This window comes from Quercus suber, unplaced genomic scaffold (genome assembly GCF_002906115.3).
Source record: "Quercus suber isolate HL8 unplaced genomic scaffold, Cork oak 2.0 scaffold_1, whole genome shotgun sequence".
Classification (NCBI taxonomy): domain Eukaryota; kingdom Viridiplantae; phylum Streptophyta; class Magnoliopsida; order Fagales; family Fagaceae; genus Quercus; species Quercus suber.
The window spans coordinates 95030-218263 of record NW_027069468.1 but is presented as its reverse complement, the minus strand read 5'-3'; the positions used below and the strand labels follow the sequence as shown (position 1 = coordinate 218263).

The following is a 123234-nucleotide window of genomic DNA, read 5'->3' as shown; positions in this document are numbered from 1 at the left end:
ATTTTGAAGTTTTTCCATTTTAGTCCCTAAATTTTATTTTTTCCACATTTAGTCCCTAAAACCAATTTACGCTTTTTATTTTAGTCCTTCGAGCCCCATTCCGTCACCAATTAACGGGGGAACAGACGGGAGCTATAAAATATTATTATTTTTTAACCCTTGTGAATAAAATAAGGAGAAATCAGATTTAAGCTCACGTGATAAATCACGTGAAGCATTTTAATGCACTTACCACCTACCTTTGGCGCGCTGGTCTTCCCCAAATCAGACTGAAATCCCTAGCTCTCTTCCTCTGCCTCACAACCAACAGCCACCATCATCAACCTAAAGAAAATCCCACATCTCTCTCTAACCACCACCATCATCATCAACATCTCAAGATCCTCGCCTACCTCTGGCGCGCAGGTAGTGACCTTTCCCAAATCAGACTTAATCCCCAATGAAGCTCTCTGCCTCTACGAACAGCCATAAGAACACAACCTAAAGAAAAATCCCCACTTCGTCAATCTCTATCACTTGATACCCACACTATTCATGGAGTGGAGAAAATGAAAGCTGGGAGACTTCTATATTTGTGAAAGGGTCTTCTCTCTCTTCTCTCTGTCCTTATTTATAGCTTTACAAGAAGGTTGGTGACTTTTTCCTAGTAGGGCCACAATGTTTTGTATATTTTGGCTTTTTGACTGTTTGTTGGTCCTTGTCTGCATGTATTTGGTTGTGGTTTACATTGTGGTCCATGTGTTCCCCGTGTATGACAAAAGTACTTTCTCTGTTTCTTTTAGTATGACAAAACTATTGAAGTAAGTGTTGTATTCTTACTTAAATATTTGATTAAGTGCTGTGATTGTATGGTCTGCATGCAGAATAGAAAATTTTTTATTAGGTATGAGTGTTGTTTTGTTAAATATATATATATATTGTTTAAATAATATATATTTTGTCCTGTAGCTAGCATTGTGTGATTGGTTTTGGTGTTATGTTGCATGCAGAATGGATGGACTATTTAGTTTATTTGTGCATCATGGTGGCAATTTTACTGAAAATGGCCGAAAATATGTGGGAGGTGCAGTAGATATAGTTGATAATTGTGACCCTGACAGGTGGTCCAAGGTTGAGATAGAAAGTATATGTAAGGACTTTGGATACACATCTGTTAGCAGGCTGTGGTATAAAATGCCTGGAGTGGACCAAGAACGGGCAAACTTCCATTTGATTGTTGATGATAGTGATGCCATGTTTCTAACAGACTTAGTGAGGGTCATCAAGATATTCATGTGTATGTAGAGCACCCAATACATGAGCCTATATTAGTTGATGAAGGAGAGGTTGCTGGTGAGGGTGTGCAGCCATTAGCATTGGAGCAAGACTTTACAGGTTATTATGACAATGATGATGAGAGTGAACATGATGATGATGATGATGGATGAGTTTTATAGTTTTTATGAGAATGATGACAGAAAAATTTAAAGTATTGCAAGACGTTTGGAGGATCGTGACCTTAGCACCGATTTTACTTTGCCTTAATAATAAATTTCAATTATGTGTGAAAGAGAAAATAATGTTCATACAAAAAGGATACATGTATTTGATTCAGATGAAACGGCACCATTACAAATTAGCCTATTCATTTCTTTTCCAAAACTCACAAGATATTCCAACACCAATGTGTAAAAGGGAAAATGAAGAAAACAATAAGTAAAGGGAAAAGAAAAATACTCATATATATGCCTTGAGTCATCATTCTATAGTGTAGTACATGATATATCGATCCATATCATCTTCATGGTTGGTAAAATAATCCCCCATTTTAGGTTATTTTATCCGAACACAATATTCTACCTTTGTGTCAATGAATTTTAGTAATACAATATTTGCGGAAGTCATATTAGTTTACTCACTCTTGCAAGGAAAGGGCAACAGGGTTGTCTAAAGAGGAACATAAAGAGAAAATTTCTTCTAATGTTCCATTCATACAATCCCGGATCTTGTCATATGACATGTATTCGTCGATGATTTCAGGTTTCACAGGCTTCGTCTCTGTTAAATTTATCTGTGGAAAATCTTCAAGTTCTAAAGGTGGGTAAGGAAGTTGATAATCCAAACTTGTGTAACTTTGTATCTGCATATCCTGTATTAACAAATACATAGTATGAATAATAACCCACACAAATATACAAGTAAACATAAATACTATGAAGCAAGCAGCTGTGTATAAAAGTTTGCATATATGTGTGTATATGTGAGAGAGAGAGAGAGATAGAGAGAGAGAGTAAATACATACACTTTAGGTTCGTATATACATATAAGAACCTAAAGTATATGTATATATATACCAAACAAAGAGTAGTATTCATTTTATACAAGGTAATTATTCTTTCCAATATATTATCAGGTATCACATGATATTAGCGCACATCATGCCTTGACTCGTGTGTCTAATCAATATGCTAGTGACAACTAAGAAGTTTTTCCGGATAATTACAACCTACAAGGTCGTAGAGTCGGTAAGAGAACAGTTTCTCTTTTTGCTTTAGTTTTTTCCCAAAAACATAATCAAATAGGAAAATTGAAAAACTTGGAACTTCTTTTTGTTGGCTTATATGACTAAAATTTTAAATGATAAAAGTAAAAGACGAATGGAGCTTCTTTTCCAAAGCTTTTTTTAATGAATAGAATAGAAAAACTAAAATTTTGAGAATGGGAAATATGGCAATCATTACTGAGACCCGGGAAAAGAAAGTCAGGCGGAGACATAGGTTTTAGAAATGTTTTGGGGTCACCATGAGGAAAACGGGGAAGAAAGATGTTTGAACTTTGAACGAAGTTTGAGTCAGTCAAAAGAAGTTATGGAAGATGGTGAAGAAAGTCATTTAAGTCAGTCTTAAATGATTTTGGAAGGAAGCTAGCTTTAGAAAAAGACAGCGAGTTCATTGCTTCCAACTTTTGTTACTTTAAGATCGAAAGAGAAACTCAAAGGGCTTGTCTTGTGGGCCAGTTCCAACTTGTACCATCGTTGGTGCATGCATGGATATGCTGCCATATGATGATTTATGAAAGAATGTAAAACTGTTGTTAAAAATCAAAAAGTGGTGTGAACATGAAGCCCTAGTGACAAAGCAGGAATAAAGCAGAATTTCGCTGGAAATGTAGTCTTAGCAAAGTATATAATCATATCATGAACAAAGGAAGTGGGTAAAAGCAGATTATTCTTATTATATATAATTATCATTAATATAGTTCGAGAATTAGACAGGTCCTAAAAATTTTTTGACGGCAAGACTACCTAAAACTACCTCTTCCAAAGGCTTAAAGAAGTTGGAATTTTGTGTATTTGACTACAACCTTTTTATAATAATCATTTTGATGCACCACATATTAGAATTACCTCATACTAATTAACATCTCCTATGTATGTATATCTAATCTCATGCCATGTTAGAAACGAATTCTAAGACCTTTTGTCATTGTTTTACCTGAATTAGATTTGAGGGGTAGTCCACACCAAGAGAATACAAATTAGCAGCACTATTTGCTTCATCTGAAGCAAATGGAGCTTGTAAATCATCAGCTATGCCAGTTTCAGCAGGTGTGCCTTGAGTGAGATCTGAAGAGGAAGTGTCTGATGGAAACTTAGAGTAGTCTTGAATGAAATTCTCATCCTCAGCTTCTCTCCCTTGGAAAGTTTCAAGTCCACTTGTATCATCCCCCAATAATTGTTCATCCAAGGCAGAGACTGAATTACCATTCTCCAAATTCTCAGTCTGTTCTTTTTCTTTGGCTTTGGGAATCTGTATTGTTTTCTTGAAAATGCGACATAATGCATAAGAGTCCTGAAATGCAAAATTACCATACACTGCTTAACCTTCCATGATTAAATCATATACCTAAGTAAGAAAAGAGTATAATACAAAGATCTAGAAAAGTGAGTTTGGAAAGAGAAGGGGAAAAAAAAAAGAACTAGAAACAGATGGAAAGATAATAGTAAGTACAACTAAAGTCATATAACCAAAGACTCTTTCATCATGATGTTGATATAAGCTATAACTTTCAAAAGGAAAAGAAAATTTGACGAGGAAGAAAAAGAAGAACATATGAGATTTGCTTTATTTTATGTCTGATTGCATAAAGATATTCACATAACCAATGATAGCTCTTATTATAAACTTGACTAAATCTCACATGAAGAGTCCAATCTTAGGCTGTTCCTCATTGCACTCCAGCTACTGTAATAAAGAATTCGTTCACTGAACTCCATGCATCTACGATTTAACCTTTTTCTTTCTGGGGGCTGTAGATTTTAGGGTTTCTAGGGTTTTCTTCATTAACACTGTTTACTATCACCAAGGACTATCTACATCAATCAAAAAGCGTGCTAGTTTCTCCAACACAAAAGTGACCCCTTTATCATTTCCTAGAACATAAATCTCTCTAAACCCTAATGTTAATATATTTCGTTTATGTTTTCACTTTGAATAATGACTCATCTATATCACGGAATAGTTGAATTTCATCAAAAACTGCAGATCCAACTTTAGCACAGTGAATTTAGCAGCCCCCCGCCCCCCAACTTTTAGCACAGTTAACCAATAAAGGTCATATAATCAAATTGTTACATGTTGACATTGTTGAATTTATATCAATTGAACATTTTTTTTTTTTTGAAAATTCAATTCTATATTCTAAAATTATTCATTTACAATGCCTGAAAATATATAAAATTTGGTAAACTAAGATGCAAGCACTACATACCTTCAAATTTGATGATGCAGAACTGCTACACATGGAGTCGATAAGGCGGTACTCATGCATCACCCAGTTAGTTCTAATGCCATGGGGAGCTCTACCTCTATAATACACCAAAGTCTTCTTCATGCCAACTGGGTGCTTATGAGAGTGCACTGGCCTGTCTTTACCAGTAGCTTTCCAGTAACCGGCTCGTGTTGCTCGGTTGGTTCTTGATCCATTAGGGTACTTTCTATCCCTTGGACTATAAAAATACCACTCCATATCTTTGCTTGGTAAAAATGATTTCTCTGTTAATTAATACAACAACAAATGAGCCTCAGTCCCAGAATACTTGATACAGTAGACAAAGAGAAAAAATTTCATATAGAAAAGAATTATATATGTACCTGGTAAATCCCATGGTTCACATTTGTAGAGATCAACTTCTGGGATAATTTCAAGCTCAATCGTGCCGCCATTAATTTTTCGATGTAGATAGTAAGCAACAAGCTCCTCATCTGTTGGATGGAACCTAAAACCTGGAGGAAGACTCATGGGTGCCATTGCACACTGTTTGATTTTTGTGTGTGTGAGAGAGAGAGAGAGAGAGAGATCAAATTTGGAAAGAGAGAGCACAGAACATGAACTAAAATGGCTTGTACTATTGAACTATATAGGCCACAGTTAGGACCCAATCCATGAAATTAATTGCCTGATCTTTGCAATTTATTACACCACTGCCATTCACTGTTACTTTTCAGATTCTGAAACCAATCCTTGTCTTTTCTAACACTCTTTTGTCCTTAACAACTTTGCTTTAAGCGATCACACAGTATTAACAAGGTGCAGTAGATTCAGTAAATATTATGTAAATGAATTGTGAAGAAAAAAAAAGAGATCGATAGAGAATATCATATAAGATATAATAGTACTACTTTGGCTAGCTTTAGGTGAGATTCTATGTGTAAGGTATTGTATGAAACCTAGAGGGAGTATGAGAAGCTTCTGCTTTTGTCTGCTCATAAACTAACAAAAAAACACAAGCCCTCTCAAAAGGCTGTGTAGGACACTCAAACCTTCCATACCCTACAACACGCAATACTAGGCCCTCCTACTTATTTTAATCACTCTTTCAAAATAATAATGTAGTAGTATACCATATGATATTTATTATCATATTGTATGTATTACTATATAGTTAAATATAACATTATATATCATTCATGACGTCATGGTTTTTTTTTTGCTATTCCTTCCTTATATTCTTTGCAGAGGAACATGGTATAGAATCTTCTGTATTGGTATGTCATGTGCCATTGTGAACTGGTTTAACACAATAATATTATCTGCCTTATGCATGTTTAGAGAACACAAGAAAATTAAGTTAAAAGGAAACATAAAGTACAATAGAAAATGATAGACAAAACTTCCAGTTGGATCCAAATTTCTTGACAAGTTTGGACGTGTTGAAGCATGAAAATTAATGCACTTAAAAACTTGTTCATCTCATGTGTCCATTTTGTTGATAATGTTTTTGTGGCTAGCCTAGGGATTGCAGTTCAAATTTTCATTCTCCTAGTATCTTATGTTCCAAGTCCGAGCTCCAAAGATACTGTTTGGTAATATGGTAGGCCCTAATTATCATTAAGCATTTTTAAATTTGAACAAAGATATATAAATAGAGATTAGATAAAGTGGAAATGACTTTACCACAGAAAAAAAATATATATATATATATATATATATATTTTTAGTAATATGTATGATTAGGGCATTTATATAAGGTGATCACAGTCCAATTACAATACATCAACATAAACTATATTGGTTCTGAATTTTTTCCAATTCAGCTGAGTTGCTTGATTCATGTGTTAGAATAACAGTTATAAAATGATTAAATTTTATTACTCCCCTTAATTTAAATTTTTTGGGTGGATTATAGTAGTTAGCTTAATTGGTAAAGTTTTTTTGTTATTAAATAAAAGATTTGCCACTCTATAATAATTGATCTTTATCATTAGAGCAAGACATTATTTGGTTTTTTGTGTAAATAAAGTTCAATAAGTAGATACCATAGATTGGAATTCTATTGTATAAAAAAAAAATTGATACATACTACATCATTATGAAATATATATCAAATCAAGCAATTTTGAACATGAATCTGTCTTAGTAATTATCCTCTCATTTAAGTTAAAACACTATATATTAAGTCTACCTTACACTAATAGAATGTTGAGTCCACATTGTTGGTTACAATATTCAAAATTCATCCCACCACCATTGCAACAATTGGTGCAGTAGGGTCGTGACACTTGTAAAGTGATAGTGTTAATTTATAAAATGATCATTGTGAACCGTCACTTATGTAATAACCCTTAGTGGATAATATTGCTTCATCAACATTTCAGGGCAGTTATTAAATAAAGAGCCGTCTTTAGGATAACTATTATCTTTTAACATAGAGATGTGTCTCTTATCAAAGGATATTGAAGGAGTTTAAATGTTGGGATTCTCCATTCAATTTTTATGTTAGTGATTCCCACCTTAACAGGATTACCATTCATGCTATTGGGACCAACAAATAGACACGAGCCAAACGTGAAAATCGTAGAGAGCAATTTATTTGAATTTGGTATAACGCCTTAAACAAGGACAAGTGCCAACAAAGTAGTTATTAGTTTCAAGCAGTGCTTGGAAGAACGACAAGTGGTATCGAGGCATAAGGAGTACCATGCAAAAAGAGTAACCATTGATAACCGTCAAAAACCTCAAATATAAATAGGTGACTCAATTTCAGAAGAGCACAACTCTCCACTCACAAAGGACTTGTATTGAGAATTATCTCTTGTAATTTTATTTCCTTTTTAGTTGGTAGGATCTTTGTAAGGTGTTCATACAACTGATACAAGTACATTACTTCTAGTTTATTAGTTTCTTACTCTTTGATTACATTCTAGTTCCTTTGAATTTGCATTAACTTTTTACATCAACAAGTTCGTTTGAATTTCCTATTATATCTTTAGGTATCCATAACCGACCTTAGTTTATACATCAACAAGTTCACATCTCAAAAGGAGAAATGCTAGTCCTAGGTTGAAAGGTATTTTAGGTAATCGTTGTACAGATCAGAAGGAACAAGATAAATAAATGCAGGAAATTAAAATTATAAATAATTATGATATCTTAACAATCAAACAAAAATTAAAGGAAACATTCTACGTTTTTTTATTTCGAAAGAGGTTTATTATAATATTTTTGCGAAATAATATAAAAACGTGTTATACTTTTAGTAATATATACGATTACTCATAACTTGCTTTTTTCCATGACGGTTGGCATACGTATTGAAGACACATGCAGTAGAATGTTTCAAGTATGAATATTGGAATAATTCATTCTACGTTCACATGATTCGATTAGCTATAGGGGACCAATCATCATTTCCAAAAAGTGAATGGTTCTCTATGTTCCAAAATATATACATTTTCAATTAGATTGATCTTTGAATACTCAATCAAAATTGAGTATAAAATTTGGATTATTTTATCCAATACCGCGTTCAGCATAGGCAAGAAAAAGAGGGATAATAAAAAAAAAAAAAAATTTGCCTGTGACTACACCTGTCTTGTATAGAATAGACCAAAAAGAAAACAATCAAATCCAAATTAGTTTAAAAAATCAAATCCAAATTAAGCCTTTGTTTGCCACTACTATGCACAGGAGCACTGGTGTCTCTCACAAACTTCCAAACCATCATCTTTATTTGACCATTCAAAAGAAACCTCACAGTATATATAAATCTTTAACGAGGTGTTTGACATATCATAAAACTTGATCAGTAAAGAATAAAGTAATTAAGATAAAATGAACCTAGATGACTTTAGGCAAGCTCAATATAAAATTAAAAAAAAAAAATTCAATACAATTTAGAACTAATTTTTTACTTTTAGTTAAATTATCAATTTAGTTCTTTAATTATTGGACACAATTTTAATTCATTCCCTCAACTATTAATGGTATCAATTTAGGTTCTCAATTTTTAAAATCAAGTCAATATACTTGTAACTATCAAACTATATAAAAATAAATAAATAAAAAATCAATGTCATTATTATCGTTATCTTTAGGTATTCTCTCCATAATAAGCTTATAACATATGCTTTACTTCTCCATACTTAATATTAATTATGTTAAAATTCAAATGAAATTGAAATTGACTTGATTTTGAAAGTTAATGACCTAAATTAACATTATTTTTTTATATATATATTTAGATGATGAAATTCACTCAATTGATAGTTAAGGGACCACATTGAACTTTAGCCCAATGTTAGTGGACCAAGTTAATATTATAACCTTTATTTTAAACGCCCTTCGTAAGTTTTTCAACTAGACTAATCTTAACATTTATATAAGAAAGTAGATTAAGTGCCTTCAATTTTCATTTAGACAAATTTGACATAAACCTTTGCTTAAAAAAGAAAAGAAAAAAAGAAAAGATAGTTGTAGATTACATAATCATGCCTTTCTGATCGGATCGTGGGCATTCAATCAAAGACATAACGAATCAGAAAAATGAGTAAATGGGGCCAAGAATGATAGAATTCTATTCTGTTCTATATTTTCGTCCCCAAAGAAAAAAGCACACTTTATCATTCAACAGTTGATGGCTTGAAGATGGGCCCATCAATCTACTTGGCTCACTGTCACAGTCTCCTTTTTCTTTTTTCCTTGCCATGCCATCCAAATTCCCCAGTTACTTTTTCTTTACTGTTTCTTTTCTTTTTTTGTTTTGGTTGCTATTTAGTTTCCTTTGCCTTTTCTTAAAATATCATTTTTTGATTTGGGTAAAGACATACTAACCTTTAATGATTACTATACAAAATCTTTGACTGGTTCTCTCTCTCTCTCTCTCTCTCTCTCTCTCTCTCTCTCATGATATGTTATACTATGTAGTGTACAACATTTGCTACTGTTTTCTAGAACAACATTAATTGATGGAATGTATAATCATTGATTAGTCTTACATTAACAACTTTAGCAGCTGTTTGCTGATGAAACTATGACATGTGTTTAGAACTAGGGATTATATGGATTAGAATCTCTCTATAAATTAACAAAATAGTAGTATATAAAATTCATTGGGTAGCTGTACTTTCTGGTGCTAGGTGTTATGGAAGCCCCCATTTATCAAGAAGTGACCTTGCAATCCCTTTTTATAAATGATTTCCCTCTAATAGATTCATTAGATTGAGTGCTTTTTCTTTTTAAACTATTCCAGAATAATGTATGAAAATTTTAAATAATTAAAAGAGTTTATCCATTTTAATTTGTATACAGCTATCTTTAAAATTTTTAAATAAATTACTGTATCAACTTTATTACTTTGAACACAAAATAAAAATAATTATAAAAATTTATTTATTGTTGATAATGTGGTACCAATCACATTACTTATGTCAATTTGTAAACCTTTTTAATAAAATTGTTAGCATTTTTAACATTTTCTCAAATTTTTTCCCTCAAAATTTGAACTTCCCTTTTCACCCATTTAAGGATATCTTATAAGAAGATCGTTATGTATATTTTGTTCTTATCAAATGAGTCATTTACAAACTACCATTTCCATCTATATATTTAAGATAAAGGCAACAACATATTCAACTGTAGCTCAGCCATATTCTATGACCTTTACTGCGTGTCTTTGGCTAGCTTTATATTTTTTACACCTCAAACATGAGAGGAGTTAAGTTGTGCAAGACCAATTACATTTAGAGATGGAAAGAGAGTGATCATCAAAGAGTTTTGTTCGGAGGATCTTTTGCCGAAAGACTCTTTTATCCCTTTTTATCATGAATCTTTCCTAACCGTCCTGGACAATTTTCATTTCCTAAGAACACCATTCTCATCCTTATGAACCCTGAAGGGAAGAGCTTTTGATTTGCATAAAGAGATTCCAAACTCATCCATTTCGCCAATCAAATGACAAATCACATACATATTCTCCTAAAAAAAAAAGCAAACTTGATTCTAAGCTCTAATTAGTAGTACGTAGTACCTACATTATATGAAACTCATTAAGCTAGACTAACTTTTGTTTACCATTACAGCTCTATAACTCACATGGGGTTTATTCATTTTCAATTTTTGAGAGAGAGAGAGAGAGAGAGATGTGTGTGTGTTAAATGGGGTTCTAAAGCCATGCAACCTTTCACACGAACTTAGAGGATGGAAAATATAAAGCAAATAAAGTTCAAAAGAGCAAAGAGGGTTATAGTGGGAGGGGCTGATGGGGAAGACTGTAGAGTGGTAGTTGGCTATTGAGAGCATTAGATTCCCAAATGTCAGCTTTGTCTATTATTTTAGTTTGTGCACAAAAGACAAATGTTCAGATTCCTCTTTCATTCCAGGTTATGAGATGAGATGTAGCTTTCACGTGGGTTCTGTTCTGAGGTCACATCTGTCATTTGGCTTCAACAGTAGTGTTTTTGTTTTTGTTTTTTTATATTTAAATTCCTGATTTGCCCTTGATCTTGAGCTTTATTTTTTTTTTCCCCTATAGATTATATAGATGCTTTATCTCATGCTCCATTATTGGCACTTTGGCAAGTTGGACCAGCGCACAACTGAGTTTTGGAGGTCGGTCAAGGTCTGGTCTAGGCCTCCCTAACTTGACTGTATTTGAAAACAAGAAACTTAACCTAAATATGTGGGATGCAAATAACATAAAGGAAATAGTGCTAAAAAAAGTTCAACTCACATAGAAGTATGAGGGGGTGTTTAGTTTATATTATAATGATGTGATATTAAGATTTTTTATTTATTTTATTTTTTTAACATTACCATAATTTAAAATTACAAATTATATTACATTACTTTAATCTCATCATCTTTTTAAATAATGTAATGTTATATTTCTGTATTGAGATTATGTTAATGTAAGCTTACAATAATGTAATATTATTGTATAATGTAATATCACGACGAATCAAATGTACACCTAATTTACCATAGTTTCTCAAAATTAGAATTATGTTCATGGGGTTGTTGTAATTTTATTATGAAATCTACGACGTACAAGAATTATAAGAATCATCAATGTGTGTGTTTATAATCATATTTCTATGAATATTTCGGAAATTATAATAAAGGGTCTTAAGCATCTAAAGTGTATTGAAATATTGTAAATAACCCCAGTGATTGTACCGATACCATTTTTGTTTAATCCGGATTACAAAAAAAGAAGTAAAGACTCTATTCCCCTCAAAGGTATGTGGGCCTTCAAGCTCCCGACAAACAACATAATAAATCAAGTGTCAGTTACATCTTATCTAACTGCATAGATAAGAAGATTAATGCAGAAATGATTAAAGCTATGCTCTAGAGTATGGAGACAAATTTTTGTAGAGAGTTTTTCCAACTGCTATGATGAGTGTCACATAAAGAGAGAGAAATCCTATACAAAGATTTAACATTTTTCCCTAGAGCAAAACCTGCATAAAAGAATCCAAGATTTTTTTTTTTTTCCTAGGCTCAACCAATGTATATCATTATGCGAGGACTTTATTTACATATAAACATAGGTATGAAATATATGCATCAAAGGAACTTATTCATGAGTAGAAGGTGAGAAATGTATCAATTGATAATTTAAAATATACTCCCTCCATCTCATTTAGTTTGTTCTGTGTAGAAAATCCTATTTTTTAAGGGAACATCTTTTAATGCATTATCTTTTAGATTAAAATGTACAAGTTCTCAAAATTATTCTCCTTAACAAAAAACCTTTAGTAAAAGAAAGATATTGACTTTTTAAAATAAAGTGAAGGGTATGTTAGGAAATTTATTTATTTTGGTATGACATTTAAAATTGGAAATGGGATATTATTTTAGGACATTTCAAAATGGAATGGAGACTAAAAACAATTTGAGATGAAGGGATTAGTTGCAAGCAACTATGAAAACTTATAAAAGTATGACGAAGTACACGGCTCTAATGCCAAACAATATCAAATGTGAGATGAAGGGAAAATTGAACAATAAGAAAAATGATAAGCACTAGAAATTAGCACTTACGCGTTTTCTGAAATCAAAACCAAGCAAAGAAAACTTATACATGTAATATCACTCAGCACCAAAGTTGCTAGGATTCATCATCCAGCAAATTGAAAATTTTCCAATTTCAAATTTCATTTATTAAATCTCCTTTACATGTTTATTGGAGACTTTTTTTTTAATAGGCCTCCAGAGAGTGCAACAATAAAGTAATTCAAACATAAAACATAATCCCAACAAATCGTCAACAAAATTAAAGACCAAGCTTGCTCCGAAGTGAACTTCAACTTTGGCCAACATATTGCATGATATTGTTGACAAAAAAATCTTTATTATGGCAGTCATTTTGATCACCAGATTGAAAATAAAGCTTATCATGTGTATATTATTATTCTTTACAAGCTTCTAGCAACAGTCGAACATCTATAAAAAAATATATATATATTTAAAAAAAGAAAGTAAAATTAAGTTTAAGTAAAGCTTTTTATTGAAGGCCTCCTAAACCTAATTAAAAATTAGCCGAAACAATTTTGCTCCTAGAATCCATCATAAACCATTATTTCAACTGTTTGTCTCATCCATTTCCCTAGAGAGGAAGGGAATTACCTTTTTCTGTTGCACCTATGTGTAAGACTGTAAGACCATGTTAAAAAATCATTGTTAAAAGTTCTTTGGGCTCAACTTACTAGGCCGGGACCAAAGTTTTAGTGGGCTGCATCATGTTCTAGGCATAGGAGAAAATTAACCCGCAGTTTGGTGTATCCTTTCCCACATGATTGCATTAATCTTTCATAATTTAAACTGCCAATTACAAATTAATTTGATAATGAAGATGACTGATAAATAGATTTATTAAATTATTTTTTTGTGCTAAAGAGATATTTTAATAGATACAATAGGGTTGGGAATTTAACAGAACCCACATGTTTCCAAGTTGTTACATTAGTTTATAGTGTGTGTGTGTGTGTATATATATATTTTATAGTACTTTTTGTTTGAACTTGATGGGGTACAAGATGAATAGGTCACTTGGTGGTGATGGCGGCCAAAACAATTTATTGAATTATGGCTGAATGTTTATAAATTAAAATAATAAAAAAAAGTTATTCTCTCTCATGCAAAATTGTAGGTTTTTTTTTTTTAAGTGTTATTCTTTAGATTCTCTAATTACATTCAACCATGTAAATTTATTAAAAGTATAATTTTAAAATAAATTTGAATAAATCCATATTGACCCGATGTAAATTCTTATTGCTCTAACCAAAGAAATCCGCTTGTTATGATGCAGTGGAATAGAGCTACATATTTTGTGGCCCAAAACAAGGCCTATAGAGAACTTGTCAAACAAAGGCTCACAAAAAACCTAATACAAAATTAGAAACCATCCCATGCAGTGAGCCAGTGCTGGGGAAAGAGAGAGAGAGAGATCAATTGAGAAAATGTCTCTACTAGGGGAGAAGAGATGGATGTTGATGTTAACCGCCATGTCTGGAGTGATCGGATACGCCGCGATGAAGTTCATCAATAGCAACTACCTCCCTAAGCTTGAAGCTCGTCTTCGCCAGAATGCTAGCTATGATTCCCTCGTACGCGTTCTCTTCTCTTTGAAATCTTTCTATGCCCATCATTTCAATTTATCATTCTGCTTGTTGGGTTAATGGGCTTTTTATCATTTGATATGTATAAATTCTTATTTGAAGTTTTTGCTATGTGTTTGAAACTGAGAGGGATTGTGTGAATATCACATTTAAGTCGGATTATAATAAAAAAAAAAATGTCACATTTAAGTATAAACTTCAACTTTGGCCAACATATTGCATGATATATACTAAGTCACTTAACATGCAACAAATTTGTTCCCGTTAACTTAATTGATCAAGTTTTTTGATAAAAAACGCTTACAATGGAGCAAATACTATATTTTAAAATTCTATTCTCTCTAATTGAAAAGAAAAACGCTAAGATCTTTGTTTTTGTCTTTGTGTTTTTTTAAGCCCAATGGTCTTTGTTACAGCGGTCATTTTAATAACCAGATTGAAAATAAAGCTTATCTTGTATACTTTTTAAGTCTTTTCAAGCTCCAGCGAGGGTCCTCCACTGGCCATTGCCCGTTATATTTATTACGTAAACTTAAGTCTAAATAATGCTTGTTTCTCAGAAAAGGGGAAAAAAAAAAGTCCAAATAATGCTTTTTATTGAAGGCCTCCGAGACTTAGCCATTAGCTGAATCAGTTTGATCCTAGAATCCATCTTAAAGCTATGAGGCCTAAGGTCTCGGCCCATTTTTTGAACTCTTTGCCTCATCCATCTCCCCCATGGACTCCATAGAGAAAACCAAGTGCCTTTGTATTGCACCTACAATTTGATACAATAGTGCAAAGCCAATTCAGCGAGGAGCTGGTATCTCATGCGCTTAGTGCATGAGAGATTTTTCCTTCAATTAGAGTATTGTTAGGGACAATGAAGAGTCTTATTGCTCAACAAACACTTCTTAGTTTTTTCAATGAAGATTTCCAATGTTTAAATCATTCTCCCTCATTGTTATAACTATCAAATTTTAATTTAAAAAAAAAAAAAGTTGTCATAACCTTTTGTGGTTGTGATTGGTGTAATGTCACCTACATTTGGGTTCAAATATCTCTTCAACACTAGGAGGCTACATCATTCTCTTTTTCTTTCTTTCTTTTCAAATACAAGATAAAAATTTTATTTTAAGTTAATCTAAGTATATATATATGGATTATTAAATAAATAAATAAAGTGTACGTATATGTGTGTGAATCTTCCTAGAGACTTGAATTCCAACCTTTAATCCTACACCTCATAAGTATTTATATTTGTAGAGTGGCTATTGCGGTAAAGGTGCACGGTAGTGCTACATCATTCTCTTGAAATAGGAGAAACATGGCCAATAGTTTGGTGAATCCTTACCCCACATGATTGCATTAATTAATCTCCTATAATTCATTTTCATTAACCCAAGTGTCTTCTAATTTTTTTTCCCTAGACATGGCATTAGATAAACATTTAAATTTGTAATATATAATTTAAACTATGAAATGGATCAACTTCAAATAGATGATCTTTTTTGGCTTTTTATCTAGGTATGGCTTCAATTTTAAATCCCATATAATTACAAGAGATAAATTTAAAAAAAAAAAAAACATTTATTTTTAATTTTAATGAAAGTTCCTGATTACCACAAAAGAAAAATGACACCAACCAAAGATACTTGCGATGAATTGGATTTGAGGTCTAAATATTTTGTGGCCCAAAACAAGACTTATAAAACTTGTGAAAGGCTCATAAGCCCAAAACAAATATAGAAAAACCACCATTAAAAGTGAGAGGCCCATGCAGTTCACAAACACAAGCCACCCTGAGCTCCAAGCCCATCCCCGCCAGCATACTGCCACGACTCCCTCGTACGCTTTTCTCTCTATCCCAAAATCAATTCATTCATCATTTCTCTTTGCTTGTTGGGTTTTGGGCTTTAATCAGTTGATATATAATAAAAGATAACATTGATTTTGCTGCATCTCAGACTGATGAGATTGAGATGTATTTTTTCTGATTGTAAATTTGTGACATTGTTATTAACCAACTGTTTGAGATTCAACGTAACATTAGGTACTTCTAAGACCATATGTTATTTTGCCTAGTAATCTTTGTTACCTACCCAATACAATTCTTGTCAAACATATCCCAAATGTTAATTTTATTTCCTTTTCCAAATATTGTATTACAACATTTCAATACTTCTTGGATTGGATACTCTTGGAAACACCTTGCTAAATAAGACTTCTTTAAGGTAGTCATTGGGATAAAAACTTAAATGGATCTTTAACAGAAGGTTCATTTCATGGGTTTTAACTCTTCTAAGAAAAAATAACATTCTTTGTATTGTATTGTATTTTTTTTTTTTTTTGCTAAACTCTTTGTATTGTATATTTGTATTAGTTAATATAACATCATTAAACCTAAGGTACAATAGCTTTAGCTCATGCCTTAAGCAAGATAGCTATGATTTCTTTTCTGATTTTTATTTGAATGGAGTCTGTTCCACCATACCTTCATGACTATTATGTTGCAAATTTTCTTGTTATTAACTAAATAAAAAAGATGTGTCTTTATTCTATATAAAAAAAAAATTATACTTAAATTTTGCCATAATGCCTATTAATGTCAATTATTTTATGTATATCATGACGGTTTGATTGCTTGGTATTTGTGAATCAATCAGAAAATGGCGAAAGTGAATCGACATAGACTGGCAGAATACCTTGGAGAGCTGCGACGCAAAGAGGACACAAACAACCGTTATGTTGCTGCTCTAAGAGGAGAAACATTGACTAGGAACCCACATCTTGACCTGGAGTGATTCCCTGCTTAGGAATATTGGAAAGTTTCAATGTTATTGGATGTTATGCAGCATTTTTTGGGCCGTGTTTGTTTGCTAATATTTCAGTGTAAGAGAGTGATTGACTACTTAGGAATAATGGTTATAGCTAAATCTATTTATTGATTTTTTTTTTATATATATATAAATAAATTTGTTTATTGTTGCTATTCAAATTTTGCATCTGTTTTATTAGTCAAAACAATTCTCTGTTGCTTGCTTGTTGGTATTTGTAGGATGATCATGTTATACATCACACTAGTAAAGTTTCAATTCTCGGCTTGGGAATTGGGATATCAGTCATGAAGGGAATTCAAGGCCAGATTGCTTTAGGACACTATTGTTTGCATATCTTGTTAGATGTTAAAGAAAACTTAGAGATAATCTTAGTATACAATGAGATGGAAAACTATTGTAATTATCTAACTGAACCATAACAAAAACATTACACGAATGCACAATTTATATACTGGTAGAACAAGTGTATGCAATACCACCAATCACATACCACGAGTCATCTAACATATTATTAGATGCCATGTGGACTGCCCAAGGTGTGTGGTATCTAATATCTTTGATAAATCTCATACAAATGAGATTGTAAAAACTTAATTTTAATCAAACCCTAACAACGCACCATTAATCTTGTAACTCAATGTATCTTCTATAATTTTCTGCAAAAATGTTCAAGGTTTAAATTACTTCTCTGTAAAATATATAACCCACTTTGTTTTTTCCTTAAAATAAATAACTAATAGGAGGTAACTCTCTCCCTTCTCTCAAATACACTTATGGTAGAAAACAAAATTCCATCCATTGTTCTATCAAAAAATATTCTATCTATTGCACTAGAAATATTCTCACCATTTAGTTTTTATTTTTTATATTCTAATCATGTATAGATTATGACATCATATAAAATTTTAAATGACGTGATTTTTAATAAACTTTCAGATTTATAATGTATTGTGGAGGCTAGAAAGACTAGTCCCATTGGGCTTGATCTGAGGAGCCTAACAACCCAAATATCAACCCACCAAATCTAAGGGGGGCCCAAGAAGGCTAAAAAATACATGTGGCCGAAGAAGCAATTAGCCTGAGGGAGGAGTTCGAACGAAGAAAACTAGAGAAAAGTAAGAAGGAATCTACATGAGGGCGGAGGTCTTGGTTAGAAGAAGGTAACACTAGCCTATGTGGATAAGAAGATGAGGAAACTTCCTAGAAAAACTACTATCATCTCTGCATTGAACGTACTGCACTAACCATGCTAACCACATTAATGGCTAAATAACACCTGAACAATGCAAACATAACCTATTACTTACTCAGCAGGGCCCTAAAACAAGGGATGAGACAAGCATCTTGAGGGATAATAAACAACCCTCCAAGTGGAGGGTCAAGACCAAAGGAAGACCACTATATAAAGGCAATAGATCCCCAATGAGCAAGGATTAGAGGAAGAAGTAAGAGAATCAAATTGTAAAATTAAGAGAAAATAGTGATCATACTTGTTTTTCCTTAAGTGTAAAAGGGTCCTCGGACATTTCAAGGAAGATAAGAATAATAAATTTTCTCCTTTGTGAGCATTACTAGTACTAATTTCTTGCCAAATTATCATCTTTGAATTTAAAATAATTATAAAACAATCCAATTGTTGGTTTGAACACTCATCTCTATAAATTAATTGTGATGGGCCTTGACTCAAGCCTAATTACCTTTTGAGTCTTCAGATTTCTAGCTTATACGTGTATAATAGATGATTTTTTTTTTTTTTTCATTTAATCTGAACAGGTCTTCAATTTTAAATCCCATTTGATTAGAAGAGATAAATTTTTTTTTAAGGAAATATTTGTAGTTTTAATGAAAGTTCCTTATTACTAAACAGGAAAAAAAAAAAGATATCACTAGCGATGAATTGAATTTGATATCCATATATATTGTACAGGCCCAAAACAAAGGCTCATAAAACCAAAACAAAAATAGAAAGCCCATGTAGTAATTGGTCGGAATAGGTCGAGAAAATTGAGAGACAGAGACAGATTTGGAAGAAATGTCGCTACTGTGGGAGAAGAGCACGTCGTGGAGGTGGCTGGTGAGGAGGACGAGGGAGTCGAAGCCATTCTTCATAGCCTTCGCTACCATATGCGGCGTCGTTCCCGGAGTCATCGGCTACGGCGTCATGCAGTTCACCAACAAACAGAACCCTGAGCTCGAAGCTCGTCTTCGCCAAACCGCACGCCCCGACTCTCTCGTACGCACGCTTTCTCTTCTCTTTGAATCATTTCAATTCGTCGTTTTGCTTGTTGGGTTGTTGTGCTTTTTTATCATTTGGTATGGAAAATTCTTAGATTTTATGTTTTTGTTGGGTTGTGACATTGATTCTTAATGGGGCTTGATTGAGCTGGATTCTGATTTTGTGTGGAGGATGAGATTCAATGTAACATTTTGTTACTTTTAAAACCAACCCAATACAATACTTGTCAAACATATCCCAAACGTGAACTTTATTTCTTGCAAAATAGGACTTGTTTTAAGTTTTAGGAATTGGGATGAAGAACTTACATGGGTCTATAAACAAAAGGTTCTTTACATGGGGTTTAGCGACCTGGGTAAAATTTGGGTACGTTTTGTAAGTGCACAACCTTAGGTTCTCCGATTAAATTCAACCATGTGGTTACGATGTTGCATTGGCTAATAAGTTATATCATTGAATTTAATTGTTCTTGAAAAAAGGCAAAAGTTTGTTTTTCATTCTTAAACTTTAAGAATTTCTTTTTTTGTCTACTAGCTATTGAAAAGTTATCTTTCGTTCTTAAACTATTGACAATGTTTTATACATGTTCTTAAATTTTACCAAAAGTTTGTTTTTTATCCTAATGGTTAAAAAATTTCTTTTTTCATCCCTAATTTTGTCTCTAAACTATTGAAAAACTATTTACAAAGTTTAGGGATTAAAAAAAAAAAAAAACTTTTTAAAGTTTGGGAACCAAAAACAAACTTTTTGTAAAGTTTAAAAACAAAAATAGTATTTTACCCTCAAAAAAATAACATTATTTGTATTGCATTGATTATTGCAATATTGGGGAACCTAAGGTACAACATCTATTGAACTATACCTAAGTTTAGGAGCATAATACACTTTCTGTTCTCTTTGAAATCTTTCTATGCCCATCATTTCATTAATCGTTTTTCTTGTTGGGTTGTTGGGCTTTTTATCATTTGATATCAAAATTCTTAGATTTATGTTTTTGCTATGTCTGAAAATGAGAGGGATTGTGAATGTCACATTAGTTGTTAGTTATGAATAAATGTTTCTATCTTTCTTTCTACCCTCCTACTCTCTCCTTCCCTTGGAGGTTGGTGTGGCAATCGAACGTCCCTCCAAGGATGACTTTCTTTTCATGGTCAGCCTCTTTAGGTAAGATTCTTACATCTGATAAGAGGTATTAATGTTCTTGATTGGTGCTATATGTGTAAGAGATATAGGGAGTTGGTGGATCATCTTTTGCTTCATTGCCCCATAGCTTCTAAGCTGTGGTCTTTGGTGTTTTGTTTGTTTGGACTCCATTGGGTTATGCCTCTTACAGTATTTGAGTTGTTTGAGTCTTGGCAAGGTAAATTCGGGTGACATCGCAATTAGTTTTTTGGAGACTTGTGCCATATTGCTTGATGTGGTGTATTTGGAGAGAAAGGAATGCTAGATGCTTTGAGAGATGTGAATGGTACTTGCTAGAGATTAAGTCTTTTTTCTTGCATACTCTCCTTGTTTGGAGTGTGGCTTTGTCGCATTTTTCTTGTTTTTCCCTTTTGGCTTTACTTGATCATTGTAATTTTGGTTCTTGATTTTTGCCCCCATAGTACATCCCCAATGTACTTGGGATGGCTAGTTTTTTCTTAATAAAATATTTTCCTTAACTATCAAAAATTAAAATTAAAAAAAAAAAGTTTCAAAATTGAAATCATTAAGTTTTTTTTTTTTTTTTTTTTTAAATCTTAGGGGGGTTAATTGCCCTTGAGCTCCATCCTTATTTTTTGTGGAGGCTGAGATTCAATGGAGCATTTGATACTTATAAACCAACCCTTATATGTTTCATGCATGTATATTTGTCCAGTAATCTCTGTTTCCTACCAAATGCAATAATTGTCAAACATATCCCACGTGTTAACTTTATTTCCTTTTTAAATTTTGTATCACAACATTTCAATACATCTTGGATTGGATACTATTGGACACACCTTGCAAAATAAGATTTATTTGAGTTTAGGGATTGGGATAATAAAAACTTACATGGATCTATATCGTAAGATTCATTACATGGGTTTTCATGTCTGAGGTAAAACTTAGTTGTAGTACCCAACTAAATTCAACCCATGTGGTTGCATTAGCCAATAAGTTATATCATTAAATTTAATTTTCCTTGGAAAACGATAACATTATTTGTATTGGTTGGTCAATGCAACGTTGAGGAACCTTAGGTAGAGAATCTAAGGAATTGTACCTAAGTTTTGTTTTGTTTTGTGTCAATTAATTCATCTTCTCTTGACTTATAGATTAGGAACACAAGTATTATAATTGACTATGATTTATATAAGTAGTTTTTAATAATATAGCTGGGAGTTGATTTGTGTCGTTTGCTTTAAGTGTATGTGTTTGTGGGTGATATTCTCCCAATTCATTTCTAATTCAATATACTTAAAGGATTGTGCATTCTTTAAGTTCTCACTGCAACTGTTTAGTCAATGAGGTTCTCAATTTTGAGGTTGTTTCATTGAAGCATTTTCTTTCCAAAGTGGAAGAACATCATGAAAATTCAATTGTTTGAAATTGCAAATCAATCAGATGATGGGGAAAGTGAATCAAGAGAGACTGGCAGAATACCTTGGAGAGCTGCAGCGCAAAGAGGACACAAACGACCGTTATGTTGCTGCTTTGAGAGGGGAAACATTGACCAGGAAACCATATGTGAGAATACAGGAAATCCCAAAACAAAGTGACACTAAGGCTACCCTGGAACAGAAGGCCAACAAAGAAGTAAAGTAGATGGGGAGTGATTTGCTGTTTAGGGATAATGGAAAGTCACAGTTTTTGGATGTTATGCAGCATTTTCTGGGCTGTGTTTGTTTGGGAATATTTCAGTATAACATAGTGATTGGCTGCTGTTTCTTTATATAAATAAATCTATTTATTATTGCTATTCAAATTTGCATAACAGGTTATTAGTCAAGCCAATTCTCCGCTGTTGCGTGCTGGTTTTTGTAGGATGATCATGTTTATTCATCACCCTAGTAAAGCTTTAATTCTAGGGCTCAGGATATTAGTCATGAAGGAAATTCAATGTAAGATTGCATTTGTTTACATTTGTTAGACCTTAATGGAACTGTTATCTTGGTTTGATACTTTAAAAAAAAAGTTTATTTATAATTATGCAGCAATAAGAATATAGATGTCATTTGCTCAATCCTTCTGGTCAGGAGGGGAACATATTTGTAGTATTGAATGGCCCACTGTTAATTTCGAATCAGATATTAGAGATCAATAGACCATCTCTAGAACATAAGCTATAGCCTCCTTATAATTCATGTAGCCAATTTGTGAGGTTTACTCCTATTAAAATAAGGAGGTTTATACAAATGTCAACCTGGATTTAAAACTGAGTGTCAATTTGATCCTTGCATTTTTTATTTGAACAATTTAACACCTGCACTTTAGATTTGTAACAAATTAAGCCTTTTTACTAGTATTTCCCATTAAAGACCAGCACATTTAATCTTAATATATACATTGTTTTTTCTACATCATCAATAATTTTGATTCAGAAGTCTGATTGATGCCAATTTGGTACCATTGTGAAGTTAATCCTATAAGCTTTCCAACAATACCTTATTTGCACAAATCCGAGGTCTGGAGGGCCCTCACAGAACTGCCCAAATTTGGTGGCATATAAGAAATTGCAGAAAAAAAAAATTTGTAAGAATTTTATTTATTTATGAACTGCAAATTCAATTGACTAAAGTCGGATTCCTTGAACCTGCATGTGAATTTCCTTGTTGGTCAAACGGAGCATTTGTACAACATTCTTGTTGTAAGAAATAAATTGAAAATTAAAGAAACCGAAAATCCCAATTCTTTTTTTTTTTTTTTTTTTTGATTCTAGAATTTGAGACGTAGCAAAATGTGAATGGTAGCGGCAAAGTAAATTAGCCAAAGTCTCATTTTTTGACTCACAAAAATAGAGCTACCAAACGCGCTTTGACGGTAGTAGAAAACTGTTGTGCGCAGGGTAGACATGCACTTATTTCTTGGGGAGTGGAAAGTGAACTTGGGCCCTCCTCGGTCAAGGAGCACGGCAAGAGAGTGCATGACAGCATGAGAATGTACCTTCAGTTATATTTATGTCCAGGATCAGTAGGCGGAAGCACCAAGTTGATCCAAGTAAGTTTCTCATCATAATCACTGTGTAACCAATTTGATTATTCTATTCTTAAACAGAGTACAGAAGCAAGAGTTGCAACTTGTTTTGCTAGTTAATGAGAATTAGTTATTTTCTTAACAAATTTCGATATATTGTCAAAGCAGTTAGTCGAAAACACTTCCATTCCAATGGCTTCGACGTCAACTTCTTCATCCTTTACACGAAGCTCATCCATCTTGGATGATCCATCAAATCCTCTGTACCTGCACCATGAAGAAAGCCCTGGTGCTCTGCTTGTGTATCAACCTCTTCTGGGAAAGAATTACCCAACTTGGGAAAGATCAATGCGAATGGCATTGATTGCCAAGAACAAGTTGGGGTTTATTGATGGCACATTGACTCTCTCATCTCCAATGGTCAAAACATCATCGGCAATTCAAGCTTGGGTTCACTGCGACAAAATGGTTGCTTCATGGATCCTCAATTCTGTTTCTCAAGAAATTGCTACAAGCATAGTCTATAAGGACACTGCTCTTGAAATCTGGAATGACCTTAGGGAAAGACTTTCTCAAGGAAATGGACTACGAGTTTTTCAATTACAGAAGGATATTGCGGGTATTACTCAAGGCCAATCATCAATTACATCATATTTCACTCAATTGAACGTGCTCTGGGATCAATTGCAAAACTTTCGACCTTTTCCAATGTGTTCTTGTGGATTTTGCACTTGCAACTTAGGTCAGAAACTCAATGATCTTCAGCATCAAGATTTTGTGATGCAATTCTTAATGGGTCTTAATGACTCCTATGCTCAAGTCAGGGCACAAATTTTGTTGATGGATCCTCTCCCACCCATCAACAAAGTGTACTCTTTCCTAATTCAAGAAGAAAGGCGTTGCAGTGTGGGAAACAATTCAAGTCCTCATGTGGAATCATCAACCCCAGTTACTAAGGTATCTTCTTCTTCAGGAAACAAAAACAACAACTCTAAGGGGAAAGAAAAGCCCACTTGCAATCACTGCGGAATGAATGGTCACACTGTTGAAAAGAATTCTAGTTCTGCATCTACTTCATTTACATTCACTCAGGAGCAATGTCAACTGTTCTTGGCTATGTTGGGAACTCAGATTCAGTCAAGCAATTTTGCTTTCACTAATAATGAAACTCACATGACCAACAATGTAATTCAGCTAGCCGCTCACTCCACTTCTATGGCAGGTAATTTTTCTTCTTTGCAGAACTTTCATAGTCCTGATTTCAGTTGTGATTTGAGGCATTCGATATTTTCTTAAAAAAAGAAAAAGAAAAAGGAAGTGGTTGGTACACATGCATATGAGGGAGATACGTGGGTTGTGGATACCGGGGCAACAAATAACATTGTGCATTCTGTAGCTCTACTTACCACTATCACATTGGTTAAGCATTGTGTTATGGAACTTCCAAATGGTGAAATAGCTATGGTAACTCTCATAGGATATGTTAGAATTTCAGTCCAACTTTTTCCTTGAAAATGTCCTACATGTGCCTACATTTTCCTTCAATTTAGTATATCTTAGTCTGCTTACTCAAAAACTCCTATGTTGTCTTGTCGAACTATCAAATTTTTGCTTCACATAGGACCTTATATGCTGGAGGCTGATTGATGTGGGTGAGGTTCATAATGGACTCCACTTGCTGCAAAATTAAACTTCTCAAACACTTGTAATTCTATTCTTCCTTCCTTTCATCTTCCCGTACATAAATTCTTTGTCAATTTTACTTTGAACTCTAGTGACATGAGTAAGCTGTGGCACCTTAGATAGGGCATCCCTCAAATTCTAAGGTTTTGTGTTGAAGAGATGTTCTACCAAATGTAAATGCCGCTTCAAACAGGACTAGTGACATTTTTTCCTCATGCAAAACAAAAGAGGCCTCTATTTCCTTTTCATTCTCATTTTTGCATTGAAGCTTTTGATTTGATTCATTGTGATGTGTGGTGGGTTACCTATATTTTTCGTACCATAGTTGATGACCACACTATATCATCTTGGATTTATCTTATGAAATCCAAGTCAAACACCAGACCTTTACTATTGTCCGGACTATGCCCTTTGAGTTTTTCATGATTGAATTGATTTAAACTCATGGAGTCGTACACCAACATGGTTGAGTTGCTACTCCACAATAGAATTCATTTGTAGATAGGAAACATCAACACATTCTATGTATAGAAAGGGCCTTGAGGTTACACTCTAATGTTCCTTTGATGTATTGGGGTGATTGTATACTCACTGTAGTGCACATTATTAACAAACTTCACACCCTAATTTTAAATTATGTCTCCCTATAAACTACTCTATAAGCAGATTCCTTCCTATTCACACATTACAGTTTTTAATTGCATTTGTTTTGCCTCTACTATAGCCCATAATAGGTCCAAATCCGATCCTAAAGCTAAGCAATGTGTATTTTTAGGGTACCCTTTTGCCGTTAAGGGTTACAAGTTACTTGATCTGTCCACTAATACTTGCTTTATCTCTAGGGGTTATAGTATATATGTTTTGCCAATGAGTTATGAATTTCGTAATTCTATGAAATAAAAAGAAAATAACTAAAAATGTTGAAATCAGAAATAAATACTAAAATCAAAATAAAATTGCAATAAAGGCAATACTTTGGTCAATGTTCTCATTCTCAACTCACTTTGTTATTCAGTGACAGTATGTCAGCCCTTCATATGGTGGCCAATTCGGTTTTTCATGAACAAACTATACAAATTGAAATAGATTTCCATATTGTAAGGGACAAGGTACAAGCTGGGACTATAAAGTTACTTCATGTTGGTACACATTCCCATTTCCCAACCAGTAGACTTGCTGACTAAGGCTTTGAGCATTATCAATTTTCAACACTTATCCCCAAGATGGCTGTGATCAATATTTTTTGATTAGTGTTTGTGATCAGTATCCATGCTCCCATTGTCCATTTTGAGGGGGAGTGTCAAAGAAATGAAACAATGGAATAAGCATTTTGTTTCTCGTATGGTCTGCATAAACGACAGTAGTTTCCTATGCTACAATTTTTTTTGTTTTTTAAGTAGTTACTTGTTGCGTGCTTGTCTATGTACAGCTATCATATTGTAATTAGCGAATAGGATTTGTACTCTTTGAGTATAATAACAGAGTTATAACTTCTTTTGATTATTAATGAGAATTAGATATTTTCTCATCAGACTTCGATATTTTTGGTTGCAGAATTTGTAGCCAATAACTCAGAACTTGGTAGTCCAACAATTAGTGAAAAAAGAATTCTGCCACTAGTAGAGTACTCATTTTCCCCATCAGCCACGTTGGAGTCTGTTAGTTCTGTATTGAGTGGAACAAATCCAATTCCAGCCAACATCTCTGACACTGATGCTAATGGAGCAAGAAGTCTTTCCATTTCATTACTCTTCCCACCTGCCATGTCTGAAATTGAAACAGATGATAGTTGTTCAGAATCTAATGAAGCACCTCATGCAGTAGCACAATTCTCTAATTCCATAGAGAAATACTTCCCACCAGGTAGGTCTGAAACAGACAGTAGTTCTGAAATATATGTGTTAGGTTCTAAGGTCTTAGGATTTTATGTATTTAGAACTCTAATTTGTAATGTTGGCAAACCATGATCAAAACATTGTATGGTGTCTTCTTTAGACTTGCTCAAAGTTGGTTTAATATTGTAAAGTTGGAATCGAGTGGCTGCAGAAGTACTTGGGACTCTCGGCCTGGCTCGATCGATCGAAGAATAGACTCGATCGATCGAAAATCGCACAGGTTGAATTTTCTGCAGAATTTCCAACTTAGCCCTACTTCATTAAACGTTTAGGGTTTTATGTTTTTACCCTAGGTATATAAATAAAACCCTAGCCACGTTTTTGAAGGTTGTCCATATTGTATTGTTGCTCATACATTGCTGTTTTGTGTGAATCTCGTGTGAGATCTTTGAGGAGCTTTCCTTTACACAAAACTTAGGGTTTTCATGGTGGAGATTATTTCAACATCTTGAAGATCATTATTGTTGCAACCATTGGAACTTAAAAGAAAAGCAAGCGGGGAGCTTGTAGCTGATTGAAGAATTCAAGAAAGAAGTAGTCCGTGGATTCGGAGCCTGCGCGTGGTCGTGTCAGGAAGTTCTACTGGTGGGTAGCATTAGGAAGTCGAGCGGGGAGCTTGTAGTCCTTTTGTACGAACTTCAATTCTTTCATAGTGAATTCAGGTTAGCCTTGAGGATCGGTGGGTCAAATCCTCCCCAGGTTTTTACCGTGTGGTTTTCTGGGTGATCATATCTTGTGTTATTTATTTTTCGCTGCATTATTATTCTTGATATGATTATTTGATTGCTTTAACCTAGAATTGCATAATTTGACTAAGTAACAACTTGGCTAATTAATCTAGGCTACGCAATCTGGTTGTTTAAGGGGTCTAAATTTCCAACAATATGAAATAATTCCAACTGATCCTTCCAGCACAGCAAGCCCTGGGCATATAGCAACCTTCAAAGAGAGGCCAAAGAGCAGTAATAATTCAAAATCTAACCAAACACCTCCAAAATTCTCTCATTCCAAAAAAAATTCCATATTATCATTATTTTTTGCAGCCACGTCACTAACAAACAGTTCCAAAAGATCTAGACATACAATCCTAACAACAAGATTCAAACGCTTGGAAATTGTAGATAGGGAAAAATTTCCTTTGAAAATGCTACTTGAAGCCACTAACAACTTTTCAAAAGATTGCAAGATTAAAACAAATGGCTTTGGCTCACTGTACCGTGCCATTTTAGATGATGGCCGAGAAGTGGCTATTCATCGTGCTGAAAATTCAATGTCTAAGCGAATTGTAAATGAATTCCTACGTGAATTGGAAGCTTTGTCCCAACTTGATCACAAGAATGTTGTTCGCTTATTGGGATTTTGTGAAGATAGTAAGGATGGCTTATTGGTCTACGAGTACATGGGATGTGGTACCCTTCATCACCATTTTCACAATCCTGAAAGTACTTCTCTAATGTCATGGGCTGCCCGGATTAAAGTGGCACTAGACATAGCCAGAGGCATTGAATACCTACACGTGTATGCAGTACCACCAATCATGCATCGCATTATCGCGCCATCTAAGATATTATTAGATGCCACATTGACTGCCAAGCTATCTAATTTCAACATATCTGTGACGTCTGATATTCACTATGAGCCGATAGCAGGCACCCCTGGTTACCTAGATCCTGAGTACCTAATTTCTGGCAATTTGACAACCGAAGTCGATGTGTATAGTTTTGGAGTAGTATTGCTAGAAATGTTGTCTGGGCTCAAGGCAATTCATACAACTGAAAATGGTGAGCTAAGGCTTATAGTTGATTTTGTAGTGCCATACATTGCCAAAAAGGAAATTCACAGGTTTTTGGACCCAAAAGTACCACCACCTACCCCATTGGAAATGGAGGCACTGGCATTTGTGGTGTCCCTGGCATTGGATTGTGTAAGTAAAGAACGTGTACTTCGCCCCTCAATGACTAAGGTTGCAAACAGACTACAAAGTGCCTTGGAAGGGATTTTGGAAGGGCAAGGTAATTGCTGGGTGCAAAAGGAATTAGATGGGTAGTTTTATTGAGTCAAGAACTAAATTTGAGGAAAGTAGTAATTGAAGGAGACTCAAAAGAATTGTATTAATGCTCTTAACAAAACTTTCAATGGGAAAGGCCTATCTCTGCTCCTTGGGAAGCTATATGTATTGTAGAAGACACTTATGATATGGCTAAAGAACTGAATCCAATGGCATTCTCTTGGATAAATCATGAAGCTAATCTAGTAGCTCATCACTTAGCTCAATCAGTTCTCAATAATAGGTGGTAGGGGTTTGTTAATGCATAGTCCTTGCCTGATAAGTCTATGACTGTGATCAAGAAGCATACTTTGAGATGTATTATGTAAATTTGTATTTATCTATTGAAGCTTGCCTAGCATTTCAAAAAAAAAAAAAAAAAAAAAAAATTTATCTATTGAAGCTTGCCTAGCATTTAAAAAAAAAAAAAAAAAAAAAAAAAGACCATTGGATTCGTGTGTGGATCTAGATCATTTAAAGATTAATTAAGTTATTGTGGTTAAACCAACTGAACCTTAATGTTAGGAAAAAATAAATAGAGAGAGAGAGAGAGAGAGAGAGAGAGTCTATGGATCTCTCTTTCCATCTGAAGGCAATGGAGGTGATGAGGACTGGGGAGTTGTGGTTGGCAGATATGTCTGTGGCATTTCTCACAGGCTAGAATAATAACTTGATGGTAATAGTTTTTAACTGTTTTTTATAATCCTAATGCAGTCTTCGAGTTGTTTTTTTCTTTGAAGCATTTTCTTTCTGAAGTGGAAGAACACCATGACAATTCAATTACATGAAATTGTGAATCAATAGCTACATCCCTGCATATCCCAAACAAGAAAAGCCTTTTAAATAGAAGCATACAGCATAAATGAGGCAAAACTGTGAAAATTTTGAACATTGGGTGTGAATAGAGCCTTTGAGGATGGTGGGGTTTGTCAACCAAGTTTATATGAGATACCATATTGGATAATGCAGGGCTGTACTAGGAAAGGGCTTAGGCTTATAATGTGAATTTGAAAATAGACGTGGCAAACAGAGTGTACTGTTGGCATGTTATATGTTTATGTGGCATATAAAATAATAATAAAATATTTTATTTGACATTTTTTAAATGACACATCAGCATTTTCTGAATTAGAAAAAGGCACGTCAATATTTTGTAAATTAAATTTTTTTTTTAATTTTTCAATTTTAATTTAATTAAACAAAAAAATCATTTTTCAGTTCTAAAGATTGGGAAAAAAATTTATAGCAATTTTCTCAAATATTCTTGAACTTTCTTGGCAAACAAAGACATCACAAAATTTTAAATATATCAATTTTTAGACAAAATTAAAGTTAAGAAAAAAAAAACATTTGAAAACCCCTCACAAACCCAAAACAAAATCCAAACTCACAAATGATTCGAAACTCTCTCTCTCTCTCTCTCTAACTCACCCACTCTCTTTTCCTCTCATACTGGTGGTGGTGGAGTCATCCCACGATGAGGAGATGAAGGAGTAGTGGCGGACCAACATTGAGACTCTCCTTCTTGGGCTTATAAACAACGTTGAAGCCAACAGGCTTGGAGACCAAGTCGAAGTGAGGCAACTCATTTTCGATTGGACGAGTCTTCCAGCGAGTTTGATGGGTTTGACTTCAATCGGTGGTGATGGGTAGTTTTTCTCTTAATCTCTGACTTTCTCTCTCTAAACTCGACTCTCTCTCTTTTGATTGTTTGATAAGTGGTGTGATGGTGGGTTTGATTGTTTGATCGGTGGAGGTGGTGGTTGGATTTTTTTGTGTTTCTATGGGGGTTGGTCGTTCATTGGTTTTGTGTTTATGTTTGTTTCATAAGAAAATTTATGGGTTTAGGTGGAAAGAAAATTTCTGGGTTTGGGTTTGAATTTCTAGGTTTAGGCAAAAATTTATGGGTTTGATTGGTGGAGGTGGTGGTTGGCTTTGTGTTTATGTTTGTTTGTTAAATGTGAGTTATTTTAGTGTTTGGTTTGAAAGAAAATCTTGATTTTCTGGGGAAAATATTGATGATTGTTCAAGGAAAATTTATGAGGTTGGTTGGGTTTGTTGTTATTGTGAGCCGAATCGACTAGGTTTGTGTGTGTATGTTTGTTTCATGAGAAAATTTTTGGTTTTGGGTGGAAAGAAAATGTTGTGATGAAAATCTTAGGCATCGACTTTTTAGATGTGAAATTAACCGTGTTTGGTTTGAAAGAAATTTTCTAGGAAAGATGTTGAATGCCCAAATATTTTTTGTGTTCTTGAGTTCTTGTGATTTGGGTTTATATTTTTGGGTGAAAATGGCCAAATACCACCATTTTGCAAAATTTGTAGCAAAAAAGCACCGTTTCGAAACTTAGTAGTGATCTACCACTTTTCTGGGGAGCTCTACAAACTCGAGTTCCAAACAGTACTCGACTATAGTAAACTCGAGTTCCCAGAAGTTTTGCCACCGTCGCACCGTTTGACATGGCATTTGGGCCGTAAAAAAATGCTAGTTGGTACTCGAGGTTCTTGGACTCGAGTACTGTGCTAGTTTGGTACCCAAGTCCATTAAACTTGAGTATCAATCTATATGTGAGGCCCAAATTTCTTAGAGTGCAAAGCAAAATCATACAGATTGATACTCGAGTCTATAAAACTTAAGTATTGTGTTAGCAGTACTCGAGTCCATTAACCTCGAGTATCAATCTGTATCTGAGGCCCCATTCTTGAGTGCAAAGCAAAATCATATTAAGGTAGGTTATACTAACTACTTCACTGAAAATTTAAGCTTATGGGCGAGACCTTATTCCTCACTGTCAACCTTATTATAGACAAGTTCTTAGAGCACCAAATAGTTCTCAGAAAGAAGCTTCAATTGGTTGGGCTGACAGCCATGCTATTAGTTTGCAAATTCAAGGAAGTTTCTATCCCTATTGTGGAGGATCTTGTTATGTTATGATATTAGACAAGGCTTATACAAGAGAAGAAGTTCTTGATATGGTAATATCCTTAATTGGTTCCCACTAGTTTCCTTTCCTTCTTTTCACTATTAAATTAAATTTAATGATTTCCCTTGCTTATAGGAGAGATTTATGGTGAACACATTACAATTTAAGTTGTCTGTGCCTACCCCAGTGTTTATGAGGAGATTCCTTAAAGCAGTTCAATCTGACAAAAAGGTCAATAATCCAATGTCATAGAATCATCTTGATTTAAATTAGATATTTTTTGGGGTCAAAATTGATTCTTATAAGTTAGATTTCCACCTATGCACAAATGTCAAAAATTTAAATCAGTAAAAACAAGAATATCTAGTATATAGTTGCAACCATTTACACTAAGTGGAGATTGCTATAGTTACCACAACAAATAAGTAGAGTCAAACACCATTTACATTAGTAAACTAGTTTAGCTTACTCTTAGTTGTAAACAGACATAATATGCCATAGTTACCACAACCAATAAGTAGAGTCATATTGCCTGTCTTTTGTTCCATATTCCACAATTTCTTACCTAGAGTCGTAATTGAAACTCAAATGTCTCCTTGTCTTTGATACCTCTATAGGTCCAAGTGAAACAAGTGGTTGTCTATTAATTTTCACCTCAAAATACTGTTTTTCTATTCAGTTAATGGGACTGAAACATGATCTTGGTTCTGCATGTAATGACTATGAGCTGGCCTACATCGATGAATATTCTTCAAAAAATGCTTTTCTCCTGTTACAACCTTTTCATTTGCAAACCCCACTTCTCAAGATTCTATCTTTCTACATCCCTGCTTAAAACATAAGCAAAGCTTGAATTTATATTTATAAAAGTTTACCTTATCCACACACATAGGCACACAAAAATGAAACAGAACATAAAACAATCCAATCTTAAATGGAGAAAAGAACACTTAGTGCTAAACTCCTGTTACAATCTTAAACTACTGTTGGATTAGCAATCCAAAAATACTAGTAAAAAGATGGACAATTTATAATGTGTAAATCCATGCACACTTATTCACATAGCCCAAAAGTTATTTTAGGCAGTTTGTATTGAAAAATCCAATCTTCAACCTATTTCAATAATACATATTAAATAGAAAGAACATCAACCACAACATCAAATTGTAGACAATAGGTTAAGCATATATTGAAAAAAAATATATATATCTTCAACCTATTTCAGTAATACACATTAATGATTAAACAGCAAGAACATCAACCACAACATCAAATTCTAGGCAACTGGTTTTTAATATCATCATTACTGAATCAGGCAGGCATTAAACCTTCACAAGCAAAGAAATCACTATAATAGAAGTAGTAAGCTGACTAATTGGTTGTGAGCATTAAAATTTTGACACCCTTAATTAGTAATGTACTTGAATGGTAGGGTACTTGAAGATGATCATGTTAATTGAGGCCAAGTCAAATTTGACACCCTTTATGGTAGCATACTTGAAGATGATCATGCTAAGGAGAGTGCCTTCACAATTGTAAAATATGCAATCAGTGATAACTTCTAAGATCCAATAGGTTAAAAGTGGAAAAGGGAAATCATGGCTAACCCATAGATGACCTAACACCTTTCAGAGAAAGAAAAAAAATGAAAAACATTACATTACACATAGGGCAATTACACATTACATTACATTAACCAATTAGTATGCAATTTTTGCGACAAACCAAATGGCAATGCTAATGACTTTTTGTATGCATCCTATAGGGAAAGTAACTTATAGTATAAATGTCATATTTGGCCCTTAAAATTTTATCCAATTTTTCTTAAGTTTTAAAAATACATAATTGAATGGCATATAGCATGCATTTTGATCTAATGACATATATCATGCCTTTTTGTTTCAAGTTGCATTTAAAAGGATGTCATGGTTCAAACTTAGCGTACCTAGTCAGTGAGACTACCAATCGTCGGTACCTCGTTCCACTTAGGGCATGTTCTTCGGTTATGCCCCTCTTGGTCACACTACCCGCATTGCACCTTCCTCCCTCCCTCCTTCCATGGTGTGGTTCTCGGCTATTTCCCACCCTTGTCCATGTCATTCCTAATTCGTGTTAAGACAGGGCGACCTTTCTCTTAGATTAATCGGGGGTTAGGGATGACCTTTCGGGTTTCTTTAGGATCTGACCATGATAATCTATCTTTCAACACAGGGAAAATGGGAGCATAGCTCTGGAATAGTGCGTCCATGCTATAGCATAGGTCAATGTACTGCTGCATCATGTTGATAGCTAATACAAACTGCAATGACATGTGAACATGGTATCTTGTACAGTTTCCATTTCTGACACGTGCAAGTTCTTTGCAGCAGATTAACTCCATGTGTGTGATCCCCATGTCCAGCAGTCTCTGGATTATATGGTGTATCTACTTGATATAATTTTTGTTGTGCACTTAATCTCATTATCCTGTGATGCTCCACCTTCGCCTTATTTCTCATAAAGATATCCAATGCATATTTACACCATTTTTTTTCTCAAATTCAACTATGTTATGCTCTTATTGCGACTAAGCATTCAGTTTGAGCCATTTGTATTTCACCATTGCTGTAATAGGTAGGTTATGAGCACCCTTTAGAACACCATTGATGCACTCGAAGATGTTTGTAGTCATTGCCCTATAATGGTAACCCTCGTCAAAAGTTAGAGCCCATTTCTCTTTGGACACATCCTTTAGATATTGGTGTGCATTCCGGTTGACATTCTCAATTCCTGGGTAGCACTTGCTGCCCTCCATACTAGATTTTTTAAAGTTTCATTGTTCCTTCTAGTGTTAACGTTACTGCATAGATGACGAAGGTAGTAACGATGTTTTGTCATGGGAGGCTGCAAAAAGTCTTGATTATTGTCTCTGAAGATAGCTTGTATCTCAGGGTGTTTGTCAGATATGACACACAGCTTGCTTCGGTCGGTAACATACCTTCTTCTACAAGCCAAGAACCAACCCCAAGTTTCTGTGCTCTCGCTCTCGACAACAGCGAAGGCTAGTGGATAAATCTTATTATTAGCATCTGTCGCCATCGCAATCATCAATTTCCCTTTATATTTTCCATAGAGGTGGGTTGCATTAATGCTAATCACAAGCTTACAGTACTTGAACCCAACAATACATGGATGAAATGCCCAAAATACGGACTTAAATGTACAAGTTCCTCATTCATAATTATCGTCCACTTGTAACTTATATTTTGTACTCAGACGTGCATCCTTAAGTCCTGCCAAAAAACACGGCAACTCTACATAAGACTCCTTAAAATCCTCATATATAGCTGTAACGGCCTTTTGTTTGGCATCCCATACCTTGTATGTGAACCATAAAGATTACGTTAGAAATGAATACAAGTTAAATAATTATAGTTGAAGAAAACAAATCAAGACTTGTAAAACTAAGAGATAAAGATAATATTTCTTTCTCTTTATTCCTTTTTCTTTTTCTTTTTCAATTTCATATTTCATAATATAAGGTATTCATGGGTTTTGGGAAAAAAATATCATGCTTATACTTCCATGAAGACTGATGTCTCTACATTGTATTGAAAAAAAAATGCAAGTTAAAGAATACCTTGTAGTGAGATACTTTGTGTTTTCAGTTTGCCAAAGCAACGTGGCGTAAGTTCTTTATCTTATACGCAGGGTCTTCTCGAATATAGCACTCAAGTATGTATGCTAGGATTGCCAAATCAATCATCGGACCATCATGAGCATTCTGAATTTTGTTGCACATGTGGGGGCCCTTGCATTTTGAGATCTTCCAAACATTGTCTCCCTTGCAACAGATCACACGGACTAACTATGGACAGGAATCATCCTCGCAACTCACCATAAGCCTCTCTAAGTTTGAATGCTCAGTTTTGAAGCTAGAATTCTCTCGCACTACGTACCAGGTCAACGCATGTTGCATCGCCAATTTAGTCGCAAATACCATCCCTTTCATTGGTTGCTCCCCAGTCGTCCAACTTGATACTTCCGCTTGCATAATTGGTGATGGATCAAACATTTTATCCCAAGTGTTTTTGGTGAACCATTCTGGCGTAGGATCGAGACCAGGGCATGTGTCTCTATTCTCTTCTACAACCACATCTTTGATATGATCAACATCCTCATGTTCACCCATGGTATCTAGGAGCTCCTCGAAGTCATCCCTAGTAACATCAATATGGGTTGCATCATCACCAAGTTCGTGATCATCTTCATTTTCAGGTGTGCCCCCATGCAGCTCATTATGAAATAAATGCTCTCTTTCATGCACTTCCTAGGGCCCTTCCTTCTCCTTAGTCAAGTTCACATGGGGAAATGTCTGCCACGGTTCACTACCATACCCATCTCTTGTGTTCTTTGCACACCCTTGATAAGACTATAATGGTATTGAGTTGATGTGCTCATCTACAGTTCCATCTATAACAGTATGTTATGAACCCTCTCCAACCTTTACTATGGCAGGCTCAACAGTGACATAGAGATTCGAAGCAACGAATCCTTTCACCACCATTTGTTCAATAACTTTTCACATCATCTTCACTTTGGCACCACTCGATAACTGTAGTAAATTGTAGAAAACCTGGGTGTCTACAACCTGTTGAGGTGCTCGATACACAATGGAAATGTTATGTCTAGAGTGGTCTAACCCCATCGCCTTCAATATTCTTCGTTGCAAGTTCATAAGACGTATCCCACGCTTCACCTTAACACATTTTTGCTTTTGGTTCGAGCCTTGGTATGAGAACCCTTGCAACTTATGATAATACGTCTCTCCATCGTAGTACACATAAAAAAAGTGAAAATCCTTCACCGACCTATTATTAACAATCTAAAGTTGTCATAATCTATAACCACTTACATAAATTGGCATATGATAAAAACAATTTATATTCAAACTCAACCTCCTCGACTTTGTGTATAGACATATAAATAATTGAATCTCGATCATTCAAATAATTTATACACATAGACATATTGTGCACACACACACACACACACACACACACACATATATATATATATATATATATTTATACACATATAAAATAATAAAAGCTCAACCATTTTGACTTTATTTTATTAAGCCAATTTCTTTGTTGAGTAATGAATTCACATTATTATGAATACCCTTATTACTATAAAAGTCAACAAAATATCATATTACCTCGATCTATCAACCCATGAGTTTTATACAATTAAGCCACACGTGAACTATACTTGTCACGAATTGGGAATTCAACTAACCTTTACTAGTTCTAGCACTTGCTTATTCTGAAGGCGTTGTTGGATTGAATATTTTCAAAGGATTTGCTTAATTTTATTGTGTTTACACCACTACGTGTATGTGTGTAACTTACAAAATAATCTTACTATGCATGCTCTCTATTTGCTATCATATGGTCAAGCTTGATTCTTTTATATTTGTGCTCCATTTGTTTTGATAAAAAAGTTATGTGTGTGTATGTGTGTGTGTGTGTGTGTGTGTGTGTGTGTGTGTGTGTATCAGCAGTTGTACACAGTTAATATTGCAAAACTCATTACATGAAATACACCTCATGCATAAAAATCTCATACAAACCACATGCAAACACAATCTAAAACTAAGCATTTAACTATTACCTCTATGTACTGGTCACAACAGGATTGACCCAAAGGTTAAATGGACAGCACGTTGGTCTTGGATGGAGACATTGACACTGAGACTCAAAGACTTGCAGATGGTGACCTAATACTAGTAAAGCTTCCGCTTCCAGTAAGTGTTCTAGCTCATCACATGGACTTGGAAAATGAGTGACTAAAAATAGCTGACAGCTGGCGAGGGGTTATTTTGTTAAGATGTACTCGAGTTCACAGAAATCGAGTACGATTCATTATGCATTCATTGCAGTGGTTGGCACCAGAAAGTAGGTGTGTAATAAGTATGCCACTTGGTACTTGAGTTTCTAGGACTCAAGTATTGTGTTAGAAGTACCCAAGTCCACAAAACTCGAGTATGGCTTGGGTATAATAAGCAAAATGAGTGAAAATATCCAGATTCATACTCGAGTTTCTAGGACTCGAGTATTGTGTTAGAAGTACCCGAGTCCACTAAACTCGAGTATGGCTCAAGTATAATAAACAAAATGAGTGATCATCCAAATTCTGTCTTTGCAAAAGTTGTTGTTGAAGTAATGCAACCCATTATAACATTTTTTTTCCCTTTTCTTTTTAATGACAAAAATCTTATGATTTATTCACTTTGTTTTCTCCTCTCCATTTTAAAGGATGTGAAAATCATGATTCATTATTAATGTCATACAGATGAAAGTTAGTAGGTAGAGGCACTATGCGGCAAGTCTAGAAGCAAAGTAAGCAAAGGAAGCAACTCCTGTAAATAGTAGTCAATTACAATATTCTTGTAAAGTTGTTATTTACAACTATGTATTCTGTTGGCTTTTATTCCATGCCAAATTTGATTGTAATTGCTTTCAATATTTTATACCCTGTATTTAATGTGGGATTTGATTGTAAGGGTTGTGTGATAGAGAGAGAGTGTGAAGACTCAAGCAATTGAAGAATGAAGTGTTTTCGCGGGTATCTCGCGACTAAGCATCCCACGAAGTGACCCATGTGCCTTGTACATGTTTGAATGCGAAGAGTCAGGCCAGGATGGAGACAGTTGTGTCTCGCGAGTATCTCGCGGGTAAGGCCTTCCTGCGAGACACCCACGACGCATTCTGCTTTGCCAGCTTGTCCATTCTGATACACACTTTCTGTGCCTATACTATTTATACCCACATTATGCACAAATGTTAAGGAGTGCTTCTAAGAGAAAATCCTAGCCAAACATATTGAGAATTAAAGATTGTCACACCCACAATTCTCTACACACTTGCTTGTGGTATTTCCTCAACTCCTACCTCTCAATTTCCATACCATCGAGAGGTTGATAGCCCAAACACTTACCACACCCTTTGAGAGTGTCAAGTGATGTTTTGCTGCTACTGGGAAGCATTGGAAGAAGCCAAGGATGGCAGATGTAACATAGAGCTTGTTGCGGGATCCGGAGAGCTAGATAAGACACGGTTCCGAGAAGCCTTGTTAGAGTAGGAGCTTGGAGGGCTTAGGTACATCGGGTAGATTAGGCTTGGAGGGTCTCTTGCTAACACATGTATCCCAACTGATTGTCTAGTGGATCGATTATCGCTTGGAGGGCGGCGGAGAGGTTTTTCGCCAAGTTCTTCGGTTTCCTCTTTGATAACACATTGGCGTGTTATCTTGTGTTTGCATCCTTCTTCCCTACTCTTTTACATTCCATTATACTGCTGTGTTGCTTAGATTATGGATTAGAGTAGCTTGTTTGTTTATCCGTTCGTATTTACACTATTCTGCACTTAGTATTAAGTTAGTGTAAAATCTATTGAGCCGTAATTTTGTTTTGGGGGTTTAAACAGCTCTTGTGTTTTCAACACATTTTTGAGCTTTCAATTGGTATTAGAGTGGGTACACTCACTGTGGTTTAAATACCCGAGTGTGATCCTTGACCCTTTTTAAGATGGATAGGTCTCAATCTCTCAATGTTCCACCATTCTTTGATGGTAACAATTATGCTTTTGGAAAGTCAGAATGAGAGCATTTTTATGTTCTATAGATGATATTGTCTGGGATGCAGTTGAAGTAGGTTGGACTAGGCCGGAGGCAGCCAAATCCACTTGGGGTAAGGCAGCTCTTGTGGCAGCCAATGCTAATAGTAAAGCTTTAAATGCTATTTTCTGTGGTGTGTCTCCAGATGAATTCTACAGGATCTCTCATATGACAGTAGCCAAAGAAGCTTGGGAGATTTTGGAGACTACCTATGAGGGTACAAAGAAAGTTAAGGGCATAAATCTTCAGATGCTTACCACCAAATTTGAAGAGCTCAAGATGGGTGACGATGAACCTTTTGATTCGTTCTATGGGAAGCTCAACAAAATTTTAATTGCTAAACTCAATCTTGGTGAGAAAATTGAAGACACTAAGGTGGTTAGAAACATTTTGAGGTCCTTGCCGGAAAGTTTTAGAGCAAAAGTTACAGTCATAGAAGAAAGTAAAGACTTGGATAAGATCAAAATCCAAGAGCTGACATGGTCTCTCCAAACATATGAGCTGAGACTTCCTTCTCATAAGTCGAGTAAATCTCTCGCACTTAAAACGATCACTGAAAGAATGGATGATTCCTCTGAAGAAGATGGTGTGGAGAAAGAGGAAGCATTTCTTGCGAAAAACTTCTGAAAATTCCTGAGAATGAAGAACAACGGAAGACAGTTCAATAGAGGGAAGTTCTCATCCTCAAAAGGTGAGAGAAAAAAGCATAAGAAGAAAGAAGAGAATGAGTCTCAATTACCCCAAGGCATTGTGTGCTATGAGTGCAATAGCCATGGACATCTAAAGAAGGAGTGTCCAAATTTTCTAAGAGGAAAAGGCAAGGCTTATGCCACAACACTTAGTGATACAGATTCTTCCAATTCTGACTCGAAAGAGAGCTGTGACGGAGAAGGAAATTACTCCACCTTTATGGCTATTGAACACGTTGAGTCCTCGGAGGACCTGAATCAACTTGTTAAAGAACTTGGAGAGCACAGCGATGAAGAATCCATAGGGATTGTGGAAGTATCAGATGCTGAAGAGGATTAAACCTTACCCTTGCATAGGATTGTGGAAGTATCAGATGCTGAAGAGGATTAAACCTTACTCCTTGAGAAGTCGGGAGAGTATGCAAGGGTGGCAAAGGCGACTGTGAGGAAAATGAAGAAAATAGAGGAAGATTACCGGAGTCTCTTGGTCAGACATAAGGAGGCCAAATGCGAAATAGAAAAGCTGAATGGTGAGCTATCAGAAGCTTACTTAAAGATCAGATTCTTGGAGCTTGAGATGGTTCAAGCTAACGCCAAGGTAGAGAGGGTCTCCACCAAGAAGCTGGATGATGTAATTTCCTCTCAAAAGCAATTCTCAGATAAATCCAGACTAGGATACACTGGAGAAAGCAGTGCAGCTGCTGTAAATATTTCCAAAGAAGTAAAATTTGTGAAGGCCAAAGAGCCAGTTGTAGTTGCTTCCATTATGGAGAAGACGAAGGCTGAAAAGAAGAAGATTGTGGTTAACCCAAGGATGGTGAATAAGCCCCAGAATCAGTCTGTGGTTAAGAATGAAGCAAGAGGGAGATCTCTTCCACAGTCACAACGAGGTCTTAGAACGAACCACTTTTGTCATCATTGTGGTGTTCAAGGACACACTCAACCCAATTGTTAAAAGCTGAGAGTATTAAAGAGTGCAACTGATCAGAGGTCAAGAAGACCAAGAAATGACAAGGGAACTTGGGCTGCTGACTCATCAAGAGGACGAAATGGAGATCTAGGAGTGATGGACGTGATGAAAATGATAGGTGCATTCATCACTTGCCTGGAAAGCTTCTCTAAAAGGTTTGAAAGTCCTAACTCTCGTACCCAATCCCATAGGGATATCACCCCAAACGCACGTGCCGTGTGGGTGAAAAGGGGTATTCATGCATAAGCATTAGAACATGTCTATGCACTAATACTTCTGATGTTTAGGGACATTTACTCATGCATCATATCATACATTGATATCAGTTTTAGCATGTTTCTTTTACTTGTTTTGGTTTGTACTAGTTTTTTTTTTTTTTTTTTTTTTTTTTTTTTTTTTTTTTTTTTTTTTTTTTTTTTTTTTTTTTTTTTTTTTTTTTTCCCCCCCTAAAAAAAATTGTAAACCAAAATCCATTGAATATGCTAAACCTATTGAAAGTGATTGTCTACACAAATTAAGCCAGATCATAAAGCTCCTTTCTGCATATCACTTAACATACAAAACTATAGAAGACGTACAATGGAAACCAAGCAAAATGTTGAAGATTAGTCACTGAGAATTCTTAAGTTCTGGTGCCATACATTTGAATATATCACCAGGAACATCCTTAAATTGAACTCTTATTTCTGCCTTTCTCGAATTCAATGCTTTCCCAGCCTTAAGTACAAACGGGACACCTGAGAAGATATTGAAAACAAAATTGAGCTTTCAATTTCATTAATCAACGCATAACTCTATGTGTGTGTGTGTGTGTATTAGGCCTTTAAGATATATACAGACACCCCAAGGTAAAGGTTCAGAGATTATTTTTCACTGAAATATAAATGAGATTCAAAAGAAAAATAAATAAAATTGTAATATAGATAGTGCCTTCCCATCTTTCATTATGTATTCTCAGAACTACAGTTGCAAAAGTTGGAGTGATTGACTGATCAGGAACTGTTGGATCATCCCCATAGCCTTCATATTGCCCAAGAACAACCTCTTCATCTTTAATTGGAAGAACTGATTGAAGAATCTGAGATTCAAGTAATAAGAGCAATCAATGTAAGGAAGCATGTCTGGAACTCAAAGCACGTAATAAGAAGAAAATATTTTATATAGAAAAAAGCTTTATGCAAATGGTAAAACATGAATATTTCTTCTTTTTTTAAACGTCTTTGGAAAGCCCTTATGCTCCTCAAAATCAATAAAAAATAAAAATAAAAATATATATGCTCCTTTTATTCATTTAGAAAGTAGATTTTCATCAATAAATCTCGCTTTCATGATGACATTTTGGTTTCTTGCTATATCAGAGAGGTTTTAGAGCATAAATATCAGTAGATAATAACTAAAATGACTTCCCTGCAACAAGTAGTGAAGATGCCTACCTCCAATTTCTCATCCCGGATGTGCTCAGGTTTGAGAGAAACAGGCTTTTCCATAGCAACCAGGCAAAAACCTGCAGTCGGTGGATAATTAATGAATAATATAAATATGTCAAAATTAAAACACCTTTCTTTTCATGTGATATGTTGGGAGTTTGTATGGAAATGGGTTGCAAGGAAAGGTTGGGTAATAAAAATCTGAGAAAAGAAGGTTACAGTTGGAGAGATTTTTTTTTCTTTTGGGATAGATATAGTTGGAGATGCTGACACTACAGACACAAGGTCCACCAAGTTCCTATAAGTATCCTATCCCAAGCAAATGTCAAACAAGAATAACCAAAAAGAACTCAAACACTACAATTCAAGACACAAGATGGCACTGTTGCTTCTTAAATGCTCAAGCAGAAATAATTAATCTAGAATAAAGACAATCAATCATGCAAAGATGACAGCATTAAGCATATGAATCTACTTCATCTTAATACCAAGGCGTTACCTGCAAGAGATGATTTTGAATGATATCACGAATAACTCTGCGCAGAAAAAAAAAATTAATTAGTTAGTTTTCTTTGCTCAAGATTCATTATTATATAAAACCAGGTAAGCAAACACAACAGATTCTCAAAAATGTTAAGCCATTTAGAACTGAAATTTTTAAAGTTTCTTTTCCATTTCAACAGAATATAGAAATTGAATTAATAATACCAAATTTATAGAATAAAACATTGCAAGTTTTAAAATACAAGAAAATTGAACAGTATAAAGAAAATTTTAAAGAAGGCAAAGGAATGAATGCTTGTTTGAGTCCTGCTCAACAAACAACTAAGACACAAGCATGTACTGAGCATACCCATATTCATCAAAATATCCACCATGACCATCAGTCCCAAAATCCTCCCTAAGCACAATCTGCCAAAGAAAAATAAAACCAAGATATAAATTAAAATTCGTGGCTTATTAATGCTTCATAATATTACAGCTACAGTAGGTGAAAATGAAAGTCAATATTAAAAATTGACAAGACTATACATGTAATTAAGGGGACCACAAGATTATCACTTGAACTAATAGTTTGCCCTTACTTTTATCACCATTTATGTACTTTCACAGCCTCACCTCAAGTGAGTAACTTTCAAGTTTCAAAAATTATCAGTGAAAAAAGGATTCTCACCTGTACATTGTCAATGTTGTCACGATTCCAAAGGGGCAAGAAGAAGCAATTTGCAAAACGAAGAACCAACTACATATGTAATATAAGAATAGAACCAAGCAGAGTCCATGAAACTAATTGAATAATAACTAAGATCTAGTTATACAGATATTTGGCCAAAATATGTATATATTTTATACATATATTACCAGATTCTGACCAATTCCTTTCCCAGATAGTGATCAATATGGTAAATTTGTGGTTCTTCAAACAACTCTCCAATCTAGGTGCTGAGTTGCTCTGCAGATTCCAAATCTTTGCCAAAAGTTTTCTCAACAACAATCCGTGTCCATCCACCAAGATCAGCTGGAAATTATTATATGAAATCATTCAAAAATTTCTGTATCAGATACTCTAAGCATGCATCTTATTCAGGAACCACAATGCCATCATGCCAGATTCAACTATCTAAAATTGCCAAATTGTCAATGTACCTCCTTATGCAAACACAGGACGTAGACAATTGACAAAATAACAACATAGATGGAATTGTGACATTAAATGGGAAATCCAGAGGCCTACTTTTCATTTTCTAAAATCCAACTATGTAAACAAATATATATATATATATATATCTTTCAGAATTTCCCCTTACCATCAGAGCAATGCTAGAAAGAACTCAATGCTACTAGCAATAACATCTTTGTAAATCCAATGACAGAATTCAAGTTTCTAAAGTCACACTTAATGGCGGAATCAATTTCTATGTGCACAGTGAGATATGAACCATGAATGAAAAGAACAGGCACCTTGTATACACTACATTATTTTTTAATCTCCCCTTCGCCCTCTAGTTGGGGCCAAAAAACTCACTTATAAATTTTTTTACTTTACATAAAGAAGCATAAAAGAAGCCTAAAGTGGAACTTCTAAAGCATTGCCAGACTAAAACATAGTGCCCTGTCTTCTTCAACCAATGGCCCCTCAGATGCTTCCATATGTTTCCTATTTTTAATCTTTAAGCTCCTATTAAGAAGCATGTCAAAGAAAATTTAGGAATGTATATAGGAAGACAAATTCATTGTCTATTTCAGCACAACAGCCTTCATGAAATATTTTTGAACAACAATATGAATGAAAAATGCACCTTCTAAAAATAAATGACCAAACAATAGTAGCCAGTGTTTATTAATACTTCCAGCCATAAACCAAAGATGGGTTAGAAAAACTAACATTTATTCATGCTGAAATTCCTTATCATCTTGCAGACAGATGGATAAACTAATGGAGGAAGTGCAAGATAAAAGAGTCTCCGAGATGTTCCCTCCACACTATTTTTTAATAATTCATGCTTTGAAATTTCCTTATCCAACAGCTGGAAGCCCTCCTCAAAATCATAAGAACCACTTACATATTTGATCTACAAAAATAAATTAAAGCAAGTACATGTTACTTGGGTGCACCACAGAAATGATTCCAAGGGGTAGAGGAAGGAGAGATTCGAACTAGCGGCCTCCACTTCATAGCCAATTGTTCACCCCTTGAGGTTGATGCAGGATGAGTTTTGTACTAACCAGTTCTAGAAACTTGGATAATTTCTCCACGTGCTCTGGTGAAGCATTTTCGTCATTAATAAGATATATGGAGTTATTAATCATATCTAAATCAATCCTCATCATTTGCTATTCTTATAAACAATTAAAATAAAATTTTGAAGAAACAATTTGTATTAGAAAAAACAGCACCATATTTTTGGAAATAAATAAAGAAAAAGAAGTGAACAGACATAAGATAACAATCAAAGAAACATGAAAGTAAACAAAACAAGGAAAAATTAGCAGGTGCATTTCTGTTCTTTCTTCTAAGTACTGAGCAAGAAAATAAGCTTTATTATATTTATTAATTTATCGAAATTATTGCAAGCAGGAAACAAATTATGGATGATGACATCAAACATTGTTGCTCTACTCGTTATATTCATTTTGATTAGGATATAATATTTAGAAACAGACAACAGAAACATAACTCGCCCCAATATGCGGTTTCTTAACTCATCATCTGAAATTGTAGTCCGTGCGTAGCCAAAAATGTGAACCTCATCAGGTTGTAGAAATCCCTGGGGACAACCCACTAAATCGGTTAAATATTGTTGCCAAGCCAAGGACAATAGTCTTTTCCATCAAATCCTAATCAAACGATTAAAAAAAGAAATACATATCAAAATACACCTCTACAAGTACCAAATTAACCTGCAGAAGCTCAACATAGGATTTCCCTCCGTACTCAGTTCTAAGACTCCTTGAACAAATTGTAAACAATGCACTGGAATGTCACAAAACCAACCGCCACCCCCCCTAACAAAAATCGTTATTGTAGCCCAGTAATGCATCTCACCATCATATAGCCCCATTTGGTCTATAGCCACATTTACATGTGCGGCCTATTTACTGTGACAATAGTTCCAACAGGTCTATAGCCACACTTTTGAAAACACGACTATAGGCTGAGACCTATAGTTGTATTTTTAAAAACACGGCTATAGACCATGTTTTGGGTGCGTTTTAAAAACGACGCTATAGGGTATCTAAAGGTCTGAAATGGAAATTTCTGAAGTTCATTCCCAGAATTTTGCAAGTTACCAACAAAAAATATATCAGCTTATAAGCCAAAATCTTCAAGTTCATTGCCAAAATATATGTGGTACGAAAAATATATCACAACAGGACAAAAAGATCTTATACATCACGAAAGGATCCTATACTATTGCAAGCCCAAAGCAGCATTGATTCTTGAACTTGTTGAGTTGCAACAAAAGACCAACCACAAGAATTGGTATTAGCAGAGTACTTTTCAAAAAAGGAAAAGCAAACAATTGGCAAAGCATAATCTAATTGAGTTAATAATCAAACTTATCAGCTCTTTAGGTAGATAGGTAACTGCTTCTCATTGTAATGTCTCAGAACAAAGTTTTGTTTTCCCAATTTCATAATTGAAAAGAGATAGATATTGTTGCAACTGGAAAAAACAATACCTAGTACTAAACACAACTATAAAATGTATCTTCAAATGTCAATTGACTGTTTAGACATGAGATATTACCTCTCAAATGACTATTTTCAACACACCTATCATGAGTGCTTCTAGTCCACTTACTAAGACATTATTTTATGCTTCCTCATTCTTGCAAAGTTGTTATCAATTCCTGCAGTTTCACTTGCCTACTAACTATGGTCTGCTTGTTGTTAAAACCCCCATAACTTGAACAATTGGGTGTAAAAGTGAATTAGAAAAGCTAAAACATTTACAGCCTTGAGTGAGCATGCACCAACTCTGAATGAGGATGTCAAAAACTCTTACAATTGGGAATCTTTGAGTTCAATTATTTCCTACTTGACAGATATGACTAAAGGACAGCTATATGTTCTCAAGATGGTTTTTCTATCCCTTTAAGAAATGCCCACAGTTGAATTCAAAATAGTATTCTTAAAAGAAACACACCACTTGGAGGGCACCATTTTTGGTTCCACCCATGCCAATTGACCATCGAAAATCATCCCTATTTTCTTCTCCTCATTGGTTCCTTAACTGGTCTCACCTTGCCAGAAAAGAACACAAGCAAACACTAATATGCAAATCATTTAACTATAAAGAGATGTATATATAATCGGTATTGAATCGAAGTATAGTATCATGTCCAGTCCCATAGTCAGGAGGATGTGTCTGTGTCGATTAAGGCCTTCGCAGACGATCCTTAATGTGTGAAGCCTTTGGTGGGGGGGGGTTTAAAGAAAAAATCAAACGCTATGTGATATGGCATAGTCACCAATAGTCATATTGCATTCAACTATATTCATATCAAATTTTGAGTCGTCTATGATGCTATGATAATAGGTATGAAAACCAATTTGTTAATGACTTTTGATATGCTCCTACAACCGATTAAGAAATTCACAAGTTGGATCAAATTGTTTGTGTGCCTTTGAATTATAGGTTCTTTCTTTTATTTTTATTTTTTATTATTATTTTTTTTTTTACACAAATGCATGAAAGTGGAAGGTCTATCATAAGCATAAATATGATCACAAGTTCAGATATTTACAAACAATTGAGATCAAGGAAGTCAATACCATACCGGAGGCTATATCCGTTTGGCCAGCGGTACGATATATTTCGGATACTGGTCAATACCGATGTACCGTTTCGGGTTTACCACTATTTTATGTATTTAATATATACACACACACACACACACACACAAAATCTTTATTTACAATAAAACATTTCCTTCATTGCATACAAAGAGAAAAAAATAACACAATATAAAAAATAGAAAAGAGTTACAAATCTGTTTTTACAATACAACTAAAGCCACTACTTACTGGCCTCCCATCCTCTACATTCACTTCATTATTTTCTTTTATGTTCAAGTGAGGAACAGACTCAATCTCCCAATGTCAACTGTCAAAACACAAAGCACCAACAGGTTTAGTCTGAGATTTTAGCATCAATTTAAGCCAAAGGGTCCTCAAAATCCAATATCAAAGACTTTATAATAATAAAAAATGCATACGTGCACATGTACAACAAGCTTTATACTATAGAATATAACCATCTTCAATTGAATTGACAAAATAAGTAATTTTACTATAAATTGCATTGAGAAAGAGCTTTACCACTTTGAGAACAAGCCTTCTCAGTTGAATTTTCTGTATCCGAGTGAGCTTCAGAGAAACCAAGTCATTGATCCCTGACAACACCCCTGCTGTAATTGCTTGATTTAAATAACTCATTACACACTGAAAACCAAAACTTCAAACGAACCCAGATAACCAAAAATTCAAACAAAAAATTAACGAAAACTTCAAACGAACCAAAACTTAAGTAAAACCAAAACTTCAAACAAACCCAGATAACCAAAAAAAAAAAAAATAAAAAAAAAAAAAAAGGAACAAAAATTTGACCTAAGTGAGAGATAGTAGTCGAGACATTGAGACAGAGAAGTCGAGAGATGAGAGACACAGGGTAGTTGGATGTGTTTTAGCTCGGTATCTCTTTACCGGCCGAAACTGCCGGATTTCGCTGGTATGGCCAGTGCGCGTCTGGTACGGCCAATATATTTGCCGGTACAAAACAGTGGGTGTACCTGTATTGGTGCATTGGCCGGTACGGCCTGTACGGTACGAGATTGACTTCACTGATTGAGATATTGCGGTAATAGATTCTAATAGCATTTTTCATTTTTGAAAATCTAAACAATTTATAGGATTCTAGCCACAGATATTTTGCATAAAATCTATGATGCAAAAATTATTTTGGTATCCCGTATTAGAAACTAGAGAGGACTATAAAAACTTTTAGTTAGATGCATACCATTTTTTTATTTGTTAAGTCTTCCGGTAGTATTTATTGTTTCAGTTTGAGACCAATATAATTTAAAATTATAATTTTTATGCAAAGCTAGAGACCAACATACTTTTACGATGCACGGGTTTCCAACTAGTATATATATATAAAAGCAGAAACCTCATGCGAGAGTGCATGAGGCTGTCATGTGGCACTTTAATTTTGCATTTAGCCATTTTTACCTATTTTTTTATTTTTTATTATTATTATTTTTTTACTGTTACCTAATAGATCATAGTAACTTATTTCTACTATTATATAAAATATGAACTGCTCTTGACAATTAGACCAAATGTTAATCTTTACAAAATGGACTATCTTTTAAAAATAGACCAAACTTTATGAAAAGCCCAATCCCAGTTATTACCTTACATATTATGACCTAAGTTTGACTCTTTTCATATGTAAATCATAGCCAAAACTCCTATTCACTTACAAACTCTCTTCCTCCTCCCCCATATATAGATGAAACTTCTAGAAAATCTCATTCTCATGAAATCATGTATTCCTTTTTTTTTCTTCTTCTAAATTTCAATTCAACATGCTTTTGTCTATTAATATTGTTCTATACAATTTATTCAAGAAAATTCTCTTTGTCATTGATCAATGCAACAAAAATATATATAAATCTTGAGATTCTTGAAGTTGCTGATGTTAGGTTCTAAGGTCTTAGGATTTTATGTATTTAGAACTCTAATTTGTAATGTTGGCAAACCATGATCAAAACATTGTATTTAGTCTTATTTAGACTTGCTCAAAGTTGGTTTAATATTGTAAAGTTGGAATCGAGTGGCTGCTATATCTCTCTCTCTCTCTCTCTCCGTCTTCTCATCTATGTCTTCTCTCTCATCTCTATCTTCTCTATTCCTTTTCCACATCACGCATATCACCAAAGGCCACCACTCGTCGCTGCCGATCTCACCAAAGCCACCACTAGACGCCACCGATCATTTGTCTTCTCTCTCTCTGTCACTCTTAGACTCTATCTCATTTCTTCTCTCTTTGTCACTCTCTATCTCTTCCCTCTCCTTTCTGCTCAATAAAGTTGCTCGAGATCACTCTCTAGTCCTCGCCGTAATCTCGCAGCCTCACTCTCGAGTCTTCGCCGCCGATCTTGCCGCCTCACTTTCCAGTCCTCATCACTGATCTCACCAGTCCTAGCCACTAATTTATGGGTCGAGGTTTTGGGTCAGTTGGGCTGGGGTTTTAGGCCAATCAATGGTTGGTTTGGTTGGTTGGTTGAGTTTGGGTTGGCATTTTATTCTCTGGTTTTTTTTTTTTTTTTAATTTTTTTTTTTTTTTTGGTTTAAGGTAGCATTGGTGGATGTGGGTTTGTGCTGACGGTGGTTGTCGGTGTTGTTGCGGCAATGGATATTGGTGGCTAGTGGTTGTGCCGTTAATGTTGTTCTTGTTCTTGTTAATGATAATGGAGAGGAGTTAATATATTATTTTAATTTATTGTAAATATTATTTTAATGATAGAATTGAAGTATAAAACATGTGATGAATTAGATATTGTACAATGATGTGGCAAAATAATAAAATAGACTTTTGGTATGTTAAAATGACTTTTTATTTTTTATTTTTTATTTTTAAACAGTAAATAGTGATGCTCTAACCATTATCTTTATTGATAAATTACACACCCGATGAATCTTGAACATATAACCTCACATTCAGCATAACACTAATTACGAACAAGTATCAATTAAGCCAAAAATGATTTGCTCAAACTTGAGCATACCATTACCAAATTTAATTGACTCCATAGCTATTGAAAGATTGAATTATTGCGATATGGAATCAATAATGCAAATACTGTTTATAATTGTAAACTATTGATTACAAGAATATATAGGCTATTCTCATCGTCATTCATCCCAACATTAAATGTTTTTTTGTTTTAGAAATAAAATAAATAAAGGACTTTTTCTCTTTATTAGGCTACGAATACTATGAATGGTTCAGTATAACCAAATTTGCCTTAGAAACTTCCCCACATATGATAGCCTTTATAGCTCAAGGCTTTTGCTGATAAATTGATGGACAATTTCTACACGACGTGGATGGAAGTAAGGAACATCTACACATTACGCTGGCCATGGAATATCTTTCATATAGAGTTCTGTTCATTCTTGCTATAAAATCCAATGACAACATTACAATCATTACTAGATCAATCCTCACTTCTTTCGAATTTCCGTTTAGAAGAAAGGAACCTGGTGAGATGACAAGTTTCCAATTAATTCAGATTGCCTACTAAAGCTCTCAACAAACAAATAAGAAAGTAAGGATATCAACCCCACCTAACAAAAAATTTATGAAAATAATGAGAAACAAAAATCACCAAAAAGCAATTACCTAGAAGAGCAGCACATATAATTAAAAGAAAAGTTAACAAATGCTCTAAGAGCATTGGTTTATATAGGCATTCATGCATAACAAAAATGTCTAGATCTTATCAGAACACATGAAACACTAAAGTGAAATTTTCTTTCTTTCTTTCTTTCTTTCTTCTTCTTCTTTTTTTTTTTTTTTTTTTTNTAAGGTCTTAGGATTTTATGTATTTAGAACTCTAATTTGTAATGTTGGCAAACCATGATCAAAACATTGTATTTAGTCTTATTTAGACTTGCTCAAAGTTGGTTTAATATTGTAAAGTTGGAATCGAGTGGCTGCAGAAGTTCTTGGGACTTTTGGCCTGGCTCGATCGATCGAAGAATAGACTCGATCGATCGAAAATCGCACAGGTTGATTTTTCTGCAGAATTTCCAACTCAGCCCTACTTCATTAAACGTTTAGGGTTTTATGTTTTTACCCTAGGTATATAAACTAAACCCTAGCCACGTTTTGGAGGTTGTCCATATTGCTTTGTTGCTCATACATTGCGGTTTTGTGTGAATCTCTTGTGAGATCTTTGAGGAGCTTTCCTTTACACACAAACTTAGGGTTTTCAAGGTAGAGATGATTTCAACGTCTTGAAGATCATTACCGTGCAACCATTGGAACTTAAAATTTTTTTTATTTTTTTTTTTTTTTTGGTTTAAGGTAGCATTGGTGGATGTGGGTTTGTGCTGACGGTGGTTGTCGGTGTTGTTGCGGCAATGGATATTGGTGGCTAGTGGTTGTGCCGTTAATGTTGTTCTTGTTCTTGTTAATGATAATGGAGAGGAGTTAATATATTATTTTAATTTATTGTAAATATTATTTTAATGATAGAATTGAAGTATAAAACATGTGATGAATTAGATATTGTACAATGATGTGGCAAAATAATAAAATAGACTTTTGGTATGTTAAAATGACTTTTTATTTTTTATTTTTTATTTTTAAACAGTAAATAGTGATGCTCTAACCATTATCTTTATTGATAAATTACACACCCGATGAATCTTGAACATATAACCTCACATTCAGCATAACACTAATTACGAACAAGTATCAATTAAGCCAAAAATGATTTGCTCAAACTTGAGCATACCATTACCAAATTTAATTGACTCCATAGCTATTGAAAGATTGAATTATTGCGATATGGAATCAATAATGCAAATACTGTTTATAATTGTAAACTATTGATTACAAGAATATATAGGCTATTCTCATCGTCATTCATCCCAACATTAAATGTTTTTTTGTTTTAGAAATAAAATAAATAAAGGACTTTTTCTCTTTATTAGGCTACGAATACTATGAATGGTTCAGTATAACCAAATTTGCCTTAGAAACTTCCCCACATATGATAGCCTTTATAGCTCAAGGCTTTTGCTGATAAATTGATGGACAATTTCTACACGACGTGGATGGAAGTAAGGAACATCTACACATTACGCTGGCCATGGAATATCTTTCATATAGAGTTCTGTTCATTCTTGCTATAAAATCCAATGACAACATTACAATCATTACTAGATCAATCCTCACTTCTTTCGAATTTCCGTTTAGAAGAAAGGAACCTGGTGAGATGACAAGTTTCCAATTAATTCAGATTGCCTACTAAAGCTCTCAACAAACAAATAAGAAAGTAAGGATATCAACCCCACCTAACAAAAAATTTATGAAAATAATGAGAAACAAAAATCACCAAAAAGCAATTACCTAGAAGAGCAGCACATATAATTAAAAGAAAAGTTAACAAATGCTCTAAGAGCATTGGTTTATATAGGCATTCATGCATAACAAAAATGTCTAGATCTTATCAGAACACATGAAACACTAAAGTGAAATTTTCTTTCTTTCTTTCTTTCTTTCTTCTTCTTCTTTTTTTTTTTTTTTTTTTTTTTAAAAAAAAAAAAAAAAAAAAAAAAAAACCCAAAAAAAATTAACAAACCCAAAAAATCCCTTTCCTTTTCCACATTTTCTCACCACCCAAACACCAACAAACAGCAAGCACCCAGCAAAGTAGCAAACACAAAACCAAAAAAAAGAAAAAGAAAATGGAGAAAAAGCGTACTGGCAAAGCTAGACTCACAACCTTCTACCTTGAAACCCAGAAATCATGAAGAACAAAACCTAAACCATGAAGAACAAAACCCAAACACCCAGAAATCTTGAAACCCAAACACGAAGAACAAAACCCAAAACATGTACCCAGAAACCTTGAAACCCAAACAAAAACCCACAATGAACAAAACACAAACCACGAAGACAGAAAAATCAAACCAAAGAGGCAGCGATTGAACCCAGGTGGCAAAGACTCCAGGCGGCAGCAGCGACAACGGGGTTTGTTGATGTTTTCTCTTTGGATCTTTGGGTGGGTTTCTTGATTCTTGTTCTTGATTCTCTCTGAATCTTGTTCTTGGTGTGGGTTTTTCATTTCTTGCTTCTTGATGTTCTTTCTTGATGTTGCCAACGGAAGTGAGAGAACACAAAACCCACACCCTAGCTGAAGAAAGAAAAGGGTAGTTGAAGAAAAGAAAAGGGAAAAATAAATAGGGGTATTTTTGTATTTATGCTAAAACTAGGGTTTTAAAAAATTAAATAGCAAAAAATACCACGTCCCGCGTGAAGGTTCGTACCTAGGATCAATTAGCTAAATCATAAGGAGCATACTATTAAGGCCACTGATCAGTTGTGTATTAATATTACATAAATATATATATATATATATTCGGTCAGTTCGGTTCGGTTTCGGGTGAAAAAATCCAGCACCGAAACCGAAACTAAAAATTTCAGTTTTTAAAAAATGAAACTGAGACCGATCCGAACTGAAAATTTGGCAACAATTCGGTCGGTTTCAGTCGGTTTGTTCGGTTCGTCGGTTTTTTTCACACCTCTAGTTGTGGAATCAAGGGCCAGCTCAACAACTTTTGGAGCCTTAGGTGAAAGGACAAAGTTTAGGTACAAAATTGGTTGTTGCGTAAGGTTACAATCTTACTCAATATCATCTATATTACTATATATTTTGAAAATCTAACCGTTGGATTACATGTTTTTTATGCTCTTCACCAACGCCATGATCAATGCATTGTCAAGGTCTATATTCGGGACCTGAAGTAGCCCATCTAACCCTGTATCTGTGATATAAGTGGCAATCCGTGGATCTAATCCACCTTCAAGCAGACCTTTCTCTTGATGACGACAAGTTAGTACACCTGGTATTTCCTGCAAACAGAGCATCTTAGTATAAATAATAGCATTCACTAAGCACATAATAATTACGCTTCAAACTTAAATGCCAAAAATCTTTCTACTACATATATTGACTACGATTTTGGACAAGTGCATACCTCGCCTACCAAAGGAGCATCCCAAAGCAAACTTGAACGATGCATAGCCTACCTTGTCAAGATAGCCCTTATAGATGGTCTTGCTCGATGTGGGTCCATATCTGGCATAAATTAAAGGTGATTAATGGCCCATTAAGTGACTACTGGCCCATTAGGTCAAATGCAAAGCATAAACATTCTAATTCTTTTTTTAAGGAGCATGACACATGAGGAAAATTTACATAATTGAGTTCCTACTTTTTCTTTAATAAATTTCTTTTATAAGCTTGAATTTCATTCAAGAGAGAGTGGCTATATACCTTACAAGTAGATTCAATGAACTACTAGACGAAGAAAAAAGTGTTATTTGTGTTATAGTTTATTGGCAAATTTAAAAGAAAGAGAATTGCATTAGGATAAAGTGAAGGCATTTGTTTTGGATGTGTTTATGCCTAGTAGGTAAACAGAGTCATGGCATTACTGACATATACCCATAAATAAAACAACAACAACAACAAACAAAAAGGAAAGAAAAGAAGCCAATTCATGAACCTAAAAGAATATATATCTGTGGTGATTGGAGCATATACACTTGAATTGAAATTGACATAATGAGTATTAAATTGTCAGAAAAGCTAACAAATAAAACATTGCATGGTGTAAAAGGACTCATTTCAATAAAAGCATTAAACTCTCACATGACAAAGAGCTTCAAGCTGAGTTCTAGATTCTGAAATATAACACAAAAAACATTTTAAAATACTATATAAAATTTTGATAAGTAAAATACCAAATTAATATTCACCAATCACATTCGTTGTATAACTGATGCCTCAAATAGATAAGTTTCAAGCTTAATCAAGAATAAATCACCAAAAGATGTATTGGTGCACAAAAATCTAAAAATGAATAAAAAATTATTGGATTGGAAGCATGGAACTCCAAATGAAGTGCAAGAAGACAAAAAGATCCTACTATATTTTCTTCTAATGTCTGCAAGCTAGATAATGAAGCACTTGGTAGAAAAACAAATAAGGTATCCAAACAAGCAAATTAAAAGCAACAAGAACCACATGATATTGGAAAAAAGTTATAACACGTATAAAAAAAAAAAAAAAAAAAGGAAATACAAGAACCACATGATATTGGAAAAAAGTTATAACACGTATAAAAAAAAAAAAAAAAAAAAGGAAACATGTAACCAAAGGTAACCCAAATAAACCAGGAAGATTATGAGATAAAGAGTTAATCAACCAACAGTAAAAGGACTAACAACTACAAATAGTACATATATGAAGGAAGACAACTCACAACTAATGTAGGGAAATGTAAGCCTAAAAGATTTTTTTTTTTCTTTTAAAAAAAAAAAAAGAAACCATTAGTCCCTTGTCTTTTATTTCTCAATGCTATATTTTATTTATTATTATGTATATAGTATTACAAAATGTCATGTCACTAGCAAGTGACTCTTAATGAAGTTGGATGGTTAGAATCTAATTGTTATATCTAAGATAAAGGATTAGGATTCTATGGTTACTAAAGTCTATTATAAAAAAGCCTATGTTATCTTTTTCTTTGATTTAATCTTGATTGTTACTAAAATTTCTTCTTAAACCCTTCTTCTACATTAGACCTAAGTTCTCCTCACCAAATAAACAATCATGAGACTTAACAACCCACATTGGTAGTGCCACTAATTTGGAATCCAATTCACCAGTTATAGGTTCACTAAAAGAACTTATATAAGAGAACTAATCTTTATATATATATATATATATAATGAAATTTATTAAACCAAAAAAATGATCACCCAAGTCTCTAGGGTGTATACAACTTGGCACCGAAAACAATCAAACACTCAAATAACAAACATCTATCCAATCACAAACCAAAAATTAAGAGTGACTTCCTACAGCAAACATCCAATCCAATAAAGTTCTAAAGAAAAAAAAATTTCAATTCCGCTAAAGTCCTTTCTAAATCCTTAAAGCTCTGGTAAAGTCATTCCATAGATACCTTTAAACCCATTACAAAGATACAACCCTTATTAGATGTTAAAAATACACCCCCTCCTTCCTATCATCTTAAATGTAAATATCCTAAGATTAAAAAAATAATAATAAATAAATTTAAAGATAGTTTCCATAGAAAGCTATAACCCTATTACATAGATATAACCATTATCTAGTTCATTCACTATAAAGAAGAAATTTAACACACTAAGATAGAAGAAATTTGACACACAAATACATGTTCGCAAACACACACAATGCAAGCATGGTAGACAGTTTAGCGCTTAATCATTTTTACAAACAAACTAAAACCAAACTACATATCATCCAGAATGGCAGACAGTTTAGGGCTTAATCATTTCTTTCCTTTTTGTTTGTTGTTGTTGTTGTTTTACCCCAAAAATACTAACATATACCCATAAGTAACCCTAACACCCAAATGCTCAAACAAATATTCAGATAAGGAGACATACCATGTGATTCCAAATTGAAGATGCAGACTGAGAGTGAGACTATAGAGCGTGAGCAAGAGGGAGAGTACAGAGCGAGAGGGAGACTGAGAGTGAGAGTGAGAGCAAGACTGAGAAGGAGATTGTGAGCGTGTGGGAGAGTGAGAGTGAGATGATAGTGAGATAGAGAGAGTGAAAGGGAGATTGAGAAAGTAAGAGTGATGAGAGAGTAAGACTGAGTGGGAGAGAGGGAGATTCAGAGAGTTAAGTGTCGGTGTAAAAAACTGGGGCCATACCCAAGTTCACTGAACTCGAGTATGAGTCTGGATCACTGAACTCGCTGGCATTTTTTAATGCCCAAATGCCATGTCAGACGGTGCCACGGTGGCAGAACTTCTGGGAACTCGAGTTTACTGTAGTCGAGTACTAGTTGGAACTTGAGTTTGTAGAGCTCGAGTAATAGAAAGGTGGTAGATCACTAACAAGTTCCGAAACAGTGCTTTTTTGCTACAAATTTTGCAAAATGATGGTATTTGGCCATTTTTGCCTATATTTTTGTGCATTCATTTTCAAATATGAATTTATGTATTGTTATGTTTTTAATTTTGTTTTTATGTTTTTTTTTTTTAATTTTGTTAAAATTGATAAATTATTATTATTATTATTTTTTAAATTAGATGCTAATGTGGCATGCTGATGTGGTTTTTGTATTATTATTTTATTATTCATGTCAGCATATAACATGCCACTAGTATACTCCGTCTGCCATGTCTGATTTTTCTGTTATTGGGTTGACGGCAGAGACCAAAATAGAATCAATTTTTTAAAATCAGGGACGACCTAGAAGCAAAATTAATTTAAGGACCAAATCGAGAATCAGCACAAAATGTAAGGACCAAAAATGCATTTACGCCATGTCAGCATATAACACACCACTAGTACACTATGTCTGCCATGTCTGATTTTTTTGTTATTGGGTTGACGGCAGAGACCAAAATAGAATCAATTCTTTAAAATCAAGGAGAACCTAGAAGCAAAATTAATTTAAGGAAAAAATCGAGAATCAGCACAAAATGTAAGGATCAAAAATACATTTACGCCTTGAAAATATTAATAGCTCTGTCCTTTTTCTCTCTGTCATTGAAGGCTGAAGGAAGCAGCCAATAATGTGAGACAATTTACTTGAATTCTCAAAATCATTATTCACACAAGAAGAAGAAGAAGCGATGTGGGACTCTCTACCTCCTGACATTATATCCTTTGTTGAGTATGTTCTCATACAACTACCTCTAAAATTCATTATAAAGTTCACCTCCGTCTACAAAACATGGAAATCTCTCATACAAAACCCTTCCTCCATTTCCAACCATCTCCGCCATTCCACCACCAAATACAACCACCCTCTCCTCCTCTTCAGGCTCTGCTCTGAGAAGCTTGTGGAAGCAGTTAGTTAACAGACATGGGCGTTGCATTGTATTTGAGGTTATATATATATATATTGTGGCTCGAGACAAAGGCTTATAAAACTTGGGAAAGGCTCATAAACACAAAACAAAAATAGAAAGCCCACCTAGTAATAGGTTGAAGAAATTGAGAGAGATAGAGAGAGATTTGGAAGGAATTTTACTATTGTGGGAGAAGAGAACGACTTGGAGGTGGTTGGTGAGGAGGACGAGGGAGTCGAGGCCATTCTTCGTAGCTTTCGCTACCATATGCGTCATCTTCGCTGGACTGCTCTTCCCGATTCTCTCGTATGCTTTCTCTTCTCCTTGAATCATTTCAATTCATCGTTTTGCTTGTTGGGTTGTTGTGCTTTTTATCATTTGCTATGAATATGTTTTTGTTGGGTTGTGACATTAATTCTTAATGGGGCTAGATTGAGCTGGATTCTGATTTTGTGGGGAGGTTGAGATTCAATGTAACATTTTGGTACTTATAAAACCAACCCTTATATGTTTCATGCATGTATATTTGTCCAATAATCTCTGTTACCTGCCCAATACAATACATGTCAAACATATCCCAAATGTTAACTCTATTCCTTGCAAAATAGGACTTGTTTAAGTTTAGGAATTGAGATGAAGAATTTACATGGGTCTATAAACAAAATATTCATTACGTGGGGTATAGCGACCTGGGTAAAATTTGGGTACAGTTTCGTAAGTGCACAACCTTAGGTTCTTTGATTAATTTCAACCATATGGTTACAATGTTGCATTGGCTAATAAGTTATATCATTGAATTTAATTGTTCTTGGCAAAAGAAAAAAAAAAAAAAACATTATTTGTATTCCATTGGTTATTGCAATATTGGGAAACCTAGAGTACAATACCTATTGAACTGTACCTAAGTTTAGGAACATAATTCACTTTCTCTTCTCTTTGAAATCTTTCTATTCCCCATCATTCCATTCATCGTTTCTCTTGTTGGGTTGTTTGGATTTTTATCATTTGATACCAAAATTCTTAGATTTATGTTTTTGCTGTGTTGAGATTGAGAGGGATTGTGGATTACACATTAATTTTTAGTTAGGAATAAATGTTTAAAAATTGAAATCATTATGGGGTTAATTGCCCTTGAGCTCCATCCTGATATTTTGTGGAAACTGAGATTCAATGGAGCATTTGATACATATAAACCAACCCTTATATGTTTCATGCATGTATATTTGTCCAGTAATCTCTGTTTCCTACCAAATGCAATACTTGTCAAACATATCCCAAATGTTAACTTTATTTCCTTTTTAAATTTTGTATTACAACATTTCAATACATCTTGGATTGGATACTATTGTACACACCTTGCAAAATAAGATTTATTTGAGTTTAGGGATTGGGATAAAAAAAAACTTACATGGATCTATAACATAAGATTCATTACATGGGATTTCATGTCTGAGGTAAAACTTAGTTGTAGTACCCAACTAAATTCAACCCATGTGGTTGCATTGGCCAATAAGTTTGAATTGTTTGACCCCTTGTACACTCCCTGTGTACTAGGGTGTTCCTTTTTTGATATCAGTAAACTTATTACTTATAAAAAAAAAAAAAAAAGGTTATATCATTGAATTTAATTATCCTTGGGAAACGATAACATTATCTGTATTGATTGGTCAATGCAACGTTGAGGAACCTAAGGTATAGAATCTAAGGAATCGTACCTAAGTTTTGTATTGTTTTGTGTCAATTAATTCATCTTCTCTTGACTTATAGATTAGGAACACAAGTATTATAATCGACTATGATTTGCATACGTAGTTTTTAATAATATAGCTGGGAGTTGATTTGTGTCTTTTGCTTTAGTGCATGGGTATGTGGGTGATATTCTCCCAATTCATTTCTAGTTCGATATACTTAAAGGATTGTGCATTCTTTAAGTTCTCACTGCAACTGTTTAGTCAATGAGGTTCTCGATTTTGAGGTTGTTTCATTGAAGCATTTTCTTTCCAAAGTGGAAGAACATCGTGACAATTTAATTTTGAAATTGCAAATCAACCAGATGTTGGGGAAAGTGAATCAAGACAGACTGGCAGAATACCTTGGAAAGCTGCAGTGCAAAGCGGACACAAATGACCGTTATGTTGCTGCTCTGAGAGGAGAAACATTGACCAGGAAACCATACGTGAGAATACAGGAAATCCCAAAACAAAGTGACACCGAGGCTACCCTGGAACAGAAGGACGACAAAGAAGTAAAGTAGATGGGGAGTGATTTGCTGTTTAGGGATAATGGAAAGTTTCACAGTTTTTGGATGTTATGCAGCGTTTTCTGGGCTGTGTTTGTTTGGGAATATTTCAGTATAACATAGTGATTCGCTACTGTTTCTTTATATAAATAAATCTATTTCTTAATGCTATTCAAATTTGCATTTCAGGTTATTAGTCAAGCCAATTCTCTGCTTTTGCTTGCTGGTTTTTATAGGACGATCATGTTTATTCCTCACACTAGTAAAGCTTTAATTCTAGGGCTCAGGATATTAGTCATGAAGGAAATTCAATGCCAGATTGCATTCGTCTACATTTGTTAGACCTTAATGGAACTGTTATCTTGGTTTGATACTTAAAAAAAAAGTTGTTTATAATTATGCTGAAATAAGAAGATAGATGTCATTTGCTCAATCCTTCTGGTCAGGAGGGGAACATTTTTGAAGTATTGAATGGCCCACTGTTAATTTGGAATCAGATATTAGAGATCAATAGACCATCTCTAGAATATAAGCTATAGCCTCCTTAGAATTCATGTAGCCAATTTGAGGGGTTTACTCCTATTAAAATAAGGAGGTTTATACAAATGTCAACCTGGATTTAAAACTGAGTGTCAATTTGATCCTTGCATTTTTTACTTGAACAATTTAACACCTGCTCTTTAGATTTGTAACAAATTAAGCCTTTTTACTAGTATTTCCCATTAAAGACCAGCACATTTAATCTTAATATATACATAGTTTTTTCTACGTCATCAATAATTTTGATTCAGAAGTCTGATTGATGCCAATTTGGTACCATTGTGAAGTTAATCCTATAAGCTTTCCAACAGTACCTTATTTGCACAAATCCGAGGTCTGGAGGGCCCTCACAGAGCTGCCCAAATATGGTGGCATATAAGAAATTGCAGAAAAAAAAAAAATTTGTAAGAATTTTATATATTTATGAACTGCAAATTCAATTGACTAAAGTCGGATTCCTTGAACCTGCATGTGAATTTCCTTGTTGGTCAAACGGAGCATTTGTACAACATTCTTGTTGTAAGAAATAAATTGAAAATTAAAGAAACCGAAAATCCCAATTCTATTTTTTTTTTTCTGAGAAGTTAATAGCCAGGATTAAATCCAAAAGAGAAAAGAGTCCTAGTGGCTACGAACTCGTGGGATTCTAGAATTTGAGACGTGGCAAAATGTGAATGGTCTCTCGGCAAAGTAAATTAGCCGAAGTCCCATTTTTTTGACTCTCAAATAATAGAGCTAGCAAACGTGCTTTGACGCTAGTAGAAAACTGTTGAGCGCAGGGGAAAGTGGGAAACTTACTTTTATTTCTCGTGGAGTGGAAAGTGAACTTGGGCCCTCCTCGGTCATGCGGAAATGATTAAGGAACATGGCAAGAGAGTGCATGACAGCATGAGAATGTATCTTCCAATTATGATATGCAATTCTTTCACACACACACTCTCTCTCAGTTCAGTTATATTTATGTCCAGGATCAGTAGGCGGAAGCACCAAGTTGATCCAAGTAAGTTTCTCATCATAATCACTGTGTAACCAATTTGATTATTCTGTTCTTAAACAGAGTATAGAATCAACAAGAGGTTGTAACTTGTTATTTTCATATCAGATTTCCATATATATTGTCAAAGCAGTAAGTCGAAAACACTTCCATTCCAATGGCTTCGACGTCAACTTCTTCATCCTCTACACGAAGCTCATCCATCTTGGATGATCCATCAAATCCTCTGTACCTGCACCATGAAGAAAGCCCTGATGCTATGCTTGTGTATCAACCTCTTGTGGGAGACAATTACCCAACTTGGGCAAGATCAATGCGAATGGCACTGATTGCCAAGAACAAGTTGGGGTTTATTGATGGCGCATTGACTCTCTCATCTCCAATGGTCAAAACATCATCTGCAATTCAAGCTTGGATTCGCTGCAACAAAATGGTTACTTCTTGGATCCTCAATTCTGTTTCTCAAGAAATTGCTACAAGCATAGTCGATAAGGACACTGCTCTTGAAATCTGGAACGACCTTAAGGAAAGACTTTCACAAGCAAATGGAGCACGAGTTTTTCAATTACAGAAGGATATTGCTGGAATTACTCAAGGTCAATCATCAATTACATCATATTTCACTCAGTTGAATGTGCTCTGGGATCAATTACAAAAATTTCGACCTTTTCCAATGTGTTCTTGTGGATTTTGCACTTGCAACTTAGGTCAGAAACTCAATGATCTTCAGCATCAAGATTTTGTGATGCAATTCTTAATGGGTCTTAATGACTCCTATGCTCAAGTTAGGGCACAAATTTTGTTGATGGATCCTCTCCCACCCATCAACAAAGTGTACTCTTTGCTAATTCAAGAAGAAAGGTGTTGTAGTGTGGGAAACAATTCAAGTCCTTATGTGGAATCATCAACCCCAGTTACTAAGGTATCTTCTTCTTCAGGAAACAAAAATAACAAGAACTCTAAGGGGAAAGAAAAGCTCACTTGCAATCACTGTGGAATGAATGGTCACACTGTTGAGAAGAATTCTAATTCTGCATCTACTTCATTTACATTCACTCAGGAGCAATGTCAACTGTTCTTGGCTATGTTGGGAATTAACTCCACTTCTATGGCAGGTAATTTTCCTTCTTTGCAGAACTTTCATAGTCCTGATTTCAGTTGTGATTTGAGGCATTCGATATTTTCTGAAAAAAAAAAAAGGAAGTGGTTAGTAGACATGCATATGGGGGAGATACATGGGTTGTGGATACCGGGGCTACAAATAACATTGTGCATTCTGTAACTCTACTTACCACTATCACATTTATTAAGCATAGTGTTGTGGAACTTCCAAATGGTGAAATAGCTATGGTAACTCACATATGGTCTTTTAGAATTTCAGCCCACCTTTTCCTTGAAAATGTCCTACGTGTACCTTCATTTTCCTTCAATATATTATTTGTTAGTCAGCTTACTCAAAAAGTCCTATGTTGTCTTGTCAAACTATCAAATTTCTGCTTCATATAGGACCTTATATGCTGGAGGCCGATTGATGTGGGTGAGGTTCATAATGGACTCCACTTGCTGCAAAATTCAACTTCTCAAACACTTGTAATTCTATTCTTCCTTCCTTTCATCTTCATGTACACAAATTCTTTGTCAATTTTACTTTGAACTCTAGTGACATGAGTAAGCTGTGGCACCTTAGACAGGGGCATCCCTCAAATTCTAAGGTTTTGTGTTTAAGGGATGTACTACCAGATGTAAATGCCGCTTCAAATAGGACTTGTGACATTTTTTCCTTGTACAAAACAAAAGAGGCTTCCATTTCCTTTTCATTATCATTTTTGCATAGAAGCTTTTGATGTGTGGCGGGTTACAAATATTGTTTTGTACCACAGTTGATGACCACACTATATCAACTTGGATTTATCTTATGAAATCCAAGTCAAACACCAAACCTTTACTATTGTCCATGTAAAGTTGTGATTTTCAACTAGCCTTTATTAGCTTTAATTCCGTGCCAAATTTGGTTGTAATTTAGTCAATCATTTCCTTGTATTTATGTGGGTTTAATTGTAAAAGATAAGTGTGAGAGATTGGTGAAAAATCAAGCATGCAATGAAGATTAGTGCTGTTTAGCGACTAGCTTGCAAGTAAAGGTATCTGCAAAAAGGGGCAAAATTTGCCAAACAATATAATTTTGGAAAAATTTTAGGTGGATGACATGCGTTCAAAGTTTATTAGTTTGTTGGACTGTTTTAGGAAGTCGATTTTAAGAAACTTGACTTCTAGCCAAAACCGATTATGCTAAACTCATCTTCCAGCAAATAAATAAGTCTGATGTGGATTTAAAAAAGGAAAAAAGCCACGTAAAAATCGAGTTTACTGAACTCGACTTCTATTAAAAGTCGAGTATAGTGTACTCAACTTCAAGCTTAGGTTAAAAAAAATTTCATAGGGGTAAAAAGGGGAATCTGAGTTTAATAAAATCGATTTTAAAGGAACCTTCCTCTTCGATTAACCTTCTCTCTCTCTCTCTCTCTGGTGTCTCTCTCTTCCTACGCTGTTTCCTCTCCTCAGTCCCTCTTAACCAGCTTCTCTTAGAGATTCTTACGCCATTTCCTCTGTCCATCATCTTCCTCTGTGGCGAGGAATCTGACTCAACCAGCAGGTTTGTTCTCTCTCTCTCTCTAATGCAATTTCTTTCTATTTATTTATTGGCTGAAATGTGTTTTGATTTGCTTTTTAGGTTTAGTGATTTGGAGATTTAGGTTTCATTTGATTTGTGTTTAGTTTTTATATGTTTTTGTGTTTTTGTTTACTGTGCTATTACATATATTTGTTCCAAATAAAATATTTATATTAGCTGGAGTCATAATATTAAGCTTCAAATTTCCCTCACTTTGCTATCCGCATAATGTTTAAACTTGCTGAAGGCATGGTATACTTAGGGTTAACATCATGTGATGTAGTGCATTGGAACCTTATGTTTAGTCTTAGACCAGTTCAAGATTAGGAGTTGGATTTAGTTACTACTTTAATTGGATTTTCTGTATTTAACTCAGGCATGTGTTGAAAATGGATGATAAATTGTGTTAGAAATTGAATCAGAAATGGTGTTTTTTGTGTTTGTTTGTACTGTGAGGTTTTGAGAAGGGTTTCTAGTGTAGATTTTCCTTGGAGGGCTATTTGGAGGGTGATGGCAGCCATGAAAGTAGTCTTTTCTGTTTGGACTGTGTCTTTGGGGGAAAATTCTAACAGTAAATAATCTTATAAAATGAAGGGGACTATTGTGGATTGGTTTTGGATTCATTGTATTCATGATTTTTATGTGGAACTGTACCTCAAATCTATGTGATTATACGATCTGTATCCTGCACTGATTCTGCATTCGTGGTTTCTAAAGTGTGTTGGATCACTTGGGGAATATGATGTTTCATGACCTGGATTGCAGTTTTGATAACCATGGATATACATATTCTCATTGTATAAACTCTGATGTTTATTTTGTCACAGGGAAAGCACCTCAGTTAGAGCAAGAAACTTCTAAGCGTGGCCTTTGGCATTGCTCTGTATGCACTTATGATAATGATGAGGGTTTGTCTGCTTGTGATATTTGTGGGGTGCTAAATCCTTCAAAAACTGGCACCAATATTGATAAACAAACAGGTATTCAATTCTACCATGTGATCATAATTCATATATTATTGCTTTCTGCGAACTAAGCTTCTGTGTATGGATTAACTTTTACTTATTTTTATTTTGTGCGATTGGGACACTCATCTCTTGTACCCCCTCACCCCCCCCCCCTCTCTTCTCTCTCCTCCTCTTTTAATTCAAAATGTATCTGTGTTGGGTTTGGCAAGACCTCACATATTGAACTAAGTTTTATACTGAGATTGTCATGCAGACAGCTTGTGCCTGTCTTGTCACCAATCTTATTCTAGTGTCTTTGCTAGGTTTCCTTTCAAGTTTGTTGTGCTTTTATAGAATAGATCTCTTTGAACTGAATTCCAGGACACATTAATGATTAATCCATGTGAAAGGATGTAGAAATTCTCTCTTAGCTTTTGGTGCATTCTGGGGGTCTAATGGTCTATAGTGCACCACTTTAGCAGGATCATTCTCTACAAGACCCAGCCCTAGACCCTTATAAATTGCCTAATTAAGTATTTCTTAGGGAAAAAAAAAGCATATGTAAAATCCCCATGAGGTAATAAAAAATATTTTTTCTTGGGCAAACACAATTCAGGCACCCTTATAGGATAGAATCCATGGCCTCATGTTCCACCCCTTGTTTATGAAGGTGGGGAAGCCAATGGGTCCAAAGACCTTGGGAAATAAAATATAATTAGTCATTGGATTAGTTGTAAAATGTAGTAGATAAGTTCTACTTTTTATTTATTTTTTATCAGTATTGTGCATGGGGTTTTACAAATAGTGATTCCATTCTGTTCTTTTGAAAGTCTCAGTCCTTTTATACATAACTCTTTGTATTCTTTGTAATTGTTTTGTGTACATGGCCTGTGCATGCTTTGAATTGGTTTGGTTCTTCAACTAATGGTCAATAAGTTGATTTTGGGCTAAGAATTAACCCATTTTTGGTTGGTTTTGGGTTGAGACCAAACCCTAACCCCAAGCTGTGTTTTGCCTCTAGTTCTAAATTGTACTTATTTTATTATTGCAAAAGTTTTGATTCTCTAGTTCTTTGAGAAATATTTAGCTGGAGTGATTGAGGTTTCTTTCTATCTATGATGTAAGTCTCTCTCTATTCAATGTCACAATATTAAACCATATATGGTGTAAGTCTCTCTCTATTCAATATCACTAACCAATATTGCACATTACACAAACCTATTATTTATAGCTGATATGACACAAAATTTTTGCAGCATGACGATAGATCGTAGTGTATTGACGGAACAAGTTAAACATCAATCTGAGTTATTGTGGAACCCTGGGGGACAGGTAATTGCATGAGTTTTCTTGTACTATGCATTCATGTCACAACTCCAATTAGCCATAAATACTAAATATGTGCATAAGATTTTTATCTATTGTTATAATATTTGTAGGATCCTCCTGGCACACTGGATTGTCGAAGTCGCCATGAAGAGTTGACACTTCGAGGTCCTATTGTAGATGATTGTGTCCTTGCCATTGTGAGGTTGCTTGGTCTAAAGGGTTTGCACTTGGTCCCATTCATATAGCTTGACCATGCATTGATCGCTGCATTTGTAAAGCGATGGCGTCCAGAGACCCATACATTCCACCTACCACATGGTGAGATGACGATTACATTGCAAGATATGGAAGTTATCATGGGGTTGCCCATCAAGGGTGAGGCAATGGTTGGGCCCACTAAAAGAACTTGGACAGAAGTGTGTGCTAAAATGCTTGGAATTCAAATTCCAAATGGCCGTCAAACTGTGCTAAAAGGTCAAAGGATTCTAAAACCTGCACTTGTTGACCGAATCAGACAACCACTGCCTTCAGATGCCAATGAGATTCAAGTTCATCAGTATGCTCGCTGCTATATACTAGCCCTACTAGGGGATATGGTATATCTTGACAAGTCCAGAGATAGGATCCATCTCATGTGGTTAGAGTTCATGCAAAACTTTCGTAATCCACGCAAGTATAGTTAGGGTAGTGCAATCGTATTATGGTTGTATAGACAACCATGCAATGCAACCGACAAGAAGGCAAAGCAGATTGGCAGACCATTGATTTTGGTCGGTGGGTAGGGGCAATATGTACAAAGAATGCTCCCACGCATGTGCTTTCTGCATATCGCAATCAAATTGCCACGACACGGCCCGACCAGGTATAATACTTGTAATTATACATCCATAACATCTTATGTCCTTCAAAAAAAATTTCATTGCTCACTATTGTGGTACTTGTTATGCAAATTATGGGAAAATTTCTGAATGTGGTTGCTTTACTTGGTGGCTTTTGTAGGTTAAGTGGGAGCCATATGGAAATGACTTGAGTTACCTTCCTCCTAGTTTTTGTATCGAGGGAAGTAACGTGTGGAGGTCGACCGTTCCACTTATATGTTTTTGGCTTGTAGAGTTCCACCAACCCGATCGTGTCCTACGACAGTTTGGGCTAAAGCAGGAACAACCTAGAGATGCTAATACCAATCATGATTTACACAAAATAGATGTGAGGGGCAAGGTAGAGAAAAATTGGTCGGTAGAACATGCAGTTCATATTCAAAAGTGGAATGATCGTAACGAGTATGTTTGTAATGCACTTAGGATGGAGGAGGTGATGTCATGTCATCATCCATATATGGTGTGGTATTGTAGGATCACTCGACTGTATATTGAACACGCTAGCGCTAAGATGGAAATTTTGGTAATGTGCATAAATTTATTTTGTTTTGCATGTTGTGTTTGATGTTATGTATGTGTCATACTTAATAATGCCAGTGATTTAATGACAGCTTGCAACCCAACTGGTTGTCTTCAACTGGTTCAGTGAAGAATCTTATGAATACAAGTTCATTAAGAAGGCCCTTGAGGATGTGGATGAGGTTGATCGTATCGATGTGCCAGCCAATGACGAAGTAGCAAACCAGAATGAAAAACTAGATGTAGGGCCCAGTACGAGCTTAGTTGCTCCAGTGACACGTCATCGACCTGCCGCCACCCCTCCTTCGGCCACTAGGACCCCTGTTCCACCCGTGTCCACCCTTCAGGACATAACCTAGTCTCCCATGCCACCCATCCCTCCCATTAACACTGGATCTCCCTTGCGGTTTACCCATGTTGAATTTGAGTTCTCCCCACACACCACTAGCATTGACCACAACTCACACATGGTCTCGTCCTATAGCTCCCCCCAGATAGTTATACCCACCCTTAGCCTTCAAACACCCCACGTTGAGCTCATGTCTACCAGCCCAAGTTATACACAATCACCTCCTACCTCTTCTACCTTGATACATGTTACACAAGCCATGCATCCACATGACAATGACGTTGAGTAGGAGCAATGTGACCAAGCTGAGCAGCCACAGGATGCAAACGCTCATGCTTCACACAAATAGAAATCGACTCGCGCCATCAAACCAAGGAGATGTGGCACAGGTTCCCACCTGGTATTTCAAGTGCTTTACTTTGATTGTAATTTCATATATTTTTTCGGGTTTCTTTGTGCATGAATTTGTTTGTTTGAAAAAGCTTAAAAATATAACATTATGAGCAAGTAATAGAGCATGTTACAGCTCCACGTGATGGAAATGCTCACACTCCAACCTAATAGTACACTAGACGCAACCAAAAAAGAAGTAAACGCAGGGAGGGTGATGTTGAAATCCTATAAGGGCTGCTGCAGTCTTGAGATTCTTATTGTAAGTACAAACTAATTTCCTTTTTCTTTAATGAAAATTTATATTTTTTGGGTTTGAACATTCTGGATTCCACATTAGAATATCTATGTTCAGCAGAACCAAGTAGGCGACAACATAAGACAGTTGTGATCTGTTGGGTATTTTTGCTTCTTAGGATGCAAGATTGTGAACATTTACTAATTGCTCAAACTTTAAGATAAATAATTACTCAAATTACATATGGATTGGCTGTGTTGGTGGGAAAATAGCAATGGATGTGTTGGCTGTATTAGTATGAAATTGAAATTGTCATGCTACCCGTAAAATTGTCTGTGTTGGCTGTATTAGCTGTGTTGGCTGTGTTTTGGTCCCTTCTGTTACCTGGAAATAATTAAAATGCTTTAAAAAAAACCCACTATATATTGGCCTTACTCTTCCTGACCTTGAAATGTTTATCTGCAGTACTTAAGAGTTTCACAGGACCTATTCCTGTATCCTTTTTCTTTTATTGATTTGTTTTCCCTCTTAGTAGAGCTAATCTCTAAATTATTAAAGTGCTTAACATTGTTTAGGACGAGGTTAGTTTGCATATTCTAGATTAGTTTTACATTCTTAATTTGACTTAGTTTAGATTTGTATTTCCTGACCACTACAAAAAGTGCGTATATCTTATCTATCAAGAAATAAGACTTCAAGTCTAATACATAGAAAACACTATAAAGGTTTTTGACTTTGGTCCCAACTGTCCTCCACATACCAAAAGATTTTGATTTTAGATTAATGCATGGTTCATTGTCATTTGTCAATGACATTTTCTTATACCATATTTCTTTTTTCTTTTTTCTTTCTTTTTTTTTTTAAATGGGATATACGATCCCTCCTTTGATTTCTATATGTATTCCATACACTAGTTGTACCTTTATGTCATTGCTTAGAAACCTACACCAGAAGTTGGCTAATTAGCTTTGGCCATACTCTTTTGGTTTAACTCCTCAATTCCTCACACCCTTTATACTTGGATAGACATATCAATCCTTTGGGTCTTGGATTCTCAACCCCCATCCCCCCCCCCCCCAAAAAAAAAAAAAGAAGTTCTTTTGTTTTAGACTACTAAATTTAGTTGATCAACTATTTAGAATTACCCAAACTTGTAGTTCCTTAACCCAAAAATGCACGTAATTGTTGGTTTTATACTTAAGTTTCGAAAAAACCCACTTTGTTTGCTTGTGTTTGCATTTTTTAATGTTGATATTCTGGAATCTTTTTTTCCCCTTCTTTTGTTGTCTAATGTTGTGAATTTTGTTTCTTAGGCTGAACTGGCCGAATGCTTAGAAAGGGATGGTTTTAAGTCTGTCATTGAAGCAGTTGGTGCAGGTTGCAGATAACTGTACAAGTCTCAAGGACCACAATTATGAACATATCCTGGAGCATTTTTCTCATATCAAAGTGAGGGTGGAGTTTCTGACTTGTTTGATGTGAGAAGTTTTGAAGTGACTCGGCAAACATTTTTTTCTTTTGGTTTCATTTTTTTAATTTTAGTTAAGATAACATTGTAATTACATTAGTTTTGATTCTCATGAGAACTATCCTAACTGTATTGCTGTTATAATTGCCAAGTGAGCTGTGTAATGTGGCAGAAAGCCATTACTGTGGTAGCTCTTGTTGCTTTGGAACATTGCCTTCAGAAAATACTTAATTTTAGTTTTTCCTTGTACCGACCCAATTACCTTGAATTCTGTCTTCGATCTTCAAGTGATGAGATGGAGGGGAAGGGAATATAGAAAAAGGCTTGGAGGAGGAGGGGATGTTGAGGGGAAGGCAGGTTGGAACTGTCCCAGAGCCCCCTCTTTTTTCTAGGGTGAGAAAGAAAATGATTGAAGAAAAAAGGAGCAAGAAAATGCATGTTTTATGGTCTTTTAATTTTAAGGCCACGTTAATTATTTTTCGGGTGAGAGAAAATGATTGACGAAAAAAGTTGCAAAAAAATTTATGTTTTGTGGCCTTTTAATTTTAAGGTCATGTTAATTCTTGCAAAATAAGATATATTTGAGTTTAGGGATTGGGATAATAAAAACTTACATGGATCTATAATGTAAGATTCATTACATGGGTTTTCATGTCTGAGGTAAAACTTAGTTGTAGTACCCAACTAAATTCAACCCATGTGGTTGCATTGGCCAATAAGTTATATCATTGAATTTAATTTTCCTTGGGAAATGATAACATTATTTGTATTGGTTGGTCAATGCAACGTTGAGGAACCTTAGGTATAGAATCTAAGGAATTGTACTTAAGTTTTGTTTTGTTTTGTATCAATTAATTCATATTCTCTTGACTTATAGATGAGGAACACAAATATTATAATCAACTATGGTTTATATAAGTAGTTTTTAATAATATAGCTGGGAGTTGATTTGTGTCTTTTGGTTTAAGTGTATGTGTTTGTGGGTGATATTCTCCCAATTCATTTCTAATTTGATATGATTAAAGGATTGTGCATTCTTTAAGTTCTCACTGCAACTGTTTAGTCAACGAGGTTCTCGATTTTGAGGTTGTTTCATTGAAGCATTTTCCTTCCAAAGTGGAAGAACATCATGACAATTCAATTGTTTGAAATTGCAAATCAACCAGATGATGGGGAAAGTGAATCAAGAGAGACTGGCAGAATACCTTGGAGAGCTGCAGCGCAAAGCGGACACAAACGACTGTTATGTTGCTGCTCTGAGAGGAGAAACATTGACCAGGAAACCATATGTGAGAATACAGGAAATCCCAAAACAAAGTGACACTAAGCCTACCCAAGAACAGAAGGCTGACAAAGAAGTAAAGTAGATGGGGAGTGATTTGCTGTTTAGGGAAAATGGAAAGTCCACAGTTTTTGGACGTTATGCAGCTTTTTCTGGGCTGTGTTTGTTTGGGAATATTTCAGTATAACATAGTGATTGGCTGCTGTTTCTTTATATAAATAAATCTATTTATTATTGCTATTCAAATTTGCATATCAGGTTATTAGACAAGCCAATTCTCTGCTGTTGCTTGCTGGTTTCTGTGGGATGATCATGTTTATTCATCACGCTAGTAAAGCTTTAATTCTAGGGCTCAGGATCTTAGTCATGAAGGAAATTCAATGCCAGATTGCATTTGTTTACATTTGTTAGAACTTAATGGAACTGTTATCTTGGTTTGATACTTTAAAAAAACAAAGTTATTTATAATTATGCAGAAATAAGAAGATAGATATCATTTGCTCAATCCTTCTAGTCAGGAGGGGAACATATTTGTAGTATTGAATGGACCACTGTTAATTTGGAATCAGATATTAGAGATCAATAGACCATCTCTAGAACATAAGCTATAGCCTCCTTAGAATTCATGTAGCCAATTTGTGAGGTTTACTCCTATTTAAATAAGTAGGTTTATACAAATGTCAACCTGGATTTAAAACTGAGTGTCAATTTGATCCTTGTATTTTTTATTTGAACAATTTAACACCTGCACTTTAGATTTGTAACAGACTAGGCCTATTTACTAGTATTTCCCATTAAAGACTAGCACATTTAATCATAATATATACATAGTTTTTTCTACATCATCAATCATTTTGATTCAGAAGTCTGCTTGATGCCAAGTTGGTACCATTGTGAAGTTAATCTTATTAGCTTTCCAACAATACCTTATTTGCACAAATCCAAGGTCTGGAGGGCCCTCTCAGAGCTGCCCAAAGTTGGTGGCAAATACGAAATTGCAGGAAAAAAAATGTTTAAGAATTTTATTTATTTATGAATAAAAGGTTATAAATTTATAACTTGCTTAAAAAACAGTTATATCAGCCGCCAAAGCAGATTAAAAATCAACAATGTACTTCCTATTTTCCTATACCCACGTATACAATTGACTAAAGTCGGATTCCTCGAACCTGCATGTAAATTTCCTTGTTGGTCAAACGGAGCATTTATACAACATCCTTTTTGTAAAAATAGATTAAAATAAAAAACTAAAGCAATCTCAATCCCAATCTTTTTTTTATTTTTTATTTTTTATTTTTTTACCTGATGAGAAGTTAATAGCAAAATGTGAATGGTCTCGGCAAGTAAATTAACCGAAGTCACATGTTTTGACAAACAAAAAGGGAGCTACCAAACGCGCTTTGAAAATTGTTGAGCGCAGGAGAAACTTCGTTTTATTTCTTCTGGAGTGGAAAGTGAACTTTGGCCTTGGTCACGCTGAAAAGATTAACCAACACGGTGCATGACAACATGAGACTGTATCTTCCAAATTCTTGTAAATTATGAATACCATTATGATATACAATTCTTTCACACCCTCTCTTTCTCGCAATTCAGTTATATTTATGTCTGGGATCAGTAGGCGGAAGCACCAAGTTGATCCAAGTAAGTTTCTCATCATAATCACTGTGTAACCAATTTGATTGTTCTGTTCTTAAACAGAGTATAGAAACAACAAGAGTTGTAACTTGTTTTGCTAATTAATGAGAATTAGTTAATTTCTTATCAGATTTCAATATATTGTCAAAGCACTAAGTCTAAAACACTTCCATTTCAATGGCTTCGACGTCAACTTCTTCATCCTCTTCACGTAGCTCTTCCATCTTGGATGATCCATCAAATCCTCTGTACCTGCACCATGAAGAAAGCCCTGGTGCTATGCTTGTGTATCAACCTCTCGTGGGAGAGAATTACCCAACTTGGGCAAGATCAATGCAAATGGCATTGATCGCCAAGAACAAATTGGGGTTTATTGATGGCACATTGACTCTCTCATCTCCAATGGTCAAAACATCATCGGCAATTCAAGCTTGGGTTCACTGCGACAAAATGGTTGCTTCATGGATCCTCAATTCCGTTTCTCAAGAAATTGCTACAAGTATAGTGTATAAGAACACTGCTCTTGAAATCTGGAACGACCTTAGGGAAAGACTTTCACAAGCAAATGGACCACAAGTTTTTCAATTACAGAAGGATATTGCTGGAATTACTCAAGATCAATCATCAATTACATCATATTTCACTCAATTGAATGTGCTCTGGGATCAATTGCAAAAATTTCGACCTTTTCCAATGTGTTCTTGTGGATTTTGCACTTGCAACTTAGGTCAGAAACTCAATGATCTTCAGCATCAAGATTTAGTGATGCAATTCTTAATGGGTCTTAATGACTCCTATGCTCAAGTTAGGGCACAAATTTTGTTGATGGATCCTCTCCCACCCATCAACAAAGTGTACTCTTTGCTAATTCAAGAAGAAAGGCGTTGTGGTGTGGGAAACAATTCAAGTCCTCATGTGAAATCATCAACCCCAGTTACTAAGGTATCTTCTTCTTCAGGAAACAAAAATAACAAGAACTCTAAGGGGAAAGAAAAGCTCACTTGCAATCACTGTGGAATGAATGGTCACACTGTTGAAAAGAATTCTAGTTCTGCACCTACTTCATTTACATTCACTCAATTGGGAACTCAGATTCAGTCAAGAAATTTTGCTTTCACTAATAATGAAACTCACATGACCAACAATGTAATTCATCTAGCTGCTCACTCCACTTCTATGGCAGGTAATTTTTCTTCTTTGCAGAACTTTCATAGTCTTGATTTCAGTTGTGATTTGAGGCATTCGATATTTTCTGAAAAAAAAAAAAAAAGGAAGTGGTTAGTAGACATGCATATGAGGGAGATACATTGGTTTTGGATACCGGGGCTACAAATGACATTGTGCATTCTGTAGCTCTACTTACCACTATCACATTTGTCAGGCAGTGTGTTGTGGAACTTCCAAATGGTGAAATAGCTATGTTAACTCTCATAGGATCTATTAGAATTTCAGTCCACCTTTTCCTTGAAAATGTCCTACGTGTGCCTAAATTTTCCTTCAATTTATTATATCTTTGTCTGCTTCATATAGGACCTTATATACTGGAAGCCGATTGATGTGGGTGAGGTTCATAATGGATTCCACTTGCTGCAAAATTAAACTTCTCAAACACTTGTAATTCTATTCTTCCTTCCTTTCATCTTCCCGTACATAATGTCCTTGTCAATTTTATTTTGAACTCTAGTGACATGAGTAAGCTGTGGCACCTTAGACAGGGGCATCCCTCAAATTCTAAGGTTTTGTGTTGAAGGGGTGTTCTACCAGATGTAAATGCCGCTTCAAACAGGACTAGTGACATTTTTTCCTCATGCAAAACAAAAGAGACTTCTATTTCCTTTTCAATATCATTTTTGCATTGAAGCTTTTGATTTGATTCATTGTGATGTGTGGTGGGTTACATATATTTTTCGTACCATATTTGATGACCACACTATATCATCTTGGATTTATCTTATGAAATCCAAGTCAAACACCGTACCTTTACTATTGTCCAGACAATGCCCTTTGAGTTTTTCATGATTGAATTGTTTTAAACTCATGGAATCATACACCAGCATAGTTGTGTTGCTACTCCACAATAGAATTCTGTTGTGGAGAGGAAACATCAACACATTCTATGAGTAGAAAGGGCCTTGAGGTTACACTCTAATGTTCCTTTGATGTATTGGGGTGTTTGTATACCCACTGTAGTGCACATTATTAACAGACACCCTAATTTTAAATAATAAGTCTCCCTATAAACTACTCTATATGCAGATTCCTTCCTATTCACACCTTAAAGTTTTTAATTGCCTTTGTTTTGCCTCTACTATAGCCCACAATAGGTCCAAATTCGCTCCTAAAGCTAAGCAATGTGTATTTTTAGGGTACTCTTTTCCTGTCGAGGGTTACAAGTTACTTGATCTCTCCACTAATACTTGCTTTATCTCTAGGGATGATAGTATATATGTTTTGCCAATGAGTTATAAATTTCTTAATTCTATGAAAAAAAATAAAAAAACTAAAAATGCTGAAATCAGAAATAAACACTAAAATCAAAATAAAATCACAATAAATGCAATGCTCTGGTCAATATTCTCATTCTCAACTCACTTTGTTATTCAGTGATAGTCAGCCCTTCATATGGGGGGCCAATCCGATTTTTCATGAACAAACTATACAAATTGAAATAGATTTCCATATTGTGAGGGACTAGGTACAAGCTGGGACTATAAAGTTACTTCATGTTGGTACACATTCCCAACAAGTAGACTTGCTGACAAAGGCTTTGAACTTTATTAATTTTCAACAATTGTCTCCAAGATGGTTATGATCAATACTTTTTTTGATAAGTGGTTGTGATCAGTATCGATGCTCCCATAGTCCATCTTGAGGGTGAGTATCAAAGAATTGAAACAATGGAATAAGCATTTTGTTTCTTGTATAGGCTGCATAAACGAAAGTAGTTTCCTATGCTACAGTTTTTATTTTTATTTTTTTTAAGTAGTTATTGTGCTTGTCGCGTGCTTGTCCATATACAACTATCATATTGAAATTAGCGAATAGGATTTGTACTGTGTATAATAATAGAGTTATAACTTCTTTTGATAATTAATGAGAATTAGATATTTTTTCATCAGCTTTCGATATTTTTGGTTGCAGAATTTGTAGCCAACAACTCAGAACTTGGTAGTTCTACAATTAGTGAAGAAAGAATTCCATCACTCGTAGAGTACTCATTTACCCCATCAGCCAAGTTGGAGTCTATTAGTTCTGTATTGAATGGAAAAAATCCAATTCCAGCCAACAACTCTGAAATTGATGCTAATGGAGCAAGAAGTCTTTCCATTTCATTACTCTTCCCACCTGCCATGTCTGAAATTGAGTCCGTTAGTTCTGTATTGAATGGATCAAATCCAATTCCAGCCAACAACTCTGACATTGATGCTGATGGAGCAAGAAGTCTTTCCATTTCATTACTCTTCCCACCTGCCATGTCTGAAATTGAAACAGATGATAGTTGTTCAGAATCTAATGAAACACCTCGTGCAGCAGCACAATTCTCTTATTCTATATCGTCATGCTTCCCACCAGGTAGGTCTGAAACAGACAGTAGTTCTGAAATTTATGAAATATTTCCAACTAATCCTTCCATATCAACAAGCTCTAGACGCACAACAACCTTCAAAGAGATTCTTAAGCCGAAGAGCAGTAATAGTTCAAAATCTAACCGAACACCTCTAAAATTCTCTCATTTCAAAATAAATTCCATATTGTCATTATTTTCTGCAGCCAAGTCACAAACAAACAGTTCCAAAAGACCTAGACACACAATCCTAACAACAAGATTCAAAGGCGTGGAAATTATAGTTAGGGAAAAATTTCCTTTGAAAATGCTACTTGAAGCCACTAACAACTTTTCAAAAGATTGCGAGATTGGAAAAAATGGCTTTGGCTCACTGTTCCGTGCCATTTTAGATGATGGCCGAGAAGTGACTATTCATCGTGCTGAAATTTCAATGTCTGAGCAATTTGTAAATGAATTCCTACGTGGAGTGGAAGCTTGGTCCCGACTCGATCACAAGAATGCTGTTCGCTTATTGGGATTTTGTGAAGATGGTAAGGATGGCTTATTGGTCTACGAGTACTTGGGATATGGTACCCTTCATTGGCATCTTCACAATCCTGAAAGTACTTCTCTAATGTCATGGGCTGCCCGGATTAAAGTGGCACTAGACATAGCCAGAGGCATTGAATACCTACACGTGTGTGCAGTACCACGAATCATACACCGCAATATCAAACTGTCTAACATATTTCTAGATGCCACGTTAACTGCTAAGCTGTCTAATTTCAACTTATCTGTGGAAGCCCCTGTGGATGATTGGTCTGGTTATGAATGTGAAAGGCTGGTGGGCGCTCTTGGGTACACGGCGCCTGATTACTTTATTGCCAGTTTGGAAACCAAAGTTGACGTGTACAGTTTTGGAGTAGTATTGCTAGAAATGTTGTTTGGGTGCAAGGCATATCATGCAAATGAAAATGATGAGAAAAGGCTTATAGTTGATTTTGTAGCGCCATACATTGCCCAAAAGGAAATTCACAGGTTTTTGGACCCAAAAGTACCACCACCTACCCCATTGGAAATGGAGGCACTGACAAATGTTGCATCCCTAGCATTGGATTGTGTAAGTAAAGAATGTGTACTTCGCCCCTCAATGACTAAGGTTGCAAACACCGTACAAAGTACCTTGGAAGGGATTTTGAAAGGGCAGGTAATTGCTTACAATTCAATTGCATGCAATTGTGAATCAATTAGTGATGCGGAAAGTGAATCAATTTGTGAATCAATTACTGATTCGGAAATTGAATCGAGAGAGATTGGCAGAATATCTTAAGAGAGCTGCAGCGCAAAGAGGGCACAAACGATAGAGAGCGACTCTCTGCTGAGGGATTTAGGAAAGTTGTTAGGAATAATTGTAATAGCTAAATTTATTTATTGTGTGTTTTTTATTTTTATTTTTATTTTTATTTTTTTATAAATAAATCTATCTGTTGTTGCTATTTAAATTTTACATATCAGGTTTATTAGTCAAGCCAATTCACTAAAAAAAAAAAAAAAAAAAAAAAAAGGTTTATTAGCCAAGCCAATTCACTGTTGTTTGCTTGTTGGTATTTGTCGGTTGATCATGTTATTCATTACTCTAGGAAAGTTTTAAACTTTTAAATATTTGCTTGGCATATTAGTCATGAAGGACATTCAAGACCAGATTGCTCTAGGACACTGACCAAACTGTTCACATATCTTGTCTGTCGTTAATGGAACTGTTATCTTGGATTGATGCTTCTCTTCTTCTTTCTTTCTTTATTTTTTTATTTTATTTTATTTTATTTTATTTTTACAGCAATAAGGTGGATATCATATGCTCAATAGACTAGCTTTGGAATTAGATATTAGAGACCAATAGACTAGCTTTGTCGTATGCTTTTCACAGGCTAGAACATAAGTTATATAGCCTCTTTTTAAGTCTTTAGCGTTCCTGTAGCCAATTTGTAAGGTTTGCGGTTTACCCCTATTAAAATAAGGGGGTTCATACAATTGTCACCCTTGTGATTTTAATGTGAGTGTGATTTTTTTTTTTTTTTTTTTTTGAGGGAAAACATAACGCATTTTATTAAGAAAACCTAGCAATATCAGCTAGGACAACAGGAAATATAGGTGGTGGAACATCCTCCATCCATACAACAAAATCAGAAATACATAAAGCATGCCGAGCTAACTTATGAGCAACCTTATTGTCTTCTCTCTTTACATGAGAGTAATGCAATTGATTAAAAAACGTAGCTTGAAGTGTAATATCCTCAATCAACAAACCTTGCAAGACAAGAGAGTAGTGTCATTGCAAAGGGCATTTACCAGGACTAGTGAGTCGGACTCTAGAACAACATGATTAAATCCTGGGTCCATGGCGAATTGAAGTGTTGTAGCTTCTGCCATTGCTTCGATCTCTAATGGGGTATAGGCCTGTAGTAATTGTTTGGAAAGTGAGCCTAAAACCGAACCATGATTGTCCCTTATTACCACACCAATACCTAATTTTTCTTGTTGGTAAACACAGCTCCATCGTAATTTATTTTCACCACTCCCTGCGCTAGTTGCTGCCACTCAGAACGTGTCATAGAAGGGCTTGCATGCATAGTTGGTGCGGGAGACTGAACCGCCTTGAACTCAGCAAGGTACTCTTTTGGAAGTGAGGCAATTGAGTGGGAGCTGTTGCTGGGTTTGTTTAAGTGGATCTGTTTCCTTTGAGTCCACACTGGCCATGCCATGACTAAGAATAACTCCAGGTGATGCTACGTTGAGATGAGCCAAGATAGAAGCTCCTTGAAATTGATGTTTCTTTTTACTATGTCTAGCCTTGCTTCATTTGCCGGTGTCTCAGCTATAAACACGACAGAAGGATCTTTTGCTCGGATTATATCTCCAAGCTCCTTTCCTGTATACAGGTTCCTAAGCTTACTGTTAGAGATATATATTAGACATATTAGCCCAATGTAATAGACCCAAGCCCATTCCTGCTTGTATTAGTAGTCTAAGGTTTAGTTGCCTATATATACTCATGTTAGGGTTCATTGTAACATAGGTTATTGTACTACACTCTTATACAACAACGATGTAGCCTTTAAGGGATTCCTCCGTGGATGTAGGCCGACAAGGCTGAACCACGCAACCCTCGTGTTCTCAGTGTTCCTATTCTATGCTTTCTCCTTCCGCATCCACTCTAGCATATACAACATGGTATAACACATTGCGTTTACTAATAATACATATTTAACATAGTATCAGAGCCAAACTTCGTTCTTGGCATCAAACAAACATCTCTACACAGGAAAGAAGATTCTCACGCGCATACCACCATCTGCAGTCACACATGTTTGTCTGCTGGATCTAGACTCCATAGCATCTCGCAGCCACTGTGTGTCCAAGATCCACAAACTCATGCAAAGCCATGACTCAACTTATCAGATCTGTGCACATCAAGCCTTCACCTAATGAAACCAACAAGACAGACGTGTTCCACAGCCTATCGCGACCAAAACCCAGGAACCTGACCTCCAACGGCAGCTGCACGCGCTACCACGCACCCACAACAGCTCCTGGAACTCCCACACGCGCCGCCGAAGTTTCTCAACTCCCAACTCGGATCTCAGACACACGCGTCACCAAGATGGCCATGTCGTCCCTCGATCTACTTGGCCTGAGAATCTGGTGATCATACGACTTGACACGCGCCCACACGCGCCTCCTGGGTATCTATCTCGCCACCACGCGCCGGTACGCACCGTCATTCACCTTCCACACGCCGAAGAACTCATGCTGACGTCATCACTCCACGTCAGCAGCCACGCAAGCACGTCCACGTCACCCCTAGACACGTCATCAGCCACATTGCTAGCCACATCAACAGTGTCGCCTCGTCAGCACCACGTCACCTCGCTGACCGTGACCCGGACCGACCTAACCCGGACCACCCGGATTTGACCGTGAGCACTGACCGTTGACTTTGACTATGACTCGTTGACTTTGACTTTTGCATTAACTTTTGACTTTTTGTGTTGATCTTTTACCAAAAGTCAAAATTTCTAAAATAGCCTATCTTGCTCAGTTTTTCGCGTAGATTTCAATTTTGGACTCCGTTTCTTCATTTAAAACTACAAAATTGGTCAATTGGCATATTCTTCATTGTGGTTTCTTCAAATGCATTCTTCAAGGCATCTCCAAGTGATCTTCTCATGCTTATTCAACCTTAAGCCTTCATCAATCTTCCACCTTGAGTTTGAGGGAGGGTGTTAGAAATATATATTAGACATATTAGCCCAATGTAATAGGCCCAAGCTCATTCCTGCTTGTATTAGTAGTCTAGGATTTAGTCACTTATATATACTCATGTTAGAGTTCATTGTAACATAGGTTATTGTACTACACTCTTATACAATAAAGATGTAGCCTTTAAGGGATTCCTCCATGGTTGTAGGACGACAAGGCTGAACCACGCAACCCTCGTGTTCTCAGTGTTCTTATTCTATGTTTTCCCTTTCTGCATCCACTCTAGCATATACAACATGGTATACACATTGCGTTTGCTAATAATATACATTTAACACTTACGACAGTTCCATACTAAGCAATTCATTTTCACTAGCGGGGCTAAATATCAACCTCCACCAATTCAATAATTTCTTCCTCCTCACTCCATGAAACCTGTTGACATTTATTGGGTAACTTGAAGTGATCCTCAGATAGAGTTAATAATCTTTTCCCACAGCTGGAAGTAGCTTGAGCTTTAGAAGCATGCACTGGTTTATTTGGTCAATCAACCCTAGTCCATCGTGGCTGAGATGGATGCAAAAGACTCCTAGTGATCCCATGTGTGTCACGTGCTTGTTGATTGTCAACGGAAGGAAATAAATTGGACCTTGATTCCTGATTTAATTCCATTAGGTTTTGGATAACCGCATGACTATCAATAAGTGGAATTATATTTGGACTTAAATTCGGAAATAATGGAGCCGCTTGATTGCCTTGCTGGATAGGAGATTTAATGGGATCAAACACATTTAAGGCCACGTCTGTCTCCTTCAATTGTGAATCAACGCTTGATGAGGGCGCAGTGCAATTAATGGATGTTAGGGCTTCACCGTGGAGCGTTTTTTCTATTGGCAAATCACCAAGAGTAATGGTTTGCTTTAATTTTTGAATTACCCTCTCAGTCGAATCAGCATCTCCTTGGTTCTGTGCACTGACTTTCTGGTTGCTTGGTGGTGGTTTCAAACCTGATTCTGCTGTTTGTTCATCGTTCTTCCCCTTCTCAGTTTCAGATCCAGCTTTAGATGCCGAGGCCATGGATGGATTCTGCTTTGACTTGTAAAACCCGGGTACTGAGATGACAGTTTTTCGTGAAGACAAAAATGGAGTTGCCCTGAGGATTGGACCAAATTGTCGCTGCTCTTGAGAAAGAGTCCCTTCACTATTCAACCATATTTCACAATCCTTATCATCATGATTGAAACAGCCACACCAGTAACATATGTGAGTGTGAATTTTATCCTCGCATTTTCGATTTGAACAACCACTTGCACTTTAATTTTGTCAAAATTTAAACCTTTTATTTGTATTTCCCATTAAAGACTAGTGCATCTAACCATACGGTATATGCATAGTTCTTTCTATATCGTCAATAAGTTTGATCTGGATATGTGATTTGATGCAAATTTGGTACGGTTGTAAATATAATCTTATAAGCTTTCCAACATTTTCTTATTTTGGACAAACCTGAGGTCTGGAGGGCCCTTGAAGAGCAGCCAAATAAGGATTTGCAATATATATATATTTTTTTGTTATGGAGAAAAGGGGGCTAGGGATTTTTGCTGAGATCAAAAAATTAGGGTTTAAGGTGAAGCAAAACTGCAATATATATATATATATATATAAAGTTGAAACTTAGTATTTATTATTACTATACTCCTGTTGAGCTACATCAGCGTCACATTATCTACTTATTTTCTACCTCTTGTTGTCCCTTTCTAAACTTTTATTCTTCATATTCTAAATAAATAAAAAAATAAAAAAAAACCTCCTTCTTTCCATTAGTCTACATTTAATATTATACTTCGTTGAACTTTTCTTCTCCCTCTTTACCTTTCCACTACTCTTTACTTGACTGTTACAATTCCTTCATCATTTTCTCTTTCTTATATTTTTACTCTTCTTCTCTCTCTTTTATTATGTATAAATTTGATGTCATCTCCACAAAAAATTGAGTACTCTCTCTCTCTCTCTCGGGGATTTTTGTTTTTTCTTATAATTTAGATTAAGGTTGATGGTTTTTCTTTTAAAATGTGTTTTGATATTATGCTTTTTCTTTTTTTTTTTAATTCATATTACAAAGTTTTCTCTCCCCCTTCTATGCCTTTGGTTAAATTTTGATTTGGGTTAGTCCTTATTTTTTTTAGAAATAGGAATTTGAGTTTATGTCAATGCAATCTACATCGCTATGAATTTGAATATGCCTACCAATTTTTTGAGTAATAAATTATTATAAAGTCTCTCTTTTATTCCTTTTGTTTCATTGTAATTTCGGTTAAGATAATTTTGTAATTTTGTGATGAATTATTATTATTATAATAATCTCATTATTCCTTAGGAGATGAGAAATTTGAATAATAAATTTGAAACTTATAAAGTTTAGTTGTATATCAAATAAAATATACTACAACAAAAGTTAGAAAAATATAGTTCACCTTAAAAAAAATATTAATCAAACAGACAAAATATAATAGTATATATATTTGTACTTTTTAGAGATAAAAAGATAAAAAAATAATTATAGAAATACTTAAAAATAAATAAATAATACTTGGAGTAATTCTTACTTTTTATAAATTACATATTTACATTCTATTACATAATATTTATATATTCTCACGCATTGCATGAGTCTGCGGCTAGTCTATATCTATATCTAAAAGTTGAAGCGTATCATTTATTGTTACTATACTCTTATTGATACTAGGAATGTAGATTGGTGAGTAGTACTGTCATGATTTTTTGCACTGTGTCCTGAGTAAACATGGCTTCAAGCTTCCCTTAGTCCCACTGCCTGGAGTCTTCATTAATGAGCTCCCTTACCCGTATGTCTAATGCACCCTCATGCAATGGTGTTCGGGTGTTAGGTAGCCATTTATAAGTGAAGGCCCCTATATCTCTGCCATCTCCCACACGCCATTGAGATCCTGCATAGATAATGTTCCTTGTTGCCAAAAGACTTCTCCAAACAAAAGATGGGTTGCTTCCTAGTTTAGCCATCATGAAGGAGCAATTTGGAAAATACTTGGCCTTATATACCTTGTAAAATAGCGAGCGGGTGTCTTGGTTAACCTCCAAGCTTGCTTAGAGAGCATTGCTAAGTTAAAAGCATGTAGATCATGAAAACCCATTCCCCTCTTTCTTTTTTTTTGTGTGCAAAGTTTCCTCCAATTGATCCAATGAATCTTCCTTTCATCTTGGCTTTGTCCCCACCAATATTTTGCTAGCAAGGAATTTATATTATAACATATGGATTTGGGTAATTTGAATAGGCTTATAGAGTATGTGGGGATTGCTTGTGCCACCATTTTTATTAGAATCTCATGTCCTGCTAAAAAATAAGGATGTTTTTTGGCGATTGATGGCTTGACCCGATGCCGCTTCATATTGGCCCAAGATATTTAGCATTTATTGGCATTCTCCAATTGTGGCTTTGTAAAACAGCAAGTTATCATCAAAAAATAAAAGGTGGGAAATGCACACCCCATGTTGGCTAGTCAACACCCCATTGAGCACCCTGTTTTTAGCTACTTCACGTAACAACGCTAAGAGGCCTTCAACACATAGGATAAAAAGGTAGGGAGCTAATGTGTCTCCTTGCCTAATGCCCCTAGATTTAGTGATGAAACCCTTTGGTTCTCTATTGATAAAGATTGAGTAAGAAGCCATGGTGACTGTCTCTATGGCCAATTGCACCCATCTTCTATCAAAACCTAGTTTATGCATGATACACTTCAAGAAAGTCCATTCCACCTGGTCATAGGTTTTGCTAATGTCTAGGTTGAGTGCCATATGTCCCACCTTCCCTCTCCTTCTATTTCTCAATCTGAGCAGGATCTCATATGCAACTGTTGTGTTATCAGTAATAAGCCGGTTTGGCTCAAAGAGACTCTGAGAATCAAAAATAGCATTAGGCAAAATATACTTTAAACGATTAGCAATAACCTTTAAGAGTATCCGAGAGGCAACATTCCATAAAATAATGGGTCTATTGAACAATTTTTGACCCCTTAAAACAACAATTGGATTAACCTAGTTTATTTAGCCAAGTGATTAACTTAGTCAAATTATGCAAATCTAGGTTAACACAATCAAATAATCATATCAAGATATAAAGCAGCGGAAATATAAAGAACACAAAGATATGATCACCCAAGAAAACCAAACCGGTAAAAAACCTGGGGAGGATTTAACCTAGCTATCCTCAAAGTAAACTTGAATCCACTATATGAAAGAATCGAAGTTCATACAAAAGGACTTACAAGCACCCACGCTCGACTTTCTAATGCTACCCACCAATAGAACTTATTGACACGACCACGTGCAAGCTCCAAATCCACAGACTCCTTCTTTCTTAGATTCTCCAATCAGCTACAAGCACTCCTGCTTGTTATTCTTTAAGCTCCAATGGCAGCAATCGAGTTGATCATCAAGATGTTGATATTATCTCTACCTTGAAAACCCTAAGTTTATGTGAAGGAAAGCTCCACAAGGATCTCAAAAGAGATTCACACAAATCGCAAATATGAGTAACAAAGACTTAGAAAGGATTGGGTACAAAACCCTAGATACAAAAAAGGCATTCTCTTTTCTCTCTTTAAAAGCTCTTAAAAACGTGGCTTAGGGTTTCCTTTATATAATGGGAGAAGTAAATCTGAAAGCCTAATCTTTAATGGGCTTGGGTTGAGTTGGAAAATTTAGCAGAAAAACGTTCTGCCCGAGATTCGATCGATCGAGTCTAATTTTCGATCGATCAAGCTAGGCTGAAAGTTACTAATACTTCTGCAGCCACTCAATTCCAACTTTACATAAAACGCCCACACTTTGAGCAAGTCTAAACAAGACTAACAACCTGTTTTGATTATGGTTTGCCAACAATACACATTAGAGTTCTAAATATATAAAATCCTAAGTCTTTAGAACCTAACATCTATAATCAGCCAAATCTTTTGGGTCCTTCTTTTTTGGTATTAGAACAATATGTGTATGGTTCAGTTTTTTCAACATATGGCCAGAGTGTAAAATTGATAGGATAGCGTTTGTGACATCGGTGCCTACAATGTGCCAATATTTTTGAAAAAATAATGGGGACATACCATCTGGAACTGGTGATTTTGATGGATGCATCTGGAATAGGGTTGTTCGGACTTCTTCTGAGGTGTACCTTTGGGTAAGGCTTTCATTCATTTGTGGCATGACACAGCTTTCAACTAAGTTTAAGACACTTTCTATATTATTTGGTCGGGTTGAGGAAAACAAATCCTGAAAATAGGCTTCAGCAACCTGGGAGATTCGAACATTTGATGTACACCACCTCCCCTCATTGTCAAAAATTCCTGAGATGTGATTTTTGCATTGGCATTGGCTGGCATGATTATGGAAGTACTTGGTATTTTTGTCCCCAGCTGGTAATCAAATAGAGCGAGATCTTTGTCACCAAAATAGCTCTTCTTGATGAATAAGATTGCTAATGTCTGCTTTGAGATCTTTGATGGAGCCTACACATGTGGCACTGTTTAGCAAGCATAATTGCTCCAAAAATTTTTGTTTTTCTTGCAATTGAGTCTTTGTGGACCCAAATGTGTTATGGCCCCAATCTGCAAGTGCAAACTTGCATCTCTTTATTTTTTCAAAAAGTGTCGACATTGGGCTCCCAGGGAGCACTTCGGCCTCCCATGCCATTTGGATCACATTACCACACTCAGGGTGGGTGGTCCATCGCTCCTCAAATATTTATGGTATTTTTTTCTATATTGCCACCTGCCTCTGGTCTTGTGTAGTGATAAGTGTTGGAATGTGGTCCGAATAGGGTGCTTGCAGGTGAGTGACTTGGGTTTAAGGGAACTTGCATTTCCATTAATTGTGGCACATGCCCTGTCCAACCTTTTCTACACAAAATCATCTTCAATACAACTATTAGTCCATGTAAATAAATTACCTTTAAAGCCTAAATCCACCAGTCCACAGTGTAAGAGGGCTGCCTGAAATTGTTGCATAGGTGCTAGTGGCTTTGGGAGGTGCCTCTGTTTTTCTTTTGACTGCAAGATATCATTGAAGTCCCTAAAGCAAAGCCAAGGGACTGAGTGTTTAGTGTGGAGGTATTTTAAGAGCTGCCAGAACTCATGTTTCTGTTGTTCATCCAACCATCCATAGAAACTTGTTAATCTCCACGGGTTGGTAGGATCATCTAGAATGAGAGCATCTATATTTTGTAAGGTACATTTTTGGATGTGCAAGTCAATTTCCTCCTTCCATAACAATGCTAGACCTCCAATTTGTCGAATACTAGGTACTGCAAACATACAACGATAAGGTAGTTTGGCTTGAATCTACCTCATCTCTTCTATTGACTGCTTTGTTTCCATGAGAAACAAAATCTTGGGAGCTTTCTCCCTCACAAGGTGGGAGAGCACATCTACTGCACGTTGGTTACCAAGCCCTCGGCAGTTCCAACTGAGTATTTTCATTGCTCCCAACGGGGTTGTCCTTCAAGTTATGTCATGCAATTTGAAGGTATCTGAGTTTAAAAAAAAAAAAAAAAAACAAAAAAAAAAAAACCGACAAATTGTCATGCAATTTGAAGGTATCTGAGTTTAAAAAAAAAAAAAAAAAACAAAAAAAAAAAAACCGACTAAGTTAATAGATTGAGGTAAATTAATTGTCATTTGACCCTTCAAGTCATGATTTTTATTGAGTTAAGTCATTCCTTCAATGTATTAAGTCAGTTAATAGATTAACATGTCACTTTTATTAAGTTAATAAAACCTACTAGTTCAATTAGAAATGTGAGTTAATAACTATACACTTCAGGTCAACAAATTTGACCACTCCACAACCTTGGTGCGGTAATCACTCCACACGTATAAGTGCTTGTGAGGTGTGAGAGACAAGGGTCGAAATTCAAGTCTCCATGATGGAGTTTCACACTAAAAATGAGCCCATGATATGCCAAAAATTTGATATGGGTGCACGGGTTTATTATTTTTCTTTTTCAAGTTTAGTGAAGTTCATAGTTCATACTGAATCAGTATTTGATTTTGTCACATTTCTTCTTGCATTGTTTGAGTTTAATGAGTTGTGTCTTGGTTGAAACTTTCATGTGGATTTCTCTTAATCGGCTGTAGGAGTTGCCTTTGAACACCTCATCGCCGGTACTTCATTTCCAATTTGGGGTTGCCAGTTAGGGTCGTCGATTGAGGCCGTGGCCTGTGAGATTTTGGCGTTGGAGTTTTAAGCATTTCAGATTTGTAGATTTTTAAGACGGTTGAGGTTTGGATTGGGTTGTGTGGGTGTAAGTGTAAACTTGTCTGACTAGTAGAATTGCTTAATATATGTGGTCCAATCATTGTGCGCATTGTGTCGTCGGTACTTCGTTTCTGGTTTGGGATCACTGGTTAGGGTCGTCAATTGAGGTTGTGGCCTGTGAGATTGTGGCGTTGGAGTTTTAAGCGTTTCAGATTTGGGGATATTTAAGACGGTTGAGGTTTGGATTGGATTGTGTGGGTGTAAGTGTAAATTTGTCTCACTAGTAGAATTGTTTAATCTATGTGGGCCAATCATTGTGCACCATGTGTTTAAAAGTTTAAAAATAAATTAGTGTGGTCAATGTCAAATACCACATTAGCATTCCGTTAAGCCATGTAGGACCTAAACTAACAGACATATACGGGAATGACAAAAAGTAAAACATTTTGTAAAGTTTAGGGATCAAAAATGAACTCTTGAAAGTTTAAGGACAAGAAAAAAACTCTTGTGAAAGTTTAGGGATGAAAATGATATTTTACCAAAAAAAAAAAAGTCAACAAATTTTAACCTTTTTCATCCTAAATAGATAATCAAATTACCAATCCATTAAAGCTACAAACTTTGAATAAACAATTTCAAATAAATTTAATTAATTGAAAACTATACCTGACCGTCCATTATACCATATATTCTCAAACTTATAATTGGTTCATGATAATGGGGAATTTTAAATTGTTGAGTGGAAGTTTGAAGTTGTGTGTGAGAATTTCCAGGACAATTCTTTTTCTTTTTCTTTTTCTTTTTTTAAAATTGAATTTGATAAAGAAAAATGGAGGAGAGTAAGGGGGTGTTTGTTATTGTTGTTTAAATAACAGTTTTCAGTGTTTAAATAATATTACACGTATTTTACACACTTTTTCACCCATACGTATTTTCACAAAATAATAACAATGTTACTAGAAATCTCTTACCAAACGGACCTAAACTTATTGAAGGTGTGATACGGTTTTGACAAGGAGGGTGGTAACATTTTTTTTCGGGTAGTTTTATCAGGTGAAGCCCCTCAGATAAAAATATAGGTTATAAATGAAGGTAAAAATAAAATTGTGAAGATCTGAAACATTGGGTGTGAATTGGACCATTGAGGATGGTATTGGTGGGGTTTGTGAACCAAGATTATGTGAGATACCATATTGGATAATGCGTGGTTGAGCTAGGAAAGGGCTTGGGCCCATCCGCTACTTTAAATTTGAAGATAATAATAACTCTATTTGTTTTCTCACTTTTTCACTCAATTACATCCGCATTCGCTAGCTGATTCTAAATTTAACCCTTTTATCTCTGTCTTTGAAGGCTGAAGGAAACAGCTAATAGTGTCAGACAATTTCAGCTAAATTCTCATTATTCACTCAACAAGAAAAAGAAGAAGCGATGTGGGACTCTCTATAAGATCCATCATAAAGTTCACCTCCTTCTGCAAAACATTGGAAATCTTTAATCCAAAACCCTTCATTCATTTCCGACCATCTCCGCCATTCCACCACCAAATACGACCACCCTATCCTCCTCTTCAAGCTCTGCTCTGAGAAGCTCGTGCAAGCAGTTAGTGAACAGGCATGGGCATTGCATTTAGTTTGAGGCTTTATGTATATATATTGTGGCCCGAAAGAAAGGCTTATAAAACAAGGGAAAGCCCATACAGTAATGGTTGGAATGTTTTCTCTCTCTTGTAATCTTTCCATGCATATCAATTCATTCACCATTTCGCTTGTTGGGTTATTGGGCTTTTTATCATTTGGTATGAAAAATTCTTAGATTTATTTTTTTGTTGGGTTGTGACTTTAATTGTTTGCTATGAACATATATTTCAAAATTTATGTAGACAGGTGGTGTAATGAGGAATGGTCAACAAAAAGTTAAACGTTTCGACTATTAGTTATTATATAGATGTCTACCCTAGCACAAAGTCTTGAAAAACTTTGCAAGAAGAGAGTTCATGGCATGGAAGATTTTGACAACCTGTTTTTCTGAAACACTTTAAACAAAACTCATCAAGGCATCTTAGTGTGAAATAGAAATAAAAAACTGCATACAATAAATAAGAAACAAGTGTATAAAGAGCGAAAAGACACAACACATGGAGAGATACGTGAAATGTGATAACAACATCATCAAATATATATCAATAATGAATACAAAGTTTGCTATCACTAAGTGGTCACAAGACCAATGTACAAGAACAATGTATCTAAAAGAGAAAGGAAAAAAAAGATACAAAAGTCCTCACTACATCCCTCAAGAAAACAAAAACAATCACCCTAACAAAAAAGTCCTATGCTAACTCTTCCCCTAAGTATATGACTACGCTTATACCCAAAACTACTCCCCATTTTCGTCACGAATGGCAAAGGGCAAGTCACTAAGAAGCAGTCATCTCATCATCACTGGAAGAGCTAGCATCCTCATCCTCATCAGCATCATATTCACCAGAGCTAGCATCTTCGCCCTCGTCCTCTGAAGCCTGTGGAGATGAAGATGGAGACGTAGTGAAACCACCCATGACAGCATGTCATTGTGCGGTACGACTAACATGGGTGTTCACTTGACACAACTCATCACTAAGAGTGTCAAGGCAAGCATCCATGTGCTCAAGCTTTGCCATGATGGACTCAAGAGTCACACCACCCGCAAAAGAAGAAGGTGCGGAGGTGGATGGAGTAGAACGGGCTGGAGAAGTCGCCGCCTCGTTTCGTGGTTGCTTTGGTTGAAGCTAGGCCTCGCTCTATCTAACGGACATCGTGCTAATGGTACCTATGGTGGACAAATGAGGAGACTCGGGATAAGAAACAGAAGAGTGGCAAATGATCCTCGTGATAGCAGAAGGAAAGATATGCTTACCATAGGTCGTCGTATCCCTATAGACATCTATAAGGGATAGTATGAAATAAGAGAGAAAGTCAATGGTAAGCTCCTCAATGAGGGATAACAAAAATCGAGCACGAGGCTCAATAATAGAATTATAGTGAGACAAGGGATGTAAAACAAATGTCATCACCATAGATCGAAGAAAATGAAGTCTGAAAATGCGTTGGATCTATTTATAGAAAACGCATCTCGATGGATCGAGAATCTTTCGAGCACTAATTCTTGACAGATGAATCTGTCGAGGTGTTGTCAAGAATCTATCGATGGTAAAATACCTCGATGGATCAAGAAGCTATGGAGAGGCTATTGAGCAGACAGAAACTTTATCAATGGATCAAGAATCTGTCGAGAAGCTATCAAGACAAATTCCAAAAAACTTTGATGGATCAAAGATGTGTTGAGAAAAAGAAGTCCAAGGGCTTAATAGATAGCTATCTATCGAAATCTGTCGAGAAGCTGTCGAGCTTGATAAAAACAGGTTTTCCAAGAAGAGAAAAACACAAACATGAATGCAATCAAGCAACCTACTCAACCAAAGATCTAAACAATATTTTAAGCTTTCAAAAACATCTCTCAACAAGAAAAATGTAAAGCATTTAGATCCAAAACACACACATACACACTAAACAAGTCTAACCAATTTTATATTTCAAAAACAAGTCATGATAGTTTAGTGAGCATACATTAACACATGTATTTCTTGTGGTGACCAAATCATATTGTACCTGCACATGTATCAAAAGTACCAAAAAATTTTGCGTGTTGTGTGTGAAAATATCGCAAGGTTGCATAAGTGTCTATATGTTATGTTGATTTGAGATATGAGAAAATCAATTTAACTCACAGACAATCATAACTGCTTGATGAAGGCTATAACCTTCGACGTATATCCTATAACTCCCATATCTCCTAAAAACAAGCTTGCAACCATATTTAAAAGCATTTTGATTCTTTTTGCTTTTAATTTTCTTTGCATATTTTTTCTTTTTGAACATATCATGCATGGGCATATAAAAGAATGAAAAGAAATGCCCAATTATGTTAAGTAAAAAACATCACAATTTTGCTATGTCGAAGCACACATATGTTATACATGATTGGCAGGCTTTAGTGATGAGATGGTTATTTATACGTTTCTCTTAGGATTTTTTAGTCCCTTCCATCAAAAAGAGTGATATGAGTGTTAAGTACAAGAGATTACTTAATCTTACTTATCAAAAACATAAGCCAGAAAGCTCACTTGCTTAGTTGTGCATAAAGATGCTCATTTAAGTTACAAAAGATACAAAGTTTAGAAAACTTTTTTTCAATGGCCATCCAAGGCACACAAGTACCAATGTACACAAAACACACACTATTTTTGTATTTTTTTTTCAATTTTTTTTTTTTAATTTTTGTGAGAAACAAAATAAAGCAAAACTGAAAACAAACAAAGAAAAACACGTTAAAACAAAGCATATCATAAAACTAGACTGAGTCAAAACAAGAAAGCAAAACACACAAGTAATGCATAACAAAAAGAGAGGGAGAGAGAAAAAGTGACTGAATCACTTTGAGCCTTTTTCCTTCCATACCTTGGAAGAACCTTTCCTTTAAGCGAACCTATGATCTGGTGGTAAGGGGGAAGGATTGAAACCGTTCAAGTTTGAAAGGAACATGAGGGGCTTAAGAAGATCTCCAAGAGGAGCAAAAGAGGATGGAAATTGATTCTGGTTTCTAGATGAGATCATATTGTGATTTATATCTTTTGTAACTTTTCACATAAATCACATACTATGCATCTCAGGGATTATATGATAATGTCCAAATATTCATGTTACTATTATTTTAGATAATAATAAAACAACTTTATTAATTACAATATTAAGTCATACATCATGTCATACATAATGTCATACATTGAATGTTCAAATAGTGTGTAAAACACCTTGAACGTTTGGACCCCCAAAATACAAATTACCAATTCAAGCTTATTATCAAACAATGTATGTGCAGAATATGAAAATAAGCTAAAACAAAATTGATAAAACAATCTAAACCAAATAAATCACAACCACAGTAGAAATTAAATGGCAAAGATTAAGAGAAGAGAGATGCAAACATAAAGACAACACAGCGATGTGTTATCAAAAAGAAAACCAAAGTCCTCAGCATAAAACTTCTCTGCTGCCCTCTAAGCGGTCAATAATCTACTAGAAAATGAAGTTGGGATACATGACTAGTAAAAGACCCTCCAAGCCTAATCTACCAAATATACCTAAACCCTCCAACATTTTTGTTCCAACGAGGTTACGCCGAACCTTTGTCTACTTTAGCTTACTGGATTCCACTATAGCCCATAGCATCAACCAATATCAATTAGTCCCTTCCTAACTACTTCCCAAGCACCAAATAACATTCTCACAGATATGGGTATGGTGAGATAAGAATTTGGCTAATGTACCTCTGAAGGATGTAAAAATGGAGAGGGTGAGAGTAGAGAAATTTTGGAGAATCAAAGGATGAAGATTGTGGATGAGTCAATCTTATTTTTCTCTAGGGTTTCTCTCTCAAAATTCTCTCAAGAAGCTCTCTACAATATGTGGGTATAAGGGGTATTTATACTGGTGTGTGTTTGGAATGCGAAAGGTTAGTTTTTCCCAAACAAAGTGGTCTGGCAACTTGATTGAGTCGCGAGCTAACTGCCTGGCCAAACTAGAAGTTTTGTTCTGTAGTGTTCCAGCTGGTGTGACTCTTCAACTCCTCTGCATGCTTCAAATCTGTGCCTCCTTTGGCGACTTGCCAGCTACGAGCCAGTCGTGAGATCCAGTCGTGAGGCCCTACTGAGTGCATACTTTTGAGCTTTTCTTCACACTCTCTCACACACTACCCTTACATGATTCCCGCCTAAATACAAGGTTTCTAAATACTGAATTAAGCATGGAATAAAGCCAACAAAATGTTTGATTAAATTCAACCTTACATACATAATATCATACATAGTACCATACAATAGGATTTAAGGGCACTAATCCTAATATAAACAAGTCTAACCAATTTTATATTTAAAAAACAAGTTAAGGTTGAATTTATTCAATCATGTGTTGGCTTTATGTAAGGTTAAATTCATTCAATCATGAAGCTCTTTGGTTATGTAAGGTTGAATTTATTCAATTATGTGTTGGCTTTATTCCGTGCCAAATTTGCTTGTATTTTAGCAGTTAGATACCTTGTATTTATGTGGAAATTATGTAAGGGTAGTGTGTAAGAGAGTGTCAAGAATGCTTAAGAAGTGTGCACTCAAGAAGAGCCTCTCGACTAGATCTTGCGACTGGCTCGAGACTGGCGAGTCGCCAAAGGTGGCACACGTGTGAAGCATGCAAGGGAGCTAAAGGGTCACGACAGCTGGAGCACTACAGGACAAAACTTCCAGTTTGGCCAGGCAGTTAGCTCGCGACTCAAACTCGCGACTCGTTCTAGTTACGAACCCTAGTCACCAGAATGCCCTGTTTGGTTGAAACATGACTTTTCGCATTCCTCATACACCTTACTATAAATACCCTTATACCCACGATTGTAGAGATATTTCAGAGAGAATTTTGAGAGAGAAATCCTAGAGAAAAATAAGATTGACTCATCCACAATCTTCATCCTTTGATTCTCCAAATTCCTCTACTCTCACTTATCAACAATCTACATTTAGCGAAATTCTTATCTCACCATACCTATACCAGTGAGTAGGTATTTTGGTGCTTAGGAAGTAGTTCAGAAGGGACCAATTCATTTTGGTTGATGCAATGGGCTATTGCGGGATTCGGTAAGCTAGAGAAGACAAGGTTTGGCGTAACACTGTTGTAACATGAAGCTTGGAGGGCTTAGGTGCACCGGGTAGATTAGGCTTGGAGGGTCTTCTGCTATTCATGTATCCCAACTTCATTCTCTAGTGAATTATTGACCGCTTGGAGGGCGACGGAGAGGTTTTTCGCCGAGTACTTTCATTTCCTCTTCAATAACACATCGTCATGTTATCTTTGTGTTTGCATCTTTCTTACCTTTCTCTTTACCTTTTAATTAATGTTGTGTTGGTTATTAATTATGGTTTAGAGTGTGTTACCAATTTGGTTATAACTTATTTTTCATTTTTCGCACATATATTTTTTTATTATAAGCTTTTGTTTGTAAATTTTAATTGGGGGTCTAAACATTCATAGGTGTTTTACACACTATTTGTACTTTCAATTGGTATTAAAGCGGGTTCACTTGCTATGGTTTAATTACCTAAGTGTGATCGTAGACCCCATTAAGATGGATCGATCTCAATCTTTCAATGCTCCACCGTATTTTGATGGAAGCAACTATGCATTTTGGAAAGTCTGTATGAATGCATTCCTATGTTCCATTGATGAGAGTGTTTGGGATGCCATAGATATTGGATGGACTAGGCTGGAGGTCGCCAAATCTGAATGAAATAAGGTAGCCATTGCAGCAGCTAACGCTAACAACAAAGCTTTAAATGCTATTTTTTATTGTGTTTCTCCTAATGAGTTCCACATGATTTCTCATGTAACAATTGCCAAGGAAGCATGGCAAATTTTGGAAACAACTTATGAGGGAATTAAAAAGGTGAAGGACACCAAACTGCAAATGCTCATCACATGCTTTGAAGAGCTGAAGATAAGCGAAGATGATTCTTTCAACTCATTCTATGGGAACCTGAATGAGGTGGTAATTGGGAAGTTTAACTTGGGGGAAAAGACGAATGACTCCAAGATTGTAAGAAAAATTCTACGATCACTACCAGAAAGCTTTCGTGCAAAGGTTACTGCTATTAAAGAGAGTAAGGACCTTGATGACATCAAAGTCCAAGAACTTATTGGCTCACTTCAGACCTATGAGCTTTCTCTACCATCACAAAGGAAGAGCAAATCGCTTGCTCTAAACACAATAAATGAAAGAATGGATGCTCAAGACTCATCGGATGAGGATAAAGTCGAAAAGCATGTTGCGTATCTTGTAAAGAACTTTCAAAAGTTTTTGAAGTTCAAAAAGAATGGAAAATTTGCTAGGAAAGGAAAATTTCCAAATTCCTGGAAGGAGAAAAAGGAATTCAAGAAGAAAGATGGGAAGGATTCTCAGTCTTCTCAAGCAATCACATGCTATGAATGCAACAGTCATGGATATCTCAAGAAGAAGTGTCTCAACTGTTTAAGGGGGAAGGGTAAAGTGCATACCACTACTCTTAGTGACACAAACTCCTCTAATTTATACTCAGAAGAAAGCTATGATGGAGAGGGAAACTACTCTACATTTATGACCATTGCTCCCGTACAATCTTCGGATGATTTAAGTGTGTGAGTGGAAAAGCTTGGTGAACACACTGAATTGGAGTTAATGGGGACAGTAAAGGAATCCGATGATGAGGAAGATCAAAGAACAGTGGGACTGCAAGAGACCTACAATTCCCTCCTTAAGAAGACTAGTGAATATACAAAAGTGGCGAAAGCAACCATTAAGAAAATGAAGAGAGCAGAGCAAGACTACAAGAGTCTTTTAGTTCAATACAAGGAAACCAAGTGTGAAGTCGAGATGTTGAATGGAGAGCTAACCGAAGCCTACTCAAAGATAAAATTTCTTAAGCTTGAGGTAATTCAAACTAATACTAAAGTAGAGCGGGTTTCCTTCAAGAAGCTTGATGAAGTGCTTGCTTATCAAAATCCTTTCTCCAACAAGAGTGGATTAGGATACGCTGGAAAGAGTTTGAGTGCCAAAGTGTCCAAGGATTTGAAGTTTGTGAAAGCTAAGGAACCAATAGTGGCAATTGCTACTGCTGAGAAAGTGAAGGCAGAAAGGAAGCGAAATATAATTGACCAGTGGTTTATGACAAAGTCTCCTAACCAATCAGTAGTCAAACCTAAGGCTCAAGGGAAATCACTCCCAAAGTCACAAAGAGGTCTAAGAACTCAAAATTTCTGTCATTACTGTGGAATTCAAGGACACAGCAGACCCAATTGTCGTAAGTTTCAGGCACTAAAGAATTCAAGTGCTCAAAGGTCGAGAGGACCAAGACATGGCAAAGGGAATTGAACTGCCGAGCAATCAAAAGGTCAAGAAGGTGATCCCAGAGTGAGGGATGTGATGAAGATGATTGATGCATTCACCACCGGTTTAACAAGTTTCACCAGAAGGTTTGAGAGTCGTAACAATAGTACCCAATCCTCTAGGGATATCACCCCAAACACAAGTGTCGTGTGGGTGAAGAAGGGTATACATGCATAAGCATTATAACATGTCCATGCATTAATACTTCCTATGTTTTGTGACATTGATTGGTTGTGTGCGTTTTGTTACCATTTTAGCATGTGTTGAAAACTTTTGTTTGCTTGTTTTTGCTTTGAATGTTTTTACATTATTTTTTATCAATCTTTACTTGTTTTTGTGTCAAAAATCCAAAAACACATAAAAAATAAAAAATCCAAAAAGTTTGATCGACATTATTATGTATTGTCACAAGCATGTTTTGCCTTGTACCGTTTTACTAATGGCTTTGTACATTTACGAGCGTAGCTTGTTCTTCATGCACACATATCATTGTGGCAAAATCTTGACATCTATGTGACTGTTGTAAATAGATCTTCAAACTTGTCATGAATGATTAGTTATTGGTTTTGTTGATCTTGATACTTGCATAGACTTATACCTATATATCTTCCCACTCTTTTATTTATTTTTTGCTTAAAGAGCTCAACTAATGTAAATCTCAAAATGAAAAGAGATAATGATATGCAAAAGCCGTCGCACATACTAGTATTTGACTAGGAAAAAGAGAAAGCGACTTTTATGAAAATGTATAATGCCCCAAAAAGCCAAAGGCTTGTTCATTAAATTGAAATATCAAAAATTTCAATCAAGCATTGGTCTCAAAAATGAGATTTATTGAATCGAAAAGATCAAATGATATGATGTATGAAGCCAAATGAAAGCCTTTAAAATTATGTTCTCAAGTTTTGTGGGAGGTCATATATGCATATTTCTATAATTGAGATAGATCACTTTTCCTTGTGCTAATTGCGTATGACTTGGTTCAATTGATCATTGAAGCTTCACATTAGACTAAGGACTATCCCATCTTTGGTAACCACACTCATCACACATGTCTATGTTCAATGAATGCCTTATTCATTTATGTGATTGTACTTGATTAAATGTGTTGCACATGCTCAATTATATGTAGATTAAACACAAAAAGATTAAACACTAGCGAGTCAAGGCCCCAGTCGCGAAAAACACTTAGAAAAGTTTCAAAATTTTGGGTGTTTGGCATTTTTGTGACTCATGTTAGCAATTGATTCGCGAGTGGAAGCTCCGGTTGCAAGGTTTGGTGACTCCCGTCGCGGCTTACTCATGAGTGGAACTTCCAGTCGTGAAAAACACTTAGACAAATTTTTCACATTTTGTCATACGGGTTTTTGGTGACTTGCACTGGCAACTTGTTTGCGACTCACTTCAGTCGTGAAAAACGTGTGTTTTGCACATTAAGGGTCTTTTTCTGGATAGTTTTCAAAAACTTTTTAGTTTTCCCTTGCCTATTGTGGCTGTTCAATGTCTCCCTTTTCCAAACTCATCATGTTCACTCTCAAAAACTCCATTTTTCTTCATCATCTCTTCAACAATCTTTAAGAAAAGGTATAGGTTCTCTATTTTTCTCAAAGTATTTCATGTTTTTAACCTTTGATCTCTTGGATTTTGAGTTTTGTTGAGTTGTTGAAAAACTTGATGTTCAAATATGGTTTGGGTATATTTTGTTAAGTTTGTTGAATGGGTTTTTATTGTTTTTGACATTATGATGCTTATTATCATGTTTTTGTTGGGTTGTGCATATCAAGCTCATAGTAACATGTCTCAAAGACATTTACTTGTGTTTCTGAGGTCTTCATGTTTTTTAATGTGCTTAGCCTTGCCTGCACATGCATCTCATATGCACACTACAAGCACCAATGTTGCACATGCTTACATAAATGCCATGTTTTTTGCATTTCATTTAGGCTAGCTACACATTACCTCTTAGTTGGTCCATTCAACATGCTTGAGTGATATTTCTTCCTAACTATCATTGGATGTTTATTTCATGGACTAATCTAAATCTAATCAAGTTTGTGTTGTGTATTGGTGTTTTGCACTTGGTTCTCTACTGTGTGTTTGTTCTTTCGTAGATGTCTCACCGTTCCTCTCATGGAAAAGAACTTGTGATTGATGTTTCATCATCCCCTGTTTCAAAATGGACCCGACTTTCATCTCATGATTCAAGTAGTGAGAGATTTAGGACTCCCCTCGACTTTCAGACTTTCTCCAGCATTTTCGAAGAAGCTCCCACTATGGTGGAACGGATAGCGAAATTTGATACCCTGGGAACAACTTTTATTCCTAGGATTTTTGAAGAAAAAGATTGGGCTATTCTGTTTGGGAACTTCGAGGACCCGATTGATGAATTAGTCAAGGATTTCTACTCAAATGCTAGATTCACTCTGGTTGAATTGAAGGGTTGGGTATGAGGAAAAGAATTCATCATCACTTTAGACTACACTGCAAAAGTCCTTCAAATTAATCAACTGACAAAGGTAGACCTCACTCCATATGATGATAGACTTCCTCAAGTGCAAGATATTCTTCAAATTCTTGGGCCACATCATGAGATTTCAACCAAAGGCACGTCCATTGGAATAGCCAAGTTTGCACCTGAACTGAAGACTCTCACACTAATCGTGTTCTTCAACCTTTATCCATTGTCTAACATCGGATTCATCAATCTTGGAAGATCTCAATTCCTATGTAATCTCTGTTAGGATTAATGCCCTTAAATCATATTGTATGATGCTATGTATGACATTATGTATGACTTAATGTTGTGATTAATAAAGTTGTTTTATTATTATCTGAAATAATGGTAACAAGAATATTTGGACATTATCATATAGTCCATGAGATGCATAGTATGTGATTTATGTGATTTAGTCACAGAAGATATAAGTCACAAGTTCTTTGTAAACTCAGAATTTTAGTTCATAGTCGGTGATGAAATTGAGCATTTCATCTGCGAAGACTATAACATATCAACTAAGATGATTTGTCTTGATCATGGAAGTGGAGACTTCTAGTTGATGTGTTAATATGTTTTAAGAGTTAAGACATATTGAACTGGACTGCTGTGAGATTTATTATTCTCCTAACGACTGTCAATTAAATAATAAATCTCACGACTTATATTTGCATGAACTCTTAATCCTGAGAGAATAATGGACCTAATCATGAAGTGTAGGTTGCTTTGATATATCAGGAGTGAGATATAAAGTAACGGTCAAAACCTCAGTATGTTGGGCAGCCACATTTCGTGTTGATGGAACATATATTCTCAAGATGGAATTCATAGTCTCTTAACAGAGATTTAAAATATTCCCTTGAGATAAGTTTAATGGGTTTAGTTATTCAAAGAGTTAGGCCCAACCACTTTGGTAAGAAATTACTAAAGTATATATTTATGAAATTAGATTTCATAAATATATAATGAATAACTTAAAAGGATTAAACCGGGTACTCAAGGATTAAGACGTAGTAATCTTCAAAGTGACAGTCTATATTTATGACTTTGAATTACTACGAATATTTTATGAAGGGGTTGCATGTATAATAAAGTTTTGGGATATAATTTATTAATAAGGCCTAGAGTGCAATTATATTTATATAGTGGTAATAAATATAATTAATGGTAACTTTGGACTTGTCAAGAGTTGACAGAAAAGCCCAAGGCCTATTGGAACTAGTGTCTTATTGGTCCTTTTGGTCCCACTCTAAGCCACACATTAAAGCCCAATTGCAAAGGCCCAATAAGCCGGCCCAATTAGATAATCAGTTATATCTAAAGGGAGAGACATACAGAATTTTTATAAGAGATTAGAGAAAAAGTGAGACACCATTGTGAAGTGGTGTATATGTGCGAGTGAAACCACTCAATTATTCTCCCTTGGAAATTGATTGAGAAACCATACTTCTTGGGCGTAAAGTGGAATTGGTGTGAAGATTAAAAGCGTTCCCAAGTACTTATAATCTTTTTTTTTGAATTTCTCCACACCAAGGTACGCTATTTTGTTCTTAAATTCTAGAATTTATATAGTGCAAGTTATCAATCATGAATGAAATAGACCTTTGTTTGTTGCTTCCGCTATGTGTTTTGTATGAGATACAAAACCAAATTTAACCAACAATTGGTATCAGAGCCAGTTTTTCATATCATGATTGTATAGCATGTGATTGAATTTTAGAATTAAAGAAAAATCGTTTTCCTAGTGTTTTAATTTTCTGCAGTGAAATTTCTGCATAATATTGTTCTATAAACCCTGTGTGCATTGATCAATATATGCGATATATTGTTTTGCATGGCTCCAAGAGGACACGGCTGTAACTATTGTTTTGTGCCATATGGTTTTGGTGTTTGATTTCATCAAGGACACAATCTACACTTCTTGTGAACGGGTTTGTTGAATATGTTTTATAAACATGATCGGCCATTAACACGGCCATTCAAAGAAAGTAGTTATTTTCCGTTGACAATAACTACTTAATATAACTGTCCTGTGCGTTGCCATTCTTTACATCGCTTGGCTATATTAAGTTAATTGAACGTTATTGAATTGATGAATTGACTAATATAAGGAAGTGGTACAAGGATTCATCAATCCGTATATTATATATATAATTTTATATGGGTTCATATGCATTTAAGGCTTCATCATGAATTGATTAATATGTATTAAGATCTGAATGATGAACGTAGCTTTTTTGCTTGCCTTGCATTATTTATATTTATGATCAAACCGTATATTATTTGATATATATATGGCAATGACTTGGATGTTAACGCACCGCTTGGATATAAATATATATAAGGCTTGCATGGTTTGATTATTATAAGCATGTAATATGTGCCTTGGATGCTTTATATAAAACTTACATTGAATCCGTATATTATTTGATATATATATGGGTTTATATGCAAATTTTTTATAAAGGATTCATCATATTGATGCTTGCCTTGGTTTATATATTTATATATATATTAATGCTAGGATTAAAGTATTCATTTAATGAAATTTATTCCTAATGAGATTAGGATTATGATTTCAAGGGTTTCTAGCATTATTATGGTTCTTGATCGTAAAAACCTTTAATTTAAAACATCTAGTGGGAGAGAGATACAAGGATCTCACGGCCTCCATTATCAGTTCATAGTAGTGTGGGTAAGCACCTCGTCTTGGCATATATGCCTTGCGATCCCAAAGGAGGGTGTTTACTTCAAGTACTATAAGATTGAACTAACCTGTTTAAAGTAGTATGGATAAGCACCTCGTCTTAATGTATATGTCTCGCGATCCCAAGGGAGGGTGTTTTGTTCCATGGTACTACAAGTTTAAACATTATAAGGGAGATGAAATATGGCTACACATGATTCTAGATAATGGTGTACACTAGACTAAGTTTAATGTTAACCTCCCAAAGGAGCTATGTCATTATTACTTAGAGGCTAAAGCTAATACGGCATATTATTAGTGTATGATAAGAGTTATCATGATAGCACTAATAATGAGAACAGTTCTCAATCAATTAATGTGTTTATAATAAACTTGCTACCAAGGAATTATAGACATGGATTGGTTTGTCGTTGCATATATTATTTTATGGTTTTATAAGGTTCCATATTATATAATTATATGCTAAATTGATAGTGTCTGGTTTACTTATTATATTCATGTTTGTTATTTTCAGATTTAAAATCATGGCATCATTTAGCCCACTTGTTGCTATACTTAATCAAAACAAACTGATTGGATCCAACTATGTTGACTGGAAAAGAAACTTGGACATTGTTCTTACTGCTGAAGAGCACAAATATGTGCTTACTCAACCATGTCCTAGCTTTCCATCATTAGATGCTCCTCTTGAGAAAAAACAGCGATATGATCGTTGGCAGAAATCTAATGAGATGGCTAAGTGCTATATCCTAACATCTATTTCAAATGTTCTACAACATCAAATGCAGGATGTAGAACTAGCTTCGGACATAATGCTAAGTCTGAAGGAGATGTTTGGTGGGCAAGGCCGTTCTGCAAGGCAAGAAACTATGAAGCAGATTTATAATACCGAAATGGTTGAAGGTACTTCAGTGAGGGAGCATTGTCTTAGGATGATCTCTAATCTGAATACATTGGAAGTTTTAGGTGCCGATATTGATGGAGAATCCCAAGTGGATATGATACTCCAGTCACTACCAGAATCATTCAAGGAATTCAGACTTAACTATAATATGAACAAAAAGATTTATACATTGTCTGAATTGATGAATGAGTTGGTAGCGGCGGAAGGCATCCTTGGTACTTCTAGTGTTGAAGCCAATGTTGGTGAAGCTTCTACTTCTCAACCTAAGTCGAAAGGCAAGGGTAAGAAGAAGAAGAAGAAGAACTTCACTAAGAAAGATGGTAAACAAGTTGCCTTAGGAGTTGCCAACAAAGGAAAGAAAACCAAAGGAAAGTGTTTCCATTGTGGTGAGAAAGGACATTGGAAGAGGAATTGTCCAATATTTAAGGCTGCCAAGAATAAAGGTATGAAAAGTACATTCCTTCTTGAAACATGTTTGGTACAGAATCCCACAGATTCTTGGTGTGTGGATTCAGGTTGTACTAATCATATCTGCAAATCCTTGCAGGGGTTTCAGGAGATCAGAAAGCTGAATGAAGGGGAAATGTTTCTTACCTTGGCTGATGGGAGCAGGATTCCAGTTGTAGCTATTGGAGTGTTTAATTTATGTTTTGAATCTAGAGTTTTAATATTGGAAGACTGTTTGTATGTACCTAATGTTCGTAGAAATTTAATTTCTGCAACTTATTTAGGTAAACATGGATATTATGTTATCCTAAAAGACAATGTTGTAATAAAGAAGGATAAAGTGTTTATCTGTTCTGGCAATATTGTGGATGGTCTTTATATTTTAACTCCTGATAAGCATGAATTATATAATTCTGAATTAGATCATAACTCTCATGTAAAATCATTAAAGAGAAAGTTTCCTTCTACTAATGAAGCATATCTTTGGCACTTGCGTTTGGGTCATATTAATCCAAATAGAATTCAAAGACTGATCAAAGATGGACTTTTAGAGCCATTGGACTTTGATGAATTTCCAGTTTGTGAATCTTGTTTGGAAGGCAAAATGACCAAACGACCTTTTAAAGCAAAAGGTAGAAGAGCCCAAGAGTTGCTTGAATTAGTTCATACAGATGTATGTGGTCCTATGTCAACCCAAGCAAAAGGAGGTTACGAGTATTTCATCACTTTTACCGATGATTACTCTAGATATGGTTATGTGTACCTAATGAGACGAAAGTCCGAAGCCTTTGAAAAGTTCAAAGAGTTTAGGGCTGAAGTTGAGAATCAATTAGGTAAACGCATAAAAGCCATTCGATCTGATCGTGGTGGCGAATACCTTCTTGGGGATTTCAAGGATTACTTAACTCAAAATGGGATTATATCCCAATTGACTGCACCTGGAACTCCCCAACAGAATGGTGTAGCAGAAAGAAGGAATAGGACTCTTTTGGAAATGGTTAGGTCCATGATGAGTTACTCAACTTTACCAGTTTCTTTTTGGGGATATGCACTAAAAACTGCAATGCATATTTTGAATTTAGTTCCATCAAAATCTGTTCCCAACACACCTAAGGAATTGTGGAGTGGGCGTAAGCCTAGTATGAAATATCTCCACATTTGGGGATGTCCAGCACATGTGTTGAAAAGGAAGTCTGATAAGTTGGAATCTAAAACCGAAGTATGCATGTTTTTAGGGTATTCAAAAGAAACAAAGGGTTATTTATTCTATAATCATAAAGATAACAAAGTGTTTGTTAGCACACATGCCAAATTTTTGGAAGATGATTATATGAATAATTTTGATCCTAGAAATAAAGTTGTTTTGGCTGAAATGAATGAACCTTTAGTTGAACAACCAATAGATGAAACTAGGGATGATGTGGTTGTATTGGATACACCACAAGATACTACTCATGAGATGTCTAGTACACAGGTGCCTCGTCGTAGTGGGAGAATTGTTCGGCCTCCCATAAGATTCATAGGTTTGGGAGAAACTTATGAAGCTATCTCAGAAGAGGCTGAATCGGATCCCTACACTTATGAAGAGGCAATGAATGATATAGATGCACATCATTGGATCAAAGCTATGAAATCTGAATTAGATTCCATGTATTCCAATCAAGTTTGGGATCTTGTAAAGGCGCCTAATGGCATTAAACCTGTTGGTTGCAAATGGGTTTACAAGAGGAAGAGAGGGGTAGATGGAAAGGTTGAAACCTTTAAAGCAAGACTAGTGGCGAAAGGGTATACACAAAAAGAAGGTATTGACTATGATGAAACTTTTTCGCCAGTAGCCATGCTTAAATCTATCAGAATTCTCTTATCCATTGCTGCTCATTATGATTATGAGATTTGGCAAATGGATGTCAAGACTGCATTTCTTAATGGCAATCTTGAAGAAGAAATCTATATGATGCAACCGGAAGGTTTCATAGCAAAGAACCAAGAGCATATGGTATGCAAGTTAAAAAGGTCCATTTATGGACTTAAACAAGCATCTAGGTCATGGAACATCAGATTTGATCAAGCAATTAAGTCATTTGGTTTTGAACAAAATCTTGATGAACCATGTGTGTACAAAAGACATCGAGATAAAGTAGTAATGTTCCTAGTGCTTTATGTTGATGACATTCTACTCATTGGAAATGATGTAGGGATAATGTCATCGGTAAAGGTGTGGTTGTCAAACCAATTTGATATGAAGGACTTGGGTGAGGCTAACTTTATTCTAGGGATCAAGCTTTGGCGAGATCGCAAGAATAGGATGTTAGGCTTATCACAGGCTGGATATATAGATAAGGTTCTAGAACGGTTTAGCATGCAAAACTCCAAGAAGGGATTACTTCCTTTCAGACATGGAGTTCCTCTGTCTGATGACCAAAGGCCTAAAACTCAAGAGGAAAAAGATATGATGAGACAAGTTCCTTATGCTTCTGCAGTAGGAAGTCTTATGTATGCCATGCTTTGTACTAGACCAGATATTTGTTATTCAGTAGGCATGGTCAGCCGATATCAATCAAATCCAGGACCAAAACATTGGCAAGCTGTAAAGCATATTCTCAAGTATCTACGGAGAACGAGAGATTATATGCTTGTTTATCGGTGTGAGGATTTGATACCCATTGGCTATACAGATTCAGATTTTCAGTCGGATCTAGATTTCAGAAAGTCCACATCAGGATGTGTATTCACCTTGGGAGGTGGAGCCATAACATGGAGGAGTGTCAAACAATCTTGTATTGCGGACTCCACCATGGAAGCAGAATATGTTGCTGCTTATGAAGCAGCAAAAGAAGCTGTATGGCTCAAGAAATTCCTTTCTGACCTTGGTGTAATGAGAATGGAACAAGTTCCCATCACATTGTTTTGCGACAATAGTGGTGCAGTTGCACAATCAAAAGATCCAAGGAACCACAAGAAAGGAAAGCACATCGAGAGAAAGTATCACATCATTAGAGATATTATTGCTCGTGGAGATGTGGTGGTAGCAAAGATTGAAAGTGCAAATAATCTAGCAGATCCCTTTACCAAAGCCTTGCCTCAAAGGACCTTCGAGTCACATTTGGAGCGAATGGGAGTTAGATTAGTGCACAATAGTCTTTAGGGCAAGTGGGAGATTGTTAGGATTAATGCCCTTAAATCCTATTGTATGATGCTATGTATGACATTATGTATGACTTAATGTTGTGATTAATAAAGTTGTTTTATTATTATCTGAAATAATGGTAACAAGAATATTTGGACATTATCATATAGTCCATGAGATGCATAGTATGTGATTTATGTGATTTAGTCACAGAAGATATAAGTCACAAGTTCTTTGTAAACTCAGAATTTTAGTTCGTAGTCGGTGATGAAATTGGGCATTTCATCTGCGAAGACTATAACATATCAACTAAGATGATTTGTCTTGATCATGGAAGTGGAGACTTCTAGTTGATGTGTTAATATGTTTTAAGAGTTAAGACATATTGAACTGGACCGCTGTGAGATTTATTATTCTCCTAACGACTGTCAATTGAATAATAAATCTCACAACTTATATTTGCATGAACTCTTAATCCTGAGAGAATAATGGACCTAATCATGAAGTGTAGGTTGCTTTGATATATCAGGAGTGAGATCTAAAGTAACGGTCAAAACCTCAGTATGTTGGGCAACCACATTTCGTGTTGATGGAACATATATTCTCAAGATGGAATTCATAGTCTCTTAACAGAGATTTAAAATATTCCCTTGAGATAAGTTTAATGGGTTTAGTTATTCAGAGAGTTAGGCCTAACCACTTTGGTAAGAAATTACTAAAGTATATATTTATGAAATTGGATTTCATAAATATATAATGAATAACTTAAAAGGATTAAACCGGGTACTCAAGGATTAAGACGTAGTAATCTTCAAAGTGACAGTCTATATTTATGACTTTGAATTACTACGAATATTTTATGAAGGGGTTGCATGTATAATAAAGTTTTGGGATATAATTTATTAATAAGGCCTAGAGTGCAATTATATTTATATAGTGGTATTAAATATAATTAATGGTAACTTTGGACTTGTCAAGAGTTGACAGAAAAGCCCAAGGCCCATTGGAGCTAGTGTCTTATTGGTCCTTTTGGTCCCACTCCAAGCCACACATTAAAGCCCAATTGGAAAGGCCCAATAGGCCGGCCCAATTAGATAATCAGTTATATATAAAGGGAGAGACATACAGAATTTTTATAAGAGATTAGAGAAAAAGTGAGACACCATTGTGAAGTGGTGTGTATGTGCGAGTGAAACCACTCAATTATTCTCCCTTGGAAATTGATTGAGAGACCACACTTCTTGGGCGTAAAGTGGAATTGGAGTGAAGATTAAAAGCGTTCCCAAGTACTTATAATCTTTTGTTTTGAATTTCTCCACACCAAGGTACGCTATTTTGTTCTTAAATTCTAGAATTTATATAGTGCAAGTTATCAATCATGAATGAAATAGACCTTTGTTTGTTGCTTCCGCTATGTGTTTTGTATGAGATACAAAACCAAATTTAACCAACAATCTCATCACTGGAGTTTTGATTGATATTTGTGCCCACATTTTTCAGACAATAGGGAAAACAGCAACATAAACAGTAGCACAAACATGTCTTCCTTTTTGTAGTCTTCTCATGGAGATCATGGTTCTTGAAGATGTTCGCCCACCAAAAGACGGGAAAACATTGGTTCGTCTTCGCCCAATATCCATGATATCTCTTCAAGTGAACAAAGCTCACTCTTCTAAAGTACCAAAGAGTGAATCTTTCCCTCATGCCACTCCTTTCGGTCAGGGCTCAGTTACTCACACTATACCTGCACATACTGAGACTGCATCTTCTCACACTCCTGAGTTGTAGACGACTAGCACTCAGCCTATACATCCTAACTCTCAAGCTGACAGGTTGAGCACTTTGATTGAGGGTTTGTATCAGCGTATTTCCAGATTTGAAAATGTTTTCTACTCCACCAACAACTAAGTTCAAATGCGTCTCACAACCATTGAGACATAGTTAGATGCTATTCAACAAAAACTAGAGGACGGCCTTTAGATATTTCTTGCCAAAAAGGGGGAGAGCAACTCATTGTAGAGTTTGGATGATAGCATACAGTAAGGGGGAGAGCAACACAAGAATGGGAAGTGTGCATATTGAAAGGGAGAGTTCTGTGAGCTCAAAAGGAGTATACTGATACATACACACATTCTTTTGGCTTGTCTTGTTTTCAGATTATTTGTTTATAGTTTTTATAACTCTTGGTATTTACATTGTGTTTTGTTTAAAACTTTTGGTACGGTGGTTTAATTATTTCAATTTCTATTAAGTACTTTATGTTTTGTACCTTTGCTTTGGAGATTATTACTTTTAGTTAATGTTATGCATTTTCTTTAGTACTTCACTTTTATGCCCTTGTTGGATTTTATATCATTGATGCAATCACCTTGTGTTTTTGTATCGGTTGAGTGTTGGACATGCAAATGATACTTTGCATTGAGCTTCTTAGCTTGCACGTCCGGATGTCCATTCCTTGTGTGAATGCTCATTGTGATCACTATTTATAGTGATTGTTTTTGTCCGGTCAAGTCATGCTTTATTGCTTTAATCTTTACTACTTGATCGCATTGTGCTTGCTCCATATGCATTTCAAGATTTATGCCTACAATGATCATCTTGTGTTGTTGTTTTCAGGAAATACTTGTTCGTATGGTTCAAGAGCTTCTCAGTTTCTAGAATTAGGATGTGAGTGAGTTTTGGCAATTATTCCCAACTCACATGTTAAGTCCGGAGTCTGTTTTAAGGTTTTGTCACAGAATAGCCAAAGAGGGAGATTGTAAGGTTGAATTTATTCAATCATGTGTTGGTTTTATTCCTTGCCAAATTTGCTTGTATTTTAGAAATTAGATACCCTGTATTTATGTGGGAATTATGTAAGGGTATTGTGTGAGAGAGTGTGAAGAATGCTCAAGAAGTGTGCACTCAATAAGAGCCTCGCTACTAGATCTCGCTACTAAAACTCTCAAAGAGAAGGAAAATGGTTATGTGACATTTGGAGACAGTAGTCACTCACAAGTTCTCAAAAATGGAACCATTGAGATTCTGGGACTACCTGTGTTGACTGATGTGCTGTACATCAAAGGATTGAATGTGAATTTACTGAGCATCACTCAAATATGTGATGAAGACTTCTTAATCCAATTCTCGAAGAGAGAGTGTCTAATCCTAAATGATAAGGGTTTTCAAGTGTTGAAGGGACTCAGGACTACTGACAATTGCTATGGTATCATTCCCAAACCAAGCATAGCGTGTCGAAGTGCTCGAGTGAATCTCTTGGAGTTGTGGCATCAACGACTTGGGCATGCTAATTACAAGCAAGTGGCTAAAGTCTCAAAGTTAGAAGCATTGGTTGGTTTGCCGAAGTTTGGGAAAATTGAGAAAAGTGTTTGTGGTCCATGTCAAATGGGAAAACAAACAAAATCAGCTCATCCTAAGGTGAATGTAGTTGCTACTTCAAGACCTTTGGAGTTACTTCATGTGGATTTAATGGGTCCAACAAGAACTAAAAGCATGGGCAGAAAACGATATATTATAATGGTAGTTGATGATTACTCAAGGTACTCTTGGTTGGAATTCCTTAGAGAGAAGTCGGAAGCATGTGATAAAATGGAAAGATTATGCAAGAGGCTACAGAATGAAAAAGGGGTTCCTATAGTCAAAATCAAAAGAGATCATGGAAATGAATTTGAAAATGCTAAATTTGAAGCCTTTTGCAATAAGCACGGCATCAAGAAGGAATTTTCAGCCCCAAAGACTCCACAACAGAATGGGGTATTTGAAAGAAAGAACCGGGTGATTCAAGAGATGGCAAGAGCCATGTTACTCAACAAGAACATTCCATAACAGTTTCGGGCTAAAGCTGCGAATACATCTTGTCATATTGGGAACAAAATCTATTTTCGAGTAGGGACAAAGAAGACGTCATATGAAATTTGGAGAGAAAAGAAACTGAAGGTGAAATATTTCAAAATATTTGGAAGTAAGTGTTACATTCTAAATGATAGGGAAAATCCTAGAAAATTTGAAGTGATGAAGGGATATTCCCAGGATACTCCACAAATAGCTGAGCATAAAGAGTGTACAACAAGCGCACTAAGACGGTGATGAAGTCAATTATTGTGGTCATAAATGACACCATCTTAGAAAAGGACATTGATGATGATGGCAAGGGGCTAAATCCTATGAAGAATGAGTATGATGATGATATGTCTCTAGGTGATGATGCTGAGAAAGAATCACCTGAAAAGGAGTCTACACCTCCTATATCAAGAAAAGAGACTAGATCAACACAAGAAATTTCAAGCCCACTTACACCTCCGGAATTCTAACCTCCAATCTCTCGTGATGAGGAACCTTCAACTTCCAAGAGACCATCGTCAAGAGTAACTCTCAATCACCCAACAAGTAATATCATTGGTGATGTGAATAAGGGACTTCAGTTGAGAAGAGGACCAAGCTATAGTATGAATCATGTTACGTACAATTGTTATCTTGCTCAGTTTGAACCTAAGAAGGTAGAGGAAGCTCTCAAAGATGAGAATTGGATAGAGTCTATGCACCAAAAGCTACATCAATTTGTTAGAAATGATGTATAGGAGTTGGTTCCAAGGCCCAAGGATACACATGTGATAGGCACCAAGTGGATTTTTAAGAACAAGACTGATGAAGATGGCAAAGTTGTCTGAAACAAGTCTAGATTGGTGGCTCAAGGATATACTTAAGTTGAAGGAATAAATTTCGATGAGTCATTTGCACCAGTAGCAAGACTTGAATCAATTCGAATTCTTCAAGTTGTACCAAATGGATGTGAAGAGTGCTTTCTTGAATGGCTTTTTGAATGAAGAAGTGTTTGTTGAGCAACCAAAGGGATTTCAAGACCTTCAGTTTTTGGATCATGTGTTAAGGCTAAAGAAAGCATTGTATAGGTTGAAGCAAGCACTAAGAGCATGGTATGATCACCTCACCACATATTTATTGGATCGTGGTTTCGAGAAAGGACAAGCCGATCGAACACTGTTTGTTAAAAGAGACGAGAAATCTCTCCTTGTTGCCTAAGTATATGTGGATGATATTGTTTTTGGATCCACAATTGATCAATTAGCTCATGACTTTTTAGAAGAAATGAAAAGGGAATTTGAGATGAACATGGTGGGGAAGTTGAACTACTTCCTAGGGCTTCAAGTGAAACAACGGAATGATGAAATTTTTATCTCTCAAGAGAAATATGCCAAAAATCTTGTTAAAAGATTTGGTCTAGACTCTAAGAAACACACTTCCACTTCCATGAGTTCCTTGGCAAAACTGAGCATAGATACAACCAATGTCGACGTAGATCCAACACTGTATCGAAGCATGATTGGCAGTCTTCTCTACCTCACTACAAGTAGGCCAGACATTGCTTTTAGTGTCGGGGTATGTGCATGTTTCCAAGTAGTGCCTAAAAAGTCCCAATTGACAGCAATCAAGCGAATTATTCGATATATCAATAGGACATCTGACTATAGGATTTGGTATTCAAAAGATTCAAATGACTGCTTGGCTAGATATTCAGATGCTGACTAGGCAGGGTGCATTAATGATAGGAAAAGCACTTTCAGTGGTTGCTTTTATCTTGGGAATAACTTGGTTTCATGGATGAGCAAAAAGTAGAATTCAGTCTTTCTTTCAACAGATGAAGCTGAATATATAGCAGTAGGAAGTTGTTGTGCTCAACTACTATGGATGAGAAAACTACTACATGACTATGGAATCACTCAAAACACTATGTGTGTATTCTGTGATAACACTAGTGCCATAAATCTGTCAAAGAATCTAGTTCAGCACTCGAAATCCAAGCATATCGAGATCCGGTATCACTTCATTTGGGACTTGGTGGAGGACAAGATTGTGTGTCTAGAGTTCATCAACATTGACAACCAAAAGGCAGACATATTCACTAAACCTCTTGATGGTCCGAGGTTTGAATCTTTGCGTAAGACCATTAGTGTCGGTATCATTCCTTGAACTCTATCTTCCATGTGTTCTTTTTGTGTTCATTTATGCATTTTTTTTGTCATGCATGTTATATGTTTTTGCATTTTTAAAAAAAAAAATGTTTTTACATTGTTGTTTTTTATCGATCTTTTCTTGCTTTTATGTCAAAAATCCAAAAACACATAAAAAGTAGAAAATCCAAAAAGTTTGATCGACTTTGTTGAGTTTTGTCTCAAAACATGTTTTGCCTTGCACCTTTGTACTAATGGCTTTATGCATCTACGAGCTTAACTTGTTCCCTATGCACTCATATCATTGTGGAAGAAATCTTGAAATCTATGTGATTGTTGTAAATAGATCTTCAACCTTGTCATGAATGATCAGTGAATGGTTTTGTTGATCTTGAGACATGCATAGACTTGTGCCTATATATCTTCCCACTATTTTATTTTATTGTCTTTACTTAAAGAGCTCACCAAATGTAAATCTCAAAATGAAAAGAGATATTGGGCTGCAAAAGCCTGTCACATACACTAGTATTTGACTAGGAAAAAGGGAAAGCGACCAAAAATAAAATATATGATGCCCAAAAAGCCAAAGGCTAACTCATCAAATTGAAATATTAAAAATTTCATGCATCGATCTCACAATGAGATGTATTGATTCAAAAAGATCAAATGATATGATGTTCATGGAGTCAAATGAAAAGCTCTAAAGAAATGTAATCAAGTTCATGTGGGAGGTCGTATATGCATATTTCTATAATTGAGATGGGTCACACTATCTAGTGCTAATTATGTATGTCTTAGTTGAATTGATCATTGAAACTTCACATTAGACTATGGACTATCTAATTTCTGATATCCACACACATCACACATGTCTATGTTCAATGAATGCCATGTTCATTTGTGTGATTGTACTTGATTAAATGTGTTTTCACATGCTCAATCTTTGTTGATCAAACACAAAAAGATTTTTAAGTCTTCTAGTTTGTTTTTGGAAAGTATTTTTGTTTTTACAAAAATTTTCAAAAGTTCAAAAACAATGGTGTCTTGTTTTGGCGATTCAATCGCGAGTTGGTCTAGTCGCATGCCCCAGCCGCGAGCCCATACAGAGATTTTTCGCAGCTCACTGGCGGGTCAATGTCCTAGTCGCAAAAAATACTTAGAATATTTTTCAAAATTTGGGTTTTTATGTTTCTGAGTGTGTGGCTTGAGATGGGACTAAAAGGACTAATAAGACTCTAGCTCCAATGGGCCTCAGACTTATCTATTAACTCTTGATAATCCCAAAATTACCATTAATTATATAACAAGTACTACTATGGAAATATAATTGCACTATAGGCCTTATTAATAAGTTATATCCCAAGACTCTAATATAATATCATTCGACCCCTCCATAAAATACCCATAGTGAACAAAGTCATAATAAACTTTCATTTTGCACAAAACTATTTTATTCCTTGAGTACCCGATTTAATCTTTTAGTTATTCATATTTATTAAATCTAATTTAATAAATATAAACTTTAGTAACTTTAGTAAGAGTTACTAAAGTGGTCGGCCCTGAATAACCAATTCTAGTTAAACTTATCCCAAGGGGATATTTCATGTCTCTATAGAAAGAAATTATGGATTTCATCTTGAGAATATGTGTTCCCACAACACTACATGTGGTTACCTAACATACTGAGGTTTTGAATGTTAAACTAGATCTCACTCCTGATATATCAAAGTAACCTACATTTCATGATCGGGTTCACTATCCTCTCAGGATTGAGAGCCTATGAAATTAGAAGTCGTGAAATTAATTATTTAGGTGGCAGTTGTTAATTGAATAATTAATCTCACAACAGTCTAATTCAATATGTCTTACACACTTAAGACATATCAAAACATCAACTAAAAGTCTTCACTTCCATGATCAAGATAAACCATCTTAATTGATGCGTTATAGTCTTCGCAGATGAAACACCCAATTTCATCACTAACTACGAACTATATTTTGAGTTTACAAGGAACTTGTGATTTATATCTTCTATAACTAAATCACATAAATCACATACAATGCATCTCAAGGACTATGATAATGTCCCATTAGTTCATTTATAAATAATCTTATATAATTAGACAGTTTAATTATTTATAACATGCCAATAAATTGGATTTTAGAGCAGAAATCCTAACAACATGTTCATCAACCCTAAATAAGATTAAATCTCGAACAAATGCATTTACATATGAATGCATGACTTACCTCACTACATCATAGCACCTACGACATCAATGAATGGGCATGTGGATGCATGTTCAGAGCATCAAGACAAGAAAGAAAGAGAAAACCCTAATTTAAACATGTGAAAGATAAATGAACAACAAACATGTAAAATAGAGACTAAAACCTATATGTGTGTGTGTGTGTGTGTGTGTGTGTGTGTGTGTGTGTGTGTGTGTGTGTAACGGAGATTTAAATAGCAGCATAACATGTGAAACAAACAAAGAAAACAAAGTAGAAATAGGAATTAGGGTTTCTGGGCAACAGTCTGCGTGCACATACAGGGGTCTGTGTACGTAGGCCAAACACATGCATGCGTAGGATTTAACCTTCGTACGCATGCATAATGCATGCGTGCGTAAGGTTGCTTAAAACCTTAACCCAGAAACACAGAAAACATTAAGACAATGCAACACTTAAAGCAGTAAATCTAACAACCTAACATACTTTAAAACACAAAAGAAGCATGAACTTAAACTAAGCAAACATAATGAAACATAAACTGAACAAGAAAAATAGATTAAAGGAAAGATTAAAAATAGAAATGAAAGAAAAGAGTTTAAAATATATACCTCAAAGCAAAAGCTCCTAGGCTTGATTTTGATTGTTCGCCTTAGTTAAATCTATTCACAATCAATAAGAAAATGATTAGTAAGCTTGAAACTCAAAGGTCAAGGCTAGAAAGGTCCTAATCAAATAAAATTGACTTGATGGTGTTTTGTGAAAAACTCCCTCTTTGATTCACTATTTCTAGCGAATCTTAGGTTTTCCCTTAGCATTTTTGTGTGTGTTTTTGAAAAGGTATGGTGTTCATGCTTGCCCCAAGCTCCATGACCGATGTAGAATATGCCTTGTAGAGTGGTGGCATCCCTTATACTGAGTGGCTTCTAGATGGGTTGGACTATGAAGAGTTCAACAACGCTCGACTCATTCCTTCTCTTATTGTTTTAGTATGTGCTCTAGCTTCTCATCTTCTCTAATTCATTCATCCTTTCTTTTCATTCTTGTACATAGTGACACTTAAAATGGAACACTTTTTCCATCGGGTACACGAGCAGTCAGTCCTCTTTCACTAGCTTCTTCCTTTCTTTCATCTTTGAATCACTAACCCTGTCTTCTTTCAAATCTTAGCCCACTATTCAGAAGCATGAGGAGTTGGTCTTGCTGGTGAGGAATTTCAAGCTTGAGGTAACTGAGTACTCGAGGAGCTTGTACGGTCCCGAAGGGCTAGCTTACCCAGGCAATGATGATGATGGCGATGAGGATTCGAAGGTGACCCCTAACTACCAACCAAGGAAGAGGCATTTCCATTGATTCCCTGCAAACAAGACACAGAGACACAACATAGCATATTTACTTTTCCTTTGTTACTTTTACTATTTTTCTTTTTTTAGCATACATTCCTACACTCTGGATATGATTTGAGACATTGGGTTGTATTTAAGAACATCTTTTTTACATTTATGTTTTAATTTGTAACATGTACTGGATTTACAAAATGTATGGATAATTGCATAATTCTATACAATTTGGCTTTCTTCATCTTTAATGCTTAAAAATCTGAGCTTTAAATGCGTCTTGAATGGTCCTTTAGGTCGTAGGAATCATAGGAGAGGCTTTGGGGTGAAAACCACACTCAAAATTGGGGAAAATAGGTCTCTGCATCCCATTGTGCGTGCATGTATGCATGCCTGTGTATGCAGCCTTGACCATTCGTACACAGCTTTGACCCCATATACACACACCACAGGTTAGAGGAAACCCTAGCTGCCTCATTTAAGGATAAAATAGTCGTTGGGGTTTCCAAGCCTTCCTAGTGGCAGAATTCTCTCCTTTAGAAGTCTTAGCTTGGATCAATAGGCTTGGCCCTAACTTCAAAGAGTCTATCACTCCTTTTGGTCTCTCTTTTATCTTTTCATATCACCAAATCAAAGCAGATAAACCTCTCCTTCGAGCTGTTACCAACTATTGGATCCCTATTCGGCATGTTTTTCACTTCCACTGTGTAGAGATATTGATAGGTCACAATCTGAATGACCCCTTGTGATTAACCCTAATTAATTAATTTAGCCAAGTAATTAATTAATCAATTAATCATGCAATTTTATGGAAGCACAAACAAATCACCAACAACTAAAAAATGCAGCGGAAAATAAATAACACGGTGATTTGTTTATGAATGGGGAAAACCCTAATGGCAAAAACCCCACCGGGTGATTTTCAGGTCACCACTCCCGAAACTTCACTATTATCAAATCAAGCGGTTACAAGTAAAGGAATCCCAAGTACCTTACCAACCTATAGTTGAACCCTTACCCCAATACCCAATTGGACTTGATCTATAGTGACAGTCTCCACCTTTGATGCACAGCTCCCAAGTACGTGACTAACCAATGCGTGGATCCAAGTACGCGACTTCAGAACACCAACTGAGAAAGAATGGTTGGATGCAAAGTTCTTCAATTCATTCTTTATGATGAATAGCGGGAAGATGCTTGGTTACAAAACCCTATGGGGCAAATACACAGCAACTTCTTGATGAAAGATGAACTAGGTCAAGAACTTCGTCTGTTGATCACAATTTACTTAAACAGAGATTGCTCAATGATAATGCAACTTGTGTCACCATAGACGGCTCTTAAGATAATCTTTTTATATGTTTAGGGTTAGAAGAAAAGAAGACCCAAAAACATATTCACGGATCCCAAGAAAATCAGATTGGAAATCTGACTTTTTAAATCTCGACAGATAGCAGGTGTCGAGGTAGCTGTCGAGCAGGTGTCGAGCTTTAAAAACTTTGCACTTCAGCTTGCTTTCTCTTGGACAGACTTGATGACTTCAACACTTGACTTTGAAACATTGTTTCTTGAAGTATTAAAAACACCTAGAACTACCCAATTACAAGTAGAGTGCGTTTTGTCAAAGAATTAGCCAATTTATATAAATAAGTGACATATATTCTTAAACAAGTTAAAACATATATGTCCTGACAATCTCCCCTTTTGGCAATCCGTTACAAAACCACAACAAATAAATGAGCATATGAGAGAAGTCATAAATCACTCAACTCATATTCACTTGTTGAATACAATAAAATCTATCCTAACACAAACTCTTGAAAAACTTTGCAAGAAGAGAGCTTATGATAAGTAGAATTTGACAACCTGTATTTCTGAAACACTTTAAACAAAACTCATCAAGGCATCTTGTGTGAAACAGAAATAAATAGATTGCATACAAGTATAAAGAACATGTGTATAAAGATAGAAAAGAAACAACACATGAAGAGAGAAGTGAAAGAAACATACATCAACATATATAAGAGATAAGATAAGTACAATGTACGTAAAAATGGTCAAAGGACCTCATATACAAGACCAATGTATCTAAGAGATAAGAAAAAAATACATATAGCCTCACTACATCCCTCAAAAATAACAACACTCCCCCTATCAAAAATGTCCACACTCCCCCTATCAAAAATGTCCTATACTAACTCTTCCCCTAAGATGACTACTCTCATAGCCCAAAACTACTCGCCCTTTTTGTCACGAGTGACAAAGGGTAGAGTGTCATGTAGACATCTCATCGGCAGAGCTAGCATCCCCAACATCATCATCATCATCATCCTCAGAATCTGATGCTGCTGGAGTAGATGGTGAAGGAGTAGCCTCTGGAGCAAATCCACCCATAATCGCCTGCCGTTGTGCAATACGACCCACACGAACATTCACCTAATACAACTCAGCAGAGAGTGTATCAAGACGAGTGTCCATGCGCTGCAGCTGCGCCATAATATCACCAAGGGATACATCGCTCGAAGAGGAAGAAGGAGCAGATGTAGATGGAGCTGATCTGGATGGCGCTGAACGGGAGGAAGGAGTGGCACCTAGCTGTCTCAACCTGAGCTGTGCCTCACTACGTTTTACGGTAGCGGCATCTATGGCAAATATGTGTGTGAAGTGATCGGACATAGGAAAGGGAACAGAAAAATGGCGTAGAATTCGCGTGATAGCAGAAGGAAAGATGAGCTTATCACGGGACGCCGAATCAAGATAGACCTCTATGATAGACCGAATGAAGTGAGAAGGGAAGTCTATGGTAAGATGCTTAAGGAAAGAAAGCAAAAATTGAGCACGAGGCTCTGTGATAGAGTTATAGTGAGAAAGAGGATGGAGAACAAAAGTCATCATCATGTTAATGAATCTAGGACCTTTAGCAAAAGGCCTACATGATGTGAACTGATGCTCACCCCAATCAGTAGGGCGCTCACAAAAAGCAGAAATGAGCTCATCTTTGGACACAGTCCTTAGACGCTCATAAGAGGGGTAATCAGGAAACTCTATCCTAGGTACCCTAAGCACATCCGCAACAAGTTGCGGTGTGACAGGAATGCGCGTACCTCGAACGCGAGTGACAAAGTGAGGTACTGAAAGATCAATCCCGTGCATGTTGGAGTAGAACTCCTGTATCAGCACGAGAGGACAAGTGACCGGGATGTCACACAGTGACCCCCATCCCCTACTGTTAATGACAGAGGGAATGTCAGTATCGGCGAAGTCCGCCAGAATAACTTGGCATTCCGAATGAACACCTTGTTTAGAAAAGTTCTCCGAAAATACCTTATGGGCATCTCCATCACGGAACCGAATGTTAAAGGGAGCAGTATCTGAAGAAGTAGAAGCTCCAGAACGCAGAGGGTTCCGAGTAGGAGTGGATTTACGTTTGGGTGCCATAGACACTACTAACGTAAAAGAATGAGAGAAAGAGAGAGAGAGACACTCAGAAAATTTCCCAAAACAGTTCAAAAATGACAAATATTTTGAATAACAAGTACGTATACATGAGAATGCATGCTCAGCCCAATCCAATCCTACCAGCACACAGCATATGGCACACATCTAAATGCATGTAAATATCATTAATGCACATGAAATGCAATGTATGACATTTTAACAACATTTAAGAGTAAACCCAACCCAAAATTTCAAGTAAAACTCAACAATTTTGAAAAACCCCAAATTTTTATGAAAAATCCCAAAAACTAGGTTTTCAAACATGCAATGCATGAAAAATGAAGAGAATAAAGATCTTACCAAGTGATATGAGCAAGAAAAGATCAAGATCCAAGAGGGTTGAAGGATTTGAGTGAAAGGAGAGTGAAAGGAAGAGGAACAGACACGGAGAGATCGAGAGAGATCGAGTGAAAATGAAGAAAAATTGCGACAGAACATAAATAGGCACCTCAGTAAATCTCGACAGCTGAGGTGTCGAGAGGTATCGAGGAAGCTGTTGAGGAAGGTATCGAGAAAATTGCCTTCGACAGCTGGAGGTGTCGAGAGGTATCGAGATGCATGAAGAAAAATAGATACGTGATGCTCGATCGATCGCGAAGGTGTCGAGAAGGTATCGAGGAGACAGAAGATTTCTCGATCGATTTGTAAGGTGTCGAGACAGGTGTCGAGAAAGAAGACTCAAACAGCATAAGTGAATCTCGATCGATCCATTAGGTGTCGAGAATCTATCGAAGGGACAGAGACTTTCTCGATCGATCCATCAGGTGTTGAAGAGGTGTCGAGATAGCGATAAGAAATAACTTGAGAAGCTCGACAGATGACCAGGTATCGAGGAGGTATCGAGGGAGGTGTCGAGCTAGCAGAAAAAGGTAGTTTTCTGAGAAGGGAAAAACATAGACATGAATGCAATCCAACACACATCTCAACCAAAGATCCACTCAACATATAAACCTCTCAAAAATATCTCTCAACAAGAAAATAAGTACAAGGATCATGCAAAACACACACACACACTAAACAAGTCTAACCAATTTTATATTTTAAAAACAAGTTATGACAGTTTAGTGAGCATACATTAGCACATGTAAAACCTTTGTGATGGCCAAATCACATTGTACCTGCACATGTATCAAAAGTAGCAAAGAATATTGCGTGTTGTGTGTGAAAAACATCGCAAGATTGCATATGTGTATAGATGTTATGACGATCTGAGATATGAGAAAATAACTTTTAACTCACACACAATCATAACTGTTTGATGGGGACTATCACCTTTCCATGACAAACAGGGTCAATGGATCAACACAGCAAGATTAAAACCTAATCAGAGTGTGCCTGCTCTGATACCACTTGATAGGTCACAATCTGAATGACCCTTGTGATTAACCCTAATTAATTAATTTAGCCAAGTAATTAATTAATCAATTAATCATGCAATTTTATGGAAGCACAAACAAATCACCAAAAACTAAAAAATGCAGGAAAATAAATAACACGGTGATTTGTTTACGAATGGGGAAACCCTAATGGCAAAAACCCACCGGGTGATTTTAGGTCACCACTCCCGAAACTCCACTATTATCAAATCAAGCGGTTACAAGTAAAGGAATCCCAAGTACCTTACCAACTTACAGTTGAACCCTTACCCCAATACCCAATTGGACTTGATCTGTAGTGACAGTCTCCACCTTTGATGCACGGCTCCCAAGTACGTGACTAACTAATGCGGGATCCAAGTACGCGACTTCAAAACACCAACTGAGGAAGAATGGTTGGCTGCAAAGTTCTTCAGTTCATCCTTTATGATGAATAGCAGGAAGATGCTTGGTTACAAAACCCTATGGTGCAAATACACAGCAACTTCTTGATGGAAGATGAACTAGGTCAAGAACTT

At 35.6% G+C, this 123234-nt stretch overlaps 5 protein-coding genes and 1 pseudogene across 11 annotated transcripts; 4 read left to right on the top strand and 2 right to left on the bottom strand.

The window, feature by feature from the left end:
* Positions 1 to 1589: 1589 nt before the first annotated feature.
* LOC112007212 (NAC domain-containing protein 54) lies at positions 1590 to 5362 on the bottom strand. Its single transcript, XM_024039521.2, has 4 exons — positions 5133 to 5362; positions 4750 to 5033; positions 3474 to 3830; positions 1590 to 2128 (listed from the first exon to the last, which is right to left on the bottom strand). Exons 1-4 carry the CDS (start codon positions 5287 to 5289, stop codon positions 1895 to 1897), a joined length of 1032 nt encoding a protein of 343 aa, XP_023895289.1. The 5' UTR covers positions 5290 to 5362; the 3' UTR covers positions 1590 to 1894.
* A 13784-nt stretch (positions 5363 to 19146) lies between these two features.
* LOC112007274 (uncharacterized) lies at positions 19147 to 22492 on the top strand. The gene is made up of 2 exons (XM_024039608.2): positions 19147 to 19433; positions 22023 to 22492. Exons 1-2 carry the CDS (start codon positions 19233 to 19235, stop codon positions 22221 to 22223), a joined length of 402 nt encoding a protein of 133 aa, XP_023895376.1. The 5' UTR covers positions 19147 to 19232; the 3' UTR covers positions 22224 to 22492.
* Positions 22493 to 23335: 843 nt separating this feature from the next.
* On the top strand, positions 23336 to 73145 carry LOC112007227 (uncharacterized). 5 transcript variants are annotated; one of them, XR_010627774.1, is made up of 5 exons: positions 23336 to 23615; positions 23760 to 24813; positions 26829 to 27137; positions 37818 to 37928; positions 38477 to 39368. XR_010627774.1 is itself a non-coding variant. In XM_065770459.1 (4 exons), exons 1-4 carry the CDS (start codon positions 23550 to 23552, stop codon positions 37868 to 37870), a joined length of 1482 nt encoding a protein of 493 aa, XP_065626531.1. In that variant the 5' UTR covers positions 23336 to 23549; the 3' UTR covers positions 37871 to 38150. The 5 variants fall into 5 exon arrangements, 4 of the variants coding, with proteins under 4 accessions (XP_065626531.1, XP_065626553.1, XP_065626481.1 ...); XM_065770459.1 differs by lacking the exon at positions 38477 to 39368 and having other exon boundaries at positions 37818 to 38150; XM_065770481.1 differs by lacking the exons at positions 26829 to 27137; positions 37818 to 37928; positions 38477 to 39368 and adding an exon at positions 72784 to 73145.
* On the bottom strand, positions 42068 to 45714 carry LOC112020152 (glucose-6-phosphate 1-dehydrogenase, cytoplasmic isoform-like; annotated as a pseudogene).
* A 1136-nt stretch (positions 73146 to 74281) lies between the features above and the next one.
* Positions 74282 to 79612, top strand: LOC136066249 (putative proline-rich receptor-like protein kinase PERK11). 3 transcript variants are annotated; one of them, XM_065770293.1, is made up of 3 exons: positions 74282 to 74543; positions 74668 to 75720; positions 77679 to 79612. In XM_065770293.1, the coding sequence occupies exons 2-3, from the start codon at positions 74715 to 74717 to the stop codon at positions 79412 to 79414; spliced, it is 2742 nt and encodes a 913-aa protein (XP_065626365.1). In that variant the 5' UTR covers positions 74282 to 74543; positions 74668 to 74714; the 3' UTR covers positions 79415 to 79612. The 3 variants fall into 3 exon arrangements, with proteins under 3 accessions (XP_065626365.1, XP_065626396.1, XP_065626430.1); XM_065770324.1 differs by having other exon boundaries at positions 74653 to 75720; positions 77679 to 79598; XM_065770358.1 differs by having other exon boundaries at positions 74283 to 74543; positions 74753 to 75720; positions 77679 to 79598.
* A 33801-nt stretch (positions 79613 to 113413) lies between these two features.
* On the top strand, positions 113414 to 113854 carry LOC136069730 (uncharacterized mitochondrial protein AtMg00810-like). Its single transcript, XM_065780154.1, has one exon. The coding sequence runs from the start codon at positions 113414 to 113416 to the stop codon at positions 113852 to 113854; it is 441 nt and encodes a 146-aa protein (XP_065636226.1).
* The last annotated feature ends 9380 nt before the right edge of the window (positions 113855 to 123234 follow it).

What these genes read in the sequence shown, in the direction of transcription:
- LOC112007212 (XM_024039521.2), bottom strand. Translation starts at nt 5,289, where the DNA reads ATGGCACCCATGAGTCTTCCTCCAGGTTTTAGGTTCCATCCAACAGAT. An exon ending in TGAACCATGGGATTTACCAG is followed by an intron (nt 5,034 to 5,132) that starts GTACATATATAA and finishes ATTAATTAACAG; the next exon opens with AGAAATCATTTTTACCAAGC. An exon ending in ACCCCTCAAATCTAATTCAG is followed by an intron (nt 2,129 to 3,473) that starts GTAAAACAATGA and finishes TTGTTAATACAG; the next exon opens with GATATGCAGATACAAAGTTA.
- LOC112007274 (XM_024039608.2), top strand. Translation starts at nt 19,233, where the DNA reads ATGTCGCTACTGTGGGAGAAGAGCACGTCGTGGAGGTGGCTGGTGAGG. An exon ending in CCGCACGCCCCGACTCTCTC is followed by an intron (nt 19,434 to 22,022) that starts GTACGCACGCTT and finishes CAAATCAATCAG; the next exon opens with ATGATGGGGAAAGTGAATCA.
- LOC112007227 (XM_065770409.1), top strand. Translation starts at nt 23,550, where the DNA reads ATGAGAATGTACCTTCAGTTATATTTATGTCCAGGATCAGTAGGCGGA. An exon ending in GAAGCACCAAGTTGATCCAA is followed by an intron (nt 23,616 to 23,759) that starts GTAAGTTTCTCA and finishes TTGTCAAAGCAG; the next exon opens with TTAGTCGAAAACACTTCCAT. An exon ending in TCACTCCACTTCTATGGCAG is followed by an intron (nt 24,814 to 26,828) that starts GTAATTTTTCTT and finishes TTTTGGTTGCAG; the next exon opens with AATTTGTAGCCAATAACTCA.
- LOC136066249 (XM_065770293.1), top strand. Translation starts at nt 74,715, where the DNA reads ATGGCTTCGACGTCAACTTCTTCATCCTCTTCACGTAGCTCTTCCATC. An exon ending in TCACTCCACTTCTATGGCAG is followed by an intron (nt 75,721 to 77,678) that starts GTAATTTTTCTT and finishes TTTTGGTTGCAG; the next exon opens with AATTTGTAGCCAACAACTCA.
- LOC136069730 (XM_065780154.1), top strand. Translation starts at nt 113,414, where the DNA reads ATGAAAAGGGAATTTGAGATGAACATGGTGGGGAAGTTGAACTACTTC.